At 34.1% G+C, this 144,179-nt stretch overlaps 10 protein-coding genes, 1 long non-coding RNA gene, 1 other non-coding gene and 2 pseudogenes across 17 annotated transcripts in view; 5 read left to right on the forward strand and 9 right to left on the reverse strand.

Moving 5' to 3' along the window:
* Nucleotides 1-620: 620 nt before the first annotated feature.
* On the reverse strand, nucleotides 621-10,323 carry LOC11439799 (heat shock cognate 70 kDa protein). The gene is made up of 5 exons (XM_003621961.2): nucleotides 10,104-10,323; nucleotides 9,298-9,824; nucleotides 5,004-5,012; nucleotides 1,413-2,174; nucleotides 621-1,364 (listed from the first exon to the last, which is right to left on the reverse strand). The coding sequence occupies exons 1-5, from the start codon at nucleotides 10,321-10,323 to the stop codon at nucleotides 621-623; spliced, it is 2,262 nt and encodes a 753-aa protein (XP_003622009.2).
* A 2,733-nt stretch (nucleotides 10,324-13,056) lies between these two features.
* Nucleotides 13,057-15,219, reverse strand: LOC11440352 (heat shock cognate 70 kDa protein-like; annotated as a pseudogene).
* Nucleotides 15,220-20,881: 5,662 nt separating this feature from the next.
* LOC11446123 (heat shock cognate 70 kDa protein) lies at nucleotides 20,882-23,625 on the reverse strand. Its single transcript, XM_003621965.3, has 2 exons — nucleotides 23,221-23,625; nucleotides 20,882-22,794 (listed from the first exon to the last, which is right to left on the reverse strand). Exons 1-2 carry the CDS (start codon nucleotides 23,465-23,467, stop codon nucleotides 21,140-21,142), a joined length of 1,902 nt encoding a protein of 633 aa, XP_003622013.2. The 5' UTR covers nucleotides 23,468-23,625; the 3' UTR covers nucleotides 20,882-21,139.
* A 2,071-nt stretch (nucleotides 23,626-25,696) lies between these two features.
* LOC11439333 (heat shock 70 kDa protein) lies at nucleotides 25,697-27,084 on the forward strand. The gene is made up of 4 exons (XM_024770788.1): nucleotides 25,697-25,758; nucleotides 25,998-26,365; nucleotides 26,410-26,628; nucleotides 26,714-27,084. Exons 1-4 carry the CDS (start codon nucleotides 25,697-25,699, stop codon nucleotides 27,082-27,084), a joined length of 1,020 nt encoding a protein of 339 aa, XP_024626556.1.
* A 4,129-nt stretch (nucleotides 27,085-31,213) lies between these two features.
* Nucleotides 31,214-35,852, forward strand: LOC11441863 (uncharacterized). Its single transcript, XR_003006794.2, has 3 exons — nucleotides 31,214-31,316; nucleotides 31,737-31,891; nucleotides 35,455-35,852. It is a non-coding gene; the product is annotated as an uncharacterized lncRNA (long non-coding RNA).
* A 5,624-nt stretch (nucleotides 35,853-41,476) lies between these two features.
* Nucleotides 41,477-45,841, forward strand: LOC11441933 (actin-11). 4 transcript variants are annotated; one of them, XM_024770220.2, is made up of 6 exons: nucleotides 41,496-41,633; nucleotides 42,690-42,721; nucleotides 42,801-42,873; nucleotides 43,449-43,842; nucleotides 44,353-44,966; nucleotides 45,485-45,841. In XM_024770220.2, the coding sequence occupies exons 3-6, from the start codon at nucleotides 42,814-42,816 to the stop codon at nucleotides 45,548-45,550; spliced, it is 1,134 nt and encodes a 377-aa protein (XP_024625988.1). In that variant the 5' UTR covers nucleotides 41,496-41,633; nucleotides 42,690-42,721; nucleotides 42,801-42,813; the 3' UTR covers nucleotides 45,551-45,841. The 4 variants fall into 4 exon arrangements, with proteins under 4 accessions (XP_024625986.1, XP_024625987.1, XP_024625988.1 ...); XM_003621971.4 differs by having other exon boundaries at nucleotides 42,804-42,873; XM_024770218.2 differs by lacking the exon at nucleotides 42,690-42,721 and having other exon boundaries at nucleotides 41,477-41,633; nucleotides 42,804-42,873.
* Nucleotides 45,842-46,895: 1,054 nt separating this feature from the next.
* On the reverse strand, nucleotides 46,896-48,872 carry LOC11446866 (uncharacterized). Its single transcript, XM_039827461.1, has 4 exons — nucleotides 48,733-48,872; nucleotides 47,995-48,385; nucleotides 47,732-47,806; nucleotides 46,896-47,425 (listed from the first exon to the last, which is right to left on the reverse strand). Exons 2-4 carry the CDS (start codon nucleotides 48,361-48,363, stop codon nucleotides 47,381-47,383), a joined length of 489 nt encoding a protein of 162 aa, XP_039683395.1. The 5' UTR covers nucleotides 48,364-48,385; nucleotides 48,733-48,872; the 3' UTR covers nucleotides 46,896-47,380.
* Nucleotides 48,649-52,352, reverse strand: LOC120575785 (probable disease resistance protein At1g61300; annotated as a pseudogene).
* A 1,071-nt stretch (nucleotides 52,353-53,423) lies between these two features.
* LOC11446868 (dolichyl-phosphate beta-glucosyltransferase) lies at nucleotides 53,424-59,645 on the reverse strand. 2 transcript variants are annotated; one of them, XM_003621976.3, is made up of 11 exons: nucleotides 59,485-59,645; nucleotides 59,060-59,203; nucleotides 58,918-58,966; nucleotides 57,616-57,722; nucleotides 56,929-56,974; nucleotides 56,515-56,649; nucleotides 56,305-56,394; nucleotides 56,069-56,191; nucleotides 55,898-55,981; nucleotides 55,683-55,747; nucleotides 53,424-54,144 (listed from the first exon to the last, which is right to left on the reverse strand). In XM_003621976.3, exons 2-11 carry the CDS (start codon nucleotides 59,158-59,160, stop codon nucleotides 53,952-53,954), a joined length of 993 nt encoding a protein of 330 aa, XP_003622024.1. In that variant the 5' UTR covers nucleotides 59,161-59,203; nucleotides 59,485-59,645; the 3' UTR covers nucleotides 53,424-53,951. The 2 variants fall into 2 exon arrangements, with proteins under 2 accessions (XP_003622024.1, XP_024627159.1); XM_024771391.2 differs by having other exon boundaries at nucleotides 59,060-59,206; nucleotides 59,485-59,642.
* Nucleotides 59,646-77,783: 18,138 nt separating this feature from the next.
* Nucleotides 77,784-78,461, forward strand: LOC120576953 (uncharacterized). Its single transcript, XM_039827821.1, has one exon. The coding sequence runs from the start codon at nucleotides 77,784-77,786 to the stop codon at nucleotides 78,459-78,461; it is 678 nt and encodes a 225-aa protein (XP_039683755.1).
* Nucleotides 78,462-84,316: 5,855 nt separating this feature from the next.
* On the reverse strand, nucleotides 84,317-85,577 carry LOC11441865 (uncharacterized). The gene has a single exon (XM_003621981.4). It carries the CDS (start codon nucleotides 85,374-85,376, stop codon nucleotides 84,693-84,695), a length of 684 nt encoding a protein of 227 aa, XP_003622029.1. The 5' UTR covers nucleotides 85,377-85,577; the 3' UTR covers nucleotides 84,317-84,692.
* Nucleotides 85,578-93,161: 7,584 nt separating this feature from the next.
* On the reverse strand, nucleotides 93,162-97,025 carry LOC11445637 (glucan endo-1,3-beta-glucosidase). 2 transcript variants are annotated; one of them, XM_003621982.4, is made up of 4 exons: nucleotides 96,505-97,023; nucleotides 94,848-95,426; nucleotides 93,755-94,052; nucleotides 93,162-93,450 (listed from the first exon to the last, which is right to left on the reverse strand). In XM_003621982.4, exons 1-4 carry the CDS (start codon nucleotides 96,949-96,951, stop codon nucleotides 93,428-93,430), a joined length of 1,347 nt encoding a protein of 448 aa, XP_003622030.1. In that variant the 5' UTR covers nucleotides 96,952-97,023; the 3' UTR covers nucleotides 93,162-93,427. The 2 variants fall into 2 exon arrangements, with proteins under 2 accessions (XP_003622030.1, XP_024626421.1); XM_024770653.2 differs by lacking the exon at nucleotides 93,162-93,450 and having other exon boundaries at nucleotides 93,690-94,052; nucleotides 96,505-97,025.
* A 43,624-nt stretch (nucleotides 97,026-140,649) lies between these two features.
* Nucleotides 140,650-140,756, forward strand: LOC112416824 (small nucleolar RNA R71). Its single transcript, XR_003007339.1, has one exon. It is a non-coding gene; the product is annotated as a small nucleolar RNA R71 (small nucleolar RNA).
* A 2,632-nt stretch (nucleotides 140,757-143,388) lies between these two features.
* Nucleotides 143,389-144,179, reverse strand: part of LOC112416559 (uncharacterized) — a 1,116-nt gene continuing 325 nt past the window's right edge. Inside the window, exon 3 of the mRNA XM_024770789.1 lies at nucleotides 143,389-144,090. Coding sequence (XP_024626557.1) covers nucleotides 143,389-144,090 — 702 coding nt within the window. The remainder of the gene's footprint in view (nucleotides 144,091-144,179) is intronic.

Genomic DNA, 144,179 nt, shown 5'->3' on the forward strand with positions numbered 1-144,179 from the left:
GTTCCTTACCATATAATAAAATTTGTGTGTTTGTCCCTTAACATAACATATCGTTATTTCACAGAATGAAAATAATCAAGGGACTAACTTGATCAAGATATAGATAATTCGGAAACTATTCTAAAATGTTTACAAAGTAAGGGATTAAGTTGATACGAGTGCCTAATTTGAGTGACCAAATTGATTATTTACCAAGACTTTAGATCAATTTGAAGCAGACACAACTATAATAGACAATATACATGAGCACACCAGATAAATTTTTGGCAAGTACAGAATGGTACAGAGAGTGGCTTGTCAGTGATAGAATCAGTGCTCATTCTATCTTCATATAATAATATCAATGCAAATTATGAAATGGTAATAGTTTCCCATACCTTAGTAGCACTGCATCTTGCAACCAATCAATTTATAAGTATTATAAGTTCAATTCAGAAATTTAGATCAACTTTTAATAATGTATTTCTCCAATCAATTCATGAAACCAGAAGATAAATTTATAAAGAAGGATGATAGAATAAGTGGAGGCATTTCATAACTAATAACTGAAATGAAAAAATAAGCACCTAAGTGATGGTTTCAACGCAACAATTTAAAAAACCAATTGTCAAAACAAAAAACTAGACATATCTTCCAATGATTTGTTGGAATATACTATCAAGCTCCTTCAGATGATTTTCCAGAACATCAATTTCACTTTGTTTATCACTGTCAAGCAGATTTGTGGCCTTCGTAATTGCATTATTGATCTTGTCATTTTCTTTAGATGAGAGATTTAATTTAACATCCTTCCTCTTTAGAGCTTTCTTCAGCTTATAAATGCAATGGTCTAATCCATTCATTACATTGGCCTTCCTTAGGAATTTCTCATCTTCAATACGGTAATTTTCAGCTTCTCTAGTCATTTCTTTAATTTGTTGAGACGACAATCTTTCTTTTTCATTAGTTATTGGAATCTCAGTCCTATTACCAGTAGATTTTTCACTCGCAGAAACGACTAAGATTCCATTTTCATTGATGTCAAAGCATACCTCTAGTGGAAGACCACGAGGAGCAGCTGGGAGCCAAAGATTAAAAGAACCAAGCAGATTGTTGTCACTTGCTCTTGCTCTCTCACCCTCATAAACAATAATAACAGAAGAATCTTGGTTATCTTCCGTTGTCTTATAGGTCTGTGTTTTCTTGACGGGAACGGACGTGTTCTTAGGAATCACAACAGTCATCAGATCTCCTTTTATTGCCAGGCCTAGAGACAATGGGGTGACATCTTGAAACACCAAGTTTGGAGCATTCTTAAAGCCATCACATAATAAAGCAGCCTGAACGGCTGCGCCATAAGCAACGGCCACATCAGGGTTGATGCTCTCGCATAATTCCTTCTCATTGAAAAACTCCTTCAGCATCTGTTGTACTTTTGGAATTCTAGAGGAGCCACCAACAAGAACAACATCATGGATAGAACTCTTGTCCATCTTGGCATCATTATGACAACTCTCAACAGTTTCCAAACATTCGATGAACAGATCCATATTGATTGCGTCAAATTTGGCACGAGTGATTGATGAAATAAAGTCAATGCCATTAAATAAAGAATCTAATTCAATGGTGGTGCAAGAAGCAAAAGATAGTGTCCTTTTTGCTCTCTCGCATGCCGTTCTCAACCTCCTTAAGGCTCTTGAGTTTCCAGTAATGTCCACCTTGTTCTTCTTGTTAAATTCTTGTGCAAAGTGGTCCACCATTCTACTATCAAAGTCCTCTCCTCCGAGGTGAGTGTTTCCAGCGGTGGCTTTAACATGAAAGACCTTATCCTTAATTGTAAGGAGAGACACATCAAAAGTTCCACCACCAAGGTCGAAGATGAATATATTTCGTTCTTCAGCACAATTTGTTCTCTTGTCAAGGCCATATGCGAGAGCAGCAGCTGTTGGTTCATTGATTATCCGGATGATATTAAGGCCAGCAATGGCCCCGGCATCTATAGTGGCTTTTCGCTGATAATCATTGAAGTATGCAGGCACAGTAACAACTGCATTCTTTACAGGGGACATTAAATATTTCTCTGCAACCTCTCGCATCTTTGTGAGGATCATCGATGATATTTCCTCAGCACAATAACGCTTCTCTTCACCCTTGTATTTAACAATAATCATGGGTTTGTCATTCACCCCAATGACCTTGAATGGCCACAACTTCTTATCATTCTGAACAACAGAATCAAAAAACTTCCTACCGATTAACCTCTTAGCATCTGGAAAAAAAGAATTATTAATGGATTACAATTTGGACCTAGACCGTAACGACATCATACTTTTGATGCCGTTTTAATCACAATATACACAAACTTGATACTACAAAAACATCCATCATAAAAATTTGCGGCATAACTGCAACCGCTTTTAAAACCATGATAATAACATTAATTAACTAAAGTATATACAAAAGAATAGAAATTTACCAAAGACAGTGTTGGTAGGGTTAGAAGCAGCCTGATTTTTAGCGGCATCACCAATCAACCTTTGATCATCGGTGAAAGCAACAAAAGAAGGTGTAGTTCTGTTTCCTTGATCATTGTGAATAATCTCAACTCTATTGTGTTCATCAAGCCACACAGCAACACACGAATACGTTGTTCCAAGGTCTATTCCCACTGCAAGTCCTTCGTGTTTTTTCGCCATGATCTTTCAAGTAAACAAAAAACTCAACAAAAAAAAAAAAGAAGCTAAAGTATGAACCCTAACGTGTACTGTGTTATACGATGTATTCACCAGAAATCTCAGAGCAACGCTAACTTATAAGATGTCTTCAAAACCAGAAAACACCTTTTATTTTGGAAACAATCCATATTCCATCCATCGCCTATCTAAACAGCCTATTTATAAATTAATGATCATTTTATGAAATAAATTTTTATTTGTCATTATTTATATTTTAGAAAACACCATCTCATAAGAAAAAAAAAACATCATTTCATTATTTATATGAATTATATTAAATTTTTAACATTTTCTCATAAAAAAGTAATCAATATTCTTCATTATGATCAATAAAAATTCAAAAAAAAGTAAATTTTATTTTATTGACGCTTTTGGTAAATAAGATTTAATTATTATAATTGTCAATGATAGAAAATAATTATTTTTCCTTCAAAAAACAATCAATTTAATTATTATTTTAATATTTGGTGTACCGGTACACTCAAAATGTTGAGTGTACCATATAATTTGCCTTGTTTGTTATATATTCGAAAAACAAAACAAAAAAAAAAAAATTAATTCTTTGTTACCTAAAGTTTTTTTTTTTTTTTTTTTTGTGGATTAGTCAAAACTAATTTAAAATAGGTTTAATTAATTGGTAGATGAAACTTGAGAATTTTTAAATACGTCTCTACACTAAAAAAATTATAATAAAATTTTTAAATTATTTTATGTTTTTCAATAAGGACATCTATCTATTCTATAATTATGAAACTTAATATTTACCGAAAATACAATCTTATCCCTTCTAAATATTTTGACACGTCATCAAAATTATATCCAATTATATCCTTTTGTGTGTTTGGTTTCAATCTCCCTCTATTTTTTTCTCTTACAAACAAATTAAAATAAACTCACTCGATAAAACACACTAACTTAATCTTTTTTAAAATAATAAATAAACTTAATCTTAAACCCAATCAAAACAAATTTTCCTATAATTCAACTTCTAATTATCTAAAGAGTTTAAAACAATTTTTTCTCTATAATAAATACAGAAGTTAATGACTAACAAAAATACAATTTTGTCCAACTTAATCTTTGGACACCTCATATTATATTTACCCTTTTGAGTCTTTTGTAATAAAAATCCTATTTAGATGAGAGAGAAAATAACTTTCAAAAAATTGATGTGATTCTGTAGCGAAAAATTTCTTTTATATTGTTGATTCTTAACAATTTAAATTATATTTTATAAAAAATATTTTATTATAATAAACAAACACAAAAGATTTTTCTAAAGAACAAAATAGATTCTATTTTTTTTTAAAAACACTAACGAAAATTTATATATTATCAAATATCAAAATTATTTTTATTTTAATCCATATCAAACGGGCCCTATGAGGTTTGTAATAACTTTTAAAAAATCACTTTAAAGATTGTATATGTTTGTTTGTTATATTCTCTCTCTAAAAAAAATGTTTGTGTGTTTGTTATAATTATAAAAATAAAAAAAAACAGGATCAACAATAAATCTTAAAACAACCTCAAAGTATAAAATAACATAATTTTGAGAAAATTACAAAATAATTGCCACTTATAGATTATACGGGATTAATATTTATATTAACTATACAACTATTTTTTTTAGAAAATTTCACATTTTCAAAATTGATTGTTTTGTATAGATAATTTATCATTGCTGTTTGTTTATCTTAATATGATATTATAAAATAATATTTTTCATTTTACCAAAAATAAAATCATTGTTTTAGATCGTTAATTATTATAGACTTTAGAAGTATAACTATTAAAAACATTGGATAAATTACCAATGAGTCATTAAATAATATAGTTGTACAATGCATACACGTGACACGTAAAAAGATTTTTATCATCAACGAGATCTTGATTATTTATAATATTTTTACACATTTTTTTTCTACCACTTTATAATATTTAATAAAAACTATTTCAAATTATTTTATCATGAGCAAATTAATTCTTAAAAAAAACATGAGCAAATTAATCTTTCAAAAAAAATCATGGAGTTATAATTTACTAACAAAACACTAATCTCCCTTATTTAGTTATCAAAATGACAAACTCTTCCGTTATAATTTAACGTGGTTTAAGCTTTGTTAATTCTATTTTTTTAGCAATTAACTCTTCTTTATACGAGTATGAACTCCCTTAATTTTGAACCTTCTTTTTTCCCAAAAAGTAAGAGTAGCAAAGAGATACAACTTTAAAATGTAACCTAGATAAGAGAGAGAACAAAAAAATGGAGGGGGACTAGGCCAAAACCTCCCCAATCTAGAAAAAAGCAACAATTAGGCAATCCCATAAGATTCTTCACAAAAGGCTCTCTCATAAAGGAGGGCAAGTCTAACCAAACTATATAAGAGTTCAAAGAGAGCACAATGGTTTCCTTTCCTATAGATATGAGTGATCATTATGTTCATTTGTCTAATCAGAATGTTGCAATTATCCTATCTATTCTTTAAGGAACATAACATCAAAGAAGATTTCTTGAAAACCTGAACAACTAGAGATGAGTTAGTCTCCAACCAATCTTAAGACATTGGTGATTTTTCAAAACTAAAGAGATCACTCATTGTTCCTTTGGCAATGTGGTTTAATTTTTAAACTCTAATTTAATAAAACAGATATATCGATGATTATTTCCTTTTTATTAGTCAACCACAACGTCCTTCCATCTCTATATTCTCTTTTAGTCTCTTCTTTAATTGTTGATGTTTGATTCTATTTGTTGGTAAAAATAATTGTTATTGTTTCTCCATTGCGAGTAAACAACCTCATTCAACTTTATTTGTTGGTAAAAATAATTGTTATTGTTTCTCCATTGCGAGAAAACAACCTCATTCAACTTATTGCCAAAAGAGAAAACATAAACAAGATATATCAAACCAATATGACTGAAATTAAATTGTGTATTTGGAAGGTTATTGAAATGAAATTGGATAAAATTAGACAGTGTGCTTGTGTTGTTCAAGAAAATCTCAAGAAGGTCGATGTAATTTCCCTTTTATCATTAAAGTCATCTTTATCGTTAATCTTTTTTCTATTTCTCAATGCATATAACATTGCAATTCACTATGACATATGACCCCTACTTCGACGTCCAACCTGTGCGGAGCACGTGCCCGTTCCTAGCACGGGTTTGTTGCTAGTAAGATTGTAACCTACAGCCTGTTCAAAAAAAAAAAAGTTGGCTCTTAAGATTGTAACCTACAGCTTGTTCAAAAAAAAAAAGATTGTAACCTACAGTTCGCTTATTCATGGACTTTGCAAATCGGAGAAAATATATGTTGTTTTGGATCTTATAGATGAATGCATGATAGATGTCAACAAGCTGACATAATCACTTACACTTCTTTATTTGATGCATTGTTCAAAAACCATAAGGTTTACATGGCAATTGCATTATTGAAGAAGATCAAAGACCATAGAATTGAACCATATATGTTCATATACACACTACTTGTTGATGGACTATGCAAAAATGGAAGACTTCAAGACACGCAAGAAGTTTATCCGAATCTTACGATTAAAGGCTATCGTTTTGAAGTTAGGATGTACAGTACTATGATGATTACTGGGCTTTGTAAAGAGAGCTTGTTATATGAAGCGTTGTCCTTACTCTCAAAAATGGAAGACAACGGGTGCAATCCTGATGGTGTAACTTGTGAAATTATTGTTCGTGCTTTTCCAGCTTCTTCGCCTGCAAATGTTTAAGTATGTAAAGTAATTTCACTCAAAGGAAGTTACATTATTATTAGATATATCATGATTGAGTGTATAACTAAACTAAAGGTACTAAGGAAGTGTGTAAGAACTATGAAGAACATTTAAACTTTTATATTTATGTATATAAATGACAAGGTGTTGTAGTTATCTTTGTTCAGGACAGATTTTATTGAGAAGTTAATGGAGAAGTGAGAGACTAGTTAATTTTTTTTATGGGAACCAAGAAGTTCTAGAAGTGATGCTGCAAAAATAGGAAAATTGTGATTTGTTTAAGAAGTGAGATGTTCTTCTAACATGCATTGTTAACTTCATGACTTCCTCTATTGATCACAATATAGATATTCTAAGGCCAATCGAGATATTTATCTTTATAAATCAATAGAAGTCAATACAATTCGAAATTATAAACATAGGGGAATACTTCTAATGATTACTTAAAGTCAGAAATATAGATTAACAAGATGATTTATCAGTTCACTTCCACTCTAATGTATGCAGTCAACGAATAATTTTACTCCCTTTACAAAGGTAAACATCTTTTATAGACTTATTTTAAAAGGTGTGGGAATAATTACACTGCATAACGTTCTGATTAATTAGGATGGACCAACAAAGATAAAATCAGACCTGAATTATATTTGAATAAAGAGGAACAATATACAATTTTATCAAATTTGTACAGTTCCAAATAAATGATATGATTTACTTACAATAAATAAGTTGCTTGCCTTTCCATTAGTATATTTTGATGAAATGCCGATAACGTTAGCTCTGGTGCTAACTTTACAACATACAACAGGAAACAGGAAATGAAACATATTAAAAGGAATAGAGTTTATATATAGAAACTAAAAGACCTCCACATTCCAATGGCATGCAAGTTATGAAAAAGAGAATAATTTCCGAGTTCTCACACCTTAACAGCCCTACACACCTCACTATCAATTTTTTAGTTTTCAATTCAGTAGTGAAGAGGTGAGTGTTTCTAATGAGAATTTCAAGTCAGAAATATAAATTAACGTGAATAATTGGCACTTCACTTCCACTCAACGTATAAAGCCAGCGAATATACGCCGTTTACAGTGCTTAAACAGTTTTTTCAAGACTTCATTTAAAAGGCGTGTTTATTTACAGTGCAGTACTTTCTGATTAGAATGGACCAGCAGGTGGAAAAAGAACGATGAATCTACAAGCAGGAAGGGAAAAGCAACAATAGTAATAATGTAAAGTTTCTTCTCTAATTAAGCGTTTAAACAAGATGGGTCAAGTAATTCTTGAGGGACATCTAGCTCTACTAGAATTCAACCACATATCATTATATCAACTTGAAGAACAGATTATTTGCTCAAGTTAAGCATCAAAAAAGGATAAATGGAGCACAGGATCCTTAGAAGGGTCTTGATCTGGAAGCAAAGTTTCATGGATTATTCTAAAACTAGGAAATATGACAGAAAAGAGAAACAATTTTGAGTAACATTTTTAACATGTTCGTCAGCTCCTTGAGATGATGCTCAAGAACATCTATATTTATCTGTTGGTTATTCTTATTCTTATCAAGCAAATTCATGGCCCCAAAAATTGCATTGTTGATCTTTTCACTTTCTTGAGGGGAGATGATTAGATTAACATCCTTCGTATTCAAAGCATTCGTTATATTCTTAACGCAAGAATCCAATGCACTCATTACCGTGGCCTTCCTTAAAAATTTCATATCTTCCACAATTTTGAGTAACATGTTCAACATGCTGTTCATCTCCTTAAGATGATGCTCAAGAACATCTATTTCTATATGTTGGTTATTCTTATTCATTTCGAGCAAATTCATGGCAACAATAATTGCATTGTTGATCTGCTCACTTTCTTGAGGGGAGAGGATTAGATCAACATCCTTCATATTCAAAGCACTCTTTATATTGTAAACACAAGAATCCAATGCGCTTATTACTTTGGCCTTCCTCAAAAATTTCATATCTTCCACACGGTATTTCTCAGCTTCTTCAATCTTTTTTTCAATTTCAAACTTTGACAACCTTTCTTTCTCATTAGTGATGGTGATCTCGTTCAGAATTCCAGTGGTGATATCCTTACCAGAAACAGTTAAGATACCATTTTCATCAATGGAAAAGCATACCTCCAAGGGCTGACCACGGGGACCTGGAAGGCAAGAAAGTGTAAATAAACCAAGCAGATTATTGTCACTAGCTCTTGGTCTCTCACCCTCATAAACAATAATAGAGGCACCACAATTATCTATAGCTGTACAATATCCTTTAGTATTTTTGACAGGGATGGAAGTGTTCCTAGGAATCACCACATCCATGATATTTTCCCAATATGTTGCTGTTGCGATACCAAGTGACAATGGGGTAACATCACGTAGCACCAAGTTGGGGACATTCTTAAAGTCTTCACTCAAAATAGCAGCCTGAACAGCAGCGCCATATGCAATAGCCTCATCTGGGTTGATATTCATAAACAAAGCCTTCCCCTTGAAAAACTCTAGCAATAGATCCTGCACTTTGGGAATCCTAGACGAGCCACCCACGAGTACAACATCATCAATATCATTCTTGTATATCTTTGAATCTCTGAGACAACTGTCAACAATATTGATACACTCATTGAAAAAGTCCATATTAATTTCCTCAAATTTAGCACGAGTGATTGATGAAGAAAAGTCGATTCCCATAAATAAAGCATCTACCTCAACAGTGGTGACAAAAGTAAAAGAGAGTATCCTTTTTGCCCTCTCACAGGCAGTTCTCAACCTCCTTAAGGATTTTGGGTTACCGCTAATTTCCACTTTATTCTTCTTTTTGAACTCCTCTACAAAGTAGTACACCATTCTGTTATCAAAGTCTTCTCCCCCTAGGTGCGTGTTTCCAGCAGTGGCTTTTACGTCAAAGACATCACCCTTAATTGTGAGTATAGACACATCAAAAGTACCACCACCAAGATCAAATACCAAAATATTCCGTTTACCATCATAGTTACTTCGCTTGTCAAGGCCATATGCAATAGCTGCGGCAGTAGGTTCATTGAGTATCCGAATGACGTTAAGTCCAGCAATGGCACCAGCATCTATGGTTGCTTTTCGCTGAGAGTCATTGAAGTATGCCGGCACAGTAACAACGACATTTTTGACGGGTGATCCAAGGTATGCCTCTGCAATCTCTCGCATCTTTGTAAGAACCGCAGATGATATTTCCTCAGCACAAAATTGCTTCTCTTGACCTTTGTACTTAACAGTAATCATGGGTTTGTCATTAACACCAGAAGTAACCATGAATGGCCACAACATGATATCCTTTTGAACAATAGGATCACTATACTTCCTACCAATTAACCTCTTAGCATCTAAAAAAAAAATAATAAAGATATTAATAGTAAATTCTCATCATTTATTTGTGCAAATCAAGTTTTAAATTTTGGTTCACAATCACAGGATTATAGTAATCGCATCAGCCAATGATTGATTGTGACACAACTACATTTGAGTAGCATCTAGTGATTTTCATTATGATAAAAAAAAAAAAAAAAAATTAATCTCTAAATTATCAAAAATCAATTAAAAAAAATAGATAACAAACAAACCCTAAATGCATGAAGTAATAGAGAATAAAAATAGAAATTTACCAAATACAGTGTTTTCGGGGTTGGTAGCAGATTGATTCTCAGCTCCATTGCCAATCAACCTTTGATAATCAGTGAAAGCAACAACAGAAGGTGTAGTTCTATTGCCTTGATCATTGTGAATAATCTCAACTCTATTGTGATCGTCAAGCCACACAGCAACACATGAATAGGTTGTTCCGAGGTCTATTCCGACAGCACGTCCCTCGTATTTTCTTGCCATAACCTGTCAACGAAACAAGATAAAGAAAATTTAAGAGGTTAGGAGAATGTTTATGTTTTGTTCTGACACTGAATAACGCTTTCTTAAATAGGAGAAACAAAATGTTGAAATATTAATGTGATTGTACGAGAACATTACTCGAGCGTTATGTTTCCGTGATTTTTGGATTCTTCCAAATTTGGAATGTCATAAACATCTCTCGAGTTTACTTTATTTTTGTTTTAATTTTTTTTTAGGGAATCTCTCGTGTTTACTTTTCAGCCAAATTTAATGTTAAAATTAGCACTTGAACAAAAAAAAAAAAGACAATAACCAATAGAATAATGCCATTTCAATTAAATGATCTATGTCAGCATTATTAAAAAAAAGTTAAAATTAGCACTCTTATCTTTTTTTTCATTGTACTATAAATAATTTTTTTTTTTTGTACCAAAAAGAATAAAAAGAAATAAGTTTTTTTTTTTTTATAATTAAAACACTTTTTATGCATACAACCTATCTGAACACACCAAAAAAAATCAAACCACTTGCTTATACTATCTCCGTTTTAAAATACATACCGCAATTTTACAATGTGCACTATTCACATAATTTACTTTTACCATTTTTTTTTTATCTAATATATAAATACAAATGTTATCATGTATGTTGTTTAATTTGTCTCAAAAAATATTTTTAAAATATCATTTTTTTTATATTTTTTTATTATATATAATTAAACATAGAAAAATGATAAACTGTGCCCTCATGACATTGGTTAAGCAACCAAAACAAGTGACTTTTTTATAAAAAAGTGGTATAATTATTACTTAATCAAAAGTTAAAACTTATTTTTTTAAGACAAATTTTCTATTTATAGTTTCCTTAACCATTGTCTTTGAGAACACTGGTTAGCAAGACCCTTAAAGATAAATGGTCAAATTGTGTATTGACATGTGTACCGTGGTTGACTGCTACATGTATTTCGTATTTTGGAACGGAGGGAGTAGCAATTAAGTTTGTTTGAGCAAAATAGATTGTTGATGTCACACACCTATAGCGTTTCTTTCAAGGATTTAACACTTGAGATTATAACGTAACACAATTTCTCTCATTTTTATCTCATATTCATAATTGAAAAAATTAAATAATAATTTTTTGTTGATGCAAGTGGAAATATTAATTAACAATATGCAATTTTTTTAGGGGAATTAAAAATACGAAATTAATGTTAGGGAAAAAGTCCAAAGGGGAGTTTGAAGGGGAAGGCCGGTGACCACGGGGAGGGAAAGAGTGGTAATGTTGTGTGTTAGTAGTTGTATGGTGGTGGCGTAGGTGTGTACTAATGCCTCCCTTGGGCATGTGCCAGGCACCCCGGGCACACAGAATAAACGCTCATGCGCTTCGGGCATGCTAAAATAACACCTATACGCCTCAGGCGTGTAACCAATACTCTGTATAACATGTATGATCTTTAGGAAAATTGAGGACCAAATTGACAACAGGAAGGACGTTAGATCCCACCCAACTAATTAGTTAAATGAACCCGTAACTCATAATTAATAATTGTATGAGTTAATCCAACAAGACAAAAGAGGGGATTCAAATAGTCCTAATTGCCGCTAAAATCTACAATCAAAATCCTTTAATTTTCTATAATCAAATCAGCTGCTAAATAATTTGCTTAATCAAATCAAACTCCCCCATTTTTATTTGCTTTTATTTACTATTTAAATAATTTGATTTACATTCTCTACCATTGGAAGAAATTTGGTTAAAGTTCCCTTTTCTATGTTTTTTGTTTACCATAAACTAAAATTTAAATCACTTGATTCTTAAGTGATATAAGGTAAATATGACTTATTTGTCTCATTTATTTGATGCTACCGTGTTTTACTTTGAAAATTAAAACTAAAGATAGCTTACATTGTTGATACTGACACAGTTTCTTTATAATTTCTTCAAACTATCTATCTTTTTTATTTATACGTTAAAATAAAGTTTGGGATTCCACATATTAGCATTCAGTCCTTAAGTTTAAAGTGTCTATGTTAGTAAAATAGTATAAAACATGAGGTTTGAAGAAGCAAGAACTTGCAATGATTAGCAGCAGCACTGAACATTTTCTAAAGCTTTTTATTAACTTATGCATCTAAAGCTCTTAAGAAAAGGGACCGATTCAAATCCTAATTTGGATCTATAAACGACCAAATACAAATCCTAATACAGTTACTTGTCAATGAAGCAAGAACTTGTCAATGTTTAGCAGCACCATCAAAAACAGTTATGAATATAATCATAAAACAAATGCAAGATTTCACAGCAATGAAGTAACATAGCAGAGGACAACAAATAAACAGAATTGTAGAATCAAATTGCCGACAGAGTCATAATATACTCGTTTATGTATTAATAATGTCATGTCCTTTTCATAATGTAACATACTTTAGTCTGATATAACTAAGAGTATATTTACTATTTCTACATCTTAAAGATGTCTAACTCGATTAAGGTTTCAAACCACATATCAACTAGAAGCACAAAGATTATTTGCTCAACTAAAGCACCACAAAATATTATTAACTAGAGCACAAAAATCCTGAGAAGGATCTTCTGGAAGAATGATTTTCAAATATGCTACTCAAATTAGAATACGAAAAGAAAAAACCCATAACAGAAACAATCAAGTAAAATGTTCAAAACAACCTTTTCCTAACTTAAATACTATGTTTAAGAACTTTCAAAATGAAGACATCAATTGAAAAGATATCCTAAAAAAGAAGATTTGTGCTTATTCTCAATGCCAGTATTGACTACAAGCTTTTCCAACATGATTTCCAGCTCCTTCAGATGATCCTCAACAACATCTATTTTCTGCTGTTTGTTATTCTCATGAAGCAAGTTTGTTGCCAAGGTAGTTGCATTGTTGATCTTTTCCCTTTCTCCACGGGAGAGGTTTAAATTAACATCCTTCTTTTTTAACGCATTCTTCACTTTGTAAACACAATAATCCAAATCATTCATTACTTTGGCCTTCCTTAAAAATTCCTTATCTTCCATACGGTATCTCTCAGCTTCTTCAATCATTTTGTTAATTTCAAATGTTGACAATCTTTCTTTTTCATTGTTTATGGTGATCTGGTTCATATTTCCTGAAGATATTTCCTTAGCCGAAACTGTTAAAATGCCATTTTCATTGATTGAAAAACATACCTCCAAGGGAGTGCCACGAGGAGCACCTGGACGGCAAGAAAGTTTGAACGAACCAAGCAGATTGTTGTCTAGCGCTCTTGCTCTCTCACCCTCGTAAACACGAATCGAGACAACACCATTGTCACAACCAGTTGCATATCCTTTTGTCTTCCTGAGAGGCACAGTAGTGTTCCTTGGAATCACTACACCCATGACATGATCAACATCTACTGCGATACCAAGTGACAATGGGGTAACATCTTGCAGCACCAAGTTTGGGACATTCTTAAAGCCTTTGCTTAAAACAGCAGCTTGAAGAGCTGCACCATAAGCAACAGCCTCATCTGGGTTGATACTCTTGTATAAAACCTTCTTTGGGAAAAGGTCTTGCAATAGATCTTGCACTTTGGGAATCCTAGACGAACCACCCACAAGAACAATATCGTCAATATCACTCATCTGTATTTTTGAATCGCTAAGACAACTCTCAACAGTTTTCATACACTCATTAAAAAGATCCATATTCATTTCCTCAAACCTGGCACGAGTGATTAATGAACAGAAGTCTATTCCCTGAAATAAAGAATCGACCTCAACAGTGGTGACAAAAGCAAAAGAGAGTGTCCTCTTTGCCCTCTCACAGGCAGTTCTCAACCTCCTTAAGGATTTTGGGTTACCACTAATGTCCACTTTATTCTTCTTTTTGAACTCCTCTACAAAGTAGTTCACCATTCTGCTATCAAAGTCCTCTCCTCCAAGGTGAGTGTTTCCAGAAGTGGCTTTTACTTCAAAGACATCACCCTTCATTGTAAGGATAGACACATCAAAAGTACCACCACCAAGATCAAAGACCAAAATATTTTGTTTACCATCACAGTCACCTCTCTTGTCAAAACCATATGCAATAGCTGCAGCAGTAGGTTCATTAATTATCTGAATGACATTAAGGCCAGCAATGGCACCGGAATCTATGGTGGCTTTTCGCTGAGAATCATTGAACTATGCAGGCACTGTAACAACAGCATTCTTCACAGGTGACATTAGATATGTCTCTGCAACTTCTCGCATTTTTGTAAGTACCATAGATGATATTTCCTCCGCACAAAAGTGCTTCTCCTGACCCTTGTACTGAACATTAATCATGAGTTTGTCGTTCACACCAGCGATAACCTTGAATGGCCACAACATCATGTCTTTTTGAACAACTGAATCACTAAACTTCCTACCAATTAATCTCTTTGCATCTGAAAATAGAAAGTTATCAGTAGTAATTCTCATCCTTCATTTGTTTAGTTAACATAGCAATTGCATATAATTCTTGAACATCTTTATCAATAAACCATTGTTAAAAGAATATATATATTTTGATTATGATAAACAAATACACAATAATTTCTGTTTTAAAAGCTTCTGAAAATTAATCTCTAAATTATTAAATATCAAAATCAATTTTTTTTTAATAGGCAACAAACAGTAATTGGTAGAGAATACAAATAGAAATTAACCAAAAACAGTGTTTACAGGATTGGTTGCAGCCTGATTCTTAGCAGCATCACCAATCAACCTTTGATCGTCAGTGAAAGCAACAAATGAAGGTGTTGTTTTGTTTCCTTGGTCGTTGTAGATGATCTCGACTCGATTGTGATTCTCCAGCCACACAGCAACACACGAATAGGTTGTTCCAAGGTCTATTCCAATAGCACGTCCTTCGTACTTTATCCCCATGATCGTTCAAATAATCAAAAGAAGCTGAAAAAACTTAAAACTCAATTCAAAATTTGCAGCAACCTAATTTTGAAACAGTAGTTCTTTTTGTGTTTCCGAAAAGTCAAACATCTAAGTTTGTAAATACTAACCTTGGTTTACTAGGTTTTACGGCAACGCTGTAGCGATGGAAATATATAGGTGACACAAGAAATAGGGTTCCAAACTAGCGAAGTTATAGGAAATTTCAGAGAAATAGGGTTTACTTTTCAAGCAAGCTGCAGGTACTGTAGTAGAGTTTTATACAAGAAGTTGCTATGTTTACTCCAACCTCCCCTATTAATAGGGATGACAAAGCGGGCCGGCACGCCCCGTTTAGGCCCGCTCCATCTAAGTCCGCTTAAAATAGGACGAGACGAGTCGAGTCAAATTAGGTGACTGAGTCCAAAATCTTACTACGTCCCGTCTAATGGCGGACAAACGATTTGGCGGGCCGGCCCGCCAAACAAAGAACTTTGTTTTTTTAGAGAGCCAAAAAACAATTTTTCTAATGCATTTATTTTACAACTTAATTGTTACAAAAAATATATGTTGCTTTTATCGTGAAAAAATATAAAAGAATAGGCATCGAATAAATTTCGGGTAAAACCAAGATAATTAACAAATTATCGAACTCAACATCGTACTAATAGCAAAATAAGAAAAATAGGTCAACATAAAACAAATAGTAAAAAAAATCCAACAACCAAAATAAATCCAAAAGATAAAATAAATCTAAAAAAAATGGAAAACAAGTTAAGCGGGGCGGCCCACCCCAACCCGTGTCTGCCCCATTTTTTCAATGATTTAAACGGGGCAAGCCAACTATTGGAAGCGAGTTCAAAACTTCGACTCAGCCCGCCATAAATAACGGGCTAAACGAGCCAGCCCGACATGTCGGCCTTGTTTTGCCACCCCTACCTATTATATCTCGCTTTAAACTATCAATCTTTATCTTTATCTTTATCTTTATAATACTAAAAGTTAAAAACTCTTCCCAAACCCTAATCCCGCCTTTTTTGGCGGGTCTAAGAATTTTTTATGAAAAAAATAGTCTACAATTAAACCGGGGATAATATACTTACATTATCCAACTTTAACCACTAAGGCACTTCCATTTTTGTTGAAATATTATTGTTTTCAAAATTGATATACAGTACCAAATCATTTTTTTTTAACGCGACAAACACCTAGCGGTTCCTTTCTCATAGCAGTTATTTTTTAGGCTTAATTGATCAGCCGGTCCCTTAACTTAATTCTTTGTTCCAGAATGGTCCCATAACTAAAAAACGTCTCAAAGTGGTCCCTTAAATTTTCTACCGTTATATGTTTTGGTCCCTCCCGTCAGTTTTTAACCCTAAATGTCTAAGGTGAATCAAAATTGTAGGTGGTCCACCATATACCTTAATAAATTTTTTAATTTAAACATTTTGATCTTTTATTTAAATAGAAATTTTCTAATGTTATATGTTTTGGTCCCTTCCGTCAGTTTTTAACCCTAAATGTTTAAGGTGGATCAAAATTGTAGGTGGTCCACCATATACCTTAATAAATTTTTTAATTTAAACCTTCTGTTCTTTTATTTAAAAAGAAAACCGTTGGATCATACTTATCTATTGTATCTTACCGTGAATCGACCTACAACTAATTTTTCCCCTTTTCCTTCATCTTCTTCCTTCAACTTTTCATCATCTTCAAACTAACATTCATAAAAAAAAAAATCAGAAAAACAAAACACACATGAATTCAACATCAAAACTCATCATCATCATCATCATCATCATATTCTTCTTCTTCTCATAACTAAACTACTACCATCAACAACACTAATAAATTCAGGTTTTTATCCTCCATAACACTTGCACAACAACTAATTTCACAAAACCACTACCTAAATCTCGTATTCTTCTCCCTCTCTTAAAAACTGAAATTATCATAATCCAAACTCACAACAACTAACATCCACCTCTCTTTCATTCAAACCCAAAATCAAAAATCGAAGTCATAACCTCACTGCCTCCTAATCATTCAACCCCAAAATTAAAATCTAAATCAAAAGCACAAAATTCTCAATAGTGGAAAATAAGCTTGTGTGTGAAACTTCGATGGAAATAAACTTGTGTGTGAAAATAAGCTTGCGATTTCACTGCCACCCTTTCAAAGAAAACGGCTTTGGCTTTGAGATTTCGTTGTAGAAACTTCCTGTGGTTAACCTCGCTGCCATGAATTTCCAATCTGTTCTGTATGGTTGTAGCGAGATCAAGGTTTTGAGGATTTCAACGCTTCTTCATCTTCGCCGACTTCGAGTTTCTGCATAAGTAGAGACTTTAAAGCTTCAATGGATTCGTTGTTCGTTTTGAGGAATTTGAACACTGCTACAGTTGCAAAACTTATGGGGCTGTTTTGTAGTTTTTTATCTTAGGAGGCCAAAATCGCAAACCCGTAATGACACTAGGGGATGTAAATAGATATCCATGGGCGTGGATAATATGATATCAGTGTCTACAGATTTTAAGATATCTACGGATATATACACAAATCCATGGATAACAATCATTTTTTTTATAATTATCTAAAAATTTACAGCAAAAGTTAATCATATTCGTTTTTTTTTTCTTTTTATGAAAAGATAATAATATCCATACATTACAATAACAATATTCACACATAGTATGTTCAATGTCTGCCACATGTTATTGTTCGACACCGGCATGATACCAATATATGTGACTACCTTTAATTGCTTTTACTTTTTCAGTGTCAGGGCTGTGTGTCAAGTGTGCATGATCTCAGCCAAATTAGTTTGACCATACCATATGTAACAACACATGAGTGTCCTCGCGAGCTTAGCTCAGTTGGTAGCAAGAATGCATAATATATGCAAAGTTCAAGTTTCAAATCCCGGTCATCAAAAAAAAAAAATAGCCACACATGAGTAGGTTATGCCAAGGTCAATTCCAATTGCAGATTTGTATTTTTTAGCCATTCACTTCAGAAGAGAAAGAGAGACATATCAATGTTGAATGATTCAGGTTTGTATTAATATCCATTAAATGGAATATGAAAGTTATCTGAATGCGTCCATGTTTCTATTAAAGGTTTTATGACTTCTTATACTTCCATAACTGCCACATTCGATCAAGCATTTAAATTATGATCAAGCATTCGATCCAGTGCATTCGTTGCTTTGTTCTTCGCTATGATTTTTGTGATCTTTGACACGGTAACACTCAGCTTCTTGAATCAATTTGTTAATTTCTTCCATTAACAATCTTTCTTTGTTGTTTGTTATTGTTGTCTCGTTGGTACTTCCAGTGGATTGTTCCTTAGCAGTAACAGTTAGGATTCAATTTTCATGAACAGAAAAGCATACATCAAAAGACGGCCGCAAGGAGTAAGGGTAAAATGAGAATAAAAGAACCTAGCAGATTTTTCTACAATTTGGTCACTAAATTATCGATCCCTACTTAATTTTTCTATAAAATTTCAAGGCTTCACTCAACAATTCAGTCTGGACTGCCACACCATAAGCAGCCACTTCATCAGAGTTAATGCTCTTGCATAGAACTCTTGCCCGTCTTGGCATAATGGATAGAACTTAAATCAACTTAAAAAATTCTTGTAATAGTTGTACTTTCGGAATTCTAGAGGAGCCACCAACAAGGACAACATAATGGATAAAACTCATGTCCATCTCGGCAGTAATAAGACAACTCTCAACAGTTTCCAAACACGTTGAAAAGATCCATATTGATTTCATCATACTTGGCACGAGCGAAGGATAAAAAGAAGTTTAAGCGCTGAAACAAAGAATCTACCTTAATAGTGGTGACAAAAGAAAAAAAATATTGTCATTTCGTCTCCATCGCACACCGTTCCCAACCTCCTTATGGCCCTTGCGTTCACAATAGCATCAGTGGAAAATACAATGCACACATTTCTGATTTTGATTAGAAAAAGTTGGACCAGAGATATAAAACTTAGTACAAAGATCAATTCAATAACTGGAAATAAACAAACATTAAACTATATTTAGATAGTATGGTTCATAATTATTTCAAAATTCACACACGTAAATCAATCTCGACAGTGGCTTTTAGATACTTTTGAACTTATCCAAACAGTCCTTGAACACCTCTTTCTTATTTTGTTGGCTAGAATAAAGTAGAATTTTGGCATTTGAAACTGCAAAATTGATCTTTAATTCATCTTGTTTGTGAAGCTAAGAACCAATACCCTCCAAAGCCTTGTTTAACTTGTAAACAAAATAATCCAGAGCATTCACTGCTTTAACTTTTTTCTAGTACTTTTCGTCTTCAGCCTTGTATTTCTCAGATTCTTCAATCATGCTTATGAAGCTATGAAGCAACAATGATGCTCTTACACAGATCCTTCCCATTGTAGTTGCTGCACCATTTGTAAAAAGGCCCGTATTCACATATTCACTGTCTCCATACACTTTGTAAAAAGGTCCATATTGATTTCCTCAAACCTCGCACGAGTTATTGATGAACAAAATTCAATATTTAAAGGAAAGCATCTTCTACTCGAAGGTAAGTCCCTCCGGCAGTGTCTTTACCTTCAAAGACTTCAACTTTAATTATGAGTATAGACATATCAATTGTGCCTCCATCAATATCAAATATGAAAATATTCCTCTCTTTTGAAGCCCATGTGCAAAAAAAAAGCAGCAGCATCAGTTAGACAGAAATAAGGTGCGAATTACATTAAGGTTGGCAATGGCACCAGCCTCTTTGATGGCCTTAAGGTGAGAATCATTCAAATAAGCTGGCACTATAACAATTGCATTCTTGACAGAGGATTCCGAATCTCTCAAAACTTTGAGGACTGTAGACAGAAATAATAGGATCATTCCGAATGAGCTTAGAGGGCCATAACATTAGATCATTGTGAATAGTTGGATCACTATAGTTCCTTGACATGGAAGGCATGTCCAATGTCTGAAACATGTTATTGTTCTACACCGGCGGGCTGTTATATGTGCCTGATTTTAATCACTTTTACTTTTTCAGTGTGAGGGCTGTGTGTCAAATGTCTGTTGGTTCGTTGTGCATGATCTCAGCCAGATTAGTTTGACCCTACCATATAGCTACATACGAGTAGGTTGTGCGAAGGTCAATTCTAATTGCAGGCCATAATTATTGAATGATTCAGGTTTGTTTTAATATCCATGAACTGAAATGGAGTATGAAAGTTAGCAGAACGTGTCCATGTCAATATTAAAGTTAAAGGTGTTGTGACTTCTTTTACTGCCATAATTGCCACAATGGACAGAGCGTTCGAATTAAGGTTACTATTAAAAAATGTATTTTATAAAATTTCTATAATAGATATAACATAGATAGATAAGATCATTGAAATAACTTCAAGCAACAGATACAAATCATCTTAAAATACTCATCATTCTGTATATGTTAGACTCTATATTGACAGTTTGAAGCAGCTAAAAAATGAAAATATTCTCACACCTTAGCAGTGTCAATGTTTTATATTTGATGTTCAGTTTCTATATAATTAAGAGAATAAATTCATGTTATTTTTCCTCTTATAACGAAGCATCTAAAGATGATGAGGCAAGTCAGTTCTTGAAGATGTGCTCTAGAAAGGTTTCAACTTAAATCACAAAGATTATTTACTCAAAACTAGAATAGTGTCTGAGAAGGATCAGATCCTAAAGTAAAAGCTTTGAAGGATGCTGCTAAAACTAGAATAGAGTCAGCATGGTTTACAATACAGAAAACAGAAAGAGGAAGAAAAGAAAAAAAAAACCGGTAACATGTGAAACACAAACATTAACATAAACTTCAATGCTATTAGATAATGATAATAAAACTAAAGGTCTGCATTCAGCACTTTCAAAAGCAAGACATCACTTAAAATCTTATCCAAGAAAAATAAAATTATTAGCCTTGGATATAAGGTGTTTCGACATTCTCTCCAGCTCCTCCAGATAACCCTCAAGAACATCTATTTCTTTCTCTTTTTTATTCTTATCAAGCAAATCCATAGCAACAGTAATTGCATTGTTGATCTTTGCAATTTCTTGAGGGGAGAGAATCAGATTAACATCCTTCTTCTTTAAAGCCTTCTTCATATTGTAAACACAAGAATCTAATTCACACATTACCTTGGCCCTTCTTAAAAATTGCATATCTTCCACATGGTATTTCTCAGCTTCTTTAATCATTTTTTCAATGTCGAACATTGACAACCTTTCTTTGTCATTGGTTATGGTGATCATGTTCATATTGCCTGTGGATATTTCCCTAGCAGTAACAGTCAGGATACCATTTTCATCAATTGAAAAGCATACCTCCAAGGGCTGGCCACGGGGACCTGGAAGACAACGAAGCCCAAATGAACCAAGCAGATTATTGTCAGCAGCTCTTGGTCTCTCACCCTCATAAACAAGAAAATTGACAAGGCACTGGTTATCATAAAGGGTGGAATATCGACTTGTCTTCTTGACAGGTATGGAAGTGTTTCTAGGAATCACCACACTCATGATATGTTCAATACTTACAGAAATACCAAGTGACAAAGGGGTCACATCTCGTAGCACCAAGTTGGGGACATTCTTACAGCCTTCACTCAAAATAGCAGCCTGAACAGCTGCACCATAAGCAACAGCCTCGTCTGGGTTGATACCCATGAATAATTCCTTCCCCTTGAAATATTCTAGCAATTGTTCCTGCACTTTGGGAATCCTAGACGAGCCACCGACAAGTACAACATCATCAATATCATTCTTGTATATCTTTGAATCCCTGAGACAGGTGTCAACTATATTCATACACTCATTGAAAAAGTCCATGTTAAGTTCCTCAAATTTAGCACGAGTAATTGATGAACAAAAGTCGATTCCCGTAAATAAAGCATCTACCTCAACAGTGGTAACAAAAGCAAAAGAGAGTATCCTTTTTGCCCTCTCACAGGCAGTTCTCAACCTCCTTAAGGATTTTGGGTTCTGACTGATGTCCACTTTATTCTTCTTTTTTAACTCCTCAACAAAATAGTTCACCATTCTGTTATCGAAGTCCTCGCCCCCAAGGTGAGTGTTTCCTGCAGTGGCTTTCACTTCAAAGACATCACCCTTAATTGTGAGGATAGACACATCAAAAGTCCCGCCACCCAGATCAAAGACAAAAATATTTCGGCTACCATCACAGTCATTTCTCTTGTCAAGGCCATATGCAATAGCTGCCGCAGTAGGTTCATTGATTATCCGAATGACATTAAGTCCAGCAATAGTACCAGCATCTATGGTGGCCTTTCGCTGAGAATCATTGAAGTAAGCTGGCACAGTAACAACGGCATTCTTGACCGGCGACCCCAGATATGCCTCCGCAACCTCTCGCATCTTTGTAAGCACCATAGAAGATATTTCCTCAGCACAAAAGTGCTTCTCTTGACCCTTGTACTTAACAGTAATCATAGGTTTGTCATTAACACCAGAAATAACCTTGAATGGCCACAACAATATATCTCTTTGAACAACGGGGTCACTAAACTTCCTACCAATTAACCTCTTAGCATCTGCAAAAATAGCAATTGCATACTAATTAGGGTTTAAAAAAAAATGTTTTCAAAAGTGACATCAAGAATATTTACACAACTGCATTTGAGTAGTTACTTTAAAACCCAATTTCAATACATGATTTTAACGATGATAAAGAAATAGTAAATTTCCATCATTCATCATTTATCCAGCTAATTAGGGTTTTAAAAAAATGTTTTCGACAGTGAAATCAAGAATCTTTACTCAACTGCATTTGAGTAGTTTCTTTAAAAACCAATTTCAAGACATGATTTTAACCATGATAAACAAACACAATATACCTTCTTTTAAAAAGAAATCTCTAAATTATTTATATCAAAAGCAATTTTTTTCAAACCAACAACAAAAGAAACCTAAATACATTCATGAAGCAGTAAATAATAGAAATAGAAATAGAAATTTACCAAAGATAGTGTTTTCAGGGTTAGTAGCAGATTGATTCTTAGCAGCATCGCCAATCAACCTTTGTTCATTGTTGAAAGCAACAAAAGAAGGTGTTATTCGGTTTCCTTGATCATTGTGAATAATCTCAACTCTTTGGTGTTGATCAAGCCACACAGCAACACATGAATAGGTTGTTCCAAGATCTATTCCCACTGCACGTCCTTCGTATTCTTTTGCCATGATCTTTCTTCTTTTGATGGAATCCATGAAAATAAAAACTCGAGGTGAAAAGATTAGGAAGAAGAAAAACTTTTAGGGTTTTTTTTGTTGCTGTTGAAAGTAAACTTGTAACCCTTTCTTATATAGGAGAAACAAAAGAGTGTCCTTAATAGTGGTGCGTTATATCCGAATGAGAAATGGTGAATTCTTTTAGAGGATGAAAAAAAGAGAGAAAGAAAGAAAGAAATTTTATCAATTTTTTTTATCAAATTTTTAATACAAATGACAAAACGTGTCACCATAACTGAATTTGACACAATACGTGGGCAGTGGGCACTAATAAACCGTTATTTGCTTTCTTTCAATGTTTTTTCGTTGGTAAAATATAAAAATTAAATGAATATACTTTTTTTGAAAGAATTAATTAATATACTTTGTTTTGTCAAAAAGAAGAAAAAAAATGCGTTGCCACATTAAGTATAATGAATATGATAATTCATAATTTTATATTTATCAATTGACGTGACAATATATCATTCAGATACATATGTAAAATAAGTGTACACTAATAAAGTATATTAATTAAATTTTAAAAATTCCTTAAAAAAACTAAAAATAAATAATGTTTCTTAGTAAATAAAACGGAAATCTCTTTGATTATATTGTTGGTAGATTGTAAATTTCCTTATTTTAATAACATTCTTTTTCGTGTATTTGCACGGACCGGTAACATTGAATAATTATTATAAAAATAATTACATTGATAATATTGTAAAATGTTCATAAATATTAAATAAAAATTATCAGCATTAATGTAATGTTTCTATTAAAAAAATATTTCTTATATGACAAAATTCATTAAATATTTGCATCACGTCCGTTGTGAATTTCATTTGCTTATATTTGTAGTAGCAAATTTTTATATACCGATTTGATTTTTTTTTTTTTTGAGGGAATATACCGATTTGATAAAATTTTGAAAACTCACGACTGTTTTCAAAATATGAACATTAATGTAGTGTTTCTATTAAATGTATATTTTTGTTTATATGTAAAACTTTGTTAAATATTTTCACCGTGCCCGTTGTACATTTGAAAGTTGATATGATAAAATTTTGAAAACTCGCGACTGTTTTCAAAATATGAACATTAATGTAGTGTTTCTATTAAATGTATATTTTTGTTTATATGTAAAACTTTGTTAAATATTTTCACCGTGCCCGTTGTACATTTGAAAGTTGATATGATAAAATTTTGAAAACTCGCGACTGTTTTCAAAATATGAACATTAATGTAGTGTTTCTATTAAATGTATATTTTTGTTTATATGTAAAACTTTGTTAAATATTTTCACCGCGCCCGTTGTACATTTGAAAGTTGATATGATAAAATTTTGAAAACGTATAACTGTATTTCTAAAATATATATATAAACATTAATGTAATGTTTCTAGTAAATACTTTTATTATTTTATATGCAAATTAGTGAGGTGAATAGATTAATCGATGACGTATTAGAAAAAATATGGTGAGATTTGTGAGGATAATAAATTATTTTCTTATATTCTTGCAATAATAGAAGAGAATAAATTACTTTCATATATTTATGTTACAATACATTGTTTTTCCGATTATTTAATAGCAAATTATCCATGAAGACCACGAAATTTGTGAGATGAAGAGTCTAAACGATGACATGTTAGACAAAATGGTGGACTTAAGTTTTTTTATTAGTACTTCCTCTGTCCCAAATTATATGTCACTTTATTAAAAAAAAATTGTCTCAAATTATACGTCGCTTTACAATACAAATAAAATATTAATGTTACTTTTCCTATTATATTCTTAACTATTTATTACTATCTCTTCTTTCAATTCCTTCATTTATTTTTCCGATATAATTTTTTAAGGACAATTTTGTAAAAAAAATCATAATATCTCTTCTTTCAAAACGTCACAATCTGGAAACGTGATACAATTTGGGACGGAGGGAGAAGTAGACAGGGAGCCATGTAAGCATTCCTCACTTTCATCTCCGAGAATAGCATTCCTCAATTTCATAATTTGAAGGGATACTTCCTCTAAAAAAATGCACTTAGTCAATTCATTGAGTTACTTTTTTGGAGAACATTTGTATAATTGTTCTGCCATATCTCTTTAAATTCTAATTTTAGCTTTTACTTGTTTAATGAGGCATGAAACACGATTGAAAACAATATGCAGCCGTGTGCACTTATAAGATCATTTTCAACTCTCTGCCTTCATTTATTTCATTGAGATGAAGCCTTTCTTTTCTGAAACCTGTTTCCTGCGGATTTTGCCAAGGATTAAGGTTCCCAGGTAATACCTTCGTAGGTAATTGTTTCCTGGGTAATTCTTTTAAAAGGAAGGTATATTGTGTTTGTTTATCATGGTTAAAATCATGTACTGAAAAATGGTTTTAAAGAATCTACTCAAATGCAGCTGTGTAAAGATTCTTGATGTCGTTAACATTTTCTTAAAACCCTGATTAGTATGCAATTGCTATTTTAGCTGGATAAATGAATGATGGGAATTTACTATTAATGTTATTTTTGCAGATTGTTAATTGGTAGGAAGTTTAGTGATCCGGTTGTTCAAAGAGATATATTGTTGTGGCCATTCAAGGTTATTTCTGGTGTTAATGACAAACCTATGATTACTGTCAAGTACGAAGGTCTAGAGAAGCAATTTTGTGCTGAGGAAATATCTTCTATGGTGCTTACAAAGATGCGAGAGGTTGCGGAGGCATATCTGGAGTCACCGGTCAAGAATGCCGTTGTTACCGTGCCAGCTTACTTCAATGATTCTCAGCGAACGGCCACCATTGATGCTGGTACTATTGCTGGACTTAATGTCATTCGGATAATCAATGAACCTACTGCTGCAGCTATTGCATATGGCCTTGACAAGAGAAATGACCGTGAAGGTAACCGAAATATTTTTGTCTTTGATCTGCTATTTTGAGCAAAGGCTTTAAGAATGTCCCCAACTTGGTGCTACGAGATGTTACGCCATTGTCACTTGGTATTGCTGCAAGGATTGAACATATCATGAGTGTGGTGATTCCAAGAAACACTTCCATACCTGTCACAAAGACAAATCGATATACCACCTTATATGATAACCAGCGCATTGTCCTTGTATTGCATATGGCCTTGACAAGAGAGACCAAGACCAAGAGACCAGCGCGTTCATTTACACTTCCTTGTATTCCAGGTCCCCATGACCACCTTATATTGCATCCTAACTGTTACTGCTAGGGAAATATCCACAGGCAATATAAATGCTATCACCATTACTAACAACAAAGACAGGTTGTCAATGTTCGACATTGAAAAAATGATTAAAGAAGCTGAGAAATATCATGTGGAAGATATGCAATTTTTAAGAAGGGCCAAGGTAATGTGTGCATTAGATTCTTGTGTTTACAATATGAAGAACGCTTTAGAGAAGAACAATGTTAATCTGATTCTCTCCCCTCAAGAAATTGCAAAGATCAACAATGCAATTACTGTTGCTATGGATTTGCTTGATATGAATAAAAAAGAGAAAGAAATAGATGTTCTTGAGGGTTATCTGGAGGAGCTGGAGAGAATGTCGAAACACCTTATATCCAAGGCTAATAATTTTATTTTTCTTGGATAAGATTTTAAGTGATGTCTTGCTTTTGAAAGTGCTGAATGCAGACCTTTAGTTTTATTATCATTATCTAATAGCATTGAAGTTTATGTTAATGTTTGTGTTTCACATGTTACTTTTTTTTTTCTTTCTGTTTTCTGTATTGTAAATCATGCTAACTCTATTCTAGTTTTAGCAGTATCCTTCTCAGACTTAATAATCTTTATGAATTTACTTGCCTCATCATGTTTATATGCTTAATTACAGGGAAGTGACATTAATTCATTCTCTTAATTAAATAGAAACTGAACATTAAATATCAAATATTGACTGTGAGTTGCAATTATTTAAGTGAATATTCTCATTAACAGTATAATATTAACATGGACACATTCAGATAACTTTTATATTCCATTTGATAGATATAAAAACAAACCAGAATCATTCAACAACGATATGTCTCTCTTTCTCTTCTGAAATGAATGGCTAAAAAATATGAGGGGCACATGCAATTGGAATTGGCCCTGGCAAAACCTACTCATGTGTAGCTATATGGCAGGGTCAAACTAATCTGGCTGAGATCATGCACAATGAACTAATAGACATCAGTACAAGCTTGCCGGTGTCGAACAATAACACGTTTCAGACATTAGACATGCCTTCGATTTCAAGGAAGTATAACGATCCAATTACTCAGAATTATCTAATGTTATGGCCCTCTAAGCTCATTCAGAGTGATCCGATAATTTCTGTCTACAGTCCTCATAAAGATTAAGAACCTCGTGTGAAAAAGAAAAAATAACATCTGCGTTTGCTGTTGATACCATTACTGAGATAGATGTTTTCTTTGGAAAATATTGATTTTTGTTCATCATAACTCGTGCGCGGTTTGAGGAACTCAATATGGACCTTTTTACCAATGAATGGTGCAGCAAATATTCCAACGGGAAGGATATGTTAAATGTATATTTTTAACATAGATGCTGAGGGAGACTCTACTGAGAAAATCATGAGCATGATTGAAGAATCTGAGAAATACAAGGATGAAGATGAAAAGTACTAGAAAAAAGTTAAAGCAGTGAATGCTCTGGATTATTTTGTTTACAAGTTAAACAAGGCTTTGGAGGGTATTGGTTCTTAGCTTCCCAAACAAGATGAATTAAAGATCAATTTTGCAGTTTCAAAGGCCAAAATTTTACTTTATCGGAGCCAACAAAATAAGAAAGAGGTGTTCAAGAACCGTTTGGATAATTAGATGAAGAGTACCGTAATCGTAAAAGCAATATCCAGATTGATTTACTAGTAATTTTCGAATTTAGGCATGTGAAATTTGAAATAATTATGAACCATATTATCTAAATATAGTTTAATGTTAGTTTATTTCCAGTTATCGAATTGATCCTTGCACTCAGTTTTATATCTCTGGTCCAACTTTTGCCAATCAAAATTAGAAATTTGTGCACTGTATTTTTCACCGATGCTATTGTGAGCGCGAGCGCAAGGACCATAAGGAGGTTTGGAACGCATGCGATTGAGACAAAATGACAATATTTTTTGCTTTTGCCACCACCTTTAAGGTAGATTCTTTGTTTCAGTACTTAAACTTCTTCTTATCCATCGCTCGTGCCAAGTTTGAGGAAATCAATATCAATCTTTTCAACGAGTGTTTGGAAACTGTTGAGAATTGTCTTATTGATGCCAAGATGGACATAAGTTTTATCCATTATGTTGTCCTTGTTGGTGGCTCCTCTAGAATTCCAAAAGTACAACTCTTACAAGAATTTTTCAAGTTGATTTAAGTTCTATCCATTATGCCAAGATGGACATGAGTTCAATGCAAGAGTAGTAACCCTGATGAAGTGGCCACTTATGGTGCGGCAGTGCAGACTGAATTGTTGAGTGAAGGCTTGAAATTTTTTAGTTCACAGACTAAATTGATGTAACTTTCATTGTTTAGGAGTCTATTAGTTGATTTAAATAGTTTAGGGACTAAATTAACGAGGGGATCAATAGTTTGGTGACCAAATTGTAGATAACAAATGCGGCTTCCTAATCAAGGTTTCAAAGGGTGAGAGAAAAATCTGCTAGGTTCTTTTATTCTTGGTTTCCCCTTACTCTTCGCGGCCATGTTTTGATGTACGCTTTTCTGTTCATGAAAATTGAATCCTAACTCTTACTGCTAAGGAACAATCCACCGGAAATACCAACGAGATAACAATAACAAACAACAAAGAAAGGTTGTCAATAGAAGAAATTAACAAATTGATTCAAGAAGCTGAGTGTTACTGTGTCAAAGATCACAAATTCATAGTGAAGAACAAAGCAATGAATGCACTGGATCACTCCCTTTACAGGTTGAGAAATGCTTTGCAGAATGATGATATTAATGTAAAGCTGTCCTCACTATATTTGTTCGACGAGTATATTAATTTAAAGCTTTCCTCACTACAAAAGGATCAGATTGAAATAAAAGTTCTGAAAGATCATCAAAAAAAGCTTGCAAATTTATTTATAAACATTATAGCCAAAATGTGCTAGTTTATTTTTAACTCAATCTAGTTTGATAGATGTGCACAAGTTCACTACTTGGATGGAGGACAATTTATGTCATTAAATAGAGCCTATTTTCTAGATGACATAAAGTGCAAATTTAAAATTTGTAGCAGTGATTTTTTTTGTTGTCCCTCTTGTTAGTTTTGTTACTAATTCAAGTTTAGATTAGTGATAATCATGTTTAAATGGTTAATCACACTTCAGTTAGTTTGTTTTGAAGTTTGTTACTAGGTTGTTAGAGTGTAGCTAATAATTGTTAGAGTTTGTTACAATTGCTTGTGCTTCAAACTACCTAACTAAGTCTGTATATAAGCTATTATTCTTTGTACATTTGTTTACAATCAATAATACAACTACTTTTTCTTTCAATCACATAATCTTTCTCTTCTCTCAATCTCTCTAAATACACAAATACACAAAAACCAGAAAACCCTAGAATTGTTTCTTGTTGTTTAAGCTTCCTACTTGCGCTAACAAATTGGCATCAAGAGCATGTGGTTTCAATCAAAACTCTTTGTCATTTTAAAAAAGTCTTGAGGTATTCAATCAAGACTTTTCATCACTTAAAAAAAGTCTTGTGGTATTCAAAATCATTTAAACTTCGAAGGATTGTTTAATAAATTGGATTTTGATGGATTTTGTGGGATTTTGTAGTGTAATTTTAACAAGAAAAAATCTTTTATGAAAAGATGAGATTTCTTGAGATTGTTTTTCTTTTAAAGTTACTATCTATTTCTTCTCCCTTCTCTCTCTTTCCCCCTCCCCCTCCCCATTCTCTCCTTTCTCTCTTCGTTTTTCTATCTCTCCATTCTCTCTCTCTCTCATCTCTCATCCCCCCTCTCTCCCTCTCTCTATCTCATAAAAAAATAAAAAATTGTATTGAGAATATTATGATAGAGAGTATGTTGTAATCAATGTTTCGCAAATCGAGTGTTAACTCTCCGAGATTACCGAGTTAACGTTTTTAGGTACCAAAATCGTGTTAACTCTAAGGTAAACTCGGTTTCTGGTAAAAATCGAAAGGTTTGACGAGTTTGACTGAGTTAACACTCGATAAACTCGTGTAAACTCGACCGATTTGTAAGGGCTGACACAATATATTTTTTGAAAGATTTGTAAGTGCTGGCATAATTTTAAATATGTACAATTGAATTTTGTGGAAATAACATTTTTAACAAATAAAAAATGTGTATTGAGAATAATGTGTGTTAGAGTGTTTTTTAGTCTCTTAAAATCTTATAAAATTCATAAAATTCTTAAAATTTTAAAATCAATAGTAAAAGAATTTTTTATTGGTTTTATTTTTCTTTATTCAAATGCTAGAATTTATTTATTCATTATTTTTATCGTTCATGCTTGTAAGTTTGTTCTTTTTTCCCTAAAGTTCATTGAATCCTTTAAAATTTTAAAATCCCATAAAATCGTTTGAAATTCTTGAAAGTCAATGTGATAAATCATTTAAAATCTTGAGTGTATATAGTCTTTTACATAAAAAAAATCTTTTAAAATCTCACATAATCAATACAAATCTCGCAGTCTTTTAAAATTTAAAAACTTTTTTTATTAAAATAGTATTTTAAAATTCTAATATAATAGGAAGCCAATGATTCATTCACAAAAACATGGAACAGCACTTGAAAAATAAAACTCAGCACTGAACTTAACCGCCGGAAAACGCAGCCGGAGTTACTCGCTTCTCAACTCAGGTAACTTTTCTCTCTACTTCTTCTTCATCGTTCAACTATTGCTTTTCAACGCATTCCAAAATTTGAAGATCTGAATACGTAACCGCTTCAATTTTTGTTTTTGAATCTCACCGTTACTTTCTACATTGCTTTGTTTTGGGTTTTCATTTTCAACACAAAGGAAAATTATAGTTTCGTAGCATTTTTTTTTATGTGTTATTAAAGGGTTTATCCATTCCATAGTTTTTTTAGCAGAGGTGGAAGAGTAGTAATTTAATTGTGGAACAGTGCATCGTTATGTTCATGAATATAGAAAAATTAAACAAAGTTTCTTTAGTGATATATGTTGCTTTTATATAATGAATCAATTGCTTTCGTATTTGTGCATTTTGAAGTTTCAAAGTTTGGAATTTGAATGAATTTTGGGTGAAATTGAAACAGAAAAGTTGAGAAGAAGAAGAAGAATAATGAATCGTAAATTTGGAGGTGGAAAACAACCAACTGGGACACCTTCACTGCCTTTGTCTTGTGTTGTTGTTATCTTTTCACTTCTTGCTGGTGCTTCTGTTGTTCACAATATCTATAAACCTAACCTTGTAAGCTTCTTCTTACTTATCACTCTTTCATCATTCATTTTTATTAGTTGGTTATGTATCAGTGTCGTGTTTGGTGTCCGTGTCTGTATCAGAGTGCTTCATAGTCTATAACACTTAAGAAAATGAAAGTGATTAAATGTAACCATGTGTCAAAGTTGTGTCTGTGTCAGACACTACACTGACATGTATTGATCGCTGGACACACCTTTGATTTAATGTGTCAATGTTACATATGTCATAACATGTAGGCAGGGAGGTTATATGCTTGATTGAAACATATACACATTTGAAATTTAATTTATTTCTAAACTTATATTTATTTATTTTTTGGAAAATCGGTATTCCGTCTAAGGACTGACTAATCCGGGGGACCAATCACACCCTCCACTAGCGTAGGATCATATTGAAGGCATAGCAAAACTCTGTATGGACTGACCTAACACAGGAATTGTTTGTACCTTGGGGCTTCGAACCTGAGACCTAGAGAGGAGCACCCTCCTAGGTCTCAAGCCTACACCACCAGGCCTACACCTATGAATTTGATTTTGGTTGAAAGTAAGTTGAACATAAAGTGGTTTTTGTCTGGATAGTTTAGATCAAAGTTGCTTTTGTGTGTGTATATATGTCTGGCACTTTAATTAAATTTAAAATTGATTCGTTGTTGCCGTAGAATTTAGAAATTTTAGCTTTTAGGTAGAATTGATTTTGGAACTGAAATCAATTTTGACTTCCCTAAACTTGATTCTGGTAGTTCTAGACTTAAAACCACACACAGGCTAGGTTATTTTACCACTTACCAATCTCATGCTTTACCAAGTTTGATGAAACTAACGTTATGAAATAAGTGATAGAAAAGGAGATTGGAAAAATAAGCAAAAGGGCGAGAATGTTGTATCAGCCCAAATCCTGATGAATAATAAGTCCATCATTCATATTCCTTAGAATGCATTTTTGAATTATGCATAAATGTTCTTTGAATGTAATAGTATAGATAACCATAGACAAGAGTCCCTGAGAATGAGGGTATTTTATAGCAAACCTGAGAATGAGTGTTTGATCTAAGTTTCAGTAATAAAAATAAAATATAGTAAGAATATAAAATATAACAGATTTTTTGAATGCCTACCACCTAAATTATCGGCAATCCCCCAAATAATGAAAGTATAGGAACAGTAAAGTGAGTTTTAGGTGGACAATACTGAAATTGAAAACAGAAACATCTAAAATGACTAAAAGAACATATAAAAAAGATTTGAAACAGTAGCCAATGTTTATTGAATTTGAGGTAAGAACTTGCAACAATAACATTTTGACAGAAAAAGAATATAAAAAATGAAGATTTATAAAAAAAAAAAAAAAAATCTTCCGACTTTTCCTTTATCAAAGGTTGGAAAAATAGCCTTATTACAAATAGTGAAATAGAATGTGAGTAGTTTGAATGTGATTAGTTAGACTGCAGAATATGGACATTGTATCATTGCCATCATGTTCCTGAAGTAGAAGCTAGGGTTGACCTTGGTAGCAATACGCCAAGTTCAATCAAGGCCCTGTGTGTATAAGGTTGGGGTTTTCTGAATAGAGAATTGAAGAAGTCCTTCAGCCGTGCACTGTATAGACTATAGACGACTTATAGTGAGTGTTTAGCGTGAATGAGTTACTTCTCTTCTACGTATCAGAGGTATTCCTTTTATAGAGGGGTTGCATAACCTCTTTCCCCTATGATACAGGGAGCTCAAGGCCGGATATGGCTCCAGTAGACCGTTAGTGCCATATCCGGAGTCCATCATGGGTTGACTGTGTATAAGGACACGTGCGAAGCGTGTTCTCTTCAGCTGGTAGTCAGGTCATGGGTTAGCGAGTTTGGATTTTGGGCCCTGACTTCAGGTATTGGGCCAGGCTAACTCTAGCATATTGGTTGAGCTATGAAGTGTAATTATGATGGTCCAATTACTAATCATGTTATACTTTTATATTATAAGGTTAATGGGTTGATTTGAAATTAGAAGGATAAGGTTATAATTATAATTTTGCTTAGTGCAGGGCATGAATTTTAAGGTATCTATATCAACGAAATTCTATATCTTTGAGAAGATATATAGTCTTAATCTGCTTTGGTAGTGGTATTAGAGCATTGTAATTGGTAAATCAAGCACAGGGAAAGTGAGGGATGAATTTTCTATAATGACTTCTATATCAGCAATGATCTATATTTGTTGACTTTGTTCCGTTTTCAAAGGTTGAAAAAAACAGAAGAAAAAACAGCCTATTGGTGTTAGACTATAGGTCCATAATCAAATTAAATCATTAACAAACGTCACATGTTCATTACTCATCTCTATAACAGTAAGTGAACTGCAAAAATTTAATGGATTTGCATAAAAGCATTCTTATACTTCTATAGAAAATCGACAACTGACTTTTCAATAAGTTGAAGTATATGTTATGGTTTAAAGTTAGAACTTTTTATCAGTAGCTGTTATTGCTTCTGCTGCAGTTGTTTATATTTTCTGTTGAAACAGTTTTTTCGAGCTTGCCTATAGCTAACTGCTGAAGAAAAACCTGGACCAGTTAAATGTAGAAAATAATCTCATTATCCATCAGAACCAACTTCATAAAGAAGGGTAATATTTGCCTATGAAAATTTGAAACTTACCACAGCCGAATGACCCTAGCGTTGATAGTTTAACTCTCCTTGGCAGGTGAAATTTTTGACGTGAGATCGAATTGGTAGCCATCTGAGTTTCTTAGCATGTAGCAAGTCTTTAAAGTTGAGATTTAGTGATTAACTCCTCTTGAATTTAACCCCTCCATGTATATAAACTTTCTGAATGAAGATAACGGGACAAAAAAACATATTAGATACAATAAAATAAAATAATATAAAAATTTAAGTCAATTCAGATTTCAGATAGGATTTTAAGGCACATTTTTAGATTAAAAAAAGCTAGTCATGTTTTGCTTTAGCCATAAAGTATATCATGTAAGGGATTATTTTGAGCCTTGTAAATGTATTTTAGATTAGATTAGACATTGACCTTGTTGTCAAGATGGATTGCGGTGGCAGATTTTTGACTTCCGCCATGGCCAATTTCAGAAGGATGGTGGCACCATGATGTTTTATGGAAGCATAAAATGTCAGGTTTTTACCTTTTGACCATGCTCTACCATTGTTTTGATTTGACCACTTGACAATACATCTCAAACATTAAGTGATAGTCCATACAACCTTCAGTTCAAGTCACTGTATCCAAACATTGTGATGAAGATACTGTAGTTGTAAATATACATTTATATTTTTCTTCAAGTTCCTTATCATATCATCTATTGTCACTCTGAATTTTATTCATCTACACGTTGCATTGTTGAGACTGAAGTGAGAAACCATTGATGAAATAATAACCTCTAATAATTTTATAAAATGCAATCACTTGGATAAGTAGTCATAGATGTATAACCATCGAGCTTCCTTAATTTTCTCTCATCGTCAATTATGACGCGCACTTTACTCTCTGAGGAACATCGGCACTTTAATGTTGTTATTAACTCATTGTTTTTTTATGTAGACACTGCCCCCAATTGATGGAGTTGATGGTACCAAGAAGAAACTAGATGAGAAAGAATGATCAGTTTCAGTACTTTTAATATCGCTTCGATGAGCAAATTTTGAGGGAAATTTTTTAGTGTATGTGCAATTAATCCAGAGATGCAGAGGATTGTTCTTCTCAAACGGTTACTTTATATTATATTAGCTTTAGATAATAGAGTTCTGTTTGGATAAACAGCTCAATTAAACACTTATAGCATAGATGTTTATCATAGAGTTTATGTATAAGTTATTTTTGTAACAAAAGATATAATAAAGTCAAATTATTTTCATACAAGTTATGCTGGTGAACTTGCGGAAATAAGTTGTAAACAATTTGCGGACATGTCATAAGCTGTTTTCGTAAGTTTTCTCAAACAATTTTGTCAGTGTTTATGCTAGTAAATAATTTCAAACAAGAACTAATTATGGAAGAGTCTAGATTGGAAACTTGATGGTTTCCCCAAAAGTTGAGAATGGGGGAACGGATTATGGACTTAGCCAAAGTGTGAGCAGTCATGTTCGTTTATCGCCTAACAGTAGATAGTAATATTAAGAGAGACTAAGTTTTGGGTAATTTTCAAATTGTACTTGCCATATTCATTTTTAGTGCATGAGTGTTTTAACATACACTGTATCTGTGAAATTAATATTTTTTTTGAGATTCAGAGAAATAAATTCTTTCAAATGTCTGTCCCTAAGATATAAATTAGTGTGTACGCTTCTTTAATCATTAAGCAAATTTCTTGTGTTCTTAACCTGGTAGCAGTATCTTGCTGTTTGAGATTATAAAATATGATGTTGGACCAAAAAACAGAGAATAAGGTATTATTCTATTGTGGCACTGGCTAATATAAAACATCATGTTGTCCATGATAAATTACTCTTTTATTCAATTTGAACAGTTAGATTATGAAAGTTCATTAAATCTTATCATACACTCTCTTCATCAAAAGTTTCCCCTTTCTCTCTCCTTCATTTCCTCTCTTCATCTTTCATCATTCCCTACCTTTCCAGATTCTTGCAATATCATGATACCATGCACACCAATAGAATTCAGAGTTAATATATGTGAATTACATAGATTTAAGATACTATTATTTTTATTAGTTAGATTTAAATATTATTGATACCAGTGGTCATATAAAATACAGCTTGGTTCATCTACTATGCACCATTTGTAATATTGAAAAAAATCCAAGTCCCACATCAGATAGATAAGACTCTTGATAAGAGTTTATAAAGAAGAGGCAATCTTCAACATATAAGTCGGTTTTGTAAGAATGAGTTAGGCCTCAAATTTCAACATGGTATCAGAGCTTGTCGAATTCAAGGGCCATCAACCTATTCACGCAACCAAGATCAAAGAGTGTTGGGCGTGAGGGTTTATAAAGAAGAGACAATCCTCACCTTATAAGCCGATTTTGTAAGGACGAGTTAGGTCTCAAATTTTAATATGTAAGACCACTACAACTACTAATAATGTTTATTATCCATTTATTTATAATTATTATTTTATTTTTTCTATTTTCTATTCTATATTCCCTTCTTCCATTTCAGATGAGTATTTTTAGAAATAATTTATTGTTTTTATTTTATACTATTGCCAACCATATTGGAATGACATGCACAAGTAATACCCCATTGCATTTTTTTTGCTTAAAAAAATCTTATATTCTAATAACATTATTTGCTGGCAAATAATATTTTTTTGGTGCAAGGTCACATAGTGTTTATATAAGAGTTTTCTTCATCCACCTTCTTTCCAATCCCTCTCAAATATTTGCTGTCAGTCTTACATTAGGAGGATTTGACAGAGCATATTCAGTTAGGATTCAACAAATTTGTAGTGCTAGACAACTATTTTTGGTTGGCTAGGTTACATGTATATATTAATTGTAAAGTGTATACTAAATTGAAAATTGATCTTAAAAAAAGTTGCATATCCTATTGAGATGGTTTACCTAGAAATAGAATCTTTCATGGTTGCCAATCCATGATTAGAGGAAAGAAGTTCTTTTTATCTTTTTGTGGTCCATTCCTTTTTTTTATTTTTTATGTGTGTGTAGGAGAGTAAGAATAGGTTATTGACTCCAAGCAAATTCTACTCTTTCTCAAATTCACACATTTTGTTGAATAAATTTTCTTCCTTAATCCAATCCACTTGTTTTTTTTTTTTTTGAGAAAGTTATGTTGTTAGTTTAGTCCAATGTGGCAATTTCCTTTATGATTTTGATTTTAGCCATGTGAGTTAGGCTTGTAGGAGAGATTTGAGTATATAAATATAAAAAAGAAATAATAATATTTCCAAAATTATAATTTTTAAAATATGAAAAATTGGTGTAGAAAGTTTATCTACAGACATAAATCATGTCCTCGTGAGCTTAGCTCAGTTGGTATAGACAATGCATAATATATGCAAGATCTGAAAGATATGAGTCATTAATAAACACAAATATATATTTAATGAAGTAGTGGTCACTCAAGAAAACATTCATATAAATCTAATACTCATTTCTAAGCTTTCACAACTTCATTTGGGAAAGAAAAAAATATCTATTTTCATCCATTTATACAATTTTTTTGTTCATATAAAGAAAATTAACTCATAGGCATTGACAGTGTAATAAAAATTGCTTACACTAACAGCCAATCATAAATGTTCAATTATATCTATTTTATAAATGACACATATGATGATTGTGATTTGTTAACAATATGAGCTTCTTACAACAATGTATGGAAATTAAACACTTTAATTGTTCTTTTCTTTATCTAGATCCACAATCACATCATGTCTATTTGTACACTTTTTACAAAAAGCAATGACCATGACCAACAAATAGGGCTAACCCAATTAGTACAAGACACTATGGAATCAAATCTAGTTTTTCAACTCATATTGATAATGGTTAAAACTTCAATTTTGTATGAAGTCACTAAAATCAATATACAAACTCTTTCTTATCATTATATTGATATAAAGTTTTCATGACTGCAGTTTAACAGTAATTAATCTTTGTCGAAATTTGTGGGACACACAAGGTGAGCTCTCTCTATTCAACTGATTTTTTCCTTACGTATGAGTCAGGAATCGAATCCCTAATCACGGTTTAAGGAGCCAAGTACTCCATTCGTTTTAAAATACATGTCCAATTTTTGAAATGTGCATTATTCACTTGACTTACTTTGACCATACTTTTTAACTAATATATAAATACAAATATTAGCAAAGATGTTGTTTGATTTGTCTCAACAAATATTTTCAAAATAGTAAATTTTTATAATTTTTTACTTTAGATAATTAAAGATATTAATAATCAAAATTATACACATTGACATGTGTGAAGTGATTGATTTAAACATGTATTTTGAAACGGATGGAGTATCATTCTATTGACAACTCTGTTGTGTAAATGTGATTGAGTGAAATTGCTGACCGTGGTTTAAGCATAGTGTGCTCCCCTAACTGCCGTTTTAATGCACCATTTTTTAATTATTTTTGTGTATGCCAACAAACATAAAAATACAATTGGGCTATTTTTTTATTCAACACTTGAGTTTACTTGAAGAAGTTTTCAACTCGATTGCAGTCACATTATCAATTAACATAACATAATTTTCTGGAAACGTTACTTTCATAAAAGGAATTATACTCCCCCTTGCAATCATCGATGTTGTTGTTTTTTGTTAATTAATTATCAACAGTATGTTTGCTTTATTTAAGTGACAATAAATTATTAAAGAGGTTGATCTCTTAAATAATATTTTGAAACATCGCTGAAATAATTTAAATGATGCAATGATATATCTTTTTAGTAAGGAAATGTTAATGAGTTATTTTAGTTTGTAGGGTTGGAACCCTAGAACTTAGTACACATTTGATTTGATGTCCCTCAACTCATAAACACCGAGTTTTAATTGTTTCATTTGAATGTCATTCATCATCGGTGTTTTTTATGTTTTTGCTCATATTTTTCTTTTAATTAATTGTTATCTTTCATTTAAATAAATAAATTATTGTAAGGTTTAAATGTTCAATTGGTCTCTTAAGTATTTGATATTGATTTGATTCCTTAACTAAAAAAAAGACCGCTTGAGTACTTTATCTTTATCCTTGTTACCTGTTTTTGTCCCTTTTGTTACAAAAATTCAAAAAAAAAAACGTTAGGGTTTGTATTATTCATCTTCTTCCTTCTCCTTCAATTCTCTTCTTCATGATCTTTATCATCAACAACACACCAATCCAGAAAAAAAAAATCTTTTTCATGATCTTCATCAAACCTATAAACATAATCAATTTTATAACTCAATCAACAACCAATTTTTCCATTCAAAAACATCCATTTCAATCTAAACAACACAATTTCTCAATCTCCCTAAACCAAATCAACCAAAATCTTCATATATATTTCCTTTTTTTTTCTTTAGATTTAATAACAATGGAAAAATCAACCAAAATCATCAAAACATCCACAACAACAACAACTAGCATCAACATCTGCAACAAACAATCACAACAACTCGTTAACCACAACAACAAAATCGATCACCAACAACAACAAAAACCAACAACAACAACAACAACAAAACACAAGAACAAAAATCTATGATTTATCTTTTCATAACAAAATTCCAGTTTTCCTTTCCAAAATGGGTTGCGCCCCAATTTCATTCTAGACTCACAAGCTCCACATCTCTGTAAATTTAAAGAGAATAACATTTTTGCAATGGAATTTGAGAAATTTATGTGATGAAAATCAGAAAATTTCTTAAATGATGTTGTTTCGATTTTTATGTGCTTTACTGGTGATGGATTTCGATTTTACTGGTGTTGGGTTTCGATTTTACTGGTGCTGGATCTCAAATTGTACGGATTTGGTGGGTGCTGGTTCGATTTGAGTTTTTGTTGTTCTAATGGGTTCAATTGTTTTGTTTATGTCATGAAAGCTTCAACCTGAGTTGTTGTTGTTGTTGTTGGTGGTGATGATTGTTTTTAGTAGATTTTTTTTCTTTCTTTCTTTCTGGATTTAATTGGTGAATATGATGAAGATTTTGATGAAGATGATAAAAAAATAAATTCCAGAGCCAATGTCAAAACGCCACGTGTACCACACTTAACGTCTTTTTATTAAATCTAATGGGATTGACCAAATAGTGTAACGAAAATTAAATTAAAGTACTCAAACGGTCTTATTTTAGTTAAGGGACCAAAACGATACCAAATAAATACTTAAGGAATCAAAAGAGCATTTAAACCTTATTTTAACTAATCATTCATCCATCATTTTTTCTCATCTAAAATACACTAAAATCCACTGTTATTTCTCATCTAAAATACACTAAAGAAACTAATAACATCAAATATCAATAACATCCAAGTGAACTCGTACTTGAGACTAATATAACGACGGTAAATAGCGATTCTAAAAATAAGTAGTTAAACCTAACTGATTAGTAAATTTTACTTAAACATAGATTAGTTGAGTTTACCAAATTAAAATCATGATTGGATAAACTCTACTATTTTACTCGTCTTTCGGTCAAATTTCATATCGACAAACATTTTTTTTCAGAAATCAAAAGTTAAATAGAAAAAGTAAATAAGTAAGGTTTTTTATATTTGATAGAGTAAATAAGTAAGGTTAGAGAGCTCTGGTAAAATAAACATAAAAGATTACTCTTGCCGATATGATATGAGTAAAATAAAAACCCAAAAAATACATTAAAAAAGGAAAAACAAGCTTATGAGAAAAGTACATGAAAATTAACACACTACCAATTTAAACACACAAATAAAAATTTAAAAAAGAAAGAGCAAAAATAATAAATAAAAAATAGCAAAAAGTATTCACAAAAAAGGAAAAACAAAAATAGCAATACCTAAATAAGTGCCAAACACTATGGAAAGCGTTACTTTCATTTTCGATTCAAAATAACAATCCAACGGCTCACATTGCATCTCTTTCTTCTTATATTCACAATTCCCATTTTCCATTTTCATTTCGTCTTTTTTGTTTGTTAGAGTCTCTCTCTCTCTGCTCTCTCTCTCTCCCACACACAAACACACACACACACACTCTCTCTCTCTCTCTTCGCCTCTGTGCATTTTCTCTCCTTCTTTGCCTTCCATCACCCTCGGCATTTTCCTTCCCAAAGGTATAATTCTTTTCATTGATCTGTTTTCTTCTTGTTTGGATCTGTTTTTGTTTTTTCGCATTTGAATTTTGATTGAATTTGTTGTTGATTTAGGTAGATTTGAAATGGGTTGTTGTTAGATTTTGATTTATTCAATTGTATATAATAAAATTTTCATTTTTAACTATTTTTGTGTTTTTCATATTTGAATTTTGAGTTATTTCTTAATTTGATTGATGGGTGTTCTTGATTTTGGTTTTGATTAGGTAGATTTGAAATGGGTCATTGTTAGATTTTGATTCATTCAATTGTGCATAAGAAAAATTTCATTTTTACCTTTTTTTGTAAGTTCGGATAAAAATAGAAATTTGATGTCATGTTTGAGTTGGATTCTTGTCATATTTTATGTTCATTTGTTCTTGATTAGTTAGATTTCAAATGGGTCATTGTTAGATTTTGATTTATTCCATTGTATATGATATATGATAAAATTTTCATTTTTAATCATTTTTTATATTTGGATCATTTTAATTGATCGATCTAGGTGTTTATTTAATTTTGAAGGGACAAAAAAGAAACAATTTTGATTGGTTTATTAACCAACATTGTGTTTGTGCTTTTGAGATTCTTTATAGTTAATGGAGATGGATCTATCATTGTTAAGCTTGGTTCTATGAAAAGTTGTTTTCAGATGTTTGTGGAAAGAATCTGAACTGTTGTTTTGATGTTGATACAACATTACTTTTTGATATGATTCAATTATTTAGCGATATTTGAGGTGAAAAGTGAAATTTGGTGGATCTGCTTATCAAAATTAGAAAGAATAGATTCCGAAAAGGAAATATGATAATGCTTTGTTTTGTGGACCCTTTGGTGTTTTCCCACTCTCTTAACTACAAACTATTTTGGTTATTGAACTAGGTGTATATATGGTTTTGCATTTGCATGAGGTAAAATTGATTTTTAAATTGTTTTGATGTTTTAATATTGTTTTTGAAGCTTTTGACTTCCAAAATATTTTTTAGCCTCAAATTAATTGTTCAACTCACTTTATAATCAATAAATTTTCGGTTTCAGGAAAAAAAAATCAGATAGATATAGTAAGTGAGGTAAGTGGAGGGTGAAAAGCTTAGTTGGCACTGTTTATGGAAACATCACACTTCTACTAACTAATTTTCATTTATCCAGCAGATAGTAGACGATGGCAGACGCTGAGGATATTCAACCTCTTGTTTGTGACAATGGAACTGGAATGGTTAAGGTACGGATATGATCTTATAGTTTTTGGCATGGCTATCAGTATCTTATAACACATGTGAATCGTATCTCGATTTGATATAGAATCAAACCCAATTGATATGAATCTCTATTGTGTATCTATTTGCACATGAATCTCATCTTGAATCCTGATTCATTATGATGAATCCCGATTCTCTTTGAAGAATCTCGATTCATTCTAATGAATTATTAACTAAACTTGGTGGATCCAACCCACCTTTTGTTTTTGTCAACTTTGTGTAGTCTGCCATTTGTCATTTGATTTTTGACTTGAATCTTAAATTATTTTGAAGTTTATGTATGATATATTATCTTATAATTTTTTAAGATCAATTGTTTTTACTTAGAAATATCATACTTTAAGTAGTAATGTAACTTACGATTTATAATAAGATTTGATTGACGATATGATCTCGAGTTGATAACCATGGTTGATAGCATTAAGTTTGCTTAGAAACATAACATAATGCAGTACTTTAGTTGGTTTTATTGGAATTTATAATATTTATATTACATAATTGAATTTGAGAAAATGGATTCCGATATATATATTTTCAGGCTGGATTTGCTGGAGATGATGCCCCTCGTGCTGTGTTTCCCAGCATTGTAGGTCGTCCTCGTCACACTGGTGTGATGGTTGGCATGGGTCAAAAAGATGCATATGTTGGTGATGAGGCACAGTCTAAGAGGGGTATTTTGACTCTTAAATACCCCATTGAACATGGAATCGTTAGCAACTGGGATGACATGGAAAAGATTTGGCATCACACCTTCTACAATGAGCTTCGTGTCGCCCCAGAAGAACACCCAGTGCTTTTAACTGAGGCTCCTCTCAACCCTAAGGCCAATCGTGAGAAGATGACTCAAATCATGTTTGAGACTTTTAATACCCCTGCTATGTATGTTGCTATTCAGGCCGTTCTTTCACTGTACGCCAGTGGTCGTACCACCGGTAAGTCATTTTCTAATTGCTCGATTAGATTTTTGATTATGTGGTTTAAACATGGCCAGCAACTTCTAGATTGGATTCACAAATGACATGTTTTATGTGACATTTTAAAAGACATTATGAATTTTTTTGAAAATACATTTTAAAATTAGATTGCATATTTTTTAAAATTCTGTAAATTTGAAAATATTTTCAATGTGTCCGAAAATGCATTCTCTCTAGTTAGCTTTCATATTCTCTATCATAATTGAAAAGGAAAATCTACAACCAAATGTCATTCTAGCCACAGACATACTAAGTAAAACTTGAAAATGAAAATGTTGTTAGGAAGTAAACGGGTCCTAAATTGTTTTGCTTTGTATTGTGCTCTTTCACTGACTGTTAAAATGAATGAGAAGAAGAAACTTATGGGAGAACTAGGATGTATTCAGAAGCTGTGATTGTGAGAAACTGTCTTAAATCTGTCATGTAATGAACTTTTTTGAAGTTTATATGTTTTCTTTCTATATGCAGGTATTGTGTTGGATTCTGGTGATGGTGTCAGCCACACTGTCCCCATCTACGAGGGTTATGCCCTTCCACATGCCATCCTTCGTCTTGATCTGGCTGGTCGTGACCTTACCGATTTCTTGATGAAGATTTTGACTGAACGTGGTTATTCTTTTACCACCTCAGCAGAGCGAGAAATTGTTCGTGACGTGAAAGAAAAGCTTTCATACATTGCCCTTGACTATGAGCAAGAGCTGGAGACAGCCAGGACCAGCTCATCCGTCGAGAAGAGCTACGAATTGCCTGATGGACAGGTGATCACCATCGGAGACGAGCGTTTCAGATGTCCAGAGGTCCTGTTCCAACCATCTATGATAGGAATGGAAGCAGCAGGCATTCACGAGACCACATACAACTCCATCATGAAGTGCGATGTTGATATCAGGAAAGACTTGTACGGTAACATTGTGCTTTCAGGAGGAACTACCATGTTCCCAGGCATTGCTGATAGAATGAGCAAGGAAATTTCTGCTTTGGCCCCAAGTAGCATGAAGATCAAGGTGGTTGCACCACCTGAGAGAAAATACAGTGTCTGGATCGGAGGTTCCATCTTGGCATCTCTTAGCACCTTCCAGCAGGTTTGTTTTGTTCCTTTCTTGTTTCTCTTTTTTCTCTATGTATAATGTTATTATATGGCATTGTTAAACTAGGAACTCGGAATTTATAAAATGAACCATAAATTTGAAAATACTTAATCACATTAGTTTTTGTTAGACAATTTCAGAGACTAAGGTCTGTTTTGATTAGCTTGTTTGAACTTATCTGACACAAGTTCTCTAGGATAACTTGTGGAAAAAACTTAATAAGCTATTTTTGGCTTATTTCCATAAGTTCTCTAGGATAACTTATGAAGAACAGTTTATAGCTCATATGAAATCAGTTTTACTTATATTGTAAGTGCTTAACTAAAAGAACATAATTAATCTATTTATTCAAACAGGGCCTAAATGACCGATCCAAAAGGACTAATATGATAGAAGGCTTTCTAAAATATTTAACTAAATTAACTAAATATTAATCTATTCATCAACTAAATGGATGATTCACTCAATATATATTCCATTGGTAATGACACAAACTTTTCTTGTGAGTGCAGATGTGGATTGCAAAGGCAGAATATGATGAATCTGGTCCATCAATTGTCCACAGAAAGTGCTTCTAAGCTGCTTCTACTGTTTTGAGAGAAAGAGGGAAAGACTAGTGTTGTGAATCAGCCAGAAGCATTGCAACTTGTAGCAACCCTTTAAATTCATTATTATTTGCTTTTGTTATCTTTTGTTCATGTTATTATTCTAAATGTTGGAGTGATTATGAGGAGTTGTTTTTTAAAATGGTCCTGTTATTTTCAGTAATATTTTGATGAGTTCATTTTTTTGACTGGTTCATTCTGCGTATGAACTAAATGGGATTATCAAATTACCACGTTTGATATATATTCAAAATTTATTTATTATCCTTGATTGTTGGATTACAAAAAGAACTTTGAAACTAAAAACAATTTGGTTAATTAAGTGTTAATCTTGTGGTGTTTGTTGTATGTTATGAAAAAGAGGTCAATGAAAAATCTATTCATATACTTATGTAACAAGCAAAATAACAGACATCAATCAATGAAACGACGACAAAGGACAAAAGCATCACATTCACATGCTTTTGTTTTGAAGAAGCTTTCTAATGATTGGAAGGTGCAAACTACAAAGTTGTCATGTACCTTCTATTAGAAAACTTTTTCAAAACTGCAATGTCCTGCTAAACATTTTCTCATTGCTTATAGCATTCAGTGCATTGTCTGAGACATTGAAATACCAGCTGATTCTGTTGATAAATCAGGATTGTGATCTCCCGCTACTTTGATAGCGAAACCGAGTTACTTGTTGCACAACCTTTTTGGAACCGTTGGCCGCAGTTTGCTGGCAACTAGGTCAGCAAGAATACCATTGGAAGACCAAAGTAGAAAGCCCTAGAGAATTTGCTGACGATGATCCTTTAACTGAACTTGAGCGACTGAAATAGTGTTGTCACGGTTAAAGGTGAGTTTGCTGGAACCACCAGCGATGGCGTTAGCTTCCTTCTTCTTGTGTGGTTTCTTTTTTCTTTTTGCATAACTAACCTTCTGCCAACCGTGTTTGGCGGTGTGAGATCTGCCGTCAGATTCAGCGGGGGCGGAGATGGATCCAAAGGGTGCCTAGTTTCTTGGTACTCAAGGTTTGTTATTAATACCTGTTAATTAAATTGAGGTTCTGAATTAACTTTATGTTTATGGTTCCGAGTTACCTCTATGAGAATGACTATCTTATATGAGTTACCTCTTGATGGTTGAGATAAAAAAAAAGTAACATATGTACCTCACCTTATTCATAAACTCATTTCCCTTTTCATCTTCTCCTGACAATCAGAATTTTTTATACCATTTCTCTTTTACAAATTGTATTAAGTTAAAGACTCAACATCATGTACAAAACAGAAGGAAACCCAATGCGATCAAATAGGAAGAAGCTTGTATTTATATTCTGGATGAGAAATGACTAAACTTTACACCCAAAGGTTCCCACAATGAAAAGTATAACAAAGTAGCAAAGATGAAATAGAAGTACAAGAAAATATAGTCTAATAGCCAATAAGGGCACTTAAAACTGCCTCTTGTTGAATTATATTCTTCAAAACAGCTTTGGAGCATGTCAATTGATGCTTAAGATCCTCCACATGTTGACTTAAAATCTCTATCTTCAAATGCAACACTTCAACTTCCTTGGTAACCTGTTGCTTGGAATCCAATAATGTTTGCATGGCGTCTTGCGATATTTGTATATCAGGAAACATAGCCCGTCTTTCGACACTATCCAACCAATCCTTATCAAAACCAAAGTTGCGCGCATCTAGTAGTAGCTCCACAAATTCAGAGTGGCATGAACCTAATACATCCAAGACACTATGAGTTTCAAGGAATTTCAATAGCTCAGCCAGTAAGTTGTAGGCACAACCCTTGAATCTATTACGCAGTGAATTTAAGTTCTTCTTCAACACTTGTTTCGCTAACCTGATTAAAATTAAAAAGATGTTTAAGATTGCAGTATAATTCAATTCTTTCATTGACAAAATGTCAAAAAGAATACTAGCAAGGAGTAACTACTTGTATAGGTGGCTCATTCTTTGTTACTGAAAAGGTGGACAATGTTTCTGCTACATTTTTTTCTGATGTAGTAGAACCCTCCAACTAATTGCGTATCATAAAAATGTAAAATTTAGTTGCATGCAGCATATTTGTAAGAAACACTTGAAATAAAATATTTTTCTTTTTTAGCTTTATATGCACAATGCAGTGGTACGATATTACATGATTTACCTGAGAAGGTTTGCCGGCAATATCAGTTTCTCCAAGTGGACGTTGTTTGTCCATCGATTGTTCATTCATCAATTCCTGTAACAAGAACAGAAGCATTAATGATCTTCACCTATTAATTACATCAATTAAGAACAGAAGATTTGATTGTTTATATATCCTCTAAACAAATGTTATGTTTTTGTTGCTATAAATATTAATGCATGATATGTAATTATTTACAGCCAACGTGTAATAGTTTAAAAAATATTGGATAGAGTGTGTACCGTAGATGTAATCACATAAACTAGAAAGATCATTTTCAAGTGAATTCCTTGGGCATGACAGAGGCTTGGAAGATTTTCAAATACTACATATTCTAGATTTGGAATCTCGACTTTCTCATCACGACCTTCACTTGCAAATATTTCATCCAGCTCATCTGCTTCTCTTATGATCAGAACATTTAGCTCAGGAAGCTCGTTACATATGGAGACTGGAAAGACATATTTCAACATGTCGCACTTTATCACTACAAGCCGTTCTAGCTTTGGGAAGCATGTCTTTGTTGTAGACATAAAATTTGAGGATTTATTTTTATTCTCCAAATCATCTTCAATAATATGCTTCAACTCTTTGCATTCTTCAATTCTCATATAAAGCAACTGTGGTAGACACCTTATTATAGAAGTAGAGAAAACAATTTTCAATTTTTCACATCGCTTGACTAATAAATATGTAAGGTTTTGGAGGGAGAACAAATTTTTGGGAGCCACAAAAAGGCATGTCATCATAGGAAGAACATCCAAATCAATAAACTCCAAAGCTAAGTTCATTTGCTGTTCATTTATTTCATTGATACAAAAAATGGTACATTATTACATTGTCTTAGTGAACACTTTTTGGTATTTAGTGATTGATACAAAAAATAATAAAATGTATCAATAGTTTCTTATTAAAAGAGTAGAAAAAATATAATGGAAGAAGAAGAAGAAGAAGATAGAGAAGGAGGTGAGAGGGCTAACCATTAAGTTGTCCTGTTGTTGATCCTCAGACTCAGAAACCAATGGGATTTTAGTACTTGTGTTACTCCTCAATTTGTGCCCATATTTTTTACCGCAACTGTATATATCAGTTCATGAAAAGATATTGAATTTGATTGGGTCTGATTGTTCTTGTTGCTCAGAAGCATCTCCAGAAATGGAAGGTGGCTTCTTAATCGACAAAGACATTGTACGATTACATTCTGGAAAAATGTCGATCAGAATCGGTATGTCACTGAGCTCCATTTTTTCGAGGGATTCAAGCTTGAGATCTTGGCCAAATATGTATTTCAGCTTATCACAACTTTTTATTGTGATGGATATTAGTGCCGGACATTTCTGAAACACTGAGAGAAACGGAAGTATTAATTCAAAGCTTGGACATTTCTCAATACTAATAACTTCCAGTTTCTGAAACATTAAGCCTTGACTTGTGCTGTCATTATCATCATCAACTATTTCACCTCTCGATTCCTCCCCTTTTCTTACATCAATTATTATGTTTTCAAGAAGCGCAATCAATTATTTTCAGTGTCTCCAACAACAATAGGCTTCGAGCAGTTGACGAAATAGGGAGATCAACATCGGACATCTTTTCAACGACACGCTCTTTAGATTGAATAGGTTTAGGTTGCACTTAAATAAGCTTTGCAAATGTTTACAATCCTTGATGTACAGCTTCTCTAAACTTTTCAGAGAGTCAAAGGAAAGAGGACCATTGCACAATTCTTCCAAATTATCCATTCCTTTGAGAACTAGTACAACTAACTTGGAGAAGACAATTGATACATGAGAATCAATATGCTTAGTGTCTAAGAGGCATTGTAGTTGTGAAATGCATCTTAAATGAAGCTCAACTAGATCATTCATACCATGATCGATAGGAACAATCTCAGGTATGATATTTCTCCATCCCCCCTCGATTCTTCTTAGTCTAAGAACCTCTGCTGCTTGCATACAGTACTTAAGTGTTATTTGAGAAAGGAAAACCTCATCTTTGTATATAAAAGACACACACTTCAACGAGAAATCATCCTCTGAACTCGAATATTCATCGATATGAAACCTCTGCAATTTTGGGAAAGTTATTTCTCGGCAAAAATCATTAAAACTATCTCTGAAATACAACTCTTCAAGTGATGAGCATCCTTCAATCACCTCAAAAGGATCATTCCTTACAATTTTACAGCGTTTGAAATGCAATAATCTGAGTTTCTCTAGTTTTGTGATTTCATGCGGCAGTTCATCAATTTTACAATGATCCAAATCAAGCGTCTCAAGACTTTGTAGGTTTCCCAAAATAGAGATGTCACCCAAAATGACATTGGCAAAGACAAGAGATCGAATATTCTTCAACGACTGAATTGAATGAGGTAATGATAGAGATGGACTAGAATACTTATCATAGATTAGGTAAAAAACTCGAAGGCCTGTACTATTTTCAAAAAATGAATTCGGGACTTCGATTTTCAAATCGTGGCAGTTTTCATCCTTATGCGCAGTGACAATTAGAATCTCAAGCTTGGAACCATCAAGCATAAAGGAAAACACATCCTTAAGCTTGCCTTCACATAACAAATATTTAATATTTGTCTCCCTTTCAACCATTGCCTTTTGATTTTTATCATACAACTTCATTGTTTGAATCTCTTTGCTCGCTATCCATTGGGCTGCATCACGAACCATGTCATGCATTTGCACTCTAGTTTTTTTGGCCTCCAACAATAAACAAGAATCAAGGAGTTTATTTTTAGATATAACAACTTGGCTTCGAGCATCTTCGTAGTTGGCATAATCGTCCCCAAAAAGGCCTCCTTCGATGGCAAGTCTGGTTAACCTTTCGATAGGAATTTTTTCATCTTCTTGAAATACAGAACACAGGAGGAATAGTCTCTTGGCCTTCTCATCCTTCATATTATCATAGCTAAACTTCAAGCATTTATAAATTTTAACCAGATCATCATCAACATTGTGCATTGGCATATGTTTCTGCAAGAATTTTAAGGCCCATTCCCACTCTTCCGGACGTTCTATGCCCTTCAAACTACTGGCGATAGCAGTAATTGCAATTGGCAACCTTTTGCATTCATTTGCAATTTTTCGGCCCTTGTCAAGCAAATTTTTAGTTGAAATTTCGTGTAGACCAGCATGCCTTTTGAACATGATCCATGCGTCTTCTTCAGATAAGAGATCGAGTTGGATTGTCTTTCTGCATCCTAATCTGTTACACACCAAGAGATTACGCGTGGTTACAAGAATCCTACAGCCTTTGTGATTGTCACCGTATGGAATCCCAATTTCATTAAAATCGATGTCTCCCCACACATCATCCAATATTAGAAGAATCTTCTCACCATTGGTTAATCTGCTCCATAGTTTTTTGGGTCGGTCTGAATCATTACAGTCATCAAATTTCAATCGCAAGGATCCTGCAATATCATCTTGAATCTTTTTGATATCAGGAGAAAATGACACTGTTGTGTCAATGATTTGAGTAAACTGTTTGGATTGCTTAAGTTCCTTACCAACTTCTTTGGCCAATGTAGTTTTTCCTGTGCCCCCCATCCCTTTCAACCCGATTACATAATTGTTGTCATCTTTCAATGCATCCAAAAGCTCTTTGTATTTGGATTCCTGGCTTCTAAAAGGAATATAGTGTTGGGATGAATAACGTTCAACACCTGGAAGACAAGCAGGGAGTCCAATTGAAAGTTCCTTTCCAGTCAATTAATCTTTTAATTTGCTTCTTCTTACTTGTCAGTTCCTTTCCCCTTCTATATCGCCATATGCAATGAGAACAAAATCTAAAAAAACATTTTTGTTTTGTTCTTGTGTCTTCTTGAATGAGCTTATCAGTTTCTTCTTCCCGAAAAAGAGCATTAGCTTGAACATCTTCTCCTCTACTGATTGCCACATCAACACGTTGCTTGACAGCTGTCCTTTCTATTTCCAATCTAGCTCTTTCTTCTTCAAAATCCTTAGCAATGCACGTGAAGCAACATATATAACTTGATTCTGCTATCGCCCCATTTATTAATTTCTCCACATATGGCTTCGCCAAATCAGTTAGAAAACTCGCCATCTAAATAAATTTGAATAGATCAAAGTTAGGCAACCAGGGAGTCATCCAGTATTAAAGTTTAAGATCCTTCAAGATGATATCTAAATGCCCAATATATCTTTGAAAACGATAAACAAGTTATGAAAAAAATGATCATGTAGAGAAATAGAGTGAATAATGAAAATGGAAATCATATACCAATATAAAATCAAAGAAATTGTAACAAAAAAAAAACATGAGATTGTTCTCTACCTCCGTGTTTCATAGTGGATAGGAAACTCTTATTTAATCAATGTAGTAGCTCTCTAAAATATTGATGTTTTTTTAACTTAACTAAGGTATCAATCTCATGTTTCTCTAAAAAAATACCACAAAAGCATAAATAAAACTCAAGTTGATTTATAAACCCTTCAGAAAAATTGTTAAAGTGTGATTGTCTGTTACCTTGTTTCCAGCACTTTCAGCAAATGCTCATTCTCCAATATGCAGTAGCTATGCTGTAGAAATACATACAATTTTGGTTCAAAAAGTAGAAAACATACTGAGATTGTTATTTAAATATTACTTTTCATACATGCAAATATGCAATAATAAAGTGGTAGTCATTGATTTAAGGCTTCAGTTATTAATTGGTTTCACACTTACTCTATAAGAAGTTCTCTTTAAAAAACAAAAATCCTGTATAAATTATTAGATACATTTATTATTTATTTTTTTAAACATACCCTAAGTTATACTACTAACATGCATTGAAATAGAAAAAAGGTCAAATTAAATACACATCGAAACAAAAGACACATAACTTGTGAGCTACTATGGAGGAAAAAAGTGCTACATTAACCAACTAAACTTACTTGCTAACTTAAAATGATTGATATCGTTTATCTAGCTTGATGGCGAGTGTTGTATTATATTATCAAAAGTTACACTTTGAAACTTCAACAAAATTATAATGTTGAGATTTTATCAAACTCAATGTGAATCCAAACATACACAAATGATATACAATAATTTTGATATCAAGTTCAAAAATAGCATTATCAACCCCCAGACCACACCTCAGCAGATCCATAGGATAAAGCTGGTGACAACCCCATATGCCTCTCCTTTACCAAATTGAAGCTTTGGACAGAACCTGGAGACTTTTGCTTTGAACAACTATAAGTTTTTGAAAAGAAATGCAAAATAATTTTTTGATAAAAATGCATTATTTTATTGGCTTAATTGCAGTTTTGGTTATTCTATTTACGATCACAAGATTAAAATAATCTTTTATATCCAAAATTAGTGATGCAATTTCACTCGACAAAAGGACAACCAACCCTTTAATCATGTATAGTTACAATCAGTAAACAGATTGGTTTTATGGAGGAACTATTCGGACTCCAAAATCATTTTAAATGTACACATCAACAAAAGAAAAAACAGTTTTGTATCATTCGGGGAAACATCAACTGCAACTGTTGTCTGTCTTCAAAGGTGCAACTGTAAAAATAATGAACTCATTACAAATAAAATGAAATCTTACAAATAGGGTACGAATTTCATGGTTTTTAATGACAACATTGGAGATGTGTAAGAAAGTGTGGAAAAAGAATGTGAGAATTGCGAGTAAAAAATGGGATTACAAAACTAATAAACCCATAAATCAATCGTATATTGTTTGTGTATCATACAATTAACAACCCAAAAGATAATCATGCGGCTTATTGTTATATGAAAGCAATAAGCAGCGTCTTTAACATGAAGTGCAACAGTCTACAGAGTACAGACAGTCGAAACATTTACTACCCCAGAATGATGAGCACAGAAAGCATCAAAATAACTCACCAGTGTTGGACATTTTTTTTTCAAATGGCCTAAGGAATGAAATGTTATATGTAGACTATGTTAATAAGAAAAGAAATACAAACTTGTGATCAGATGCTTTTCTCAGTCGATGGTAACTAAAGATTCTTTAATACATTTATCTAGTATAAATAACAGTAAAAAATTAAAAAACCCAAACCCTCAATGACCCGATCTGAACAGCACAATCCGGAAGATTATGGTTAGTCCTACAAACTTCAAATGTGTCATTATGATGTCACTCTTTGGATATGAAAATGCCATTTTTCTTCCTAAAATTGATCATTGAAGTTCATGTGGAATTAGAAATTCTCCATACGCCAATCCTGTAACCTACAGACATGAGCAGAAGCTCCCAAACCATGTTTGGTATACTCAGAAGGTTCACCTTTGATCCCGGGATCTCAGACCAAATTACAGAAATCTCCGAAATTGGGATCCGAAACCACTTACACAAAAAGACTAATTCAACATCAAAGCACCACCTGCAGAGAATAACAGACTATTACAGATAAGTATAAAGTTTTCACCATATTTGCATGTGTCCATACATACAGAATAGGTAGTTATAAATAGCAGCAAGCTTGATTGAACAAAACTACCCTAACTTAAATCAACTTGTCTTTCTGACCACTAAAATACAAAAGTAATATTCCAAACATAAACCTAATACTTATATCTTCTAGAGTCTAGACGATACTTAAATTTCACTTTCATTAATTGTCAATTGCATTATTCTCAGACCAGGCTTCCTCGATAATCTAAATTTTAGTATACTGGAAGAAGCTAAACGTGGCATTTATATTTAATCATATACAACTAAGGAAACTTTATACATGAATTATCTTCCAGAAAACAACACACTAATTCTATGGAACTAGACACTAGATCATTGGAATAACGCATTTACTATAATTAGTTATCATTTCCTTAAAATTAAGACACTATTCATTATGAATTTCTAGTTCATGACAGTTATAGTTCTAATATTTTTCCTAAGAGTTTTATATAAGTGATACTTGTGTGAATCTATTCGAATCCACCAAAAATACATGTACAGATCTATTCGAGAAGCAAAGATTGAAGGGTATTCTTTAAAAGTTAAAAAACAATATCAGATCATTTCCTCCACGATATTCTATCTATCATATTCTAGACTTTAGAGGATAATCCAAAGTTAGAATTTGAGTAATTCTTAGCAGGGTAAAAGTAAAACAATATGGAGATCAGGAAATCAATGGGTAGCAAATTTCTGTTTATTAATTTTTGTTACACATTATGGTGGAGAAGGTAGGATGAGTTGTAGAAACAAAAAGTGGTTAAAACAAAAGACCTCTTTCTGCTTATTTTCTAGTGATTTATCAATATCATTAACATAGGATCTTGCTTAATAAATGCCTTGACATGGATAGCGGAATCCGTCATAGAAACATGCCATTGCGGCCTATGGTGCCGCAATGGGGGACATCCCTTCATAAATTGGCCAGTGGCGGTTGTCAAAAATCCGCCACGCCATTCTACAATGGGATCGCCATGCATCCATTTAACAACACTGTTCGAGACTATGTTGACAATGTAGTTCAAAGATAAATATAATGGTGACAGATCTTATGACAACTCAATTTTCTCTTTCTTTTCTGGATTAAAATGCTTGTTTTTTTTATAATATCAAATAGTTTGAAACAAAATATTTATGGTCCAAGATAGACTAGACCAAAAAATCATGAGTTCAATTTTTTCATATATATAATATTTGAAGGAAAAGGACTGCAGATACATTTTTCCATTTCCATATTAGAACCTATAGACAAGAGAGCATAGCTAATGATACAAAAATTAAACATGGCATGAAGATGCAGAAAAGTAGTGACAAAAAATGACAACAAAGAGGTAAAGATTGTCTAAACAATTTATGAAAAAATAAGGTAAGAAAAATCAGTTTTCTATTATTTCTCAATTATGAAGTAACTCCCTTACAAAATTTATGAAAATATTGCATTTATAGAGTGCTAAGAACAATCACCTTTTCAAACGGACATTTGAAAAGAGTTTCCTAGCTGCAGCCCTAGTAAACATCTTGAAACCACACTGTGAACGTGCAAAGTCAAGATCAGATAAATAAAAACCAACATCAAATATACATGCTCAAGCAAAACCATTGAGGAATCAGTGAAGCACTAAATAACAGGGTACTGAAATCAGAAAGCAAGGTCAAAAATTAATGAAGTAGGCAATTACCTGTGTATCACGAATTCCAGGACCAGCAGCCAATAGAACCACAAGATGGAACCCCTTCATCAAAAAATTACGGTACCACTTCCTCTGCAAATGTTAAGCTAAGTTATTCAACCATTATGATGTATACACATGGGAACAATAACACGGAGAATGGAGAAGGCCGAGCTTAACTGTAGCCAAAGCTTTCTCCTCTAGATGAGCTCGTGAACCAAATACAACAACAGGGGTGTCAGACATTCTAAAGCTAGAATCACTACCACTGGAATCGCCATCCTTTTTAGCAACAGCTCGAATCTGACAGCAAAACAGTAGATAATGCATATTAACAACTGAGACTAGAAATATGAAGTAAAATATTGTTATATATCTGTACATGTGGAGGTTACACATCATAACGTTCCAGTAACCTGATTTTCAAGTTTTTCTAGGTCGGTGATCTTGGTTGCTCCATCTGCGTCAAGCATGAGAAGTAGTTCACCGCGTGAGTGTAACATTCCCTGTAATACCATGCTTTCATGGAAAGAAGAAAGCCTTAATTAATGATCCACAAGCATAATATGACACAACCATTCATATAAGAGTGGATTTTAAAAGATTATAGTTTGAATTAGACTCACTTTTCTGATTGCTTCTCCCTTGCCATGATTTCTTCCAAGAAGGATGACCCTTACTTTGTCTACTGTGTATTTTCTTACAAATTCAAAAGCTACTCTTTTTGTCCCATCGACACTTCCATCATCAACAATTACAACCTGCTCAAGTGTCCATTGATAAAAGAATAAAGAGTGCATCCACGGAATGATATAAAGTACAAACACATTTAGAATAAAGTATATCAGACCAAAAGATTTGAATGGATATAGAGTGTAATTTCAGATTACATTAGTAAAGTTCATGAGAGAAACAGAGGCTGTTTCACATGGTGTAATATATAGTTTTCTTTACTACTCTAAATAGTATATTTATATTTTCAACGCAATAAGCTAGCCAGATTATAAACAAACATTCCAAGAGAATGGAACTGGAGGTACCTCGTATGAAAATGAAGGATCCTTTGAAGCACGATGTTGCAGATAACTACAACACAAAAGCATAAATAAAATTATGCCCATGATAACAACTTTAAACAATAAATGATATGCTACTTCACAAGTTCAGCAGTTAAGTAACTATTGATTGAGCAGAGGAGATAATATGAACAGGTATAGGAAACCGAATGCAAGTGTAATGTAATTTGAAGAAAACCAAGAGACTGAGTACAGTGCATAATGGATAATCAAGCAAATGCTATCCACAGAAAGATACCATCTTCTGCTTCTCCACTCAATTGTAACAGAATATTCATGGCATGAGTGTTAATTGCTCCATATTTTAACTAACTTCCAGCTAGGCACCTCTCCCCTATTCTCCTCTCTTTTTCTTACGCTCGTATTTGAGCCCACTAAACATCCTCTGGCCTATTGGGCATCCTATCAACTGCGCACACCACTGCTCTATGTATGAAGTATGTCCTACTCAAATAAATGGTGCCATCAGAAAAGTGCATGAAATTTAAATTTAACTAATCTTTACAAGCTTGGTTTTTCCCTTTCGTTGACTGCATACTATGACTGTTTCAACTTCTTTTTTCTTCAAGGAAGGGGAGGTCAAACATTTTAACATATTGATATCAACAGCAAAAGCATTCATCTTGGTAAAAATGGTGTGCTTTGACTTACATCATAGTTTCCTCAAGGGCACCTGGAAGCCTATGCTCCTCATTGTATGCAGGAATTATCAAAGAGATGTACTTTGAGGCAGGATCAACAACATGTGGACAAGGAACCTAAATGAAAAAAGAATTAAATCAATGATCATTATAAACCAATTAATGATTGGATCTATCTTCAAAAAGCTATGCCGTAACTTGATTGACGCATTGATAACTAAAATTACACTATATCATATCACATTTCTATACATTTTAGAGTAGACTCTATTGTAATACACAATGAAGGCCTAATATGAGAACATCAGGACTCGGGGCACAGGAGTCCAAAGATGTATGTGAAATGCACTAGTGATGACTGATCCTTCCTGTTGAGACTGGGATTAAAACCAGAGTATAAAAGTAGAAATTAAGGATAGGCCATAAAATGCCATCGACTCTAGTTCAATAATAGTGTAGAGATTGCAGTTGAAAGAGGAAAACATTTGAAGTTGGAATCACTTCAATAAAATCAAGATCACTGCTGCAGACAACCACAACAACTATAGAACTGCAAATCATGGTGTTACAATGGACGTAACATAAGTGGTAAGCTCAAATGCAAACGAAGATTGTTGAGATTAATTTTGCAGCCTAGTTTAAAACTGAAATAAATGAATCACGCAAAACTTAAATTTATGGATTAACTCAAGATGCAGTAGCTTCAGCTGTCGTGGCACTGATGATATGTACATTAACTTATGACATAAAAGTGAATCATTCCCTAATCATTCTCATGAAGCGTATCTTCCAGCTACTTTAGAAACCGTATATCATTTTTTTTAATAAATGAACCTTATATTTGTACTTTCTTTAGATCAGCCATATTAGGAGATTATACAAACAAATAACACTAACAAGTATCCAAACTTCATACTTCTAATAATTTCCTCTAACTTCTTGACTATGTCATGATGTTATCATCAACCAATTTGTAATATAATATGCTTGATTCCGCAGGGTAAAATGACGACGGGAAACATATGTTAGGCCATGTCTCCACACCCTTCATTTACTACAAGTTTTACAATTACAACTAGCAACAAAGTCGCAATTTTGCATTACAAAATTAAGTTGTGGATAGAACGAAAGAAACAAAAAAAAAAAAAAAACGGACTCCAAAGGTCGATAAAACTAGACATATCTCACTAAATTAGAACTCTTAAATACCCTCCTCTCCTTCACCAAACAAACAAATATAAATTTCTCACAAAATCTAGCATGCTCAGTCACAACAGAAGATCAAAAACAAAACTCAAAATCAATCATTTACCTGAGTCAATGAATTAGGATCCTCAAAAATCGCCGGAACTTCAATGTGCCTTCATAAAAACCAAAATCAAAACATTAAGCTAACAATCACACAGTTCATATATATATATAAAAGATAAAATGAGATTCAAATAAGGACATACTGATGATTATTTCTTCTTCTATAAGCTTCAACAAAGATGACCAAGAAAAACCCTAACATCAAAGTCACAGCGAAAGTCACAATTAAACACAAAAACTCCATTCCTTATCACGAAATTCTGTATCTCTGTCTAAATATCTTCCACCTGCTATCAATCAAACACACGGAATTCTCATAAACTATTCAGAGTAAATAAACAACACCAAACCATAGGGTCTGTTTGGAAAAAACAGTTATCATGATAAGCGCTTATGTATAAGCTTGCCTATGCTAATTTTTAAAAACAAAAATCATACAATTCAACATACATACATTCATAACATTGATTTTTACATCATCATGGAATAAGGAAGTTATAATTATCATATAAATCGCAGTGGAATTGCACCACGGCGACAAATCGGAAAATAATTGAAAAGGAAAAACCTTGTGGCGGTGTTTCTGTCTGTTTCCGGTAGCTGAGGATCAACTCCGGCAACGTTTTCCGGTGAGTTGAGATCAGTGCGACGACTCTATCTTGTTGTTTCTGATCAAAGGGTCAAAGTGGAAGCTGCTGTTTTTTTTTATTTGACTGAGCTAATGGGCCTTTTTTTTATTTGGAAAATTACTTAATAAGCTTTAAATTTCCAAAAATGTCCCTCGCGGGATATGTAACTTCTTATCGTTGGTGTTCAAGAGTTATGAACGCAATCAACGATTGGTAAGAGAAATACTTGCATACAAACGAACATAACATGTGGCATTTAGAAACATCCTATGAAAACATGACATGTCATAAAAGGTTTAATAATTATTAAAAAGAAAAAATTAAATAAAAACACGGTTTTATTTCTTCTCTTTCCTTAAACCAGAGGAACAACGGTAGCACTATTGTAACACCCCGTTTTCCCAATATGAAATTTTCTTAAAACATTTATCAGAGTAAGCATCGTAAACAACGGGATATCACATAAACGTAATCCAAAACAGTTAAATAATGATTTAACCAAATATCTTAAACATCGCAGCGGAAATTATGTCATAGTCATAAAACGTTTTGGCACGCAGGCCTCATCTTAAATCTTAAAAGAAATTAGTTCATAATCATAAACAGCATAAAAGTCACGTAATAGAATGAAGCATGCATAGTCATAAAGCCCCATCCCGTTACGTATCAGAGCGACCTAGACGACACAGTGAAGGCAAGGCCACTCACGACGTAAACAGCACACTAAGCTCGATCACCTGCACGTTACCCACGGTCGAGGTAACATTCAAACAGAAGGGGTGAGATTTCATAACAGAATAGCGTTAATCAATGCAATTAAGAATCATAAATTAACATCCTAATCAATCTTGATCATAATCATTTTAAACATAATCGTCATTGTATCCTTAATAAGCATTTATCACGTAATCACATAATCAATCATCATCAACAACATAACATTATCACGTAATCACATAATCAATCATCATCAACAAAGCATAATAGACATGACAATGTGACAATGCTCCTAGACTCCGTATATGCATGTGGTACCAATCGTCATCATAAGTATAAATATACTTTAATCGTGCGGAGGACAAAGCTCCTAATAATCGTGCGGAGGACAAAGCTCCTAATAAAACGTGGTGAGGACTAAGCTCAATGATATGCTATGCATGGACTCTTAACAACAAAACATCGTAATCATGTGCATTCAATAACTTGAAGCGAAACGTCATCATTTTCATTATATTCATAAATAAACATTGCATACTCAGTTAAATAACAGCAGCAGCATAGTCAAGTCACATATCAGCAGGGAGATATCAATATATCAACAGCAATTCAATAGAATCATAATCGTTTCATTATATCTCACATATTGCATAATACATTAATCATGCTCAATTAATATCAACATATCTTAATAGCTTCACAGACTGCATTAAACGTTATCATAAGGTTTCTTTACCAATTAGGGGTTCACTCCTGATCAAAAGGTGCGACACAGATCGCACAACCACTCAAACAGCTACATTCTGGACTTGCTCGCGAGGCGAGAGTTCTCACTCGCCATGGCGAGTACCACTCAAATTCCCAACTAATGTTGTTTTGGGTTCAATCCTGTCCTAAAATCATTCCTAATCATCTCTAGGTATGTTTAGGCACTTAAAGGCACTCAAGGTCCAACTAAAAAGTCGAAACTACAAAATATGACATGCACTCTGCCTAAGCTCGCGAGGCGAGGAAGGGTTGCTCGCCATGGCGAGTTGCACCAAACAACTCGCGAGGCGAAGGGAAAAGGCTCGCGTGGCGAGCGATGAACTTCATCACTCGCGAGGCGAGGATCATAGCTCGCCGTGGCGAGCGATGAATGTCGCTACGGCCAGGCTTCCTAAAAACACAAAAATCCGTCGATTCACATGGTTCTAAGCTTGGTTTTGATTCCAGAATTCTTCCTAAACATATTCTAAGGTTAAAGGACGGTTCTTTCATCAATCTAAACAAGTTTTACCGTTTATTCTCAAATTTTAGGGTTTTGACCTAATTTCAAAACTTCTCTAAATCAATCCTAACTTTGTCAACTAATCATCAGAATTACAGAGATTAATGTTACTGAGTTATTAGTCCCACCCTTACCTGGTTATGAAGAAATCGCAGCCCTCTTTGGTCTCTTGCTCCTCTCTAAGCTTTTTCTCCCTTTTTCAAAAGTTTTCACGTACAAAGTGTTTTTTCTAAACCTAGGTCTATTCTTTTATATCTCCTCTTAAAATACTTATCTTATCTCACTTTCTCCCCCAAAACTATCTAAAATATCAAAACAGCCCTCAACTAAATATTTTATATTATTTTCAAATCTTTATTCTATTTATCAATAAAATAATTCTCATATCATAATCAAATCCTCCAAAACTCATAACTTATCACGTCATCAATCAAATCACTAAATTCACCACAAATCATCAAAACATATCAAAATCATGCATATACTATATAATTATAATATAATGGCCTAAACTCGATTAAATAACGATTAAACGAAAGTGGGCGTTACAACTCTCCCCCACTTAAAAGATTTTCGTCCTCGAAAATTTACCTCAAGCAAACAACTCTGGATAAGACTCCAGCATCTTACTCTCAAGCTCCCACGTCAAGCTTTCACCAGTCGCTCCCGTCCAAACGACTCTCACGAGAGGTATCTCCTTGCCTATCAACGTCTTCACTTTACGATCATCAATCCTCACCGGTAAAGTCTCTACCGTAAGGTTGTCTCTAACTTGCACATCGTCACTTTGGATTACATGAGATGGATCCGGAACATACTTTCGAAGTTGCGACACATGGAAAACGTTGTGCAAATTCGAAAGATGCGGCGGTAAACCCACTCGGTAAGCCACCGTTCCAACTCTTTCCAATATCTGATACGGACCAATGAACTTCGGGGTCAACTTCTTTGACTTCAAAGCACGTCCTACACCAGTCATAGGAGTGACTCTCAAAAACACGTGGTCTCCTTCTTGGAACTCAAGATCTTTCCTACGCTTATCATGATAACTCTTTTGTCGACTCTGCGACGCTTTCATTTTCTCTTGGATCATCTGAACTTTCTCAGTAGTTTGTTGAACAATCTCTGGTCCTAAGACCACTCTTTCTCCTGATTCAAACCAACACAACGGAGTTCTGCATCTCCGACCATACAAAGCCTCGAACGGTGCCATTCCAATACTAGAATGGTAACTATTATTATAAGTGAACTCGATCAACGGAAGATGACTATCCCAAGTTCCTCCTTGCTCAAGAACACAAATTCTCAACAAATCCTCTAGCGACTGAATTGTCCTCTCCGACTGACCATCTGTCTGTGGATGATACGCCGAACTCAATCTCAACTTCGAACCCAAGGCCTCTTGCAAACTTTTCCAAAATCTAGAAGTAAATCTTGGATCTCTATCTGACACGATGCTCGAAGGAACACCATGCAACTTCACAATCTCCTTGATATAAATCTCTGCCAACTGGGCAACGGGAAAACTAATATTAATAGGTAGAAAATGAGTTGACTTTGTCAACCTATCAACAATAACCCAAATTGCGTCGTTCCCTCTAGGAGTATTTGGCAAACTCGTCACAAAATCCATCGATATACTATCCCATTTCCATTCTGGCACGTCTAAAGGTACCATCATCCCAGCAGGTTTCTGATGCTCAACTTTCGACTTCTGACAAACTAAACAGGAATAAACAAACTGTGCCACATCTCGTTTCAAACCAGACCACCAGAAAATCTTCTTTAAATCATGATACATCTTCGTAGCTCCCGGATGAATACTCAAGCTACTTCTATGACTCTCTTCAAGAATCATCTTCTTAATCTCTTCATTGTCTGGGATACAAATTCTTCCTCGGAATCTCAACACACCTTGATCATCGATTTTAAAATCACTGTCTTCAGTCTGATCTCTAGCAACCAACAAGTCCACAAACTTTACATCAACTTTCTGTGCTTCCTTGATATTTTTCAGAAATTCACTATCAATCTTCAGCATACCCAGTTTCACACTCTGAGGTGACCATTCGCAAACCAAACTCATATCTCTAAACTGTTCAAGCAACTCGAACTCTCTGACCATCATGGCGGACATATGCAACGTCTTCCTACTCAAGGCATCTGCAACAACATTAGCTTTACCTGGATGATAATTCAAACCAAAGTCATAATCTTTCAACAATTCGAGCCATCTTCGCTGTCTCATATTCAATTCCTTCTGATCGAACAAATACTTCAAACTCTTGTGATCACTAAACACTTCAAATCTCGAACCATACAAGTAATGTCTCCATATCTTCAATACAAAGACCACGGCCGCCAACTCGAGATCATGCGTAGGATAATTCTTCTCATGAATTCTCAACTGTCTTGAAGCATAAGCTACCACTTTACCTTCTTGCATAAGTACACCTCCTAAACCCAACTTGGACGCATCACAATATACCACAAAAGGTTCATCTAACTTCGGCAAAATTAACACTGGAGCAGTCGTCAAACGCTTCTTCAATTCACCGAAACTTTTCTCACAATGAACGTCCCACACAAAAGTTTTACCTTTACAAGTCAACTGTGTAAGCGGAAGAGCTAACTTAGAAAATCCTTCAATAAATCTTCTATAGTAACAAGCTAAACCCAAGAAACTTCTAATCTCAGTAACTGACTTAGGAGTCTCCCACTGTGATACCGCTTCAACTTTGGACGGATCCACTGCAATTCCATCACCAGAAATAACATGGCCTAGAAAACTCACTTCTTTCAACCAGAATTCACACTTAGACAATTTAGCATAAAGCTTCTTCTCTTTCAACACTTGCAAAACAATCTTCAGATGCTCAGCATGTTCTTCTTCAGTCTTGGAGTAAATCAAAATATCGTCGATAAACACAACCATAAACCGATCCAAAAATGCATGGAAGATGCGATTCATATACTCCATAAACACTCCAGGTGCATTGGTAACACCAAAAGGCATAACTTTATATTCATAGTGACCATAACGCGTTCTGAAAGCTGTCTTCTGCATATCTTCATCCTTTACCTTAATCTGGTGATATCCTGACCTCAAATCAATCTTGCTAAAAACACGTGCACCCACTAGCTGATCCATCAAATCATCAATTCTCGGAAGTGGATACCTATTCTTGATAGTTACCTTGTTCAACTGTCGATAATCAATACATAGCCTCATACTACCATCTTTCTTCTTTACTAACAAAACCGGCGCTCCCCAAGGTGAAACACTCGGTCTAACAAACTTCTTCTCAAGCAAGTCTTCCAACTGTTTCTTCAACTCAGATAACTCAGAAGCAGACATACGATAAGGTGCCATCGAGACCGGCTTCGTTCCAGGAACAAGATCAATAGAAAACTCAACTTCTCTCTCTGGAGGCACATCAGGAATCTCATCTGGAAAAACTTCAGGAAATTCACACACCACCGGTAACCTATCAATCACTGCTTGATTCTCAATAGATAAAGTAGCCATTAACGAAAACATCAAGATACCGTCGCGTTCCAGTTGCTTCAGCTGCTTAGTAGATAAAAACTCTGCACCACTTTCCTCTTCGACGGAAGAGAAATGTACTGACTTGCTAAAACAATTAATAAGAACGTGGTTGTACTCTAACCAGTTCATACCCAGAATCACATCCATACCGCTCAAAGGTAGACAAACTAAATCCATTTCGAAATCACGACCAAACATAGACAAAGGACATTTCAAACATACGAGAGAAGTAGTCACCGAACCCTTAGCTGGAGTTTCGACAACCATCTCTCCATTCATATCAGACAAATCAAGACCCAAAGCAGAAACACAATCGAAAGCAATAAAACAATGCGTAGCACCAGTATCAATAATAGCAACTAAAGGAGTATTATTAATATAGCAAGTACCTCTGATCAAACGATCCTCATTCTCTGTCTGAGTCCCAGTCAAAGCAAAGACCCTACCAGTAGTCGGCGCCCTCTTAGGCTGAGTACACTGTGAACTAATGTGACCCTTTCCGTTGCAATTAAAGCAAACAATGTCTGTACGATTGCAATCAGCTACAACATGACCTTTCTTACCACACCGGACACACTTCTTGATTTCCTCAGGACAGGCGTTGCTTTTGTGGCCTTTCTCACCACAATTGAAACACACAATCTCTGCAGCATCCTTCTTCTTAGGCCGCCTAACATCGACCATCTTCTGTTTCCCTTTGTCAGCGGGGGCACTGTACGGCTTAGGACGACTCTGCTGTCCCTTGCCCTTCCTTTCATTCACTACCTTGTAGTGAGCCTTCGTATCCTCTTCGTAGATCCTGCAGCTATTAACCAAATCCTGAAAAACTCTCAGCTGTTGGTATCCGATCGCCCTCTTAATGTCGGGCCTCAAACCGTTCTCGAACTTGATGCATCTCGAGAACTCAGCATTCTCTGCAGTATAGTGCGGATAGAACTTAGACAGCTCCACGAACTTGACAGCATACTCTGTCACGGACATATTTCCTTGCTTCAGCTCAAGGAATTCGAACTCCTTCTTCCCGCGAACATCTTCCGGAAAGTATCTTCTCAGGAACTCTCTCCTGAAAACAGCCCAAGTCACAACAGCTCCCTCCTGCCCAAGGGTAGGCAGAAGAGCAACCCACCAGTCATCAGCTTCCTCGGCCAGCTGATGAGTACCAAACCGCACCTTCTGATCTTCAGTGCACTGCATAACTCGGAAAATCCTCTCAATCTCCTTAAGCCACGTCTGGGCTCCATCAGGGTCATAACGTCCTTTGAAAGCCGGAGGGTTCTTCTTCATGAACGTCTCCAACATCCTAGCTTCAGCATTTGCACCAGCATTCACGTTAGGTTGTTGTCCCACAGCTTGGGCAACAGCTTGTAGAGCAGCAGCTAACGCAGCATCGTTTCTTCCAGCCATTTCTGATATTCTACAAAAGTAGCAACAACAACATAAGATAGTAATATAAATATTACTAAGACTCGACACGACTCTTCTAATTGACCGGACGGATCGACCTGCTCTGATACCAATTGTAACACCCCATTTTCCCAATATGAAATTTTCTTAAAACATTTATCAGAGTAAGCATCGTAAACAACGGGATATCACATAAACGTAATCCAAAACAGTTAAATAATGATTTAACCAAATATCTTAAACATCGCAGCGGAAATTATGTCATAGTCATAAAACGTTTTGGCACGCAGGCCTCATCTTAAATCTTAAAAGAAATTAGTTCATAATCATAAACAGCATAAAAGTCACGTAATAGAATGAAGCATGCATAGTCATAAAGCCCCATCCCGTTACGTATCAGAGCGACCTAGACGACACAGTGAAGGCAAGGCCACTCACGACGTAAACAGCACACTAAGCTCGATCACCTGCACGTTACCCACGGTCGAGGTAACATTCAAACAGAAGGGGTGAGATTTCATAACAGAATAGCGTTAATCAATGCAATTAAGAATCATAAATTAACATCCTAATCAATCTTGATCATAATCATTTTAAACATAATCGTCATTGTATCCTTAATAAGCATTTATCACGTAATCACATAATCAATCATCATCAACAACATAACATTATCACGTAATCACATAATCAATCATCATCAACAAAGCATAATAGAAATGACAATTTGACAATGCTCCTAGACTCCGTATATGCATGTGGTACCAATCGTCATCATAAGTATAAATATACTTTAATCGTGCGGAGGACAAAGCTCCTAATAATCGTGCGGAGGACAAAGCTCCTAATAAAACGTGGTGAGGACTAATGATGAGTCATTTATATACTATTTTAATATGCTTTTTAGTTTAGTTTTATTTAGATTTTATATAATTTTATATTAGTATTATTTCCTTTTTAGGATAGTTTACTTTAAATTGCAATTTATTATATTTCAGGGAAGAATATTGGATGGATTGAGTCTTGGAGCAAAAGAAAGGGATTTGGAGCAGATTGGACACGAAAATACGAAGATTGGGAAACAAAATATATCTCCCACAAGTCAGAAGCCTGGCACGGCCCGTGCTAGCCTTGGCACGGCCGTGCCACCCTCCAGAAGACCTTTTGCTGCTTTTGCTTGGACTCCAAGCTATTCTATTTTGGCGCACAATCTACTGAGGAATATTCTTGGAATATACTTGCTTAGATTTTAAGTCAACTGTGTACTATAAATAGAGTAGCTAGCCATCACAAATATTCATATTTTCTTGGAATGCAATATGTGACAATTGTTTTCTAATAAAAGTTCATTTACTTTATTGTTATTTACTTTTATGTTTTCTCTCTTCTTCTCCTTGTCTACGATGAACGTCAGTGAGTAGACTTCTCTTGTCTTGGGATTGTTGGATAAGTCTAATGACATAATCCTAATCAAACCAAGCTTTAAACCTTAATCTTATGTAACCCTAATTCCTTATCTAAATTCACCGCTTTAACATGGATCAACCATTATCAAACTGTGGAAACGAAAGTGGAGGGTTTGATAATTGTTTATCCATCATCTCAAATATCAATTCATAAAACGAAAGTGGAGCTTTGATATTCGAACAAGTGAATTTAGACAAGGATTGCAAAGTCAGCGAAATAGGCTTTGCAATCTTTGAGACATATAGTTTCGATCTTCAAGGGAACTAATAACAATCAAGTCAGCGAAATAGGCTTGGTTGTTAGAGGAACCAAAATCTAATAGTAATCAAGTCAGCGAAATAGGCTTGGTTGCTAGAGGAACATAAGAGAAACTGTCTTGAGAAATTAGGTCTAACATAAGGTTATAAGTTTAATAGTTTGGTTTGTGAAGGACTTGTCATTGGGATGAACCAATGATTCCAAGACTTTTATCTTTTATTATTATTTCCTTTTAAATATATAAAAATACAACTTTCTACTTTCTATACTTTAATTCTAATCATTGTTAAAAGATAATTGAATTCATAACTCCCTGTCGGAACGATACTCTTATTTTACTACTTCGGTAAGACCGTGCACTTGCGGTTTTATCTCATCAAGTTTTTGGCGCCGCTGCCGGGGAGTTATTGTAATTTGATTAACTTTTTAATAGTGGTTAGTCTAAAAAAAAAAAATATATATATAACATATAAAAAAAAAAATATATATATATATATATATATAATAGTATATATATATATATATATATATATTTATAAAATATTTTATTTCCTTTTTCTTACCTTTTTATTTTTTATTTTTTTTATATATATTTATAATATATTTTATTTCCTCATCTTCTTTTTATTTTATATATATATATATATATATATATATATATATATATATTTATTTATTTATATCTCTCTCCCTTTCTTTATTTTATTTTTTTTTTATTTTTTTTTTCTCATCTTGAACCATTCTTATCTCAGGCATGGCTCAAAACTATTATCCTTGGACTCCTTCCCCTGTTTTGCCACCTTGTTATGGAATATTTGGTCATAATGGTCAACTAGGTAGTGTTGTCAGTAGTCCTGAGCAAGTAAACTATGCTCATTATAATCAAGGGTTTAGGAACGATCATTTTTTTAAAACCCCTCAAAATCTTTTTGGACAACAAACGACACCACCTGACTTTGAAAATAACCAAGGAGTCCCTCAAAAATCCAACTTGGAACTTTTGCTAGAAAATCTTGTATTAGATAACTCTAGGCATAACAAAGAATTTGAAATCCAAGCTAGAAATGTGAAGGACTCTCTCGATAGGCTTTCCGCAACAGTAGATTCTTTTTGTACTCACAACAAAACGCTAGAAATTCAAATCCCTCATGTAGGCCATCAAGTAGCCTCTCACTCCCAAACCTTCGGAATCCTTCCGAGCCAACCTAAGGCTAACCCAAAGGTTCAACCGAATGATGTTATACTTAGGGATGGTAAACAATTAGAGGACCCCGTTGTGGAAACCAAGACTAATGAAGTTGAGGTAGAGAGTGAAAAGCCACTAAGTGAGAAGGTTGTGATAGAGAGTGAAAAGCCTGACATATTGAAATTCCTTTCCCACAAGGGTTTGATGAGTCCAAACTAGATGAGCAGTTTAGGAAACTTATTGAAATCATTCAAGACAAATTGCCATCTAGACTTAAGGATCCTGTGAGTTTTTCCAAACCATCTGTCATAGGATCCGAGATTATAGAAAGAGCCATGTGTGATTTGGGGGAGAATGTCAGTTTGATGTCATTATCCCTTTGGGAAAGATTGGGTATAGGGTAGAGAAACCTCTTGAACGTCAAGCTAATGACTATAAAGAAGCGCTTCGTGGGAGGCAACCCACGCTTTTAATTGCTTTTGTTTTGTTTTTGTTGTTTTTTTTAGTTCTTTTGTAGGTAATTGTCCGAAGATGATTCAAGAAAACGAGAAAATTTTGAGGCCCCATGTCCAGAACCTTGGCACGGCCCGTGCTAACACTGGCACGGCCGTGCCAGACCTTGCTACCCAAAAACTGACCCACAATCCAGAAAGTTGGCACGGCCGTGCCCGATCCCAGGTTCAGTTTTATCTAACTTTTCATCTTCTTCATCCCCCATTCTCAACCACTCACATCCCTCATCCTCCCATTTTTATCTAAAACCTCCATAACCAAAAAACCTTACAAACTCCATACCTCCCTCAAAACCTCACCAATTCTCAAAATTTCTTCACCCCATCAACCACAATCCACATTTCAATCATAACCCTTCCATCAAAAACAACTTTCTTCCATCCCAACCAAAAAAAAAAAACATCAAATTCGTAGCCCCCATTCAACCAACTACAAAACCCACAAATTCTTCACCAATTCACCCAACCCAACTCCTAACACTTACTCAAACCCCAACCCCATCACCCAACCTTCACCCAAAACACAAAAGGTCCACCAAGGTTAAGGATAATGGCATCTAGGAAAGGTGGAGCAAGCTCTTCCGGAGGACCACAATCAAAGAAGAAAACGCAAGCCAAGAATCATGGCATAATCTTCAAGGACACCAAGCAAAGGGACAGGTATGAAATTCTTCTCTCTAAACCTTTGCATCCTTGTCGATATCCAGATCCTTATACTTTGAGTGTGCTAGGACTAAGGGATAATGTGTTTAAATTACTAGGAAATTTAGGATGGGTTGATATGCTTAGACCTATGAAAGGTTTCGAAAATTTCACTTATGAATTCTTAAGTTCTATTGAATTTACGAAGGATAAGGTGAATTTTGACAACCCCGATCATAGAGTCTCTTTCCGACTTTTGAAGATGGATTATGAGATGTCTCTTGAAAATTTCTGTTTCGAGATGGACTTTGCAAATGCGGGGTTCATCCATGACTCTTGGAATCCAAATTTAAAGTCGGAAAACTATGACCCCGCTCTCTTTTGGAAACGCATTACCGGGTTAAGGCAATATAATCCCCGCAACAATAAGGCTAGTAACATTCACAACCCAGTACTTAGATACCTCCAGAGAGTCATGGCTTGTACCATTTGGGGTAGAAAAGAGGTAGGAACAACTAGGACGGATGAACTTTTTATGCTTTGGGCAATGCTTAGTAACAATCCCGTTAATACTTGTTTCTACCTACTTGATTACCTTTCCTCCATAGGAGCTAGACCTGATAATAGAGCTGAGATAGTAGTCGGTGGTATCATTACCTTCATCGCTAGGAAGTTTGGAGTGGGTGAGGAAGATGGGATAAATCCAATTGAGGGCAACAATAGACTTAATATTGAAACCCTTGTTGCTATGAACTTCATTAAGATTCACCCACCCATGACTTATGCACTTCAACTTCGCATACCACTTTTATTTCTACTTCCTAACCCATCTCGGACTAACCCCGAGGTGGAGGAAAATTTGTTGTATGTTGGTGATGGATTACAGGTACATGAAGAGCATAATCAAGGTGACGAAGAAGGTGCACACATGCACCATGAAGAGGAGCCCCATGACCATAACGACAACAATGAAAGATGGGCATGGATGCAAACCGAGGTACAAAGGATAAGCACCGAGCAACAAAGGCAAGGTGTTGAATTATCCGGGCTAAGAAATGATGTCCTACGGGGCAACCGCATATCCGAAGAAAATAACCAAATGCTTCGGAACATGATGCAACACTTCAACCTCCAAGGCCCTCCCTATGGACCTCAATAAAAATGTGAGCTTTCCTCTTCCTCTTTTTTCACCTTATCTCTTTAAATCTCTATCTCACTCTTTTACCTCTCCTTCTCTTCTACTTTTCTTTTATCTTGAATCATTGAGGACAATGCTTCTCCTAAGCGTGGGGGGAGCCTAATAAAGTGTCTTTAGTCGTAGTGTTTCCAAACTCCCTTGAACTTTATTCTTTTGTTTTGTTTTATTGTAAAAGGCATGGTTAAGTAGCTAATTTTTATTGAAAATATCATGACACAAAAATTTTCATTGTCTCCTCTTATTTTGTTGATTATTGTACATGAAAGCAAACTCTTGTGTTTTAAGTCTTCTTGATATACCCACATCTTGTTTTAAAGTGAATAAAAATCTCCAATGAGAAAAACACAAAGTTGCTTCCCTTGAGTAAATGTATGAATAGGTATTTTAAGGAAACGCGTTTTAATCTTAGTGGTGCATTAACCTTTAAAGATTCTCAAAATGCCAGTAGTATAAGTCAGTATAAGGGAGTTCATGAAAAGCCAAAAAGCCAAATAAATTCCAAGATCTCATCATTGAATCTAGACTGGGGAAGGAGGTAGGCCCTCCGACTTCCTACGTGAAGATGATTGTTATCTTGAGGAAAAACTTTAAAACGCATCATTGAATCTAGATTGGGGAAGGGGGTAGGCCCTCCGACTTCCTACGTGAAGATGATGTTTTAAGGGATACCATTGAATCTAGATTGGGGAAGGGGGTAGGCCCTCCGACCTCCTACGTGAAGATGTTGTTCCTTAAATAAAGAACTTAAAATGTGCAAATGGCAAAGAACAAAGATTCTCAAATACTCCCATCTCTCTTATATGAATTATAGAAGGAATCTTTCTTGGTTGGTTTAGTGCTAGGATTAGACCATGTTTCCTCATAATGCCTATCTTATACAGGAGCAAGAAAAGGGTTGGACTTCACACACACACTCACTTGAAACTTGATCGTTGGGTTGAATAAAAATTACAAGAAACACTTGAGTTTGTGATTAGTGTACACTTGGGATTTAAGCCCTTGAGGAGACATGTGCTTTAATTGAATTGTCATTTGATATAACTATTGGTGCTACTATGTTTATGCATTTTGCTTGAGGACAAGCAAAGATTCAAGTGTGGGGGAGTTTGATGAGTCATTTATATACTATTTTAATATGCTTTTTAGTTTAGTTTTATTTAGATTTTATATAATTTTATATTAGTATTATTTCCTTTTTAGGATAGTTTACTTTAAATTGCAATTTATTATATTTCAGGGAAGAATATTGGATGGATTGAGTCTTGGAGCAAAAGAAAGGGATTTGGAGCAGATTGGACACGAAAATACGAAGATTGGGAAACAAAATATATCTCCCACAAGTCAGAAGCCTGGCACGGCCCGTGCTAGCCTTGGCACGGCCGTGCCACCCTCCAGAAGACCTTTTGCTGCTTTTGCTTGGACTCCAAGCTATTCTATTTTGGCGCACAATCTACTGAGGAATATTCTTGGAATATACTTGCTTAGATTTTAAGTCAATTGTGTACTATAAATAGAGTAGCTAGCCATCACAAATATTCATATTTTCTTGGAATGCAATATGTGACAATTGTTTTCTAATAAAAGTTCATTTACTTTATTGTTATTTACTTTTATGTTTTCTCTCTTCTTCTCCTTGTCTACGATGAACGTCAGTGAGTAGACTTCTCTTGTCTTGGGATTGTTGGATAAGTCTAATGACATAATCCTAATCAAACCAAGCTTTAAACCTTAATCTTATGTAACCCTAATTCCTTATCTAAATTCACCGCTTTAACATGGATCAACCATTATCAAACTGTGGAAACGAAAGTGGAGGGTTTGATAATTGTTTATCCATCATCTCAAATATCAATTCATAAAACGAAAGTGGAGCTTTGATATTCGAACAAGTGAATTTAGACAAGGATTGCAAAGTCAGCGAAATAGGCTTTGCAATCTTTGAGACATATAGTTTCGATCTTCAAGGGAACTAATAACAATCAAGTCAGCGAAATAGGCTTGGTTGTTAGAGGAACCAAAATCTAATAGTAATCAAGTCAGCGAAATAGGCTTGGTTGCTAGAGGAACATAAGAGAAACTGTCTTGAGAAATTAGGTCTAACATAAGGTTATAAGTTTAATAGTTTGGTTTGTGAAGGACTTGTCATTAGGATGAACCAATGATTCCAAGGCTTTTATCTTTTATTATTATTTCCTTTTAAATATATAAAAATACAACTTTCTACTTTCTATACTTTAATTCTAATCATTGTTAAAAGATAATTGAATTCATAACTCCCTATCGGAACGATACTCTTATTTTACTACTTCGGTAAGACCGTGCACTTGCGGTTTTATCTCATCAACTAAGCTCAATGATATGCTATGCATGGACTCTTAACAACAAAACATCGTAATCATGTGCATTCAATAACTTGAAGCGAAACGTCATCATTTTTATTATATTCATAAATAAACATTGCATACTCAGTTAAATAACAGCAGCAGCATAGTCAATTTACATATCAGCAGGGAGATATCAATATATCAACAGCAATTCAATAGAATCATAATCGTTTCATTATATCTCACATATTGCATAATACATTAATGATGCTCAATTAATATCAACATATCTTAATAGCTTCACAGACTGCATTAAACGTTATCATAAGGTTTCTTTACCAATTAGGGGTTCACTCCTGATCAAAAGGTGCGACACAGATCGCACAACCACTCAAACAGCTACATTCTGGACTTGCTCGCGAGGCGAGAGTTCTCACTCGCCATGGCGAGTACCACTCAAATTCCCAACTAATGTTGTTTTGGGTTCAATCCTGTCCTAAAATCATTCCTAATCATCTCTAGGTATGTTTAGGCACTTAAAGGCACTCAAGGTCCAACTAAAAAGTCGAAACTACAAAATATGACATGCATTCTGGCTAAGCTCGCGAGGCGAGGAAGGGTTGCTCGCCATGGCGAGTTGCACCAAACAACTCGCGAGGCGAAGGGAAAAGGCTCGCGTGGCGAACGATGAACTTCATCACTCGCGAGGCGAGGATCATAGCTCGCCGTGGCGAGCGATGAATGTCGCTACGGCCAGGCTTCCTAAAAACACAAAAATCCGTCGATTCACATGGTTCTAAGCTTGGTTTTGATTCCAGAATTCTTCCTAAACATATTCTAAGGTTAAAGGACGGTTCTTTCATCAATCTAAACAAGTTTTACCGTTTATTCTCAAATTTTAGGGTTTTGACCTAATTCCAAAACTTCTCTAAATCAATCCTAACTTTGTCAACTAATCATCAGAATTACAGAGATTAATGTTACTGAGTTATTAGTCCCACCCTTACCTGGTTATGAAGAAATCGCAGCCCTCTTTGGTCTCTTGCTCCTCTCTAAGCTTTTTCTCCCTTTTCCAAAAGTTTTCACGTACAAAGTGTTTTTTCTAAACCTAGGTCTATTCTTTTATATCTCCTCTTAAAATACTTATCTTATCTCACTTTCTCCCCCAAAACTATCTAAAATATCAAAACAGCCCTCAACTAAATATTTTATATTATTTTCAAATCTTTATTCTATTTATCAATAAAATAATTCTCATATCATAATCAAATCCTCCAAAACTCATAACTTATCACGTCATCAATCAAATCACTAAATTCACCACAAATCATCAAAACATATCAAAATCATGCATATACTATATAATTATAATATAATGGCCTAAACTCGATTAAATAACGATTAAACGAAAGTGGGCGTTACAACTATCAGTCACACAAACTCCTCTTGTTCATATTAATCAATCTTAGATCAATCAAAGCGATTTATTTTTTTTAATTACAATTTATTTAATTTAATTGTGAAGATGGTTATGTCTCATCCACTACTCATTGAAGCCCCACACAATGCTTAATTACTTGAACCAAATACTGTAGAGACTAGAGATTGCTTCTATCTAAACCAGGATGCATTGGATGTTGTCGCAAATCCATTCAAACATTAGGTCAAATCAATAATTAGTTTTAATATTTTTATGGTTGCATCTGGAATCCCATTTCTCTTGTAAGGTAGCAATTTTCTCTACCATAGGTTCTCGAATTGGCTCTGATGACTTATCACAGATGTGGTATCGTGGAATATGGTGGTTGGAGGTTTCAAAAGGTTGTTGAACATGGTTTCTAGATTTTCTGAAACAATATTAGAGTAATACTGTAAAACAAGAACATGGATTCAACATACCGTACCATGATGCAAAGGGATGACGACAGTTTCTATGTTCTTAAATGACATGTCATGTTTTTATTGGATGTTTCTAAATGCCACGTGTTATGTTCGTTTGTATGCAAGTATTTCTCCATAGATGTTATGTTTATACTAGCGTTGGACAGACACTTCGTGTCCATCTATCCGCTCTTCTTATTGCCCTCAAGCGTATAAATTATGAATAATAATTTTTATGAAATTTTAATTAAAATTAATTTGATTTTGATTAAAATTCTAGGTATTGATATTTTGCACTTTCATATTATATAAATAATTTATACCGCTTTCAATGATACCAATAATATAACAGATATATCTTTCAAAAAAATTAAAAAAATAATATAAATTCTTGTCTTTTTTAATATGGTTAAATATGTTTTTGGTCCCTATAAATATATCAACTTTTCGTTTTAATCCCTCTAAAATTTTCCTTCACCTTTTAGTCCTTATAAAATTTTCAATCACTACTTTTGGTCCCTATTATTAAGTAAATTTTTGTATTTTTTACTGAAATTGTGCATAAATCTATGGAATATTGTAAAAATCACTCCCAATTTTTTTTTGAATTTTTTAATAAAACATGAATTAAATATGAATTTCTTACCGCCAAAAATATAAAAATTCATATTTAATTCATTTTTTGGTAAAAAACTTCTATTTTTTTTTGGGAGAGGTCCTTATAATATTATACATTTTTTTGCAAAATTTTATTAAAAAAAATATGAATTCTACATATGAGTTTACTTTAAACCAGGGACCAAAAGTAAAGATTGAAAATTTTATAGGAACTAAAAGTTGAAGAAAATGTTTAGAGGGACTAAAACAAAAAGTTAGTATATTTATAGGGATTAAAAACACATTTAACCCTTTTTAATAATACCAGCAAAATAACATTTTTATGATCAAATTTGCTTAAGCGTATAATTGGAAGGAGAAAAGGACAACCCAAAACAATCTACTTTCTTTATATATAGCATAGAGGAAGGACGTACTAGTTTGTAACTTCCAAACTTGAACGATTGGGAGTTAAATCCTGAACCGTTCAGAAATTACAAAACGAGGGAGTATTTTGGGTCATTTGAGGGGAATGTGAGCAATTCAATTGCCCTATTGACAAATTATGTTTTTGCTTTTACTTTTCCCATCGTATGTTATTTTCACTCGCTCTATGGCGTATTCAAAAAATACACCTGTTGTTCAGATTATATAAACTTAAATATGTTTATATGTAAGCAACGACCAAAATCCCTCCCACTTAATAAATATATAAAATATATATTTAAATATGTAAACTTAATAAATTATGGAGTTAATTATTGAAATTGTCCCTGTAATATATGTAAAGTCTGATAAATGACTTTGTAAAATAAAAAACATATATTATGACCCTGTAATTCGAGATTCTTATTATTTATGACTATGTAATATACATGAGGCATGTTAAGAACGATAAAATATGGCTTTACACAAAAATATTAGAAATTTTTGACAAGCGACAAATTAATTATAAATTTTTAAAGCGTCAAAAACTCAAAAAGCAAAACAACGGAAATTTCGACCTATAAATCAAATTTTGAGCTTACTGTATGCAGAGACACCTATAAAAATAAATAAAAATAATTTGCAAAGTTTCATAGCATTTCGAATACGATTCAATTTATTTTTATTTTTCAACCAAACCGTGCAAAATTGAAATTTTGTTAGTGGCGGATATGTGTGCCCTTCGTTGGGAGGAAGGTGGTGAGGCGTGGAGTTGGCGGAGACGTTTGTGGGCGTGAGAGGAGGAGATGGTAGAGGAGTGTAGGATTTTACTTGACAATGTTGTTGTGCAGCCTAATGTTTCTGACAGGTGGCAGTGGGATCCAGACATCCATGATGGATACACAGTGAGAGGTGCATATCATGCTCTGACATCTACGGGCACTCACACTATTGATGCATCAGAAAATCTTGTATGGGTTAAGCAGGTTCCATTGAAGGTTTCCATTGTTGCTTGGAGATTACTGAAAGACAGACTTCCAACGAAACTCAACCTCCAAAGGCACGATATTCTTCAGGCCGCAGACACTTTGTGCGTTTTGGGTTGCGGCAACAACGAGTCTACGTCACATTTGTTCCTTCATTGCGCTGTTTTTGGCTCGTTATGGCAGCATATTAGGTCTTGGATTGGCGTGTGTGGAACAAATACTCAAAATATTAGTGACCATTTTCACCAATTTATTCATTATACAAGTCATTCAAAGGCGCGACGATCATTCCTTCAACTACTCTGGCTCCTTTGTGTTTGGCTAGTGTGGAATGAAAGAAACAACAGATTGTTCAATAACATTGAAACACCTATTGATAAGCTCTTAGGAAAAGTGAAATATCATTCTTTGTGGTGGTTAAAGTCCAATAAAACCACTTTTGTGTACGGTCCTCAGAATTGTTGGTCGAACCCTTTATCTTGTCTAGGTATCGACTGACCTTGTTTTTGTAATTATACTTTGTGACTGGTCATTTTCCGGGTTGGTCCTTCAGGTACACCTTGTACTGAGGGATCTTCAACGTCGTTGTTAATATTAGAAATTTTTGACAAGCGACAAATTAATAAAAAAAAAATTAAAGCGTCAAAAACTCAAAAAGCAAAACAACGGAAATCTCGACCTATAATTGAATTTTGAGCTCACTATATGCAGAGACACCTATAAAAATACATAAAAATAGTTTGCAAAGATGATTCAATTTATTTTTATTTTTCAACCAAACCGTGCAAAATTAAAATTTTGTCAGTGGCGGCAGATATGTGTGCCCTTCGTTCGGAGGAAGGTGGTGAGGCGTGGATTTGGCGGAGACGTTTTTGGGCGTGGTAGAGGAGTGTAGGATTTTATTTAACAATGTTGTTGTGCAGCCTAATGTTCCTCACAAGTCAAATTTCGTTCCTAATTTTGTAGGCATAGTTGGAACATAATAATATTATTTTTTTAGTTCCAATCATGAGGGAAAATATCATAACTACTCCTTAACTTGCGGTTAACAAAACACTTTTTCCAACCAAAAAAGATAATTAAAATAAAAGTAATAAAACTAAGAAACTAATGTTTTGGGTCCATTGAAAATATAAATTTGCGCCGGGCCAACTGAGTTCCATATATACTCTAGTAAATTTCCTTAAACTCTGCCCGGTAACCATAGTTCAGTTGGTAGGATAATACATTATTATATGCAGAGGTCGGGAATCGAACCTCGGACACCCCACTTATTCACCTTATAAGGTGAATTCTAATCACTAAACTACATTCTGTCGTGAATTCGCCTTTTCCTGTAGTTATTTAAACCTTGCACTTTAGAATCTCATGAGAACGACTCAGAAACATTGCCAGGAGTCCTTGTATATCTTGCTAATCCATGAGTAAAACCATCTGATCCATTATCAAGTGCGATAATTATTTGTCCAGCATGAGCCTTTGGAATCACCCTTTCATTATGCAACCCAAGCAAACGAGGAACCTCAAACGTCCTGTATTCATCGATTTGACCTATGTATAACATCTCCCTTCTCATCGAACCCACATGGTTAGGGTCGATGAGCCCCGAGATCCAGATGTGGCGCAACCGCTCCACTGGCTTCGTAGAGATGTGACGGAGGTGGAAAGTTGAGGTGTAGGATGAGAGGAGGCGCGACAAGGACAAACGATACATGCCAATGGTGGAATGTTCGTAAACTAGGGTTTACTATTGAATGAATCAGGAATGTCGAGACTTAAAAATAAACCTAGGGTTGTAGTTGTAGAGTAATCGCAAACTCCGAATTAATCTCACTCGTAGTGCATTCCTTTTACTTGTACTTTATCTTGGTTTCACTTGGTTGACCTATAACATGATAAAACTTTCACAACGAAGTTTTGTAGTTTTTTTTCTTCGGGTAACTCAGTTGCTAGAATTCACCTTTATAAGGTGAATAAGTGGGGTGTTCGGGGTTCGAACCCCGGTCCTGCATATAATAATGCATCGTCCTACCAACTGAGCTATTCTCACGAGACAATTTTGCAGATTTTAAAGGAGAGAAAAGGTAATTATAAATTGTTTAAGAAATTTATAATTATGGGAAATAAAAATTCATAATTAATCTTTCATTAGTCGAAAAAATCTATTTTTTTGCGTAAATCTATATTTTGACGTCCTAAACATGTTGGATAAAATCATTAAATAATTCAACATATAGGGTAAAAATTAAGAAGAATATTAAATTACAAGGTTATAATATATGTTTTTTTTTATTTTACAGGATCATTTTTTCAAACATATTGTATATTACAGGATCAATTTGAACAATTAACCCTAAAATATAATACATTTTATTAAGACTTTCAAAATTTCAAAGTTTATAAATTTTTAACTTTTTGTTAAAAAATAAAATAAAATAAACTTGGTTCAACTGAAGAAATAAAACTTCAGTTTAATTGCTACTCAATGTTAAACTTTGAAATTAAACTTCAGTTTAACGTGAATTATACAATTTGAACACAAGTTTTTTGACGGTGGTCAGCTTTTCAACCTTCATTCTACACGTTTCTTTACAAGTTTTACACGATTTTTTGACTACATTTATTGTAGTTATAACCTATGTTATCATTCCAACCTATAAATACCCCTCCAAACTTTCTCATTTCCTCACACCATCTCTCATTCTCACTCTCTTCCATTATTCTTTTCCTTCTTTTCCTTCTCTTTTTTGTCTTTATTTTGGTGTAAAAAGAGGTCAATCGAGGGGTAAAAATAGGTCAATCGAGGGGTAAGAATAGGTCGATCGACCTGGGGTAAAAAGAAGTCAACCGTTGGGGTAAAACTAAATCTGCTTCTTTTTATCCCTAAAACTTTTTACCGTGGGTAAAAAGAATCTTCTTGGGGTATAAAAAGAACCTGATTTAGACTTACCTCAAGGGTTGATGTCTTCTTTTTACCACACAAAGATCAATCTCTTTTTACCCCATGATTGATCTGTTTTTACCCCAAGGTTGGTCTCTTTTTACACCAAAGAAGTATATTTAATATATTCGAATAAAATGTATTAATTATTGTGATTGTATCAATCATATTAATAAAATGAGATGTTTTAGGTATTATTTTTGTCATCACATCTTCGTCGTTTGTTAATTCCACCTAACTGAATAGTATTCTCTCAGTGTCGAACGATGGACGTTTATACCGAACTTATTCCACCCTCCTTGTGTCTACAGGGTTGACTCCTTGGTTGAATTCATCAAGTTGATCCTTGAGACCTCGTAACGTGACACCAAGGTACCGAATCTTCATCCTCCGAGGTTCTCCACCGTTGAATTGTGCTTGAACGTTGAACATATCAATCATTGCTTCAATTCTACACAATAATAAATTAAAAACAATCAATGAAAATCTCATTCAAACATTTAAGCAAACACTTGAAGTGCAAATTATACATATACCCTAAAACTCATAACTACAACATAAACATGAAAACATCTAAGCAATTAAGCAATATAAGTCATTTACATGTAACATTGTATCATTTCTTGCAAAAAAAATCAAAATATAAACAAACCTTAAATCTAACAAAAATTCTCTAAAACTCAAAACTACAACATAAACATGAAAACATCTAAACATTTAAGCAACACAAGTCATTTTCATGTAAACATTGTATGATTTCTTGCCAAAAAAACCAAAATTTAAACAAACCCTAAATCTAAAAAATTCTAATTTAAGAGAAAAAAAATCTAAGATATAAACATAAAAGGTTAATGGTGTTTGATTATGAAAACTTACTTGTTATTGGAGTGTTGTTTGATTTGAACTTGAAGAAATTTTGGATTTGGGTGATTTGAGAGAGATTTTTGAGATTTTAGATGAGAAATGAGGAAACGAGGTTATGTCTGTCTTTAAAACAACAGACAGCGTGAGTTAAGTCACGTTGCGTGACTTAACTCACTCAGCGTGATTTAAGTTGCACATATATTAACACTTGTGTTAGTTAAGTAACACAAGTGTATTTTTGGTATTTCAGTTGGGCGCGAGCAAAGTGTGTTGGGAGAAGAACATAATTGCATAAGAAAATGAAATTAATAAACCAAAAGAAGAAGAAAAAAATTAAATTGGTCGGGCTGATTCATTAGTCTGCATAACTTATATTTGTTGGGTTGGGCTGATTTCCCCCAATAACAAAGAGAAGGAAATTGTTCATCTCACTTCTCTTAAATTGCTCTTTTTCTTCAATTGTCGTTGGTCCAATGATAGTTAACTGTCCTTCCGCTTTTCACCAACAATTGATTGACTTTGGATACTATTAAACCACTCTAAAAATTGTCCAATGACACTAAACTACCGTTTGAAAGTCGAACGACAGTTAACTGCCAATGTGGTATGTTTTTGAGCCAGAAATGAGATGAGAAATTTCTCAAACATAAGGTTTGTTCTAACCGTTTATTTAGTTGGACCCGTTAGATCATAGCATATCGGTCCAACATAGTTGAATCAATAATATGAGATTCAGAGGCGGAGCCCTTCATGGGCTAGGGTGGGCCACGACCCACCCGAAAAATTAAAAAAACTAACGACCATATGTCTATTTTACAAGATTTTATGTCATTTTGTGTTGATTTTATGTTTCGGCTGATCCAAATTCTTACAAAGTGGTATAGTGGCCCATGCAAAAAATTTAAACAATTCGATTGTAGGTCTATTTTACGAAACTTTAAACAATTTTTCAATGGTTTTAGTTTTCAACAGTTTCAAAAGTGACATACGTGATTTTTGTGATGCTTATACTTGACATATTAGCATATATATACTTATAAATTATAAGATGTTAGTAGTCCACCCAACTTTTTTTTCTTGCTCCGCCACCGATGAGATTTGAAATCCAAGACATTCAGCTTTGACGGTAGCTTTAAAGACTAAAAAATTGAACAAAATAACATCTCACTTGAGTAGCCCTCTTATCAAAATGTAAGTTTTAACATGTGACAATGTATAAATACATGAACTCATCATCACTCATGGTGGAACCACCTAGAGGCCAACACACTTATGAAGTCAAAACTTCAACCACACACAATTTCAATTCAATTCAATATCTAAGGTAAAGGATTGCATCAACAGACAGAGATGTCCATGATTCTTGTGAAGATTAAAGTAGGTTGCCACTTAACATGGGTCCTTCTCATGCCATTATTAAAGCCAGAGGTGGGCACAAGTGAAAAAGAAATTTGATCTTTTTTTCTTTCTTTTTTTCTTTCTTTTTTTCTTCACTTTTTATGAACCATATATTAGAAACTTAATAAAGAGAAAATAAAAGGTTGGTCATAGTTGCACCTCAATGAATCATATCCTGACACTTCCATTGTGCAACAGTGCACACTTTACCATATTTAATTAACTACTATATACTATGATAATTCCCATAATTCATAGTTACATTTATATTATTCCAATATTTTACTAAATGTATTTTCCCAAGTTGGAACAGTATTTGCATGATCCTTTTAACATTTCGAGATTATTTGGCATTTTGTTAATTATAAAACATTTTGTAGTAACATATGCTGGTAGGTTCATGGATCACGGGTTAGACAGTGGCACAATTTACCATGAAACTGTTTGCAGCAAGAAAAAAAATGATTTTTTTTTTATGGGAAAAAATAAATGAATTGAGAATCTGTACCCTAAATAATATACAAAAATTGCCGACTCTCTGTACGATTGGTTTCATTGATGTCTATCAGGCATTACAGTACATTATTGTCTCAAGAAAAATATACATCACATTATTGAAAATTAAATTCAACTGTATACACATTATATTGATGAATAACAATCAAATAACATTGATTTCGAACCGCAAAATAAAAAAGTATAATGTTTATGATTTAGATAGCGTTGACGTATGTACTTATAAATTAGCTACTACGAGCTGAACCAACCTTGTTTGGCTTAAAATAAAATATTTGTTACAATCAAAACATAAATATTTATAATTATTTTTAATATAATTACAAGTATTTAATATTTTTTCTTTTTGACAAATTTACAAGTATTTGATAGAATATATATTGAGTGATGCTATTTATCAATGTTTTTAAGATATTTCTTTTTGAGTAGATCCCAAAATTTCCTAACTATAACCAACTTAATTTTATCAACCACTTCACCTATTTTTAACTATTAAAATATGGAGATCTATTAAGTATATGTAAATTATAATATAATTTACAATCAGCACTAATAACTAAACATTAGTATCAATTTTCATGTTCAAGTCATAGATAAATTAGGAATATTTCTGATGTGATAAAACCTCAGGAGATGCTAGAAAGTGCTATTGCAATGCCTGGAATAGCTAAAAAACAATTAGGCTAGCTAGCAAGAACAAAGATGTTGTCCTAACTCTTAATGTCAGTGAAAAGGACAAATTCAACCTCAATTCAATCCCAAAACTTATTCATTCTAAATTACACTTTTTTTTTTACCCTAAATTCAAAAATATTAAACAAATATAAAAATACAAATCAAACAAACAAGATAATCAACAAATAAACCAATAATAAACCTCCCAAAAAAAATTCCAAAAACTAAAAACCATGTTAACAAATTAAAATCCTAACAAGAATTATGAAAATGAGACACATATATATGAATTAATCATATTAATATAACATATGATTTTTACTATTTAAAACTAATTAATGAGCCATAGCAACCTGATTTTGAGATTGAGAGTAATTAATACTTCTTTGATTTGGCATAGCAAGCATAACAGTATGATCCAAGAAATCTTTAAGCTCAACAACAGATTGAAGAATAGTCTTCAAATCTTCAGCACAAAGAAAACCAAAGCTTCCAATTTCTCTAACAGCATAGACATAAAAAGTTAAACAACCTTTCCTGAATTTGAACCTAGCCATTTCAAAACCACAAAGACCCTTTATGAGTTTCTTGTTCACATCACCAAGAGCTATTTCATGTGGCCAAATTCTATCAACAGAACATTTCATAGCTTCTGTTTCAAACACAAACACAAGAACTTTTGATTTCTTTGATCCAAGCCCTAGGGTTAGTGTATGCCATGCTTGATGTGCTAAGATTGTGAAATTTGTTGGCAAGAATGCTGTTGTTGAAGGGAATGGAAGTTTTTTGTTATCTTTTGGTTTTGTTGTTGGTGGGAAAGAAAGAACTTTGAGAAGTTCAAGAGGTTTTGCTTTTCTTATTGGAAATGATTTTACTATGAATTGGCCACCAAATCTTATACCTTTTACTTCTGAGGTTGGTTTGAAGGAGAAATCTGAGGTTTGTTTTGTTGTTTGAGAATTAGGATGTTGGTGTTTTTGTTTCTTGTTATTGTTCTTGTTCTTCTCTTTTTCTCCCATGGCTATAATTGAGAGAGAAAATTGGTTTTTGTTTGATATAATTGATTTATATTATAAATGTCAATGGTATGGTGTGTAATATTTACTACTAGTACTATAGACTTAGTAGGTTTTTAATTTCTTGGTGAGTTTCTTTTTCATGACAGAGTAGATTGTATAGTGAAAAAGGGGGAAAGATACATAGCATAAGTTTCAACCATTTGTTTAATCAAGAAAACAGGACTATAACTAATCTTTTATGAATATAAATAGTGATATAGATATACGGATCAACTAATCAAATTAAAATAGAGAAATGATAAACAAATACACATACTACAATCGTATAATTTTTTTATGTTAGATTTTTTTGGAGAATTACTCTGCTTTTCGAGCTTAAAAACACCGCATGCCACCCTTGCATGCTCCTACCTCTGTCTAAGACCGGGTGAAAAGGACGACCGTCTTAGGCTTCAAAATATAAGTATGAAATTTGAACCTTAACAAAAAAATTGAGGTTCATTGGACCTTAAAAAAATTACTTAAATTCTAATGGGAGATTAGATGTTAGTAGAAAGTTTAGTTCTTTGTCGACCAATTTTGGCTCAGGGACAAAAGGAAAGGTAGATAAAATAGAGAAACACTCTAATATTCTCAAAGAAAAGTTATATTACTTGAATGATTCAATGCTTGATTCTTTAAATGTGCCTAAACACTTAGTGGTGAGCCTTATTTATACTACTCTAGGAAGGCTCTACATTACAAATTAGAAATATCTAGAAACATTTAATGCTACTACTTAATTACAAGAACTATCTAGAGATTCTAATATCTAGTTCATGTGCCTAGAAAGTTCTAGAGATGCTAAGATGATCCTAATCACTATGACATTATTTTGTAATATTCTTGAAAGTTCTTCGACATCTTAAAAGTTCCATAATGTTCTATATTATTCTCCATAATTCTCTATCATTCTCCACAGGTTGGAAGAGACTCGTCCTCGAGTCAAGATTTCCTTGTTCATCCTCGAGTCAAGATTTCATAATACTTTTGCTACGGAAGTCAAAGTATTCGAAGGACAAAATCAGTTCCAACATTTTCCCAAGGTGGCTTAGGAACTGGACGAAGTAGACATAACTTTGTCTTATCTTTAAATGGTTCCTTTGCGAGTGAAAGTCCAAGTAGCTTAAATTCCGCTTTTCCATCATTGAGTGGTAGAGGTGCCAACTTGATCACATCTTTCACGAAAGTGCATGTATTGAAATAATCATCGTATAATGCACAACGATCATATTGACATGGCCTCCAAGTATCCATAGAAATAACATCACACCATAAATTTTCTTTATAATTATTGCCAATGGAAAATGAGATAATAGAGTGTTGAGATACTTTTACCTCATTATCCTTGTTGAGCCATTGAAGCTTGTAAGGGTGTAGGCGCTCCTTTGTTGGTAGATTTAATTTTTCTACCATATAATTGGATACAACATTTTCACAACTTCCACCGTTGACAATGATATCACAGACCTTACCTTGTGAGGTGTTAGAAGTGTGGAAGATATTATGTTTTAGACATGATTCTTCTTTATCTGTTGTTGTTTGTAAGCTTCTTCTAGCTACAAGTGATTTACCAGAATCAAAAGGAACACATTCTCCGTCATACAGTGGTTCGTTCTCCTCTTTTTCAAACACTTCATGAATATCATCAGGATCATGTTCAACATCATTCATTGGATCGTTGTTTCCTTCTTCTTTAAACACTTCACAAATGTCAGTACCAACATATTCTTCATCATATATTGGTTCTCCCATCGTCTCTGCTTCAAATGATTCATAGACGTCTTCTCTTTCTTCTTCAAAAATAGTGTTTATCCCCTCATTGACGATGGTGAATACTTTACGATTCACACAATCTAAGGCTATGTGTCCATACCCTTGACACTTGAAACATTTAGGTATCTTGGTATTTATCTCTGTGATTGTTTTATGACGGGGTTTAAATGTGAAAATAGGTTGATGGATTAGTGGTTTATGAGAGTCAATTTGATTTTTTGTGTAGGGAATAGGTTGGTATGAAGGTGTTTTGGATAATTGTAGTTGTGTAAAATTCTCTTGATAATAACGAGGAGGTAAATACTTACAGGTTAGTTTGTGGCACATTTTCTCCCACGTCTTGATCTTGCTTTTTCCTTCACACTTACGTCTCCTTTTAACATTTTTCCACCAAATTAAAGCATGTTTCTTTAGCTTTACTATAACAATCTTTACCTTGTGCTCCTCTGGTATCTCCTTGTACTCAAATACGCGTTCAATAGCCTGGAGCCAATCAACAAACTCATCTGGTTGCAGTTCTCCTTCGAAATCTGGAATGTCGACCTTGATATGCTTCATCCGAGGTTGACATTGGTGTAAGCGACTGCTTCTAGATGATGAAGAGTCTCTACCAAAGCCATCATCATCAAATCTTCTTTGGTTTTCTTCCAATAAGGCTTGTTGGACTTTGACAGTCTCCTATAGTAGTTGAATTTGTCGCCTCATTTCTTCCATCTCAATTTCATGAAAAGATCTTTCGTTTTGTCTTCTAGGTGGCATTTTGACAATGGTGGTCAATGATCTTTTTTTTTTTTTTGGGTGAAGATTGTGGCCGTGCGTGGTTGTTTTGTTTGTGGTGTTAGCTTCGCGAACAAATGGCCGCAAAGTGAAGTTTTGAGAAAGCAACTCCTTACTCTCACTTGAAAACTCACTTTCCATTGATTTCTTCGCTCAAACAAAATGACGGTGTTAGTTTCGCGATCAAAATGGCCGCAAAGTGAAGTTTCACAAAGGCAACTCCTTGCTCACTTGAAAACTCACTTTCCGTTGATTTTTTCGCTCAAACTCAACTCCGAGGTATTGTAACCAGCTCTGATGCCAAATCTGGCTCAGGGACAAAAGAGAAGGTAGAGAAAATAGAGAAACTCTCTAATATTCTCAAAGAAAAGATTATATTATTTGAATGCTTCAATGCTTGATGATTCTTGAGTATGCCAAAACACTAGGTGGTGAGCCTTATTTATACTACTCTAGGAAGGCTCTCCTTTACAAACTAGAAATATCTAGAAACAAAGAAAAGTCTAGAGATATGGATACTCTAGTACATAAGCCTAGAAGGATCTAGAAAAGTTAAGACCCTAGTGCTTATTTAGTAGTGTCTAGTAGCTTCCTTATTATTCCCTAGTATTCTAGAGACTTCTATATTATTCTTTAGTGTTCTAGAGACTTCCATATTATTCTTCATCAAATTTATTGTGATGTTATAAAGAGAGTTCAATTTTCTAACCTTCTATCACCCTAAACTCTTACGCCAAAATCGTTTTGAAAATTTAATTCAAATTGTAAGTTCGTCATAGATCATCAAAATCTCAGAAACGGTCTTGCATCTTCCACGTAAAGTTTCTTATACCAATTATAATGCATAATGAATATGAGTAAAGTTTATTCACAATTCTGTAAATTTGTTACACATCACTTTCCAAGTGTTTTGCAGTTTCACGAGGGCCAAGAGTGAGTAAACAATATTCAATATTGTATTGAATAAAATGTGGATATTAATTAATTTATAAATGAGGGGATTCGTGAAAAGGACGGAGTAAGAAATGAAGTATAAGAGGGCCAAACATAGAAGAGAAATTTAGTGAAGAAAAAATAATTTTTTTCATGTACAACTTATATAAAAAAAAATTATCAGATATATCTAAAGTTAATATATTGTCAAACAAATATAAGAAGAATTAATATTTTCTTCTAATAAATTAATCTTTATGTTTATTAAATTTTGCTTAGTTAGAAGACTTTAGTGGGGCGTTCTGAGTTATGATCCTCTTCATTTATGACTTTATCAATTTTTTTCATTACTAGACCAAAAAAAAACACTCACACTCCCACAAAATTTTGAAAAAAATAAAAAATAATTAATGATGGTGGACCCATTTAGTGATAGGACCTATATTCCATTTTTTATGGCGGAGCACTTGAGGGACATAACATTAGTCACTCCGAAACGTCAATGAACACTTCGTACATATAACACACAACAATAAAAAATACTAAATCTTTTTTCTTTTTTAGCTTTCGCACCGGTTTCCGACCCACCAAAGGTGGGCGACTAATCTGGCTCGTGCGTTGAGGCATGCGCACTGCCCAAGCATTGTTCCCCCAAGAAATCGAACCTGATATTCCCGAGATATGTCCTTGGAAGGAGCTCCTTGCCACTGACGCCCAAACAACTTGGTTAAAAAATACTAATTCTTAATTAACAATAATTATCATTTACTGTAATTTATAAGCATAGCATGTGATGCCATGGATTTGTGCTAATTAATCATAATTACCCTGCAAATGAGTTCACAATAAAGGTTGGGACCACATAATGATGATCTCAAAGATAAAGCAAGGAAGTTGAGCTGCTTCCAACAGCCATAATAGCACCCATTTGTTTAAAGGTCTTGGATAAAATTAACTAATGCTAGAAAAATTAATTTAAATTGCTCACTACGTGTATATCAATATTTTATGGCATTAATTCTATAAAATAATATAATCTCTTAACACAAAATTCAATAGGGTTATCACTTGTTATTAGGGAGGACTTCTTCGTCAAACTCATGGAAAGAGATGCTAGATTCAAAATTCTAGAGGGTGTTGGTAGAAATGGATATTGGAATCAAAAATTTCAAGCCCGAGTCTATTGGATCTCCAACATGTCAGCCCAACACTTATTCAAGTGAAAAACTTGCTTTTCTCACATTCAACTATTCTTACCATTGCGTCTTTCTGACGGTAGTTAACTACCGTTCGACTATATTTATCAGCGGTAGTTAACTACCATTACGATTTGGACATAAACCAGAAAGCAACAAAAAAGGTAAATAAAATAGTTCAAATAAAGGGTAAAGTCATAATAAAAAAAATTCAGCCAAAAAATTGTGTTCCTTTTTTATATTTGTATAGATATAGATTTTTTAGAGAGGTTGTATGATATAGATGAATCCCTACAAAGTAATCTCTAAATTTATTTATATTAAATTCACTTTTATTTTGATTTTAATCTATAACAAATGAAGTTTAATATTTTTCTATTTCATAAATATGTAAAGAATATAATGTAAGATAGTAATAATAATAAGGCTTAATTACTCTTTTGGTCCTTTAACTTATTTTTTGGTTTCGTTTTGGTTCCTTAACTATTAAAAGTTTCGTTTCGGTCCCATAATTTATTTTTGAGTTTTCTTTTGGTCCCTTAACTATTAAAAGTTTCGTTTTAGTCCCTTAACTTATTTTTTTGGTTTCGTTTTGGTCCCTTAACTTATTTTTTGGTTTCATTTTGGTCCCTTAACTCTAATACATTCATCCTAACATAAAGGACCAAAGTAGTTGACGGAGGAAGAGTTAATGGACCAAAACGAAATCAAAAAGTAAGTTAAAGGACCAAAACGAAACTTTTAATAGTTAAGGGACCAAAACGAAACCAAAAAGTAAGTTAAGGGACCAAAACGAAACTTTTAATAGTTAAGGGACCAAAACGACACCAAAAAATAAATTAAGGGACCAAAAGAGTAATTAAGCCTAATAATAATGTAATACATTGTACCAAAAACAAATTAATGTATACATAAAATAATTCAGTATCATAATTATTTGTAGTTAGTTGATTGTATTAAAATGTTTATTTTGTTGAAAAGATTCATGAGCTATGCATAATTAAGCTTTTAAAAGTGGCTGACTTCATAGTGAAGGGTTATTCTATTTCTATATATATCCTTTTTGTGATTCCATATTACCTCTTTTCCTATGTTTGGAGTAGGTAGATTCAATATACATAGAACTTCTTTATCAAGGTTGTCTGTTGTTAAGGAAACGACAGAATCAACAAAAGTGTTTTACCAAACAGACAACAAAAATTACGATATGAATGTTGGAGTATGTAGAAGATGAAATAGAAAGCGATGTTATTGTTAAAGATGTTTCTTGTTTGTTATTGAAATGAGAGGAATATATAATGTGAATAGTGCCAATATAAATAGGAAAAGAAAAATCAGTGGTAATAGAATACAACGGCTATATATTTGCTTTAAGCATCTCTTTACTTCTTCATTTAGAAAAGGAGAGTAATATATCAATCGATTAAAGTGCATAATAGTCTACGAAACACTGACATTCATCAGATTAGGTGTATTCCGATGTCGGATATGCGTTAGTGTTTATTATGAGAGAAGAAATAGATGAATAATATTCTCATTAATTGATGAATGAGTGTAGATTACAACTTATATAGATTCTAAGTGGTGTACTACATTACAATGAGGCATAACATAGAGTAGTAAAACTCTTCTAACTAACTGAAACCAACTAAAGCTAGAAAACTTGTTGCGCAAGTTATTGTATTAACTACTTCTTATTCTCATGTTTGTCTTCATGATGTGTTAGTGTTCAACATCAACACGACATATATAATTATACCGAATTATGTAATTTAATTAAATTATCAGTATCAATACTTTAATAATTATACTGAATTATGTGATTTTATCAAATTATCCGTATCAACACTTCAGTATCGATGTCGTGTTCGATGTCTTTGTCGGAATCATTATTCATAGTTCATAGTAAAATTTCTTTTGTTGGTAGATTTTTTTTTCTTTTTTGAAGAACAGTAAAGATGTTTGTAATAGTTCTTTCAAAGTTTAAACTATTCCATTTTGAAAGTAAAAATCTTAGTAGCAAATTGTTTCATTTGAGTTTAGTTTTTTTTTTTTTTAACAAAGCAAAATGGAATATAATATCAATAAGAGACTATTCTACCTAGCACAAGACGTACCAGAGTCCAGAGTAGAACAATAAGTTTTACAAATAGAGAAACAAATCTGAAAGAAAGGAAAACTATTGTCCAATAGCCAAACATGAAAAAGGACAAAGCCACCAACTATAATAACCAAAAGCAATGTTAGCGTATTTTGCCTTCAGTCACCAATAAGAAAACAACTTAATTTTGTCCAAGTTGAAAAATTGAGTTTTTCTTATTTCAAAATAATTTGATGTTCAATTCTTTCCAAATTACGAAGGCACATGAAAACAAAATCAATTGCATGATAGATCACCTAGTTTTTAATGTGTCTGCTGAATGCACAAACTGAATAAAGCAATCTGAAATACAGAAAGGTCAACTGATGATATATCAATCCAACTACAAATAAGGTGCCAAATAGAGCTGGAATGATTACAATCCAAAAACTGATGAAATGATGATTCAAGTTCCCCACAAACACTTCCCTCAAAAAAAAAAAAGTTCCCCACAAACACTCACACAAAGCTGAGAGCCGTGATGAATGATGCCTCGTCTAAATAGAGTAACCTTGGAAGGAAGCTGATTGCGAAAAAGACGTCAAGAAAATAATGAAACCTTCATAGGAACCTCCTTATGCCACAGTCACTCCAACATAGAAGTATGAACATATTGTTCTGAATGAGCTATAACTGCCAACTAAATAACCAACACCGAGATGGTAAAAGTTATATAAGTATATATTAATTGGAAAAGGATTATCTCTTATGTGATTTTCACATGAGAGACAATTCCCATATATAAATAGACTTGTGAAATAAACATTCATTTGAACTCAAATTTAAGTAATGGTTAACGACACATAAATACTTGGTTAGTTTAGATCAGTATTTGTTTAATCACTAATTAGTATTTTAACAAAAATATTCTATTTTTTCTAAGCCACATACTAATGTTAATATAAATGAAATGAGATGTTTCTGTTTATCAAATAGTTATAGCCACAAACGAGCATTATATTATATTAAATTAAGCATGAAATGTCATGCCAATGTTAACATCTTTTTAACTAATATACAATAATCAACACAACAACCCCTCCAAAAAATAAATCAAGACAACAAGTACATGAATGCATAATCATAAAGTCATGAATTAACACAAAGCCACATTCACTCCTTTTTCCCTCTTCTATTCAGATGCTTAGATTTGACCTTGCCTTTCTGATTATGACCTTCAAGAAACATGCTTAGATTCTACAATTATCATGGCCTGCAAATAAGAATAACAAAGCATACATTGTTAGCAACAATTGTGCATATATGTTTGAGAAAACTTAGATACAAGGACGGATATTTTCCCTCTTGTAACGCGTGTTAGCATCTGACACTGACCATCGTTGACACTGGTTATGTAATCTCTTGTGCAACGATGGTCAGTGTCAGATGCCAACATGTGTCCAGCACCAGACATATATTCAATCTGAAGTGTCGATGTTACACAGACGATAACTTCTACGAAGAGTTCTATAAATCACTAGTGAATAATATAACAAGGGTATGGAATTGAGACTCACTTGGATTAGTAGAAACAATAACACCAGAGTTAGAGAAGTCACAGTTGAAAGGATGTCTTCCCATAGCCTGATAGTAAGCATTCATGGCATAAGTGGCAAGAGCCCTAAGATTGTTGGCAGCAAAGCAAACACCTCCTGGTTGGATTGGTCTGCAATCAACTTTTTGGCTGCAAACATAGTTTATATTTGCTTGTAACGCTGCGTTACTTGCATCCGGCTTCGGCACACACCAGCTCCCAATTGCAGGCCTTGGTTGTACGGGTGTTACTGGTCTTGGTTGTACCGGTGCTACTGGTCTCTGCATTATTCATTTAAAATACTCTCAACAACATAATGATAAAACTGTGAAATTTGGATCTTTGATTGTAAAATTAAAAATGTTAAACAATATGCACACCGCAACCCTTATTATCGTCGTTGACATGGAATTAAAACCATAGGCATAATACGGGAGCGACCATAGATATAAGTTTTGTGGAGTCACAGCGAAAGTTCACTGCAACCAACCATTGCTAGCTACTCCGTAAATACGCCTCTAGTTTAATTTCTAGAACGCGGACAAAAAATTAAAACTTGAAAACAAAATCTATTATCAAATACAAAACCATATTGTATAGAAAAAGTGAATTGAGAATGAATCAAACAACTTTCCTAAAAAAAAATTAAAAAGAAAAGTGCATTGGAAGTTGATACCATGTTCCATGTGATAAAAGAGACCAGGAATCCAGATATTGTAGTACAAACAAAGCAGTGCAAAGAAAAAAACGATGAAAATAAAGTAAAGGACAAAACATTAAGCATCTTTCAGAAGAATTTAATAAATTATATGCTAACATTTTAATAATGTTTCAATCGTTTTTCAAAATATTTCCATGTTATAATGACACTTTAGACCTCAAAATATCATTATAACAACAGAAAGGATCGCAAACTTCTATTTTCGCGGACCCACATTTGTCCTCAATCGAGGTTTAGACGATTTTTTATGTACAACTTTGACAATGCTACTAACTATTATATATAGGTTATAAAAAAGTTGAAACAAAATCAAAAGAAAGCACTAAAGTATAAAAGTGAGGAAAAAGAAAATAACCTGTGCATTGCGCAAGATTCCAGAGTCATAAACAGGAGAGAAATCAGGCCGAAAGAGACCCCAATTACGCTCAGCAATCGGACCAGGTTTCTGATTCTCGTTAAACAAAGCAAAAAGAAAAGTCTCAAACCTCCTGTTTGGCATCAACGGCGTGCCTCTCCCTGCCTCCAAATGCCTGATCAACTCACCATTATAACTCTGAGCATTCGCGACGCTGCAAGCATCCCAACCATCACAAACTGAAGGCCAGCCCGTTTCGCCAACAGCAATGTCCACATCACCAAAACCAAGTCCCTTCATTGCTGAATAAACAGCGTCCATTAAAGCATCGAATTGGTTTGTGTAAGTTAGTCGGGTGTTCCTGTCGAACAATCCACGGTTTGGTCTAAATAACGCGAAGTTCACGTTCTTTGGATTGTAACCGAAATATGGATATGGGTTAACCATGAATGGTGTTCTTGTTTCTCTTAGAAATTTCAGCATTGGTGCTATTACGTGTTTGGCGAAACCTGGTCTGAATTTTCCGGCACTTGGTGGTAATGATTGTCGCATTATTATTAATGAGTGAGCTGTAGTAACCTGAAAAAAAGACAAAATTCAGCTCAAACTTTTGTTAATTCAAAATTCCTAATTCAAATTGATGGAACAAACAACTTTTCTATTTTTTATATTTGTTAAGGAAATTAATGGTGTTGTAGGTAAAGTTTTCAACTAAACTCTCACAAGAATCAGATTTTGAATTTCTTTACCAATATGAGTATATGAAATTATTTTTGTATGGTCACAAAATCAAATATAAATCTCTAAGGCACACTCACACAATCAAATATATGGGTTTACCAATTTATTATAACATAAAGACTAATTTGTCCCTAATTTGAAAAGACTAGGGACTAATTTGGTAGTATCATATTTTGTTTGCAAAAAAAATGTTTAAATTGGAATATCAAACGGTCCAATTTGAAATCTGAATCATAGGATCTAATAAATCAAAAGACCACCGACTCAAATAAGATTTTTATGTAATAATAACACGTGAACTTGTCTCCCAAAGACAAAAGCTAGCGACATTGGGATCTTACCTCAAAAAACAATCATGACATTTCACTTTCGTCCCTCTTTTTCTTTAACACGCTTCATTCAATTTTTTCTCAGACCATTAAATAATTTTTGCTCATGGTGGTACAATAAATAATAGCAACAATAAATGCTAGTAAATTTTTTAGTTAGAAACAGTTCAGATGAGTAATATTTTGTCAAAAGTTTTCATTGTTTAGATCTCTTTTTTCATTTATAAGGTTCCCTTTGGATTTATTTTTTTAATTAAAAGAATTAAAATATATTTTTAAACTTATAAAAAATAGCTTATGTAAATAAATAAACTTTTGTGTTAATTTATAAATTTTTTAGTAGTATTTTTATAAGCTGTTTTTTCATAAACTACTTGGCAAGCTTATCAATTAAAACTCATTTATTTGTATAAGCTGTTTAAATCCAAACATACCCTAAATCTACTTGTGTCTTACAGAAAAGAGATATAAAACATTCTAGTTAAAGATTTTTTTGGATAACAACATTCTAGTTAAAGGTGATACAATACATACAAATATGTAGCTATATTTTGAAAACGAAGAACAAAGATGAGATTTAGATTTACCTTAATATCATTAATACCCTCAGCAACAAGAGCAGAATGAAGAGTTCTCATAGCAGGAACAAGACCACGAATCATATTACCATCACCCCAATGAAGAACTTCACTACCAACAAGAATATAATTAATCTTAGTAGCAGGATAAAAAGGTTTAATCTTCTGCTGAACCCATTGACGTGCCGAATTAATATTTCCTAACGCAGCAATATCCCCATTTGGCGCCGTAACCGTTACAGATATTCCCGTGTTAGCAAAAGCTTGAAGGATCTGTGGACTCACGTCGAAGATCTTAACACGATCAACGATCGTGTTTGTTTTCAAGAAATTTGCTACGGTTGCTGGTGGTGGCAGATTGTCTGCTAAGGTACCGTAGTTAACCCCGATGGAGTTAACTACGGTAACCGAGACATGGAGGAGGAAGAGGAAGAGGAGGGTTGTTTTTGTTGTCATGTTATTATTTTTTTTGAGGTTGTTGTTTTTGTGTTTGTGATGAAAAATGTGGGATACAAACGGTCTTATATTAACGTTTGTGGTTATTTATAGGTGAGTGGATGAGAATTGAATACACGTTTGTAAGGTTTGAGTTGAGAACAGGTGGAACTTTTTTTAGGATTTTGGTCAAATTTGACGTATGCAAGTTATAACTCTCTTTTGATGATGTATTTTTAGTTTGAGAAATGATATTTGTACAACTATGTTTTGACAACTTTTTCTCTCATACTCACATGACATTTTTATTATCTCTCTTCATTTTTCTCTCTCCATTGTTTATGATCAATAAGAAGAGAGAAAAACAAGGTTGTCACCAAAGTTGTCATCAATTGGATGTACAAATATCACTACTCTTTTAGTTAAGATTATAAATAATTTTTTTTTAGAATTTTTGTCAAATAATATTGTAAATAAATAGGTTGATCTTTGTCTCCCTAAGGATAGCTCAGTTGACAGGGACAATACATTATTATATGCAGGGGTTGGAGTTCGAATCCCAGATACTCCATTTATTCACTTTAAAAGTGAATTTCTAACCAATAAGCTATCTGACAAAAAAAATGTTGATCTTTGATATGTTGTGTTACGTACCTTACTTTTTGAGATAGAGTTATTGCTGCTTTGATAGACTGGTTTTATCTTAATTAGACATAAATTCATTAGCATGACATAAATTAATTTATCTTAGAAGGTAGATTTGATTTTTTGTTTGAGTAATTAAAAGGTAGATTTGATAAAATTATTTCATTGATAGAGTTACATGCTCTCTTGTGGTGTTGTACATCTTGTTCTTGAAAAATACTCTTCTTTTTCTTTTGATAAAGTTAAACAACATTTTGTCGTTTTGAAGACTGTGTTTGGTAGTAAAGGTTATTTTTTATTTTAAAACATTGGGGTTGTTAATTATTTGAGTCGAGTTCAACGGTCTCAATCAAAAAAAAATATTGAGATCAAAACGGTCTCTTTGCTTCAATTACAAGTGAGTCCCATTGATCGATTATATGAAGTGGATGCCCGTTGGAACGTGTAAATCGAATTTTAATAAAACATTTTGCATGTGAATTAGTTTGGATCAACTTATATTAACTCATAAATTTTAACCAACGAAAATTGTATATTAACATGTTTATTTTTTTATCAAGTAATCTAATGACTGAATATAACACATGTTAAATGTGAAAAAATAGGATATTTAAAGTTCGAACATCATCTACATTGTTGTTACCAACTGATTAAATTCAAGAACTCGTAATATATTTTCTATAAACTACTTTGATAATTTTATATATAATATATAAAAGTTATATAATTTTTTTCAATATATCTTAACCGCATGGTATCTTAAGTTTTAAAAAACTTGTGTATTTTCATATCGTATCATCATCCGTATCACGTATAGAAACCAATCCTCTGCAAAAATAAAGTTTAAACTTTCCTCAAATTAAAGATTACATCAATATCTTATTTCTTCAATCATGAACCGCCAAGAAAACGCGTTGAATGATTGGTGTAAATCTAACGTGAACGTATAGTTGAAAAACGTGAAAAGTAAAAAAAGGAAGAAAGCATAATACACTGTTTTGGAATGTCGTTTATCAAAGAGGGACCAGCTTGAACTGCTGCGGAAATTCGGAAAGAAACGAATAATTATAAAAGAGAATCACATGTGAAAGGGGTCACGCCATTATTTGATTGTGATGGCTAATTTTTGATGTGGTATGGTATGGTGGGGATTTAGGAATATGATTCAAAATTGAATATATTGGAATTCCAAGTTGTTTGCCAAGGTGGCGTCAAAAAGTACTTCAAGAATCTCCATTATTATTTTTATTGGAAATACAAAAGAGTATTTGTTAGCCTAACCCATTTTTTTATTTGTGGGACTTATTCTCCTCCATCACTAATACTAGGTGTGTAAGTATTTTATTATGCTTTTTTCTCATGTTTTTTAAAGTAATCATATTTAAAATGTGTCAAACATTATATATGAGTTTTTCTTGTTGGTTAAATTTAAACTTTAATTTGTCATGTTTTGATATGATAATAGACTAGGATACTTGTTGAGTTGAATTGGATCAACAACATTTGAATATAATTAGATTATGTTGAAACTTCATGATTTTTTTTTTCCTTTCCATTTGAACTTTATTCAATTCAAGAAGAAACAACTCGGTTTAGTTTGATAGGTCAAATAAAATAAAACAAAATAAAATCACATGTGTATCTTCAACTTCAAATTCAATCAAAAATTAAATAAAGTAATCAATTTTCTTTAAACTTGTAACATTTGTTTTTCTATGCTGGATTTTGAATTTGATTTTGATATAAATATTACAATTGTATATTGTTAGCTTTCAAATGGTATACATAAATAATATCTTAGGTTGCTCTCTCTTCGTGTAAGCGGTTCCTTTTTCCGGTGTCGGTCCGTGTTTTGTTCCGATTTGATCCAGATCCTGGTGATGGTGGTGTGAGGAGGTGACGGTGGTGAGGTAAGTCACGGTTTTTGGTGTTCTGAGGAGGTGACGGTGGTGATGGTGGTGGTAGGTAACAGTTTTGGTGTTATGAGGAGGTGAAAGGTGGTTGCAGCGGCGGCTGTAGGTGAGAGGTGGTGTTTGTTGGGGGTGATCTCTTTTGGAGGTTTCCTTTGTTACTCGGTTCCTTGTTCGTCGTCACTAGCCCTTGTTTGCGTTTTTTCGGTTGTTAAGGTGTTTACGATGTTTGGAGGAAGCGAGTCTTGTTGAGTTGAGCCTTCTCCTTTTGATCTATTTGTTGTTTGCACCACCGCATATCATGTCGTTTGTCATGCTTTTTGTGTGCTGGTTTTCGGTGGGCCGGTTACTTTTGCTTCGAGATCGGAAGGCGGTGTCTAGCTGCAATGTTGTTTGGTGTGATCTGGTGTTTCTCTGGTGCACCGAGGGTGAGGGGTGGCCTTCTGATTTGGTCCTAAATTCTGGTGGGCCGATCACTTTTGATTCGAGATCGGGATTCAGTTCGTTGGATCAAGTTTGGTTTTGGGCTTTTTATGGTTTCTTTCGGTGGATCGGAGGTCGAGAGGTTGTGGAAGCTGCATGATCTTTCAGATAGGAGCTTTTCGGATGTGGCTCAGCTTTGGTGTTCAAGACTGGGAGTTTAATTTTGAGGGGTGTTTTTCTTTGGGGGTGAGTAGTGACGAAGGATGGTGTTGGATATTGTTTTTTCATTGGTCGTTTCGTGAAGGAGTTTGTGTTAGTTGGTGGTGGGTGTTGTCTTAAGGGGTGTTTTTTTCGGGTGTTCCGCCTATATACGGCGTCTCTTGTTTCTATTTTCAGTTTCACCAGTCTCTGTTCGTCTTGAATAGGGATTTGATTGTTTAATAATATTTGATGTTAAAAAAAAAATCTTATTATAGCTCCATGTATGATTTTTTTTTTAGTATTACTCAATATTGTTGTTAAATGAGTTTGGATCTCACCCTAAAAGTTAGCTTAAAGGACGAGGGTACTCAACAATATTTAGACACTCAATAGCCTAGGAACATGAGTAATGTAGGAAAAATAACAAACTACACAAACAACTTCAAAACCAACTTTAACACTCACCCTCATGCCTAGCGTGGCCCTGAGTCCAATTCACATACTGGAATCCTTAACCCAACTCTGATATCATGTTAAATGAGCTTGGATCTCATCCCAAAAGTTAGCTTAAAGGATGAGGATACTCGAACATATTTATACACTCAACAGTCCGGGAACCTGTACAATGTAGGACACATAACAAACTACACAATCAAATTCGTGTTATATGCTTTCAAATTTTTCTTTTGTCATATATTTAAGTTAAAGGGTAAAACAATAAATAAATTTTAAAATCTCTCCCCTCTCATTGTGAACCAAAATATTTTTAAATAAAGCAAAATGCTAACTAGTGCCACAAGAGCATTGGTTAAGCAAATAAAAATAAGTAAGTTTTTATGAAAAAGTTGTATAATCATTATTTGATCAAAAGTAACATTCTATATTTACAAGACAAAATTTTTATTAGTAGTTCCTTAACCAATGCCTTGAGAGTACCAGTTAACAAGACCCTTAAATAAAATATATCTCATCAACTTTCCTCTTATCTTTTGAACCAAACATATAGTTAATTAAGTACATAGTCCTTATAAATATCCAGATTTCTGTTGTTAGTCCATACAAAGAAATTTCACTTTTTAATCCCCGTAAAATTTTCCGTCACTGTTTTTAGTCATTGTAAAAAAATTCATCAGCATTTTTTGTCCCTAAAAATTAAAAAGGAAAATGATACAAAAATTAAAAAGTGTGATTTTATTTTGTAAGGACTAAAAACAAAATTTTGGATCTTTATAGGTGTCATTTACTTAATTAACCCTTAATTAAAATATCCCTCCTCCCCTTCCTTTCCTTCCACTCCATTAAAATATTTCCTTTTCCTTCTATATGTTGAACCAAATGGACCAAGACTTTGTATGAGAGTTTGGAGGGGAAGGTACGTGTAGACTTTGGGAAAAAAAGGAAAGCGGGAGCGGAAGAAATAGAAGAGTTTGAGAGGGGAGGACTTTGAAAGGTTTATTTATTTTCATAATACAAAACTCTCATAATTTGAGGGTAACTAAAAAATTATATGGGACGAAGGTTTTGCAAGGTTAACATGAATTTCCAAAATTCAATCTATTATGTAATAATATTTTTTAAATTAAAAATATAATACAAAACTCTCCTAATACAAGAAAATATTACTTTATCTTTCTTTAATAAAATACTTTTATAAAAAATGTGAAAAATTTCTTAATTTTTTTTTTATATTTCACATCCATCAAGTCTTTCGTTTCCTCTCCTCCAGACTAAAACGTAAGAGAAGTGTCTACTAAAAGATGAATGATTTTTAATCAAAATTGATCCTAAATCAATCTCTCTTTGATGTATCAAGAAGAAGAAAAAGATGATGCCTACGGTTTAGGAATGAGAAAAGAGAGAAAACCTGATCTTAAACTTTAAAGACGTTAATTTTTATGAATTATGATACTGTAATGTTGCAGGAAATATTAAATCGCATTTATGCAATGTTCCAAAGCATGAAATAAACGCATAAATTTTGTTTGTGTATGGGTCTGAAACACAAGACACGTATAAAGAGAAAGGTTGCCATCAAAATGGACTTCAACACTTCTCGTCTATTTAGTTGTCTGAGAAATAGTACGCGTCTTCACGTGCAATTTTCATTTCTTCGAACTACACAATTTCCACCTGGTTGTTGTCTCAATCCTACTAGGGCAGAATAGTTTAGGCTTAGTTGTCGTTCAAAATTACATTTGCAAACTTTGGTCTTTGTTTTTTGTGGTATTGCAAAATTTAAACAAAATATTATTCACCAACAATGAAGTGTGATCTTGTAAATGATCATGGATTTGATTCTAACTTTTGCAAATTCGGTTGAAAGGTGTGAGCTCACCTCGTGTAAGTTTATGGCACTCCCGTCCATGCGTGGAATGAATTGTTTTCTAAAATTTGTGTTTCGGGCTGCGGAAGATTTATTAGATCGGATGAATGTACGGTGGATAGGGCGAGATTGGATTATGCACGTGTTCTTATTTCGACAACTTTTTTTGGAGATTGTAAACTCTTCCTCTGAGGTTGTTATAGATGGATGCAAATATGTGATCAAGTTGGTAGAGGAGTGGGGTTGCAACTTAGGGGAGGATGCATTCTTATCGAATGTAGAAGCGGATTCTAGGACGGAAGCATTAACTAACATTAACGACGCTCCCGGCTTGGAGGATATTCATGGTGAGATGAATGACTTGGTGGAGGACCTTAATGAAGAATGGCTGAAAGATGTTGAATTAAATGAAGATATTTTACAACGTGAAACATGTTGTCCGTTAAATAAAAATGTGAATGTCTTGTTTAAACCATCTGGTGTTACTAGCGAACAGGAGCAGCAAGGGACGAAGCATGTTGGGTGTAAGTCCAACGAGAAGCCTACTAGTTTTATTGATGGTACTTGTTCGATGGAAGCATAGAGGAATTCAAAGTTAAGTTCAAAATCTCAAGATACTTCAAAGTCGCATCCCAAGAAGAAAAAGAAAGTAGGTGTCACTCTCAATCATTCTTTTGGTTTAATAAAAAGAATTGCAAGACTTCCTTCCAAAGATAGAAAGGAAATTTTGAAGGTTTTAAAGAAACAAGAATGCAAGAAGAGTATTTCTAAGGCATCTAAAGCAATGGCTACTTCTTCATCTAATTCATCTAATACTTCTAATGCTTCGGTGAATAAGGATTGGGAGAATTGGGTTGCTGTTCATGGTAAGAAGGAGGCGGTGGTACAGGATGTTCGGGTGAAAGGTAAGTCATTGGGAGTGAATTTTAAGGGTGATAAAAACAACAGGTTCAATTTGTTATCCAAGGAGGGAAGGAGAGAGTGGAGGGCGGAGAGAAGAGGTTTGGGTAGGGTGGGGAATTAGGGGTCGGTGGTGTGGGGGTGTGTGGGGGTGGAGTTTGGTAGAGATGAATATAATTTCTTATAATTTAAGGGGTTTGGGTGGTTTTGATAAAAGAGCAGAAGTTAATAGGTTCATTCGTGATAAGCATCCTTTTGTGGTTTGTCTGCAAGAATCAAAGCTGAGTGTGGTTGATGACTTTATTATAACTTCGCTTTGGGGTAGTGTTAGCTGTGGATTTTCTTATCAGGCTTCTATAGGGGCGTCTGGCGGTTTAATTACTATTTGGGATTCTTCATTGGTGGAGGTGTGTTGCACTTTTAATTTCAGACATGTCCTGATTATCAAAGGGAAGGTGCTCCTTACTGGCCAAGAATTTATAATTGCTAATGTTTATGCACCTTGTGATATCACGGCTAAACAAGATCTTTGAGCGCGTTTGTCTCATTTTATTATTAACATTGGTGATGCGAATGTCTGTGTCTGTAGGGATTTTAATTCTGTTAGATCGGCGGACGAGAGAAGAGGTAGAAATGTGGTATTTCAGTAGGTGGATGCAGACAACTTTAATAACTTCATTGATGTTAGCTTCTTGTTAGATTTAACAATTTGTGGCCAATTATTTACATGGTATCGCGGTGATGGTATTTCAATGAGCAAATTAGATAGATTTTTGGTGTCTGCAAAGTGGACTGAATCTTAACAAAATAGTACTCAAGTGGCTCACCAACGGGGACTCTCTGACCACGTTCTGTTGGTGTTGAGCGTTGATGATTTGAATTGGGAACCTCGACCATTGCGGATGCTGAAATGTTAGGCAGATTACCATGGGTATGCTAAATTTGTTCGTGGTAAATTGAATTCATTTTTTTTGGATGGCTGGGGCGGCTATGTGTTGAGAATGAAACTTAAAATGATAAAAAATTCTCTTAAGGATTGATATCAACAACACTCCAAAAATATTGAAGACAAGATATTGGAAGTTAAAAATCGAATTTCTTTCCTCGACTCTAAAGGGGAGGAGTTTGATTTGCTTGAAAATGAAACAAAGGAAATTCGTGATCTATCAGTTGAGTTGCATTCTTTGTTTCGTATGCAAACTAGTACGAGTTGGAAGAAATCAAGAATGAATTGTGTTAAGGAAGGAGATGCAAATTCTAAATTCTTTCATCATGTGATGTCAAACAGACAGCGTCGAAATTCTCTTAATATGATTCATGTTCATGGTGTCTTGGTTGAAGGTGTTCAGAATATTCGTTCAGCTGTTCTTACTCATTTTACCAATCAGTTCCGAGCTACAGAGGGTACTCGGCATGGGGTCCAGGATTTGAATTTCTGAAAGCTGTCTTCTGCTCAGTCAGGTAATTTAATTCGTTCGTTTTCTTTGGAAGAGGTTAAACAGGCTGTTTGGGACTGTGATAGTTTCAAAAGCCCCGGGCCGGATGGTATTCATTTTGGGTTTATAAAAGATTTTTGGAACGAGTTGAAACATGATTTTATGAAATTTATGGTGGATTTCCATAGAAATGGGAAATTGACGAAGGGTGTTAACTCAACTTTTATTGCTTTAATTCCTAAGGTGGCTAGTCCTCAAAAGTTTGCCGATTTTCGCCCAATATCTTTAGTTGGTAGCTTGTACAAGGTGTTGGCTAAGGTTCTTGCAAACAGGTTACGATCTATATTGAGTTTTGTGGTGTCAGATACTCAGTTAGCTTTCGTGCGTGGTAAACAGATTCTTGATGGCATACTTATTGCAAATGAGGTTGTCGATGAAGCTAAACGTATGAACAAAGAATTGTTAATGTTGAAAGTTGATTTCGAGAAGGCATATGATTCGGTGGATCTCAATTATTTAAATTCCGTGATGCTGAACATGAATTTCCCTACTCTTTGGCAGAAGTGGATTATGGAGTGTGTAGGTACGGCTACTACTTTGGTCCTTGTGAATGGGTGCCCGACAGAAGAGTTTCCTATCTAGAGGAGGCTTAGACAGGGGAATCCTTTGTCACCATTTTTATTCTTATTGGCGGCAGAAGGGTTTGATGTTTTGATGAAGGCTTCGGTGTCAACGAATTTATTTCAACCATATGGTGTAGGAACTCAACAACAGGTTAACATTTCCCATCTGCAGTTTGCTGACGATACACTCATTATTGGCAATAAATGTTGGTTGAATGTGCGTACTATTCGGGTTGTGCTGTTATTGTTAGGGGAAGTATCTGGGTTGAAGGTAAATTTTAACAAGAGCATGTTGACAGGTGTTAATATTCCTCCAACTTGGCTGTCAGAAGCAGCTTATGTGTTGAATTGTCGCACTGGTACAATTCCTTTTTTGTATTTGGGTTTACCTATTGGTGGAGATAGTTGGAAACTTAGTTTTTGGAAACCTGTGGTCGATCGAATTAGTGCTAGATTGTCGTTGTGGAATAATAAGTTTTTATCTTTTGGTGGCCGTCTGGTTCTTCTGAAGTCTGTCTTGTCCTCTCTTCCGGTTTACTTTCTTTCCTTCTTCAAGGCGCCTACAGGTATAATCTCCTCTATCGAATCTATTTTTAATTTTTTTTTGGGGGGTTGCGAGGCTTCTAAAAACATTGCTTGGATAAAATGGGATTCTATATGTTTACCTATGAATCAAGGTGGTTTGGGGGTTAGGAGGTTAGAAGAATTTAATTTGTCTTTATTAGGGAAGTGGTGTTGGAGGTTGATGGTAGATAAGGAAGGTCTGTGGTACCGTGTATTAAAGGCTCGGTATGGGGAAGTTGGAAATTCAAGAAGGAGGGAGATATGTGTCTGGTTGGTGGAGGATAATGGGGCACGTAAGGGAGGGAGTTGGGATGGGTGTAGGCAGTTGGTTTGAGGATAATATTAGGCGGGTGGTAGGTAATGGTCGTAGCACTTTCTTTTGGACTGATAATTGGCTAGGTGGAGTTCCTTTAAAAATTCAGTTCAGCCGCCTGTATGATTTATCGGTCCATAAGGAGTGCACAGTGGAGGATATGGCTCGATGGGGTTGGGAGGAAGGAGGAAATGGGTGGGGTTGGAGACAACGTTTGTTGGCGTGGGAGGAGGATAGTGTGAGGGATTGTGTTACTTTGTTGGAAAACGTTATTTTGCAGGTTAACACTCAGGACCATTGACGTTGGTTACTTGATCCTAATCATGGCTACTCGGCTAGTGGGACGTATCGTTTCCTAACAACATTAGAAGTACAGGTAGTTGTTGGTTCAATCAAAGATGTGTGGCACAAACTGGTTCCGACTAAAGTTTCTTTTTTCGCTTGGCGTGTCCTTCAAGATAGAATTCCAACTAGATCAAACCTGGTTCGTCGACATGTTCTTCAACCAAACGACAACTTCTGTGTTGGAGGATGTGGTTTCAGTGAGACGACGTACCATCTTTTCATTCAATGTGATTTATTTGGAAGAGTTTGGAATCTTGTCTGTCTTTGGCTTGATTTTTCTTTTGTTGGTCCAGGCACCATTGCAGATCACTACTGTCAGTTTATTCATATGGCGGGATTAACGAGATCAACACAATTTTATTTTAAGGTAATTTGGCTTGCTTGTGTTTGGGCAATTTGGAAAGAGAGAAACAACCGAGTCTTCACATAAGCGGTTATTGATCCTCACAATATTGTAGAAAAAGTGAAGCTTAATTCCTTCTTTTGGATGTCCTCGCATTCGGTACCTATTGCTTTTGGTTTCTAAGATTGGTGGAGTCACCCACTTTTGTGTATGGGTGTTATGTAACTTGGTATTGTTCTTTTGTTTTATTTTTGTTTTGTTTTTGGTGGTGGCTCCTTTTCTAGGTGTCGGCGTGTTGTAACAAATATTGAGTGTTTTATCACTTTTAGCACACCTTGTGCGGGGTGAAACACTTCGCTTTTGAGCTATATAATTCATTTTGATTTGTTCAAAAAAAATAAATAATAACCGCAACAAAATAAGATTTAATAAAATTATTTGATATAATTTTAAAAATATAATAATTAAATATTATTTGCCAAAAGTGTTAATATCATTTATAAATAAAATGTTGGTAAAATAACATTAAATCTTTTCAAATTTGTTATTAGTAATAATAATGGACGTTGAATATTTGGTTCACAAAATAATTATTAATTTATTAGTTTTCAGAAAAAAAAAATTTCAACTCTTTTTTTTTGGAAAACATAATTTCACTTTTCTGCTTTGTGATTGGATTTTTGAAAAACTTAATATAACTTTTCCCAGTAAATAGTGCTGGAGGATGTTGGTGGATAGAGGAGGGATGTGGTATAGGGTGCTGGTGGCGAGATATGGTGAGGAGGCTGGGAGGTTGGGGGCCGGAGTGTCTCTTGTTGGTGGAGGGAGATTGCGAAGATTAGGGACGGGGTAGGTGAGGCCAATGGGGCAGATTTGTAGAAAGGGTGTCGAGAAAGGTAGGGGATGGTTTACACACTTTCTTTTGGTTTGATAGGTGGGTTGGCGATGTCCCTTTACGTATGAGTTTTCCTCGTTTATTTGATTTGTCATCTAACAAATTCACAACGGTAGAGGAAATGTTTAAGCTAGGTTGGGAGGATGGAGGTGAGGCGTGGAGGTGGAAGAGAAGACTGTGGGCGTGTGAGGAGGACATGGTAGTGGAGTGTAGGCTCTTACTTGACGGTTTTGTTTTGCATTCTGATATTTCTGACAGGTGGCAGTGGGATCCTGACATTACTGAGGGTTATACTGTGAGCGGAGCGTATCAAATCCTGACCAATCAGGTCGCTCATTTACCTGAAGTTTTGAGAGATCTTTTTTGGCATAAGCAGGTTCCTCTGAAGGTGTCGATTTTGGCTTGAAGATTGTTGCAAGACAGGTTGCCAACTAAAAAAAACCTTGTGAGGCGCGACATCCTCTAGCAAGACGCAACCATGTGTGTGGCGGGGTGTGATCAAGACGAAACATCATCCCATTTGTTCCTCCATTGTAATTTATTCAGTTCATTGTGGCAGCATATCAGGTCTTGGTTAGGTGTTGCAGGTGTTGACCCACGCTATATTAGCGACCACTTCATACAGTTTATTCATTGCAAGGGTTATTCAAAGAAACACAAATCTTTTCTTCAGCTTATTTGGCTGTTGGGTGTCTGGTTGGTGTGGAATGAGCGAAATAACAAGCTCTTTAATAACATCCAAACCCCAATTATTCAGATTTTAGACGAAGTTAAATTTCATTCGTATTGGTGGCTCAAAGCTAAAAATGCCATGTTTGTGTACGGTTTTCAGAGATGGTGGTCGGACCCTATGGTTTGTCTGGACATCGACTGACCCTTGTATCTGTAATTATAGTTTTGACTTGGTGTTGTGGAGTGGTCTCTTTAGTACATCTTGTGCTAGGGATTTTACACTTCAGTTGTTAATATAATCCATTTTTTCTTTTTTTAAAAAAAACTTTTCCTGGAATTTTTCTAGTAAACTCTTTCATTAAGTTTTTCGATATTGTAATTTTTTTTAAAAATCAAATTAATTTTATTTAGGCTTAAACACCTTTTTGGGATGGATTCTAAGGTGAGGAAGCAATTAAGTCTCTCACCGGTGTACCATCGATAACATACCATTAGATCTTTCATATTTGATTGTAAAAAAAGAGTAGCACATGTGCATTCCTCCACCCAAATCCTACTCTCTTATTTTTTTCCAGCAAAACCTTCATCGTTCTTTTGCTTCCTTAATGTCTTCTTTCTTTTTCTACATGGCTGAGAAAGTTCAAAAGAGATTCAAACATTTTTGTAAGGCAAGAAACTTCAAACATTGTAACAAAGGGAAAAAGAAAACTCAAATCAAATAAACTCCAAACCTAATAACAATGGTTGAAGTTTGACAATTGATGAGAAAAACACAATCAAACCAATTTCATATGATCTAAAGATTCGTACATAAATCTATTTAATTTTTTATTGACAATTAATATAAAAAGGGTCCTGCTAACCGGGGTACTAGTTAAGCATACCATAAAAGGAAATTATTACCATAAAACAAAACTGTTTTTGACTTTATTATAAATTAATTACACAATTTCAATGCATTAACTACTATATAATTTCATTTTTCATATCCTTAACCAGTGCTCCCAGGGCACCGGTTAGCATTTCCCATATAAAAAAAAGTCACAACAATTGAAAATCTATATTCAAATCATTTTGCCTAAATATACACTCAAATCTAATGTTTAATATACATGAATAGCCATAAATTTTTATTTATTTCGATTAGTGTGTTGTGTTGTGTTGGCAAGACCACCATCTTCATCATCATCAACCATGAGAAGAACTTCAAGATCATCAACAAGAGATCGCTATTTTCTGGTGGTTAATGGCCCTTTGTTGACGAAGCCAACTAAGGGAGGGATTGGGTGGAAAAAGGCTTATGTGTTACTCTCTTTTCTTTAGTAAAATATGAACCTTTAACTCATTTTTAAAGATCTAATGGTATATTATAGATGGTACACCGGTGAGGGATTTAATTTCTCCCTCACCTTAGAACCCACCCCTTTTTGGTCCTTTATTTTTATTTCAGGGATCATATTCATCCTTTATTTAAAAAAAGATATTCATCCTTTATTTTAAAAAAAAGTGCAGTTATGTCATTTAATTTGTTTAGTTGATACCACATTAGTCATTTCCATCCATGAGAGGCTAACAACATTAACTGCAGTGTATGTGGCATGTAAGTTAGGATCTCATTCTTCCCACTTTACCGATTTTCAATAAATCAAAATTAAGGTTCATTGGAAATTCATATATCCCTAAATTCTTCGCCCCGAATTAGAGATTACAACCAATCTTCATACCCATATGAGAAAACATGTAAAATTCAGAAGGTTCCTCATAAGCTTCCTTTCTGAAATCGTTGAACATTAATGCAGAGGGTGCATCCAACACAAATTCACATGGATCTCGTACTTCAAAATCAAGAATTCGCCTGGAAAGGACTAACATGGTACCAATTAAGCAAATTAAAAGACTTATCTGCATCGTTTTTTGTATTAAGGGACCAATATGAACCTTAAAATAAAGATAAGAGGCCAAAAATGTATTTAAGCCTTTTATTTATAAATTTAGATTTTTTTCGTTTTCTTTTTAATTATATTTGTTTCATTCATTTTATTGGTTAGGGACATGTCTCATGTAACACCCTATTTAATTATTTGATTATTTTATTGAGTTTAGAGTCCATTTTTATGACTTATGTGATTTATATGATTTTTGTGTGGTGTTGTTGTTTTATTAAAGTGGCTTATTTTAATATTTAATAGAATAAGATTTGAAAATAAAATAAGATTAAGTTGTGGGGGCTGTTTTGGAATTTAGAATAGTTTAGTGGAATAAGTGGAAATAAGATAAAGAGGGTTGAAGAAATAAATAGGAGAAACATAGGTCAGAATAGTTTTCACGTGAAACAAGTTTTTGGAGAAAAAAGGAGAAACCAAGAGAAGAGAAGAACCAAGGACGAGAAGCTTTCGATCGATTAACCTAAGGTAAGGGCGATGCTAACTCTCAATAATCATAGTGTATGTAAATTCTGAAATTAATTTAACATGTAGTTGTTTATGAATTGGGAATTAGCGTTAGAATGTAGAATTGAATCGTTGGAAGAAGTAGGTAATCTGATGGATTAGGGTGATAAAGGATGTTTAGATTGCAGATTAATCTCGGACTAAGTTCCCAATCAGTTTTGGGTTTTGGGTCGATGGAAATTGTAATTTATGCTTGAAAAGTCGGAGTCTAAACGTTTTTGCAAACAAGAGATTATGTGAGGTTTGGGAAATCGATTTTGGGGTGGTTGAGACTTGAAATAACTATAGGTTATGATAGAGCCAAGTGTCAGGAGAGTGTAGGCGAAAACGACATCAAAATCCGATTAACGGTTTGAATTTTACGCGCGAAATGGTGAAAATCGCACTTTTTGAAAAGCTGAGTCTGGACTTGATACTGTCAAACCGTGCTGCGATTTTTGCAGCCGTGCCGCGATTTTGATGGCAGAATGATCAGTGGTTCTGGACATAAAAAAACGCGCCGCGATTTCAAACATCGTGACACAATTTTTATGAACCAGATCCTTCATATTTCACTATTTTTCACCCCTTTCCACTTTGAACTGGGTTTTGGTATAAACATGAAAGTTTTAGATAATTTTGTTAGCTTTCCAATGGATTTGGTTTGACTTGAAAATGATTTTTGGTTTTTGAGATATGATAAAAATACTCCGAGGAGGTCTTAGTGAAATCTTATGAAAATTCAGCATAACCGTTTCTAAGTTAATCCAAAACTTTTGGGATAATTCCAAACCTCAAAACTAGAAGTACTATGAGTTCAATTAAGGTGTTTAAGAGTATTTAACCCATGTTGTGAGTTGATCTTGGGATAGGAATGGAAGTTGTTAATAAGTTATAGACTTACAGAGAGCCTGAATCAAATGATTAATGATTGTTGGTTAGTTTAAGATATTTATATTATGTGAAAAATGTATGATATAGAAAATATCGTTGTTTATATCATTCAAGTTGTTATTATTAATATTGCTATGTTGCAAGTTGCTTATGTTGCTGTCTCTGCTGTTGTTGATTATTAATATCATTAAGTTGACCAAGTTGTGGAGTAAGTCATAATTATTTATGCACAGTTGTTGTTGTCATTGTCGTTGTCTACGTTGTCGCTGATGTTGCTGAGTTGTATGTTGATATACAAAAATGTTGAGTCCATTGCATGGTCATAAATTGTTGAGGGCTTATGCACTGTGAATGCCTTGTCATTCAAATTGTTGAGGGCTCATGCCTTGTGAATGCTAGTTCATTCAAATTGTTGAGGGCTTATGCCCTGTGAATGCTCGTTCATTCAAACGCGTTAAAATGGTACCACATGCATGTGCATTGTCACATTTGTCGTTGTGTCGCTGCATAGTCGTTGTTGTTGGTTGAGTTGTTTTCGTTGTTGTTGGTTGAGTTTGTAGGTGTTGTTAATGTTGATGAAGTATGAAACAAGACTGTTGAATTATCCGTTGTTAATTAGGTTGTTAAATACAGTTGATGATTTATATACATATTATTATTGATTGTGAATCTCACCCCTTCTGCTTGGAAATTTTGCCCTTCGTATGGGTAACTTGCAGGTGATCGAGAATAGTTGTTGTTAGTTGTTGTCGTGAGTGGACTTTCCCTCGCGTGTGTCTTAGGTGCTCTGATACGTAACGAGACGGGAATTTGTTATTGCTTTCTGTTCCTTACATATTATTTATGAAGTTTAAGAACATGATGTTGGAACAATTTTATGAGATTTTATGTTGAGGCCTTGGTGCCAAAGATGTTTAAATATTGAAATAATTTCTGCTGCGAAGTAATAATTGCTATGTTGTTGAATTTGAAGGATAAATAGTTATTTATTCAGTTTATGATTTTATGAAAAGTAGTGTGACATTCCGTTTACGTTGAAAATACTCTGATTTATAAGTGATTATATGTGAATTTTTTAAGTTGGGAAAACGGGATGTTACATCTCAGATATACGATAAAGATCAAATGTGTAGATATCATTGTTGTGTTAACAACTACACATATGTTTGATATACGCGAGAATATGTTGTAAGTTGGGCTAGGGATTTTGTAATTAGTGGTGACATAACACATACTCGCATGTACCTGCCCAAACCCACAATGACTTTGACGTGAGAAACTCGAATTAACTTGGTTCAAATTTGTGTTTTTTCCGATCTCATTGCGGTGTATTGCACATTTATTCATACGGTGTGCTACTATATTTTTACTTATTGCAATTGTGCTCTTGATTAAATTAAAATTAAACATTTTTATTATTATTTTATTTTTTAATCTTAAAACTTATGCATCTAAATTGGATACGACAGTACACCAAATTTTTTTTTTGGATAGGACCAATTTCATCTTCCCCATTGTCGCACAAAATCCTTAGCAGCTTCATCAAAATTCCAGATCGATTTCTTCCTCCCTTTCTCTCCAAAATTCCAGATCATTTCTTCCTCCTTTTATCTCCAAAATTTCAGATCGATTAAACTATTGTTCTACCAATTGAAGTTTATATTATTACCTAAAATGGTCCTAAAGAGTAGGTCAATTCATCGAAATCCCGTATTAAAAGAAGCATCAGAACCAATAAAAAGGTGGAGGGTGTGGATGTTATATGATTCATGATATTAATTGGCAAAGGGGAAAATTAGGCCCTATTTCTGTTTTTCTTTTCATACAGTTTCATAGAAAGTCATCGGTACAGGCACATAAAGCTTGTCATATGTAGTTGTAATTTCAACCTTAGGATTTCGATTTAGATACTTTTACCAATTCAATTGATGTTGGTATTAGAAGTACTATGTTAAGTACTTTGAAAACTTGAGGCTTACGAATTTGATTGAGATTTTGATGAAGAAGGGTGTTTTGAAGCAGCTGTAGAGCGACAAATAAGTTAAAGAGAATTCAAAAACACGACATGTAAAATTACTAAATTACGCCATGGCCTACCTCAATCAGTACTACAACCACAGACAAGGGGTGTAAGTATGTAAATCCCTAATCCGGGTTAGCAAAATGTATAATTTAGGTTAGCAAAATCCCCTTCTGCAGATGAAGAATAAAGAGGATGATTAAAAATGATTTAATTTTAGCATAAAATCTCCTTCTGCAGATGAAGAAGAAAGGACCAAGATGAAGAAAAATGAATAATTTGCCGATGAAGAAGAAAGGACAAACAAAATGAACAGATGAAGAACAAAAATGATTTTATTTTAAATAAAATAAGTTAATAAATCAAAAGTAATTAATATTTTGTAAGAGGACCGATTTGTACTAAGATATATTTAATCTTACAGTGGTCCATCAAAAAGACACTAGCTGACATGACATCAACAATTATGTTATTGGCTAAATAAAATGACTTTTTCAAAAAAGTCATTTTCTTGGCTACACCATAGAAGCCCCCATAAGTATAATGGGTTGTTACTAATTGAAGGAAAATGAAAGGGTTAATGGTGGCTAGTAACTAACTAATGAAAGGGTTAATGGAATAAATCACAATTAGGACCCACCACTATGTGAGTAAGAATGAAAAAGTAGGATAAAAATAGGGTTTAAGGTAGAAAACATAGTAGGATTTAGATATATAGATTTTACAATTTTGTCACCTGATTCTTAAGAGCCCTTACTACAAGCTGTTAGTCACTATCTATCCATATATTCTTTCAATTTTGCTCCCTTGGTTTACCTATGGCAAACATTGATGCACTCAGCTCTGCAATTACAGCTATTCCATGACCTATGTTTTGCACAAATCATCCAAGAAAAGCTGTCTGAAAGTCCCTAAATGCCAAAGCACTACTCATTTTGACCTCAACAGCTATTGAAGATGATATCTACCTTTGCAAAACTCTTAGACTAATAAATATACATATGGATGTTAGTCCATGAAAAATAAAATTTATTTTGCATATATTGTGCTCCAAATTGCATTCCACACATTTTTTTTTTAAGGCAAATATATATTTTAAATAAAAAGGAGAAATCTCATGCAAGAGTACAATCATAGATAAAAGTTTGAGTACAAGAAGTACTCAAATTAAGTAATAACTAAAACTGAAAAAAAAAAAAAACCCACTGAAAAATAAGAGCGAAAACTAAAACACCACAAAAAAATACAACTGAACTCCTACAAGCAAAAACTAGGACCAGAACACCTCAATCAACCAACCCCTAGATAAATCCACCACAAGACACTAACGGTGCCAACACAGAAACCCCATTTCAAACATATACTTCATCACCTTCATCATAAACAAAATCTCCCAAATAAATATATAAAATTTCTAATTGCTTTCATTCTGCTATCTAAAAATTAAGAATTAGTATCCTTTCAAGTTTCAAGTTTTTGAGAATTTGTTGGGCTTGCCTGCCTCTAATTATTTATCCTTATGTGGCTCTTTAGTGTGACCTTGGTGTGCATTGCAGGCTGAGGAATCATTGCCTTCATGGTGATTATGTGTATCCTTTCTCAAGCATGTGCTAATAAGATCATTTTGATTTTTTCCCAAGCAACCTTCTCAATCCCTATAGTCTTCAATAGTATCAAACAAGGCTTTAACAAAATCCATATCATATTCCTGCATTAATATTAGGTAAAATATCTAATATTAGAGATATTTATTTATCAAGGTTAATTTCAATAAACAAATATTTATTATTACAATTTGACATACCAGATTAGTAGCTGAGGTGCTTGCTTCAGACACTTTGCCTTCCAAAAACCTATTAGATGGTTCTCCATTCGAAAATTCTTCATTTCCTTGCAACTACACGTCACATAATAAAAACTTCAGAATCATTCTATTGTTTCCTTAAGAGCAAACTTGGATGATTTACTTTCTATTTAAAATCATAAAAAATAATACTTAAAAGCTCTAATACATGTATATAAAGATGTTAAATAAGAATTAGGGTTAATTAAGTTTTTACTCCCTGTAAATATTCATAGTTTTATTTTTAGTCTCTACAAAATAAAATCACACGTTTTAGTCCCTATAAAATTTTTCATTAGAATTTTCAGTCCAATAAATTTTTCCATCAGCACTTTTAGTCCCTGTAAAAAAAATTCATCAACAGTTTTGGTCCCTAATATGCTTAAGGAAAATGTCATAGGGACTAAAAAGTGTGATTTTATTTTGTATGACCTAAAAACAAAACTGTGAATATTTATAGGGACTAAAAACTTAATTAACCCAAGAACATCTCCAATTACATTATGACCATCATATTAACATAGATAAGTGTAGGTTTAACATAGATACATATGGAAAGGAAACATAATAAAACTATGCTTCAAGCAAAGAGTGTGACAACCAATGAGACTTGCCTGTGAGTTTTTGTTTGAACTTATTGGTCGTGACTCGTTCAGCACACACGATGCGATTTCAACTTGAGGAGAGATATCATCACCACTTTTATATATCTAGTGAAATGAGTAATTTTTTGTCAAATAATTGTTATAAAAGTAGATATCTTATAAGAACTAAAAACATATTTAATACTAAAAAATTGTATATTGCACATTTAACAATTTTCTATAAAGTCTTCATACCTCGTTATGGAGATTCTTGTCATCAGCCATTAAGTAATCAAAATTGTTGAATTCAATTGTGTTGAAATCAACCTCATTAGTGAAAGTAGAACCATTATACTTCTGCACATTTTCCACAACATTTCCATTTAATTTATGTTGAGGAAATTGTCTATTCTTTGAAACATTTCCTTCATTATTAACTGATCCTGCTAGAAACTCTCTTCCACTCCCTCCCCTAATATCAGAAATAGAATCCAGACCAAACCCTCCTTGAACCAAACCAAAATTTTCATTCACAAAAGATCTACAATTCTTATTTTCATTTTGACCCCTTTTGTTGAAGAAAAAACTATTGTTATTTGCACTAGAATCCCTTAATCCATTATTCATAGTTCCAATTCCAACCATTTCTGCTCTATTATTCAGCTGAATTCCAAAATGGTTATTGTTTCTTGCATCAGAAGTAAACTTGTGAGGCATAATATTAGGGCTTGCCAAAGATCCAAAGTTAGAAGTTTTAACACCATGATTCTGGTTTCTAATGTCACCACATTTAAAATCCCTTGTTAAGAAGCTTGAAGAAGAAGAAACCATCAATCCTTGTTCACCTCTATATGATGAAAAGCTAGTGGAAGCACCATCATTGAATGAGTTTTTTGCTTGAAAAAATGGAAGGTTTGAAGAGCTTATTCCAAACCTGTTTTGATCATGGCCACTATTCTCCACAACAGCATTGGCTTCCAACTTTGATTTTCCAAGCCTAACTTGTTCCAAATCTTGAAGAGCCAACCCTTTTTGTATGTAAGGGAATTGGTCAACATGATGTGTTGGAAATTGGTTGAAATTGTTAAAAACATTGTTTACACCTCTTGTTTGATATGCCAGTGTTTGCAAATATTGAAGTGTTGGCGCAAGAAGTTTGTTTGTTCTTTTTTCTTCGATTTCTCTGATCACAGAACTCGGAAGACTTGATGCAAACCTTGATTCTAGAGCTCTCTGAGACATGCCTTCAACCATTCCTTTCTCGGCAACATCTCGCAGAAATATGCGATACTTCTGCAAGTATTGTGATCATATACCAAAGCATTAGAGTTTGCAAGATATACTCGAGAAAGTTAAGATAATGACAAAAATTAGAGACAGAAAAATTATCAACATTATCATTCAGTCTGCTAATGATGTTATTATAATATTATTGAAATATATGATGTAAATTTAGAAGAAAAACCTGTAAGTGACTTGCTACATTTTCTCTGGTCAAGTTTGGTATATTCATGATCTCCAGAATTTTCTTTGGAACAGCCTCTGAATTAGGGAAAATATAAACACAAGAAAAACACATTGTAAAACTAATTAGATTTAAAAAGCCTTTCATAAGAAAAATATTTTTAAAAGATGACTTACTTTCCAATCCAATTTGGTTAACAGCAAGCAGAAACATTTTGTGGAGATAAGGTGTCCAAACAAGTTTTTGTTTCTTAACAACTTGAATATCTTTCTCTCCTTGGCTTTCTTTACTCTTTCTCTTGCAATGCTTCTTTTTGTTCTTAGGTTCACTTGATGTCTCTTCTTCTTCGTTTCTCACAAATAAACTTTCAATAAAAAGTTTCTCTTTCTTTCCTTCCATAACATATTTCCAAATATCTTTGAAGTCTTCAGCACAAAAAGGTTTCACAATGTATTGTGCAGCTCCATTTTCTAACGTCTTTGAGATTAAACTTGGCCTATTGTCTTCAGACATCACTGTTTAAAACAAGAGAAAAATTTAAATTTTTAAATATATTTAAATAATGCATAAGAACTAAAGTGGTGGGAATGATAACGATAATTATGTTTTAAATAAATTGCTACAAATTACATAATTTTTTTCCCTTTAAATTATTTATCAAAATAGAGTCATATGCCAAAATGACACAAATAATGTCTTCTATTTATTAGCATATTAATGAAACATTGTTTAATGGTCTCAATTTTTTATTTTTTTAAACTTGATTCATATGTATCCAAATTATCTATCCAAATGACACAAAAATATTATATAGAAGACCAAAATTTGACCACATTTTTAAAGAATTAATGAAAGAAATTTTAGTCTATTTTAAATAACTTTTCGGTCAAATTAACACCAAATTACTGAGGTATTTTTCATGAAAATTGTAAGGTTAAGATAATAAAGAGCTGAAATTCTAAAATAAATGGGTATTAAATTTACACTTTGTTTAGTGCAACTATCAGCCCAAATCCTTAAGCATGTTTGCATAATAAACAAGTAAGCATTAAAAACTGGTAAACCCTATGCATGCAAAGAAAAACAATTGCAATGTTTATTTAATGTGTAAGAGTGACACACTTACTTATTATAGGTATCTGGAATTGATCTTTAATATGCTTTTGGAATTCTAACCCATTCATTCCCACCAGATGAAATTCTGTAATAACGAGATCAAACAAGCCTTCATTTTCTTGAAGAGTGATCAAAGCATGACGAGCATCTTTGGCAGTAACAACTGAAACTCAATAACGAAATGAAGAATTATTAGTTTTATTGAAATTATAAAATACAATAAATGTTAGCCACCGTGAAATATATTTTTGCATGTACAATAAATCTTAGCCACCATAAAATACATAAGAGTGGAATATTTCCTTGATTGTGATGCAAAAGATTGAGTGTTATTAAGCACGGTTCTTGACTACTTAAAAAACATGATGAATGATAGATAAAGAGAAATATAGAAAAGTAAAAAACCTAAAATGGTAAGCAAAAGTAAGAGCTTTTGATAGTTTATAACAAATCTCAGGCTATAGCAAAGGAGAAAAAATTATCTGTAAAATTGTTAGAAGAGAAATTAATTAAATCAAGAAACTTGTGGGAAGTGTAATAATATTTATCGAGCTCGCCTATAGTCTGTGGGTTAATTTTGCTAAGAGTTGCCTTGTGGGGGTTCATGTAGACAACTCTTTTCTTAGGATGGCGGAGGGATTTCTTTTCCTTTGAAGTATCTAGGCTGCCGGTAGGAGCGAAGTCCCATTCTTCTAGAATTTGAGACCTATTAATCAACCTTATTGAGTCTAACCTTAACTCTTGGTCCAATAGATTTGTGAGTCTTGGGGGGTAGAGTGGTTTTTAATTAATTCTGTTTTGAATTCCATCACCATTTTTTTCTTATCATTTATGACAATGCCGGTGAAGGTTTGGAAACAGATTGTTCGCCTACAAAGAAGTTTTTTTGTGGGGAGGATCTAAGGGAGGGAATAAAATATCTTGGGCTAGCTGGTCAAAAATTTGTAAGCTGAAAAGAGAGGGTGCTTTGGAGGTAAGAGATAGATCTTGTTAACTTGGCCATGTTTGGTAACTGGAGGTGGAGGATTCTAGCGGAGGGTGATGGCTTGTGGCGTAGTATCTTTTCATCCAGGTATGGGTCTGCCGCGATGTCTTGTAATTTTGGGATGAGAGCTAGGTCCCTGAAATCTCCTTCGCCCTGGTGGAAAAGGGGTTTCTTTGCTCGGCTCCAAGTCGAATTTCTCTTCAGATTGGTTTGCAGAGGGCTTGTCTTGAGTGGTTTGGGATGGCAGGAAGATGTCCTTTTGGGGGGATATCTGGTTAGGTCATACCCCTTCGGTTAAGTTTCCACAGGCTTTTTCATGTGTCTCATCAACGAACTAAGTGCATAGTCTCTCTAGGGGATTGGAGGGAAGGTGTTTGGGAGTGGGACCTTCGATGACATCGACCCTTTTTTGCTTGCGGTACATGAGGTGTTGTACATGTAACTTTCACTTTATGAGAGGGGGGCATTTATCTGAGGAAGAGGATTCCGTGTCTTGGAGGCATTCCCCAGACGAGCAATACTCGCTTCGTTCTTCCTACACCACTCTTTCAGCTGCCTCAATTCAATTGGGTGGGAAGTTTGAGGCGGTTGTTGACCCGCTTGATCTGATTTGGCATAGTTGGGCACCCTCTAAAGTTCATCCTGCAAGTTATCCTCGATAGGGCCCCAACTCGTCAAAATCTCTTTAAGCGCAGGGTGATCTCTAATCAAGTAAACTTTATGTGCCCTATTCGTGAGGAGAATGTGGAATCAGTGGATCATCTTTTTGTCACTTGTAGGGTGGTGTCCGGTGTTTGGTATCGTGTTTGTAAGTGGTTAGGGTGGGAGTGGGTTTTACCTAGGAATCTTCAGGAATTGCTTCATGGGTTAGTGTCTTTACGTAGTAGGCGTAGGGATATACTAAGATTTACTATATTTTGGCATTAAACTGTGTGGTCCATCCGGAAGGCCCGAAATGACATTATTTTTTCTGGTATTGCCCTTGAGGTTGATATTCTGGTTGATAAGATTCAATTCCTTTATTGGAATTGGTTCATTGCTAAACACCCTTCACACTAGTGTTCATTTTATGAGTGGAAGGTGGAGTCAATTCTTTGTTGGCGCCAGTAGTGTTCAGTTTGTTGGGGGCAGAGCTGGATCTTATCTGTGCTTTGGGCTTTTGGGTGGGCACCCGATTTCGAGTGTTTGTCTAACTCAGGTGGTCCTCCGTTCTCTACTGCCAATTTGGTTGTGGTCTTGGGAGGGACTCGCTGGATAACTTGGGAGTTTGTCTATACTTGGGTATTATTTCTCTCTTTTTTTCTTTTATTTATTGGTGTTGTAGCTGATCTGCTTCTTATTTCAGAATTATTTGTTGTTTTTTTTCGGATGGTTGCATGGATTTCGTTTTCGTTTATTAACATATATATTTTGCCATTAAAAAAAATCTAAAGGATCGACTCAACTGCTACAAATATGGTAGTGAAATAGAAGAAAAAAAAGTAAACAATAACTATTTCGATGAAATAAATATACACGAATTATTTACTTAGATTCTCATTTAATAGTTACTTTTTTTTTGTTGACAAAATTCACTTAATTGTTCATCTTTTAAAAAAAAAACTTAATAAAATTATGTAATATTGTCTTTCTACACCTATATTATATTAATACAAATTTTGTTAGATGATATGATATGAGGGGATCAAACATAAAATCATGCTTTTTTTTTGTCAATTAGTCTATTGGCTAGAAATTACTATCAAAGTGAATAAGTGGGGTCCGGTGTTCGAACTTCAACCCCTGCATATGACAATGAATGTCCCTGCCAACTGAGTTATGCTCACGGGGACATATCATATCTTTGTTAACACATTATATGTACAAATATTTAGTATAAAATGATTAAGCTCTGTTACAACTTGAGTTTGAATTATGATTTGATCAATCTTTGATTAGACTTTATTTACCTATCAGCGGATCTTAGAATTACCAAAAGACCTCTTTTCTTTAAAATTCGAAGGATGAATATAACAAAATGAAAAAATTAACACAATTAAAAAAATACAATGATTTCCACGATGCATGTATTCAACAACATGTATTCAACAATGCATATTGATTATTATTGGAGATTTGCAACTCATACACATGGATCAATCAATAAGATTTAGTATACATGATATGATAATGTTTTTGAATTGCAACAAAATTTAATATATTTAAAAACATCCTAGATCCATAAAACTCCAATAGAAATAAAATAAACTTCAACCACATAATATTATATTAAATAATTAAACAGAAACATATACCTTTGTATTGCCATGCCATGAGTATATTAGCAAGAAATTTCAAATAAACATCATCATGGTCCACAATCAAAACTTTGATATTTGATAGCTCACAATCCATCTTCTCTTGTCTTGTTTTGTGATCTACTAAAGAACTCATGAAAACCACTCTATCTAATTAGTCTTTTTTTTCTTCTTTTCTTGAAAACTCTAAGAAGTGAGATGAGAGGTAATTGTGTTACAACAAAAGTAAAGGCAATATTGGGGGTGTATATCTGAGTTGAATGTATCATTTGTTTTCTATGTATTAATCATATTTTTTGCTTTTTTAATATTGATTTTGCCTTTAATTAAATGGAAAAAGTAAGTATGTTGAAAATTTTCATTCTTCACATTTACCAAGTAGGCCGGTTTTCAACATTGTTCCTTCTATGGAAGATTTCAATATCTTTCACTTCTCTTTTTTTTTTTTTTTTTTTTTTTTAATAAATCTTTCATTTCTCTTTATTCTTTACACATTTAACTATCATGGTCCACAATCAAAACTGTGATATTATTATTAGATATTTCGCAACCCATCTTCCCTTGTCTTGTTTTGTATTTTTTTCTTGACAACTCTAAGAAGTGAGTTGAGAGTGTTTATATAGCCATATTTTTTTTTTTTTTTTGGAGATGTAATTGTGTTACAAGTGTTACTCAATTTCTTCAAGTAGGTAACAACAACAGTAGAGCAATATTGGGGGAGTATATGAGAGAAGAATGTATCCCTTGTTTTTTATGTATTAATCATATTTTTTGCTTTTTCAATATTGATTTTTCCTTTTCAAGTAATTAGATGGAAACAATAAGTAGGGGTGTTCAAAACCGAACCAACCCAATAGAAAAACCGCAAACCGAACCAATCCAAACCGAAACCGCAAAAAACCGCACTTGGTTCGGATGAGTTCGGATGACTTTTAGACTGAACCGCGCGGTTCGGTTCGGTTTGTGGTTTGCATCTCAGCAACCGAACCAAACCAAACCGCAAAAATACTCAATGTTATTAAACTAAGTAAGTACTGTACTAGCCCAATACCAAAGTGAACCCAAGCCCAAGCCCAACACTATCCAGCAGAAACTACACAATATTCATTTTTTACTGCCATTCATGAGTGCCATTCATTTTGGAGTTTAGAATTTTCTACATACAGCTGTTTATTATATGAATGATTGTTATTCATTTCTTAGTCTAGAATTTTCTATAGATTCGTGATCATCCTTGCAAGAAAAATTTTACATTTATGCAAAGAGGCAATATTTATATTGATAGTTTGCCGAATTTAGAATCATGATTTTTATTCACTAAATCATGATTTATATTGAGGCAATGTTTATGATTTTTGTTTTTTAACTTTAGATATGACTATCAAGTTGTTATTATTTTGGAGTCATGATAATGTGTTACTTTGGAACTTCAAGTTGTTCTTTTTTGATTCTTAAATATTATTTTGGTACTGTAATGTTATTTTAGATAAATAACTTTTATTGGTATTGTAATGCTATTTTGGAACTTCAAGTTCTTTTTTTGAATAATTAAAATTGCTTGGTACTTCAAGTTCAACTGAACCAATCCAAACCGCATTAGTTTCGTTTGGTTTGGATGACTTTTTAAAAATCAACCGAACCAAACCAAACCGCATGCTTTTTTCTCTCGCGGTTTGGATGATTATTATACTTGAAACCGAACCAAACCGCACCGCGAACACCCCTAACAATAAGTATGTGGAAAATTGTCATTCTAGGGGCTGGTTTTATAACAATGTTCCTTCTATGGAAGATTTGAGTATCTTTCATTTCCCTTTATTCTTTACACTTTTAACCAATTCTCTAAAAATTAGTAGAAAATGACATATTAGAAGATTCGATGATGGTTTTGTTAGTTATATTTAGGTTAAATTGCATTTTTGGTCCCTTAACTATTTAGGTAGTATTGTTTTGGTCCCTGAATTAAAATTTGATTTATTTTGATCCCTTAACTTCTCTCCGTTACACATTTTGGTCCTTTCCGTTAGATTTAATTCAAAAACGTTAGGTTTTCTTTATTTTCTTCTCCTCTTTTTCATCTTCATATCATCTCCATCACCCTTCAACAACAAGAATCCCAGAAAAATTCCTGAAGAAAATGAAGAAAATATAACGTTTTTGAATTAAAACTAACGGAAAGGACCAAAATGTGTAACAGAGAGATGTTAAGGGACCAAAATAAATCAAATTTTAATTAAGGGACCAAAGCGATACTACCTAAATAGTTAAGGGACTAAAAATGCAATTTAGTCTTATATTTACTTTTAAGTTCAAATATCAAATGAAGGGTCTAAGCAATGATTACAAAAAAAACTCATGATATATCTTATTTTCATATAAAATGATTTTCGAATAGTACCACATTTTATAAACACAATATATTTAATAATAGCTTTCCGTCCAATTGTCAATTTTGTAATACGATTATCCAATAAAGAATTATCTGAGGTGTCATATGTTAAGTTTAGAACTGTGATGTTAATTGATCCAATTCCTATATATATAGGAAAATTCTATGGTACACACAAATCCATGTGAAAGACAACCGAGGGCTACCTCTGAAAAGCAAAATGCAACGTATATATGCAGAACACTCAATAGAGAATATACTCCAACCAAAATACACCTCGGACATTAAAAACACCTATGAAGACAACACCCAACCAAGGACTACCTCCAAAATGCATACAAAAAACGTGCCCCCAACAACAATAACACAACCTAACCTCCTTACAATATTTGAAACTAAAATTGAGCCAAATCCTCAACCTCGATCGCAAATGGTCACCAAAACGAGATCCAAACTTCTATCACTTGCTGCTACAACTAAAATCCTTCCAAAAATAAATATAATACCTCATGTGTTTTTCATATTTATTAATTGATGTGACAACTTATTATTGAATATATGTGTAAAATAATTATACACAAACAGTGCATACTATATATATATGGGATCTTATACGGTACACCCGCAAATTAAGGTGTACCGATACTCTTGCTTCAAAAATCTATAAATTAACTATCATTTTTATGAAATAAAGAGTTGTTTGTTGATATTTGTATTTTAGAAAATATCATTACATAAGAAAAAACATCATTTCATTGTTTATAAAAATCATATAATTTTTTTTTCACATTTTATTGAAAAAAATAATCAAAATTCTCTATTATGAGTACTAAATATTTAGAAAAATTAAATTTTATTTCTTCGACTTTTTTGATAAATAAGAATTAATTATTATAATTATAGGTGATAGAAAACAATTTTTCTCTTCATAACACATTTAACTATTAATTTAATGATTTGGTGTACCAATACAGTTAATTCTTTGTGTGTACATAGAATTTGCCATATATATATATATATATATGTATGTATGTGTATATATATGTGTGTGTATAATGATTATTTTACAACTATCTTCAAAGACATCATTAACTTTATCACTTGAGATTACAAAGTTTTTTTTTTTTTTTGAAGAAATCAAAATGAAATTATATAACACACCACACAGCAATATCCAAGCATAAGGTATGCCTAGGATACCACTAGAAGTTACAAGAGTTAAAGAACACAACAAAACAGAGATTACACTAGATAGTCAAACCCAAACAAGCAAAAGGATCTGACCACCATCTCTGCGTACCATAGACAAAAACAACCTTTTTAGCTTTCAGCCACCCCAAAGATAACAATTTAACTTTATCTAACAATTGAGGGACAATATTAATAGAATTATTGAAAAGACGGTTGTTACGTTCATTCCACAAAACCCAAGCACACAACAGCCAAATAAGCTGCAAGAACGATCTTTTTGCTTTACCAACACCTGCCAAATGAGTAAACTGCACCAGATGATCTGTAATGATGTTAGAGTCCACTCCTAAAAAACCAATCCAATCGCGCACCTGCTGCGACAAAGATGCAAAAGTAGTACAAGATAAAAATAAATGAGCAGCTGTCTCCACGTGACCACAACTAGAAACACAGAAGATATCATCCGCGGGGACAACACCACGAATCACCCGATTAGCTTTCGTAGGTAATCGATCCCGGATAAGCCGCCACGCAAAAACTGAAACCTTCAAAGGAACCTGAGGATGCCACACCAACTCAAAAGGTAAACCCATAGGAGAATCATCCCCAATCGTCAACAAATCATAGGCACCTCTCACAGAGTACCCCTCTGCATTATCTGGAAGCCACTCCCAAACATCTGAAACATTAGGAATCAAAGAGATATCAAATAGTAACGCCCTACACTCCTCTAGTAAAAGCTCCTCCCAAGCCCACAGTCTACGCCTCCAACTCCACCCCTCCCCATCCTGCTCCGTACCCGAAGAGAACAAAGAGGCCACCGTAATGGTTTTATTTTCTGCTAAGTCAAACAAGTCTCCGCGGATTACCTCCTATAGGCAGGCCTAGGTACAAAAAAGGAACTTTACCCACTTTACAACTCAACATCGACGCTGCCTCAAACAACCACGAATCAGAAATATTAATACCCACCAACAAGCTTTTATTAAAATTCACTTTCAATCCAGACAAAGATTCAAATAAAACAAGAACAGCTCGAAGAGCCCACACATTAGCCCAACTTTTTTCTCCTAATAACAGAGTATCATCTGCAAATTGAAGATGCGTCACCTCGACCTGGTTAAGCGAACCAACCAAAAACCCCTTGAAAAAATTATTCTCGACCATAGCTTTCATCAAAATATTGAGTCCTTCAGCCGCAAGCAAAAACAAAAAAGGGGACAAAGGATCCCCCTGCCTTAAACCTCTCTGAAAATGAAACTCATCAGTAGGGCTGCCATTAACAAGAACAACAGCAGTGGCAGTACTCACACACTCACGGATCCACTTCCGCCACAAAACCGGAAAAGACATGGCTTTCATAACCGAATCCAAGTAGTCCCAGTCAACAGAATCATAGGCTTTTTCAAAATCCACTTTAAATAACATAAGCTCCTTCTTAGACTTGTGTGCCTCATCAACAACCTCATTGGCAATAAGGATACCGTCCAGAATTTGACGATTTTTAACAAAAGCAGACTGCGTCTCCGTCACCACACTACTCATCACCAACCTCAATCTGTTGGCTAACAACTTTGCTAAAATTTTATACATACTTCCCACCAAGGATATCGGACGAAAATCGTTTAACCTCTGAGGATTATCCACCTTCGGAATAAGAACGATGAAAGTAGCATTAATACCTTTAGCCAACTTACCATTTCTATGAAACTCAGAAACAAACCTCATCACATCACCTTTCAGCTCATTCCAGAATTCTTTTATAAAACCAAAACTGACTCCATCCGGACGTGGACTTTTAAAGCTATCACAATCCCAAAAAGCCTCCTTAACTTCCCCCTCAGAAAAAGGTTTAATAAGACTACCTCCCTCCCCCACCGACAAAGTTCGAAACTGAAGATTAGAAATACTAGGTCTCTCCACATCCTGCGCCTTAAAATGTTGCGAAAAATGATTGAACACCGCCTGTCTAACTGGATGAACCCCTTCAATCCTCTCACCGTTAACCAGAACAGAGCAAATAGCGTTACGGCGTCGACGCGAAGACAAAATAGAATGAAAATACTTAGAATTTGCATCGCCTTCACGAAGCCTTTGATTCCTCGATTGTTGCCAACATATACTAGTATTTAGCCTAGCCAAGGAATGCAGGTTAGCCGAAACATCATGCAACTCTTTACAGTCATCATCAGACATCTCGTCACATTCTCCTCTACCATCTAAAACCCCCAATCTCTCTTTCAAAGCTGCAATTTTCGCTGGTAAATTTTGCACGTGAGACACATGCCAATTTTTCAAAGCCATTTTGATTAATTTGAACTTTTCTTTTAACACAAACCCGCCCCACCCCTCCACTTGAAAAGAACTCCACGTACTCCTCACAAATTCCTTATAACCTGGATTATCGGACCAGCATTTAAGAAAGCGAGACGGACGCGGACCCCAATTTTCTTCATCCACCGACAGAATCAAAGGACAGTGGTTAGATAAACCTCGTAAATGAGCGACTTGAATACAATTCGGCCACACTAAGCACCAATCTTCAGACAACAAAAACCGGTCAATGCGACTCATCGACTTACCATCTCCTTTAAACCAGGTAAAATTTCGGCCACACAACGGCAAGTCAACCAACGCATTTTCACCTATGAACTGGTTAAAAGCTTCAAAATCCCACACTCCTCCAGAAGCACTCACGGAACGTCTTTCTTCCCTGGTCCTAACCGCATTAAAGTCCCCACACACACACACCTTTTTACCCCGCAGCGCTTGAAGACGACTCGACAAAGAGTCCCATAAAACCTGTCTGTCATTACTAAAACAGGGGGCGTAAACATTAAACAAGTAAAACTCCTCATCAGTAGAAATAAAACGGCCATGAATGCTAAGAACATGATCAAAACTGCTTGAGGACCACACCTCAACCTCCGTCGAATCCCATAAAGTCAACAACCCACCAGAAGCCCCTAGAGACGGACGAAACGACAACGCAACCGACTGACCCTCCCACACCGCTAGACTCAAACCAACATCACACCTACCTAATTTAGTTTCCTGAAGGCATAAAATCCAAGGACGCTTCTCCTTCACCAACGAGCGAACCTCCTTTTTCTTTTCAAGCCCTCCCAACCCCCTAACATTCCAAGACACCAACTTCATCTCCCACACTCTCTCCCTGAACCCCTTCGCCTACACCACCTACTAAGCATTCTTACCTGATCCCCTCGACTCTCCCTTCCCCTCAAACACATCTAACTTCTTCCCTTTTCCTTTCCTAGCCAAAACACCAAACATATTATGAGACCCATTAAGTGTCCGTCATTGAGATTTTAAGTGTCATGTGCAAAATAAATACATAGTTTTATTTTTATTATAATTTTATTTTATTTTTGGTACAAAGCGAATTATGATGATTTTATTATGACAAATATTATTATAAGATCTTTTAAATATTATTTCCTTCTATTCTTTTTTTTTTGGTCAGTTATTTCCTTCTATTCTATACAACTAAATCATTAATATTCCATTTATAAGGTCCTTTAAAAGCTCATTCTAGATAGAGATCAGCTTCAGATTAACTTTTGACATATTAAATCGTAAATAAGATTTTATTCAATCTAAAAAAATTCTCTTGTCATATAAATTATTATTTTTTAAACCAAAGAGAGAGAGCCTAGGCAGTAGCTAGGACTCCCCAAATATATTACCAAAGAAAAGAAAAGAAATACACAAAAAGAGGAGAGAGACCAAGCCTAAACCACCTTAAGGATTAATGAACCTGAAATTAGGCAACCCTAGCCTATCTCTATCAGAGTTCCCTCTGATGATAGCAGGGATTTCTAACCAAACAGTGAAAACATTTAAATTAAGCCCTTTATTAGCTAGGGCATCAACACAACCATTTCCCTCTCTATATACATGAGTAACCAAAAGATTCATATTAGATGTTAAATTCAAGCAATTTTCCCATCTGTTTCTAAGCTTCCAAGGGATGAGATAATGATTGGTAAATGTGTTTGCTACCAAGGCAGAATCATACTCCAACCACAAGTTACTCCACTGATATTGTGCAGTCAGTTCAATAGCTCTCATTGCACCAGATAACTCAGCTTGATAGTCATTTCCTGGACCAGTATTTTCAGCAAAACAAAGAAGGAATTTGGCTTGATTATCTCGGAATATTCCTCCACAAGATGAGTTGTTGGTGATGGAAGAACTGTAACACCCTGTTTCCCAAAAATCAATTAATTAATAATTCATGCATCAGAGTAATTACCAAACGGGCATGTCACACTACATTTTCAAAATTTCTTAAATAGAATATAAAATCTATTTAATAAACGTCCTTCAAGTCATTATTAAATTTGCAGCGGAAAATTTGCATCAAAACAACGATAGCAATAGTTTAAATCTCCATAATTAAATCTTTGGCATAGAGCCTTATCAACATAAATTCAACAACCATAGAGCTACGTCAGCAATATTCAAATTTGATACATAGGAATGAAAAACAATAAGAAAATCCCATCCCGTACGTATCAGAGCCCTAGACACTTGAGCCACCACTTCTAATAAACTTCAATACCTGCAAGTTACCCATACGAAGGGCAACAATTCCAAGCAGAAGGGGTGAGATTCACAAACAATAATAATAGATATATAAATCATCAACTTAATTAAATAACGTAATAAGCAACATATAAGTCAACAATAATATTCATACTTCTTCGACTTTAATAACTCTTACTAAATCAACCAACAACGACAACAACAACTCGACCACAACAACAATATCTCCCTCAACAACAACGACCACAACACAACCTACCACAACGACAATATCACCGTCAACGACAACGACAACATCATCCACTACATCAACGACAACGAACGACGGGGTACTATTTTCAACTCATTGAATGACTAAGCATTCCGGGGCATAAGCCCCCAACAATTTGAATGATGGACATTCCAGGGCATGAGCCCTCAATAGATTGAATGACAAGGCAGTTCCAGGGCATAAGCCCTCAACGGTTGAATGATTAACATTCCAGGGCATGAGCCCTCAACAATTTGAATGACAAGGCATTCCAGGGCATAAGCCCTCAACAGTTGAATGACGAGCATTCCAGGGCATGAGCCCTCAACAGATTGAATGGCGAGCATTCCAGGGCATGAGCCCTCAACGGTTTCCTAATCATGAAAGGACTCGACTTGTGTATATCAACATACAACTCAACTACGACAACGACAACGTAGGCAACAACAACGACAACGACTGTGAATAATAACTTATGACTTACTCCCCAACTTGGTCAACATCAACAACCTATGACTCCGTTACTTAGAACGACAACTTGCAACCTTACCACTTGAACCAACATCTTGTATAATTCAATTGAATGCATTTATGCATAAACCAACAATCAGCAGCAAATCATATTCAATTCAACAACATATAATAATAAGCAGCGAGACAACAACAATAATAACCATCATATACAACGAGTAGGACTCATATTAACATCTTTCATAATATATAACTATCTCCTCATTTGTTCATCAACCTAAGTCGACGTCATTAAACATTACAAACATCCTTTCTGAATCTCCGTATAATCAAGAATAGCTTCTCTCCTACCTCAAGGGTCTACTCATATCATCACGTGCGACAAAAGATCGCAAAATCCTAAACAAGGCTTATGAAATGGGACAACTCGCGAGGCGAGAGGCTCTACTCACCATGGCGAGTTAGGGTAAAATACTCACCATTCCATTCTGACACCATTCCAAGTTCAATCTCATTCTAAAACTTTGCCTAATCATAAAGGTACATGTTCAGGCCCTCATAAACACCCAAGGTTAAACTCACAGAATCTTGCAAGCTCTCTGCCCACACTCGCTACGGCGAGTAAACTTGTTCGCCATGGCGAGCTGCGAGGTGCAACTCGCGAGGCGAGTAATCTCCTGCTCGCGAGGCGAGCGATGATCTTCATCACTCGCTATGGCGAGGATCATCACTCGGGAGGCGAGCGATGAATAACAGTACGGCCAGGTTACAGTTTTTCTCAAAAATTCACCCAAACCCATTGTTCTAACCTTAAAACTGATTCTAAACATCAATATATGAAACATCTAAGGTCTGTTCATCATTTCTACATCAATTCACCCTAATTCCATCATTTAATCATCAATTCTCATCATAACCCTAATTCCCAATTCTCCAAATTCATTCATAACTTTTGGTAAAACATAATCAGAATCATATACACTAAAATTAATGTAAGTTAGCCTCACCCTTACCTTAGATTGATGAATAATGCTTAACAAAAATCTGAATTCTCCCCACTTGGCTCTTCTCTTGGCTTTCTCTTGGTTTTTCTCCCAAAAACTGCTTCCACGTGAAAATGTTTTCTGACTGACAGTTACCAACTTCCCCCTATTCTTAACTTCCCTCAATTATAACACTTAACTCCTTCTTAATTCCTTTAATTAAAATATAACCCCCAAAACTTCAATAATTACTAATTCTCACTTATTCTATTAAATAGTAAAATCACTCATTTAATAAAATATAACACACCACATAATCAACATAATTATATAAAATCATATATATATATAAAAGACCTTAAATCGACTAATAATAATTAAATAAAATTGGGGCGTTACAAGAACCATCTGTGTTACATTTCACCCAACTAAAAATAAGAGGATTCCACACAACTTCGATAATTTTAGGGGCATTTGGAGGATGAATACTAACATCAAACTTCTTTAAAACAATGAAGTTTCTCATATCAGTATGAGCTTTCTTGCTAGTTAAGTTACCTGCTAGAGATGCACCGGAAATGATGGTAGAGCAAAAAATATGATTAATGCAGAAGTAACACCAATTTTGCATTGTGAATTCCAACCTTTATTACAAAGAGACCAGACTTCTTCCTTTGTCTGGAATTGCAAGGTGCAGTTAAGAGTAGAGGCCAACCATCTCCATAAATGAACATCATAGGAGCATTGGAAGAACAAGTGGAATGAGGTTTCCTCATTGGCTGAGCATAAAGAGCACATGGAAGGCAGATTACACCTTCTTAGTGCCAGTTGATCATCTGTAGGAAGTTTATCAAGCATAAGTCTCCAAACTAACATGGATTTTGAGGGAGGAATATCAATGGACCAAATGTGCTTTCTCCAGTCTATCTTTGGAAATTGATGTCTCTTGAACTCATATGCCTCTTTGAGAGACAAAGAACCTGTAGAATTGTGTTTCCATATCAAACAATCAGTTTGTCATGAGCAGGGAGGGTAACTTGATCTGCAAGTCTTCTGATAAGAGGGAAGTTACTAGTGATATCAGTAGGAATATTCCACTGATGATTTGAGATATATAGGCTCAAAGATGAAGGGAAAGAATCCATGATAGCTGAGGGAATATTAAGGGAATGTATCATATGGTCATTCCACCAAACATCATGCCAGAAATTAATTTTTTCTCCATTTCCTATCAACCAAGTGGAATTGTTCATAATTGTTGAGAACTCATTCTTGATTCCACTCTAAATAGAAGAATAAATACGATGATTGATGCAGGAGGGACCTCTCAAAAAACTACTTCTTAAGATGCAGACCCATTGATCTTCAGAGTGTAACATGTCCCAGCAGAGTTTCAAGTTTGTTGCTTCATTAAGAGAAATGGAAGATCTCAAAGCTAGAACACCTTCATCATAAGGAGCTCCAACTTTCTTCCAAGCCACAATAACCAATTTCATTTTATTCAAATCACCACTCCAGATAATTTTTTTTATCCACTTCTCCATATCCCTAAGTAATTTAGTTGGCCAAGAGTACCCTGACATTGAATGAATGAACATGGATTGGATGACTGACATAACTAATTGAACCCTTCCAGCCATTGAGAGCAGGGCAGCTTTCCAAGATGGAAGCTTGATTTTTACTTTGTACATAATTGATTGGAAGTAAACAGCTTAAGGTTTCCCTTTGAAAATGGGAACCACTAAGTATGTGAAAGGAAGTGTTGCAATTGAAAAACCTAAGAACTCCACAATGCTGAGCAACCTATTATGATTGATTACACCAGAAAAAATGGAAGATTTACTCACACTAATAATCTGTCCAGAGCAATTAGCATAAGATGTGAAAAGATCTTTCAAACCCTCCAGACTTGACATTTTCCCTTTACAGTACACCATGATATCATCTGCATACATGGAATGAGATGGAATGTTTTCATGCCTTGAAGCACTAGTAATGTCAATCTTACCTTCATCCACCAGTTTAGTGATTCCTCTACTTAAAACTTCTTCTGCAATGCATAAAAGAAGAGGGGACAAGGGGTCTCCTTGTCTGACCCCTCTCCTACATTTAAAATATCCCTCCTGCTTGCCATTCACACAAATAGAAATGTTTGCTGAGTTGAGTATAGTGAGTATCCAGTCACAAAAAACTTGATTAAAACCAAATTTTTCCAAAACTGCAATCAGAAATCCCAATTAAGAGTATCAAATGCCTTTGAAATGTCTATCTTCATTGCCAAATTCCCACCAAAACATTTTTTATCCAGCACATTAACTGCTTCAGAAGCCAAAGCAATACAGTCTTTGATGTTTCTCCCTCTAATGAAACCTTTTTGCTCCTTAGATATGGTATCAGGTAAAATTTTGGCCTATCTGTCAGCGAGCACCTTTGTGATGATTTTGAATTTGAAATTAGCAAGTGCAATAGGTCTATACTGCTCTATGGTGTCTGCATTAGGACTCTGATGATTAAAACAGCAAGTGCACGGTTCTACCAAAGTAGTAAAAAGAGTATCGTTCCGACAGGGAGTTATGAATTCAATTAACTTTTAACAATGATTAGATTCAAAGTTTAGAAGGTAGAAAGTTGTATTTTTGTTTAATTAAAAGAAAATAACAATAATAAAATAAAAGCGCCTTGGGATTATTGGTTCATCATAATAACAAACCCTTCACAAACAAACCCTAAACCTAAACTTTATGTTTGACCTACTTTCTAAAGACAAGTTTCTATTAAGCGTATCAAAGCTTCTCTCGAAGTCATTGAGTGTGTTTCTCTAGCAACCACGCCTATTCTCATGGTTGATTGCTATTCGAATCCTTGAAGAACGAAACTTTATATGTCTCAAGGTTTGCTAGACTATTCTCATGTTTCACAACCCTTGTCTAATTTCACTTGGTCCAATATCAAAGCTCCGCGTTCGCTTTATGAATTGATATTTGAGATGATGAATTAACAATTACTAAACCCTCCGCGTTCGCTTCTTAGTTTGGTAATTGTTAATTCATTATAAATATGGTGAAATTAGATTAGAAAGTAGATTTATATAAAATTAGGGTTTATGGTTTGGTTTGATTAGGATTACGTCATTAGACTTATCCAACAATCCCAAGACAAGAAGAGTATACTCACTAACGTTCATTGTAGACATAGAAGGTGAACTTTTATTCAAAGAAACAATTATAACTTATTATTTCCAAGAACAAAAGATGAATTATTGTGATAGCTAGATACTCTATTTATAGTCTTATGTCAACTTAAAACCTAAGCAACTATTCACTAGAATGTTCCACAAGAAACCATGGGCTTTTAGGTCAAAAAATGTAGCTTGTTTCCGAAGCAAAAGCAGCAAAAGAGCACCCTAAAGCTTGGCACGACCGTGCTGCTGGTGGCACGGGCCGTGTCTACTCTCTGATTTAGGGAGTGACATATTTTTGTCCTATATTTCGTATTTTCATCCCGAATCAGCTTCTAATCCTCCTTGAAATATAATAAAATAGTTCTCAAAGGAAATAATATTTAAATAAAATATTCGTTCCTGAAATATAATAATTTGCAATTGAGGTAAAATAGTTCTCAAAGGAAATAATATTTAAATAAAAATAAATGTAAATCTAAATAAAACGGAATCAAATATTATATTAAAACTACTAATTATTGACTCATCAAACTCCCCCACACTTGAATCTTTGCTTGTCCTCAAACAAAAGGCATAAACATAGCAGCATAAACAAGATTAACATATGACAATTCAATTAAAAAACTTATGTCTCCTCAAAGGCTTTTATTTCAAGTGTACACTAATCACAAACTCAAGCATTTCTTGTAACCTTTATTCAACCCAACAATCAAGTTTCAAGGTAGTGTGTGTGTGTGGTGCCATCTTTTCTTGCTCCTGTATAAGATATATATTATGAGGAAACATGTTCTAATCCTAGCACTAAACCAACCGAGAAAAGTTTTTTCTTCATTTCATATAAGAGAGATGGAAATTACACAGATTTAATTTGACAATTTAAATGCCTTGGGAGCTGCAAATTGCTTAAGGGATACCATTTTCTCATAGGAAGTCCGTGAGGGGGTATCCTTTCCTCCTAGATTCCATGATCACCCTAAGTAGTGCTGCAAAATTATAAGTTAAAAGACATCATCTTCACGTAGGAAGTTAGCGATGGGTAGAGCTGTCAAAACGGGTCGGGCCATATGGGCCGGCCCGTTTAGCCCGATTAATTATAGGGCTTGGGCCTTAAATATTGAGCCCGAATTTTAATAGGGCTTTTTAGCCCGGTCCTAAAAAGCCCGCTACCCGTTAGGGCTAGCCCGAACGGGCCGAGGGTAGTCCGCATAACAAAAAAAATCCTATAAATTATATATATTTTTCGAATAATTTTTTACTTAGTTGATTATCAAAGTAATAAATAAAAGTGAAAATTCAATGAATTAACACAAATATACATGTAATATAAAATTATATTTACTCGTTTCGTTATTTATAATTTTAAAGATCGAAAATATAAATATTTATAACCATAACGTATCTAATTTATTTAAAATTGTTTTCCTCGCCGTTTTAGTTTACGACGTTTGTACAAAAATGTTTACAATTTATATTTGTTCTAGGCATTATTTAAACATATTAAAAATATTATTTATATAAAAAAAATTATAGGAGTATTTTATACTACCTCCGTCCCTAAATATATGAGCCTTTTGCCAAAATTGCGGAGATTAAGAAAGTTGGTTGTAGTATTATTTGTATATAATTACTATTGTTTTTACAATTTTATCCTTAAGAGAGAGAGAGAGTAAATTTAAGTTTTCAATATAATATTTATTGTTGATTGAAGAAAAAATGCAAAATAAATAAAGGTATGTTGGTAAAGAAATAATTAATGTATTTGGAAACACCAAAGGGGTCTTATAAAAAGGGACAAATTATTTTTTCAAAAGGGTCTTATAATTAGGAACGAAGGTAGTAGTACTTTTTTTTTAAAAAAAAAATATATAATTTTTAATACGGCCCGGCCCGTGTAGGGCCGGGCTCGGGTAGTATATTTCAAGCCCGTTTTTCAACCGAGCTTTTTGGCCCGGCCCGATAAAGCCCGAAGCCCGTTAGGGCCGGTCATAAATGGGCCGCCCGTTTTGATAGCTCTAGCGATGGGGTATCCTTTCCTCCATGTGTTAATGATGCCTTCTTATTATGCATTTGATTCTTTCCTCCTTTTTAGAAGGATTTATGGAAGCTACTTTTCGTTATTAGAGAAACATCACCTTCACATAGGAAGTCAGCGAGGGGGTATCCTTTCCTCCATGATCCAGTGATGTCTCCTTTATGAATATTTGCTTCCGCCCCACTTTGATTTATCTATTTATTCCCCACACAAACTTATATTACTTTTACTCTAAAGACTTTTAAGGGTTAATGTACCACTAAAATTAGAACGTGCTACTTAAAATACTTATTCATACACTTGCTCAAGGGGTGCAACTTGTGCTTTTCTCATTGGAGAATTTATTCACAATAAAACAAGATGTGGGTATAGCAAGATCACTTAAAACACAAGAATTCACTTTCATGTACAAGAAACAACCGATTTAGAGGAGACAACAAAAATTTATGTCATAATTTTCAATAAAAACAAGCTACTTAATCATGCCTTTCCAACAAACTATAACAAAAGAATTAAAGTTCAAGGGAGTTTGGAAACACTACGACTCAAGACACTTTATTAGCCCCCCGCCCCCGCCCACACACTTGGGAGAAGCATTGTCGTCAATGATCCAAAGCAAGAAAAATAAAAGAGAAGAAGAAGAAGAAGAAGAAGAAGAAGAAGAAGAAGACGAGGAGGAGGAGGAGGAGGAGGAGGAGGAGGAGAAGATGAAGAAGAAGAAGAAGAAGAGGAGGAGGAAGAAGAAGAAGAAGAAGAAGAGGAGGAGGAGAAGAGTAGAGGAAAGCTCACAATTTTATTGAGGTCCATAAGGTGGACCTTGGAGGTGAAGGTGTAGCATCATGTTTTAGAGCATTTGATTATTTTCTTCATTTATTCAATTGCCCCTTAGGACATCGTTTCTTAGCCCGACCATTTCAACACTTTGTCTTTGTTGCTCGGTGCATATTCTTTGAACTTCGGTTTGCATCCACGCCCACCGTTCATCATTATAGTTTCCACCGGATTCTTGTTCATGGTGTTGTGCACCTACCTCCTCTTCATCACCACCATGATCTTGTACATGTGGGTTAGTACCAACATAAAGCAAATTTTCCACCACCTCCGGATTAGTTATGTCCGAATTAGGGAGAATAATCAAAAAATTATCTGTAATAATTCTCCTTTCATATTTGTAATTGTGAGTAGGGCCATGGGTTGTAAGGAAGGGCAAAGTAGTGAGAGTATATAAGTCTAGATAATAGTTCCCCTCTATCCCCTTGATCCATTGATTCACACTCACCCCAAACTTCCTAGCAATAAAGGTGATGATTCCAGCTACCATTATATCACCCTTATCATCCGATTTCTTTTTAGCAATTGAAACAAGATAATCAAGCAAATAATAGCAAATGTTAACATGGTGGTTATAAATTGTAGCCCACAAGATAAACAGCTCATCAGTCCTCATTATTCCTACCTCTTTCCTACCTTATATGGTGCAAGCCATAACCCTTTGAAGGTACCTAAGCACAGGGTTGTGTTATCCAACAGCCTAATCACATGTTCCACTATTCCTAGTTTGTCCATTTCATTAACATCAGGGTACTGACAAGGAGAGATAGTTCTAGAGATTAGAGATTTATACCCATTCATTTGCTCGGGATCCTTGAATTCGATCCCATGATTGCGGACTGTTGATTGATTTTTGCTTGCACCACTTCCAGAGCCTAGAATTTCCTTTCCTTTCCTCTTTGATGCCATTGACCTAGTTGGCTTGGTTTGGGTTTTGGTGAGGGTTTGGTTTTGGCAAGGTTTTGTGTGGGAAAAGTTGGTTTAGCGATGGGGTTGGGGTTTAAGTAAGGTGTTTGAGTTTAATGATGGAGATTGGTGAAGAATTTGTGGTTTTTGGGTTAAGGTTTAATGGATTACGAATTTGGTGTTTAGATGGATGAAATTTGGTTTTGATGGGTGGATTGGGTTTGGGGTGAAGTATAGAGTTGATTTGGTTCAGAATGTTTGTGATTTGGTGAAGTTTGGAGAAAGTTATGGAGGTTTAGAGGTTTGGGTTTTGGAGGGTTAGAGAGAGAGAGGTTGGAAGATGAAAGAAGTTGTGTTGTTTGAATGAGGGAAGAAGAAGAAAAGAAAAAAAAGTTGATTTTTTTTTTTGTTATAAGGGGGATTTTGGTGGCACTGGCCGTGCCAAACTTCTGGTCAATGGCTTCAAAAAAAAATTTCTTTTCGAATCATGTTTGGACAAATACCTGCAAAACAAATTAAAACAACAAAAAATAAAAGCAATAAAACTCGTGCGTTGCCTCCCGCGAAGTGCTCGTTTAAAGTCATTAGCTTGACGATTAGAAGGTTTCTCTACCCTATACCCAACCTTTCACAAACGGACAATGGCATCAAACTAACACTATCCCCTAGATTACACATGGCTTCCTTAATGGTTTCGCTCCCAATCACACAAGGTGTGGAAAAACTCTCAATCACTCTGAGGTTAGGTTTATCAAGCCTTTGTGGTAAATGAATTTTGAGTTTATGGGGTGGTGAAACAATTGGCTCATCACTTTCTCCTATGGCTTTCTCACTTTGCAGTTTTTCGCTTTCTATCTCACACTCAATTGTCTTAGTTTTCATAATGGGGTCCTCTAACTGCTTATCGTCCCTAAGTTTAATAGCATTTATAAGGCCTTTGAGGTTGGCTTTAGTTTGGCTCAGAAAGACTTCGGGGGTTTGAGAGGAAGTAGCTACTTGTTGGGCTACTTGAGAGATTTGAGTTTCTATCATTCTAGTGTGACTAGCAATGGAGTCCACTTTTGATGTAAGTTTGACAAGGGAGTCATTCAAAAATCCAGTTTGATTTTTAAGTATTTGAAATTGCTTGGATTGATCAATAACACATTTTTCTAGTAAAATTTCCAAGTTAGATTTTTGAGGGACTCTTTCGTTGTTTGCACAACCGGGTGGTGTTGTTTGTTGTCCAAAGGAATTTTGAGGAGTTTTATAAAAAAAATGGTTTGGCCTCATCCCTTGATTATATTGATCATAGTTCAATTGCTCGGGACTTTCGACAGCACTACCTAGTTGGCATTCAACGCTAGTATGACCAAGTATTCCACAAACTTCACATGGTGGTGAAACAGGAGCAGGTGTGACAACACTTGTATTCATTTTATCAAATTTTTGTGTAAGTGCGTACACCTTAGCAGCTAGATGATCAAGGGAAGAAATTTCATACATACCTGCCTCTTTTTTAGAGGGTGAAGAAGCAATGATGGCTCTCTCACTTATCCACTGATAGTGGTTTCGTGCCATGTCCTCGATCAAAGCATATGCTGCTGTGTCAGTTTTATTCATCAAAGCTCCACCTGCTGGTGCATCAACATAAATTTTTGTGGTATACAAAAGACCATTAGAAAAAGTGTGGATAATAAGTCACTTTTCAAAACCATGATGGGGGCAAAGCCTAAGCATTTCTTTGAAACGCTCCCACGCATCGTAAAGAGATTCCCCATCTTTTTGAGTGAATCGTGTGATTTGACCCCTTAATTGAGAAATTTTAGAATGGGGAAAGAATCGGGCAAGAAAAGCTTGCCTCATTTTTTGCCATGAAGTGATAGAACCGACTTCCAATGAATGAAACCAAGCACTAGCTCTATCCCTTAAGGAAAAAGGAAAGAGGTGCAGCCTTACGGCCTCTTGGTTTGCCTTCAAGGTTCCACTGAGTCTTAAAAAAGTTGAAATATGAAAATTCGGATCCTCAGTGAGTGATCCGAAAAATTGATTTTGATGCACTAAGTAAATAAGTGCAGGTTTTATTTCAAAATTGTCCTTAACTGTTGGGTACACAATAACAACGTATGATACATCTGAAGATGGGATTGCATACTCTTTGAGTGTACGCTCCTCAGCCATATTGTTATTATTATGTGTGTTTCATCTTCTTTCACGGAAGAACCTTTCAATCTCAGGAACGAATTCTCCAAGACTTATGGTTCTTCGCACTCAAGAATAAAAAACTCCAAAAGTTGAAGGCAAAAAGAAAAAGAATATATTTTATTTTATTTTATTAAAAGATAATTCTAGTCTAACCACTAAAAAAAAGTTAATCAAATTACGATAACTCCTCGACAGTGGTGCCAAAAACTTGATGAGTAAAACCACAAGTGCACGGTTCTACCGAAGTAGTAAAAAGAGTATCGTTATGACATGTAGTTATGAATTCAATTAACTTTTAACAATGATTAGATTGAAAGTTTAGAAGGTAGAAAGTTGTATTTTTGTTTAATTAAAAGAAAATAACAATAATAAAATAAAAGCGCCTTGAGATTATTGGTTCATCATAATAACAAACCCTTCACAAACAAACCCTAAACCTAAACTTTATATTTGACCTACTTTCTAAAGACAAGTTTCTATTAAGCGTATCAAAGCTTCTCTCGAAGTCATTGAGTGTGTTCCTCTAGCAACCACGCCTATTCTCATGGTTGATTGCTATTAGAATCCTTGAAGAACGAAACTTTATATGTCTCAAGGTTTGCTAGACTATTCTCATGTTTCGCAACCCTTGTCTAATTTCACTTGTTCCAATATCAAAGCTCCGCGTTCGCTTTATAAATTTATATTTGAGATGATGAATTAACAATTACTAAACCGTCCACATTCGCTTCTTAGTTTGGTAATTGTTAATTCATTATAAAAACGGAGAAATTAGATTAGAAAGTAGATTTATATAAAATTAGGGTTTATGGTTTGGTTTGATTAGGATTACGTCATTAGACTTATCCAACAATCCCAATACAAGAAGAGTCTACTCACTAACGTTCATTGTAGACATAGAAGATAAGAAGAAGAAGAAGAAGAACATAAAATAAAGGTGAAATTTTATTCAAAGAAACAATTGTCACTTATTATTTTCAAGAACAAAAGATGAATTGTTTTGATAGATAGATACTCTTTTTATAGTCTTATGTCGACTTAAAACCTAAGCAATTATTCACTAGAATGTTCCACAAGAAACCACGGGCTTTTAGGTCAAAATAGGTAGCTTGTTTTCGAAGCAAAAGCAGCAAAAGAGCACCCTGAAGCTTGGCACGGCCGTGCCTACTCTCTGACTTGGGGAGTGACATATTTTTGTCCCATTTTTCGTATTTTCATCTCGAATCAGCTTCTAATCCTCTTTTTTTTGCTCCAAGACTCAATCTATCAAACATTCGTTCCTGAAATATAATAATTTGCAATTGAAGTAAAATAGTTTTAAAAGAAAATAATATTTAAATCAAATAAACTTAAATCTAAATAAAACGGAATCAAATATTATATTAAAACTACTTATTATGGACTCATCATACTCTTAGGAATAAGAATCAGAGAGTTAGCATTGAAATTTGAAGGGAGCCAAGTTGACTGGAAAAATTGGATGACTGCATCAGTGACATCTTTGCTTACAATCTCCCAGTATGTTTGGTAAAATACTGCACCAAAACCATCTAGCCCAGGACTGCTTCTTTAATTTATTTTGGTGATGGTGTCATGGTCAGCAACCTGTTTGTGGAAGAGTCTATAACAGTTGGAATGACTTCATCTACAAGAAATGGTTCATGCAAAACAAAATCAGTAGAAAAAACAGTTTGATAATAATTAACAATATGTGAGGAAATTCTTTGGGGAATGTCATGATTTCATCCTCAATTCTTAGAGAAGAAATGAGTTTTGTTTTGTTTTTAATTCTTGTCACTCTGTGGAAAAACTTGGTATTTCTGTCACCCTCCAAGTGCCAATTCATTCTAGCCTTTTCTTTCCAAAATAACTCTTGTTTATTTAGAGCATCCTTTAAGTAATTTTGAGTCAAATAATTGTTATAAAATCACCCTACTAAAATGAAAAATAGATATCTTACGATGATTCTTGTCATCAGCCATTAAGAAATCAGAATTGTTGAATTCAATTTTGTTGAACTCAACCTCATTAGTGAAAGTAGAATCATTAAACTTTTGCTCATTTTCCACAACATTTCCATCTAATTTATGCTGAGGAAATTGTCTATTCTTTGAAACATTTCCTTCATTATTAACTGATCCTGCTGGAAACTCTCTTCCACTCCCTCCCCTAATATCAAAAATAGAATCCAGACGAAACACTCCTTGAACCAAACCAAAATTTTCATTCACAAAAGATCTAAAATTCATATTTTCATTTTGACTCCTTTCATTGTTATTTTCACTAGAGCCCTTAATCCATTGTTCATAGTTCCAATTCCAACCATTTCTGCTCCATTATTCAGCTGAATTCCAAAAGGATTATTGTTTCTTACATCAGAAGTAAACTTATGAGGCATGACATTAGTTCTTATAAAAAATCCAAAGTTTGAATTTTTAACACGGTGATTTTGGTTTCTAATGTCACCAAATTTAAAATCCCTTGCTAAGAAACTTGAAGAAGAAGAAACCATCAATCCTTGTTCACCTCTATATGATGAAAAGCTAGTGGAAGCACCATCATGGAATGAGGTTTTTGCTTGAAAAAATGGAAGGTTTGAAGAGTTTATTCCAAACCTGTTTTGACCATGGCCATTATTCTCCGCAACAACATCGGCTTCCAACTTTGATTTTACAAGCCTAACTTGAGGAACATGATGTGTTGGAAATTGGTTAAAATGGTTAAAAACATTGTTTGTACCTCTTGTTTGATATGCCAGTGTATGCAAACATTGTTTGTACCTCTTGTTTGATATTGAAGTGTATGCAAATATTTCTCTGATCACAGAACTCGATAGACCTGATGCAAACATTGATGTTAGAGCTCTGTGAGATAGCCTCCAACCATTCCTTTCTCTGCAACATCTCGCAGAAATATGCGATACTTCTGCAAGTATTGTGATCATATACTAAAGCATTAGAGTTTGCAAGATATACTAGAGAAAGTTAAGACAACGACAAAAATTAGAGACAGAAAAATTATCAACATTATCATTCA

The sequence above is a fragment of the Medicago truncatula genome, chromosome 7, assembly GCF_003473485.1.
Source record: "Medicago truncatula cultivar Jemalong A17 chromosome 7, MtrunA17r5.0-ANR, whole genome shotgun sequence".
In the NCBI taxonomy this organism is placed as follows: Eukaryota; Viridiplantae; Streptophyta; class Magnoliopsida; order Fabales; family Fabaceae; genus Medicago; species Medicago truncatula.

Coding starts and splice junctions, on each gene's coding strand:
- LOC11439799 (XM_003621961.2), bottom strand. CDS start 10,323: ATGGCAAGAAAATACGAGGGACGTGCTGTCGGAATAGACCTCGGAACA. Junction 9,825..10,103: donor CCCCGAAAACACTGTATTTG/GTAAATTTCTAT, acceptor TTTTTTTTTTAG/ATGCTAAGAGGTTAATTGGT. Junction 1,365..1,412: donor GCTCCTCTAGAATTCCAAAA/GTACAACAGATG, acceptor GAATTATGCGAG/AGCATCAACCCTGATGTGGC.
- LOC11446123 (XM_003621965.3), bottom strand. CDS start 23,467: ATGGATTCCATCAAAAGAAGAAAGATCATGGCAAAAGAATACGAAGGA. Junction 22,795..23,220: donor CCCTGAAAACACTATCTTTG/GTAAATTTCTAT, acceptor CTATTTTTGCAG/ATGCTAAGAGGTTAATTGGT.
- LOC11439333 (XM_024770788.1), top strand. CDS start 25,697: ATGAAGCCTTTCTTTTCTGAAACCTGTTTCCTGCGGATTTTGCCAAGG. Junction 25,759..25,997: donor CCAAGGATTAAGGTTCCCAG/GTAATACCTTCG, acceptor TTATTTTTGCAG/ATTGTTAATTGGTAGGAAGT. Junction 26,366..26,409: donor CAAGAGAAATGACCGTGAAG/GTAACCGAAATA, acceptor TTTTGAGCAAAG/GCTTTAAGAATGTCCCCAAC.
- LOC11441933 (XM_024770218.2), top strand. CDS start 42,814: ATGGCAGACGCTGAGGATATTCAACCTCTTGTTTGTGACAATGGAACT. Junction 43,843..44,352: donor CGCCAGTGGTCGTACCACCG/GTAAGTCATTTT, acceptor TTCTATATGCAG/GTATTGTGTTGGATTCTGGT. Junction 44,967..45,484: donor CTCTTAGCACCTTCCAGCAG/GTTTGTTTTGTT, acceptor TTGTGAGTGCAG/ATGTGGATTGCAAAGGCAGA.
- LOC11446866 (XM_039827461.1), bottom strand. CDS start 48,363: ATGAGAATTGAAGAATGCAAAGAGTTGAAGCATATTATTGAAGATGAT. Junction 47,807..47,994: donor TTTATGTGATTACATCTACG/GTACACACTCTA, acceptor TTCTTGTTACAG/GAATTGATGAATGAACAATC. Junction 47,426..47,731: donor TTGCCGGCAAACCTTCTCAG/GTAAATCATGTA, acceptor AATTTTAATCAG/GTTAGCGAAACAAGTGTTGA.
- LOC11446868 (XM_003621976.3), bottom strand. CDS start 59,160: ATGGAGTTTTTGTGTTTAATTGTGACTTTCGCTGTGACTTTGATGTTA. Junction 56,192..56,304: donor TAGAAAAACTTGAAAATCAG/GTTACTGGAACG, acceptor TTTTGCTGTCAG/ATTCGAGCTGTTGCTAAAAA. Junction 55,748..55,897: donor CTGGAATTCGTGATACACAG/GTAATTGCCTAC, acceptor GCACGTTCACAG/TGTGGTTTCAAGATGTTTAC.
- LOC120576953 (XM_039827821.1), top strand. CDS start 77,784: ATGGTAGAGGAGTGTAGGATTTTACTTGACAATGTTGTTGTGCAGCCT.
- LOC11441865 (XM_003621981.4), bottom strand. CDS start 85,376: ATGGGAGAAAAAGAGAAGAACAAGAACAATAACAAGAAACAAAAACAC.
- LOC11445637 (XM_024770653.2), bottom strand. CDS start 96,951: ATGACAACAAAAACAACCCTCCTCTTCCTCTTCCTCCTCCATGTCTCG. Junction 95,427..96,504: donor AGGGTATTAATGATATTAAG/GTAAATCTAAAT, acceptor TCTTTTTTTCAG/GTTACTACAGCTCACTCATT. Junction 94,053..94,847: donor GAATCTTGCGCAATGCACAG/GTTATTTTCTTT, acceptor TGAATAATGCAG/AGACCAGTAGCACCGGTACA.